Source organism: Tachyglossus aculeatus, chromosome 26 (genome assembly GCF_015852505.1).
Source record: "Tachyglossus aculeatus isolate mTacAcu1 chromosome 26, mTacAcu1.pri, whole genome shotgun sequence".
Classification (NCBI taxonomy): Eukaryota; Metazoa; Chordata; class Mammalia; order Monotremata; family Tachyglossidae; genus Tachyglossus; species Tachyglossus aculeatus.
The window spans coordinates 19,566,975-19,711,153 of record NC_052091.1 but is presented as its reverse complement, the minus strand read 5'-3'; the positions used below and the strand labels follow the sequence as shown (position 1 = coordinate 19,711,153).

At 45.9% G+C, this 144,179-nt stretch overlaps 1 protein-coding gene and 1 non-coding gene across 4 annotated transcripts; both read right to left on the bottom strand.

The window, feature by feature from the left end:
* Nucleotides 1-32,319: 32,319 nt before the first annotated feature.
* SH3GL3 (SH3 domain containing GRB2 like 3, endophilin A3) lies at nt 32,320-118,539 on the bottom strand. 3 transcript variants are annotated; one of them, XM_038767134.1, is made up of 9 exons: nt 118,440-118,539; nt 55,992-56,060; nt 53,625-53,697; nt 52,104-52,247; nt 49,432-49,565; nt 46,827-46,985; nt 41,239-41,342; nt 35,330-35,457; nt 32,320-33,277 (listed from the first exon to the last, which is right to left on the bottom strand). In XM_038767134.1, the coding sequence occupies exons 1-9, from the start codon at nt 118,482-118,484 to the stop codon at nt 33,072-33,074; spliced, it is 1,062 nt and encodes a 353-aa protein (XP_038623062.1). In that variant the 5' UTR covers nt 118,485-118,539; the 3' UTR covers nt 32,320-33,071. The 3 variants fall into 3 exon arrangements, with proteins under 3 accessions (XP_038623062.1, XP_038623063.1, XP_038623064.1); XM_038767135.1 differs by lacking the exon at nt 118,440-118,539 and adding an exon at nt 65,018-65,036; XM_038767136.1 differs by lacking the exon at nt 118,440-118,539 and adding an exon at nt 63,740-63,758.
* LOC119946288 lies at nt 84,370-84,506 on the bottom strand. The gene has a single exon (XR_005456394.1). It is a non-coding gene; the product is annotated as a small nucleolar RNA SNORA7 (small nucleolar RNA).
* Nucleotides 118,540-144,179: the final 25,640 nt, after the last annotated feature.

Sequence of the window (144,179 nt, the reverse complement as noted above, 5' to 3'; positions counted from 1 at the left end):
TCAAGTGGTGGAGCCGTGATTAGAACCCATGACCTTCTGATTCCCACAACGCCATGCTGCTTCTCAATCTGCTGCTTCTAATCCTTAACCTGAGTAGCAAGCGGAGGGAAGCTACATGAAAGGGAGCCAATTTACAAATTTATTATACACCCACAAGTTTTTACCACTCTTCTGTCCAGGAAAAGACTAGAAAAATATCCCCGAAGACTTTCAGAAATGTACTCCAAAATAAACCCCCAAATCGCTTAATGTTATGTTTAGCATTTAAGTCTTTCAATTCTGCTGATTGGTTTTAAATATTCTAAAACACCCCTTCCCTATCTTATTAGCCATATTCTTGAGAAGCAATGTGGCCTAGTGGATTGAGCACGGGACCGAGAAGCAGAAGGACCTGTGTTCTAATCCCAGCTGCGCCACTTGTCTCCTTTGTGGCTTTGGGCAAATCACGTCATTTCTCTGGGCCTCAGTGACCTCATCTGCAAAATGGGGGTGAAGACTGTGAGCCCCATGCGGGACAGGGACTGTGTTCAACCTGATATCCCAGCACTTAGTACAGTACCTGGCACAGAGTAAGTGCTTAATAAATACCACCATACCAAAGAGAAGCAGCGTGGTTCCGTGGAAAGAGCACGGGCTTTGGAGTCAGAGGTCATGGGTTCAAACCCCGGCTCTGCCAATTGTCAGCTGTGTGACTTTGGACAAGTCATTTAACTTTTCTGTGCCTCAGTTACCTCATCTGTAAAATGGGGATTAAGACTGTGAGCCCCCCGAGGGACAACCTGATCACCTTGTAACCTCCCCAGTGATTAGAACAGTGCTTTGCACATAGTAAGCGCTTAATAAATGCCATTATTATTATTATTAAATACCTCCTGCTGCCTCAGGGGCATTTTGCCTGATCTCGTTGCTAGTCCTGCCAGAAAAAGTCCCTGAAGAGCAACCGGACTATAGCCTAGCAGCTCAGAGACCGTGGTACCCTGGGTCCACTGAGCCTGTTTTGAGAGGATTTAGAACCATCTATTCTGCACCTCTGACACCAGCTCTTGGCATCGCCACATACCACACCAGCAGAAGGCCACCATCTCAACCCTTGCAGTATTCTAGAACAAAGACCCAGGACCCTCCGGGGATCAGGAAGAAAGTTGTCCGCTTCGATCCCCCTAATAATAATAATTCATAATTGTGGCATTTGTTAAATGCTTCATCTGTGCCAGGCACTGTACTAAGCGCTGGGGAGGATACAAGCAAATCAGGTTGAACATAGTCATTATCCCACAAAGGGCTGGGCTTACAGTCTGAGTCCCCATTTTACAGATGAGGCCCCTGAGGCCCAGAAAAGCGAAGCGACTTGTCCAAGGTCACACAACAGATAAGTGGCAGAGCCAGGATTAGAACCCATGATCTTGATCACTCCCACCCAACCCGGCTGCATTTGCTAAGGTCAAAAGTCTCTTTTTTCATGGTATTTGTTAAGCGCTTCCTAAGTGCCAGGCACTTTACTAAGCGCTAGGGGTAGGTACAAGCTAATCACACTGGACAAAGTCCCTGTCCCACGAGGGACTTACGGTCTTAATCCCCATTTTACAGAGGAGGCCACTGAGGCGCAGAGAAGTGAAGTGACTCACCCAAAGTCACAGCAGATGGGTGGCAGAGCTGAGATTAGAACCCGGGTCCTACGACTTCCCGGCCCGTGTGCTATCCATTAGGCCACACTGACTCTTCCTCTTATTCCTTCAGCTACACCTGGATTTCGTCAGAGGGGCACGTCTCAGGCCTCTGGTGCTGAAGCAATGGACTACCACAGGGATTTTCGGGCTCGGGATACATACAAGTCAACCATCGTCAGCAGATGAGGGATAAGTGTTTCTCAAGAATGGCAGATGCCCAGACCAGCTTTTCTCAGATTCAATTCTCATAGACAGAGTTCCACCTAGAAAGAATTCCACACAAACACAATCCCCACAAATAAAATTCTCAGTCATATGGTTCTCAGGGGCAATTCCATACAGACATACTTCTCACAGACATCAATCAATCAGTAGTATTTACTGAACACTTACTATAATGATAGTGGCATTTGTTAAGCGCTTACCATGAGCCAGGCACTGTACTAAACTCTGGGGTAGATCCAAGACAGTTGGATTGGACACAGTCCCTGTCACACAGAGGGCTCACCGTCTTAATCCCCGATGAGGGATTACAGATGAGGAAACTGAGGCACAGAGAAGTGAAGTGACTTGCCCAAGGTCACACAGCAGACAAGTGATGGAGCCAGGATTAGAATCTAGGTCCTTCCAGCTCCCAGGCCCGTGCTCTTTCCACTAGGCCATGGTACTGAGTGCTCTTTATTGGGAGAGCACAATCAAACAGAATTAGCATACACTTTACCTGCCCATAACTAGTTTACAGTCTGGGCATGGTTCCCAAAAAGTGTTCTGCACAGGCATGGTTTCATAGAAACAATTCACACAAAGTGCCATCCAGACATGCTTCCCACAGTTTAGTACCAACGTAGTTCCACAGTTCCAGACATAGTTCGACAGATCTGATTCCCCATACTTCACTCTGCTGTCTGGATCGTTTTTCGCCAAAAACATTTAGAATGCATTTCCCCACTTCTCAAAAATTTCCAGTGGTTGCCCATCCACCTCCACATCAAACAAAAACTCCTCACATTTTGCTTTAAAGGTACTCGATCACTTCACCCCCTCCTATCTCACCTAGCTCCTCTCCTGCGACAACCCAGCCCACACACTTTGCTCCTCTAATGCCGACCTTCTTACTGTACCTCCAACTCATCCCTCTAGCCACCGACCCCTCACCCACGTCCTCCCTCTGGCTTGGAACACCCTCCTTCCTCAAATCCAACTGACAATGACTCTTCCCCGCTTCGAGGCCTCATTGAAGGCACATCTCCTCCAAGAGGCCTTCCCTGACTAAGCCCTCCTTTCTTTTTCTCCCACTCCCTTCTACATTGCCCTGACTTGCTTCCTTTGTTCTTTCCCCCTCCCAGCCCCAGAGCACTTATGTCCATATCTGTATTTTTTTTATATTAATATCTGTCTCCCCCCAACAGGCTGTAAGCTTATTGTGGGCAGAGAATGTGCCTGTTTGCTGTTATATTGTGCTCTCCCAGGCAGTTAGTACAGTGCTCTGCACACAGTAAGCACTCAGTAAATACGATTGAATGAATGAAGTTCCCCCAGACCTGGTTCTCCCCAGAGATTGTTCAACACAGATACGGTTCTGTAGTTTCACAAGCACAGTTCCACCAAGACACAGTGCCACTGACACAGTTGCACACTGACACCATTCCTCAGACAGAGTTGTACACAGAAGCACCCAGTTACATCTAGATAGGATGTACACAGTTGCACACAGGCACGGTTGCACACAGAGATGCACAGACACAGTTGTACCCAGACACAGTGGCACACAGACAGATGCACAAATATAACTCCCTGGACACAGTTCCACAAAGAAACAGATCCAAAGGCACATTCCACATGCAGTCCGCTAAGCTTTGTTACTTGAAACGTTAAATAAAGTAACGTTCATTTGTCTGGAAATGTCCGTTTCACCCGCTGATACCATTACCTTGGTTCACGGCCAGAAAGATGGAGCTCTTAAAGGTGTGCAAACACCACATCCGATCACAGCTGAATTTTCACCGCCATTTTCGAAGGCAAATCTACAGCAAAGCTAACTTTTGAGAAAATAAAGCTTCCTTCTTGTGACTTTCTCTTTTTCCTTGAGCAATCTGGAAATCCTAACAGAAACCCAGCCTGCGCAGCCTACCAAACGGACCCAGGCCAACAGCCTAAGGACCTTGGGGGAACCTATCGAACCCTTCCCTCTCGATCCGGGCCTTCAGACTGTGATCCTGGGAATAGTCCCAAGCGAGCTCCAGGTAGCCACAGCCTCTCCCTCACACCTCCACATGCACATAATAATAATGATGATGATGATGATGATGCTATTTGGCAAGCGCTTACTATGTGTTCTAAGCGCCAGGGTTAAATATGAGCTAATCAGGTCGGACACAGTCCCTGGCCCACTCGGGGCTCACAGTCTTCATCCCCGTTTTACAGATGAGGTAACAGGCACAGAGAAGTTAAGTGATTTCTGCAAGGTCACACAGCAGACAAGTGGCAGAGCAGGATTAGAACCCAGGTCCTTCTGACTCCCTTGTTGTAGCCACTAAGCCACACCACTACACACACACACACATACACACACACTAACAACACCCCTGCTCCTCCCCACTCCTGCCCCCTTCCTTAAAGTGCCAACATCCTCCTGTGCCCAGCCCCAGCATATGGGCACCTGCTCACCTCCCTGGAATATGGGTCTCCAAGGTCTCGGGCAGAAAAAATCAATCAGTCAAAAATGTTTATTGAGCGCTTAGTGTATGCAGAGCACTGAACTAAGCCATTGGGGAGAAGACAATATAACAGGGTTGATAGACATGTTTCCTGATTGCCAGGACCTTAATCAATCAATTGAACAATTAATAATATTTCTTGAGTGCTTAGTGTGCTCAGAGCACTGAACTAAGGGCTTGGGGAGAGGACAATACAACAGAGTTGGTAGATGTGTTTCCTGATTGCTAGGACCTTAATCAATCAATTGAACAATTAATAATATTTCTTGAGTGCTTAATGTGCACAGAGCACTGAACTAAGCGCTTGGGGAGAAGACAATATAACAGAGTTAGTAGGCATGTTTCCTGATTGCCAGGACCTTAATCAATCAATTGAACAATTAATAATATTTCTTGAGTGCTTAGTGTGTACAGAGCACTGAACTAAGCCCTCGGGGAGAGGACTATATAACAGAGTTGGTAGGCATGTTCCCTGCCCACTAGGAGCTTAATTAATCAGTCAATTCTATTTATTGAGTCCTTAGTGCAGGCAGAAGAGTATACTAAGCGCTTGAGAGAGGACAACGCACCAGAGTTGGTAGACCAGTGACTCAATCAATCAATCGCTGGACCAATGAACTGTACTGAGTGCTCACCACGTGCAGAGCACTGTACTAAGCGCTTGGGAGAGGACAACGTAACAGAGTTGGTAGGCACTTTCCTTGCCCACCCGGAGCTGAAACAATCGATCAATCGCTCAACCAGGGAAATGTATTGAGTGCTTACCCTGCGCAGAGCACTGTGCTAAGCGGTTGGGAGAGGACAATAGAGCCGAATCGGTAGACCCTTTCCCTGCCGTTCGGGAGCTTATTTATTCAATCGTATTTATTAAACGCTTACTGTGTGCAGAGCACTGTACTAAGCGCTTGGGAAGTATAAGTCGGCAACATACAGTGGCGGTCCCTACCCAATAACGGGCTCACAGTCTTATCAATCAATCAATCAATCAATCAACCGCTCTCTGAGCTGCTGAACGCTTACAATGCGCAGAGCGCTGTAGTAAGCGTTCGGGCGAGGAGAGTCGGGCGGGGTTTGGGGGGTCGGGAGGGAGGGGGGCGGCGGCTTGGGCCAGCCGGGGAGGAGGGTGGTCTCGGCCCCCATTCATTCATTCCATCGTATTTATTGAGCTCTTACTGTGTGCAGAGCACTGTACTAAGCGCTTGGGAAGTCCAAGTCGGCAACATATAGAGACGGTCCCTACTCAATAACGGGCTCACAGTCTAGAAGGGGGAGACAGACAACAAAACAAAGCACCTAGACATGTGTCAAAACGGTCGGAATAAATGGAATTATAGCTATCTGCTCGACATTAACAAAATACAGTAGTAAATATGTACAAGTAAAATAGAGTAATAAATATGTACAAATATATACAAGTGCTGTGGGGAGGGGAAGGAGGTAGGGCAGAGGGGGGGTGGGGAGGAGGAGAGGAAAAAAAGGGGGCTCAGTCTCCTCCTCCCCCCTCCCCATTCCTCCTCCCTCTTTCCCACTCCTCCCCATCCCACCTCTCCCATCCCCATCTCCCCTCCCCATCCCCCTCCCCCGGCCCGGCCTCACCTGCGCGGCTGCCGCAGCCCGAGGGGTGTGGTGGCGGGGGTCCGGGGGTCCGGGGCGGGGGTCTCCCGGGCCCCCGGCGGGGTCTGCGCTCCGGGTTCGCCCCCCCGCCCGGAGCCGCGGGGCCAAGGCGGGAGGACCCCCGGGGAAAGAGATACGGCGGGGGAGGGGAAAGGGAGGGGGCCGGACGCTCCCCCCGCGATGATCCCTTCTCCTCCTCCTCCTGCTCCTCCTCTTCTCCTCCTCCTCCTGCTCCTTCTCCTCCGCTTCTCCTCCTCCTGCTCCTGCTCCTCCTCTCCTCCTGCGCCTCCTCCTCCTCCTCTCCTCCTCCTCCTGCTCCTCCTCTTCTCCTCCTCCTGCTCTTCCTCCTCCTCCTCCTCCTCCTCCTCCTTTTCTTCCTCCTCCTCCTCCTCCTTCTCTTCCTCCTCTTCCTCCTCCTCTTCTCCTCTCCTCCTCCTCCTCTTCTCCACCTCCTCTTCTCTCCTCTTCCTCCTCTTCTCCTCCTCCTCCTGCTCCTCCACTTCTCCTCCTTCTCTTCTCCTGCTCCTCCTCCTCTTCTCCTCCTCCTCCTCTCCTCCTCCTCCTCCTCCTCTTCTGTTCCTCCTCCTCCTCCTCCTGCTCCTCCACTTCTCCTTCTCTTCTCCTGCTCCTCCTCCTCTTCTTTTTCTGCTCCTCCTCCTCCTCTTCTCCTCCTCCTGCTCCTCCTCCTCTCCTCCTCCTCTCCTTCCTCCTCCTCCTTCTTCTCCTCTTCTCCTCTCCTCCTCCTCCTCTGTGAGCCCCACGTGGGACAACCTGATCACCTTGTATCCTCCCCAGTGCTTAGAACAGTGCTTGGCACACAGTAAGCGCTTACAAATACCAACATCATTATTATTAGACACAAGGCAATCGGGTTGGACCCTGTCCCTGTCCCACGTGGGGCTCACAGTCTCCATCCCCATTTCACAGATGAGGGAACTGAGGCACAGAGAAAGTGAAACGACTTGCCCAAGGTCACACAGTCGGCATGGTGCCTCCCCCGCTCTCCCCACCTGTCCTTCCTGGCTGCGAAGGAGGCCCGGTGACCGCCCTGAGAAGTCCACTTTTCTGCAGATGTCCACAGTCCGGGGAATCCCGCCCTCTGGGGTCAGGCTGGGCTGCCCCAACCCAGTGGTGCCCAAGTCAATTACCCCCCAGTGCTTAGTACAGTGCCTGGCACACACACACTGTAACAAACACCATAATTATTAGTCTTAGCGCCCGGGGCCTAGGAAACAGAAAGACCTGAGTTCTAACTCCGGCTCTGCCACTTGGCTGTGTGGCCTTGGGCAAGTCACTTTACTTTCATTCATTCATTCAATCGTATTTATTGAGTGGTTACTGTGTGCAGAGCACTGTAGTAAGCGCTTGGGAAGTACAAGTTGGCAACATATAGAGACGGTCCCTACCCAACAACGTGCTCACAGTCTAGAAGGGGGAGACAGACAACAAAACAAAACATGTAGACAGGTGTCAAAGCACTCAGAATAAATAGAATTATAGCTATATGCACATTATTAATAAAATAAAGTAGTAAATACGTACAAGTAAAATGAATAGAGTAATAAATATGTACAAATATCTACAAGTTCTCTCAGGTCCCTCATCTGTAAAATGGGGGTGGCGACTGTGAGCCCCACATGGGACAGGGACTGTATCCAACCTGATTTGCTTGGATCCACCCCAGCTCTTAGTAATAATAATAATAATGGCATTTATTAAGTGCTTACTATGTGCAAAGCACTGTTCTAAGCGCTGGGGGATACAAGGTGATCAGGTTGTCCCACGTGGGGCTCACAGTCTTAATCCCATTTTACAGATGAGGTAACTGAGGCACAGAGAAGTTAAGCGCCTTGCCCAAGGCCCCACAGCTGACAAGTGGTGGATCCGGATTCGAACCCATGACCTCTGACTCCAAAGCCCGTGCCCTTTCCACTGAGCCAGGCTGCTTCTCCGAACAGCCAGTACAGTGCCTGGCACACAGTGCCTGGCACACAGTAAGTGCTTAACAAATAACAGAATTATTATTATTCATAGTCATAGTAGTAGTATTGTTATTATCCCCGGGAGTGCAGGCTTTGCCCTGGGCTCCCGGCTCCACCAATTGTCAGCTGTGTGACTTTGGGTAAATCACTTCACTTCTCTGTGCCTCAGTTACCTCATCTGTAAAATGGGGATGAAGACTGTGAGTCCCACGTGGGACAACCCGATTACCTTGTGTCCCCCCAGCGCTTAGAACAGTGCTTGGCACATAGGAAGCACTTAAGTAATTGAGAAGCAGCGTGGCTCAGTGGAAAGAGCATGGGCTTTGGAGTCAGAGGTCACGGGTTCAAATCCCGGCTCCACCAAATGTCAGCTGTGTGACTTCGGGCAAGTCACTTACCTTCTCTGTGCCTCAGTTACCTCATCTGGAAAATGGGGATTAAAACTGTGAGCCCCCCGTGGGACAACCTGATCACCTTGTAACCTCCCCAGAGCTTAGAACAGTACTTTGTACATAGTAAGCGCTTAACAAATACCATTATTATTATTATTAACAGATGCTATTATCATTACCCCAGCGTTTAGAACAGTGCTTGGCACCTAGTAAGCGCTTAGCAAATACCATCATTAGACTTCTAGACTGTGAGCCCGTTGTTGGGTAGGGACCGTCTCTACATGTTGCAGATTTGTACTTCCTAAGCTCTTAGTACAGTGCTCCGCACACGGTAAGCGCTCAATAAATACGATTGAATGAAGGAATTATTATTATTACAAACGGGCTGTCCTCCGGCGCTTAGTACAGTGCTCCGCACACAGTAAGCTCTCAATAAATACGATTGAATGAAGGAATTGCTATTATTACAAACGGGCTGTCCTCCAGCACTTAGTACAGTGCCTGGAACGTAGTAAGCGCTTAACAAACGCCGCATTTATTAGGATATAAATGCTCCACAACACGCTCCGCAACACGCTCCACCCCTCACGGGGAATCCCGCTCCGCGCCCAAATCACACAAGGGCCGAAGCCGCAATTCATCCCATCGGGTGAGAGCCCGGGCTTGGGAGGCAGGGAACTCGTCTGCTGTGTGACCTTGGGCAAGTCGTTTTACTTCTCTGAGCCTCGTCTACCTCACCTGGAGAATGGGGATGAAGACTGTGAGCCCCACTTGGGACAACCTCATTACTTTGTATAGACCCCAGCGCTTAGAACAGTGCGAGGCACGTAATAAGCGCTTAACGAATAACAGAATTATTTATAATTGTGATTATTATCAAGTGCTTATTGTGAGCAGAGCACTGTACTAAGCGCTTGGGAGAGGACAACAGAACAATAAACAGACCCACTGGAAATTCCTTCCAAGTGCAGAAACCTGCTTGTGTCCCCTCCAGCGCTTAGTACAGTGCCTGGCACATTGTAACTGCTTAACGAATACCATAATTATTATTATTAACAATCGCTGGTGCTCCTTATGGGCAGGAAACATGGCTGTTAATTCTGTTGGATTGTCCTCTCCCAAGCACTTGATGCAGTATTCTGCTAACAGTAAGCACTCAGTGCGGCATGGCTTAGTGGAAAGATCACAGGCTGGGGAGTCGGAGGTCATGGGTTCTAATCCTGGCTCGGCCACTTGTCTGTTGTGTGGCCTTGGGCAAGTCACTTCACTTCTCTGTGCCTCAGTTACCCCATCTATAAAATGGGGATTGACACTGTGAGCCTCACCTGGGACAACCTGATTACCTTGTATCTATCCCAGCGCTTAGAAGGGTGCTTGGCACATAGTAAGCGCTTAACAGATACCATCATCATCATCATCATCAAGTGCAGAACACTGTACTAAGTGCTCGGGGAGAGTACAATACATTCATTCATTCATTCAATTGTATTTATTGAGTGCTTACTGTGTGCAGAGCACTGTTCTAAGCTCTTGGGAAGTACAAGTCAGCAATCTATAGAGAGGGTCCCTACCCAACAACGGGCTCACTTAATTAGCAGACATGTTAATTATATGTCAGCCCATAATAAGCTGACAGTCTAGAGAGGGAGACGGTGATTAATATGAAGAAATGAGTAGTAATAAATAATTTTAAATCTCCCATCAGAAGCACTCAGATTCGAGAAAGATTGTCTTTTACTGCACACCCAGAAGCTGGATCTCTTAAAAGAGCATCTACTTTAAAATGTCCTTATGCCCAAACTAGAAAAAAATACATTTTTTTAAATTTCCTGGTCATTGACTATAAAAGCATAAACAGATAATGTTTATAGAAAAATTATTTGCCAAACCTTGCCTACTGTCATCCCAATTTTTTTTTAATGAGCATTATATTATCTACCTTGTGGAGGGCTGAGATGTGGGAAGATTAAGTGAGTTTCTTTAGGGGCTCATGCCCTAAGAACGGAAGTTAGAAGTGCTTCCCAGTGGCATTGTGGGAGATTCCTTCCCTCCTCATAGTGTGGACCACGATTATAATGGCATACAGGATTTCATCTCGCTGACGTAAAAAAGGATTTTCCATTCCGGAGCGCAACAATAAATGGCAACTCTTGGTCAATCAATCAATCTAGGGTATTTATTTGGTGCTTACTGGGTGCAAAGTACCAAATTAAGCATTTGGGAGAGTAATAATAATAATAATAATAATGACATTTGTTAAGTGCTTACTATGATGTGCAAAGCACTGTTCTAAGCGCTGGGGGGGATACAAGCTAATCAGGTTGCCCCACACAGGACTCACAGTCTTAATCCCCATTTAATCCCCATGATGCTGCACAATGTAACAGCATCGTTAGACATGTTCCCTACCTATAAGGAGCTCACAGCCTAGAGGAAGAGGCAGATATTAAAATAAATTATGGATATGTGGATAATCAATCAACTAATCAATAGTATTTATTGAACACTTACTGTGTACAGAGCACTGTACTAAGCACTTGGGAGAATACAGTGTAACAGGGTAGGTAGATATGTTTGCTGTCCACGCTGAGCTGACCTAGTAGAAAGAGCACGAGCCTGGGAATCAGGGGACCTGGGTTCTAATCTCAGCCCTACCACTTGCCTGCTGTGTGAGCAAGGCCTAGTCACTTAACTTTTCCGTGCCTCAGTTACCTCATGTATCTCTAGACTGCAAACTCATTATGGGTAGGAAATGTGTCTGTTTATTGTGTGCTCAACTTGTACTTCCCAAGCGCTTAGTACAGTGCTCTGCAAACAGTAAGCACTCAATAAATAAGATTGAATGAATGAATGCTCTCCAAAATGCTTAGTACAGTGTTCTGCACAGTGAAAGTGCTCAATAAATAAAATTGACTGACTGAGCCCTACTGAAGGCTCACCTCCTCCAGGAGGCCTTCTCAGACTAAGCCCCCCTTTTCCTCTGCTCCCTCTCCCCTTTGCCCCAACTCGCTCCCTTTCTCTACCTCCCTCCCCACCACAGCATTTGTGTATATATATGTACATATTTATAATTCTATTCATTTATATTAATGTGTATGTATCTATAATCCTATTCATTTATATTGATGCTACTGATGTTGTTTACTTGTTTTGATGCCTGTCTCCCCCTTTCTAGACTGTGAGCCCGTCATGGGCAGGAATTGTCTCTATTTGTTGCTGAATTGTACCTTCCAACCGCTTAGTATAGTGCTCTGCGCACAGTAAGCGCTCAATAAATATGACTGACTGAATGAATGAATGACTGACTGACTAAAATGGGGTTCAAGATTTGTGAGCCCATGTGGGGCATGGACTGTTTCCAACATGATTAGCTTGTATCTACCCCAGCACTTAGTACAGTGCCTGGCAGAGAGTAAGTGTTTAACAAATACCATTTTTAAAAACAGCCAATAAGCTTACAGTCCAGAAGGGAAGACAAACATTAATATAAATACTTTTTGGATATGTGCATAAATGCTATAGGGCTGAAGGAGGGGTGAATAAAGGGTATACATCCAAGATTAACATGTCCAAAACAGAACTCCTTATCTTCCCACCCAAAACCTGTCCTCCCACTGACTTTCCCATCACCGTAGATGGCACCACCATCCTTCCTGTCTCACAAGCCTGTAACCTTGACATTATGCTTAGTAATAATAATGGCATTTGTTAAGTGCTTACTATGTGCAAAGCACTAAGTGCTGGGGAGGATATAAAGTGATCAGGTTGTCCCACATGGGGCTCACAGTCTTAATCCCCATTTTTACAGATGAGGTAACTGAAGCACAGAGAAGTTAAGTGACTTGCCCCAAGTCACACAGCTGACAATTGGTGGAGTCAGGATTTGAACCCATGACCTCTGACTCCTAAGCCTATGCTCTTTCCACTGAGCCAAGCTGCTTCTTCTTGACTCCTCCCTCTGATTCAACCCACATATTTAATCCATCACTAAATCCTGTCTGTTCCACCTTCACAACATAGCTAAAATCCGCCCTTTCCTCTCCATCCAAACTGCTACAATGTTAATACAATCACACATCCTATCCCTTCTGTATTACTGCATCAGTCTCCTTCCTGACCTCCAAGCCTCCTGCCTTTCCTGACTCCAGTCCATATTTCACTCCTCTGCCCAGATCAGTTTTTTTACAAAAATGTTTAGGACAATGTTATGTCATCCCCCTCCTCAAAAAACTCCAGTGGTTGCCCATCCACCTCCACTTCAAACAAAAACTCCTCACCATTGGTTTTAAAGCAGTCCACCACCTTGTCCCCTCCTACCTCACCTCACTTCTCCCTACTACATCCCAGCCAGCAGGCTTCACTCCTCTAATGCTAACCTTCTCACAGTGCCTTGATTTTACCTGTCTCGCTGCCCACCCCTGGCCCACATCCTGCCTCTGGCCTGGGACACCCTCCCTCCTCAAATAATGATGGCATTTATTAAGCACTTACTATGTGCAAAGCACTGTTATAAGCGCTGGGGAGGTTACAAGGTGATCAGCTTGTCCCACGGAGGGCTCACAGTCTTAATCCCCATTTTACAGATGAAGTAACTGAGGCCCAGAGAAGTTAAGGGACTTGCCCAAAGTCACACAGCTGACAGTTGGCAGAGTCGGCATTTGAACCCACGACCTCTGACTCCAAAACCCGGGCTCTTTCCAGTGAGCCACGCTGCTTCCTCAAATCTGACAGACAGTTACTCTCCCCACCTTCAAAGCCTTATTGAAGGCACATCTCCTCCAGGATGAGTGCAAAGCACTGTACTAAGTGCTTGGGAGAGTACAATGTAACAACAGACACATTCCTACGCACATCGAGTTCACATTCTAGAGGGGGGCTGCTTTGTTCTGGTTTTCCTCTCTCTTCCCAGGCTGGGGTCACTGCTGAGGCCAGGCCAAAGGACTTGACTTCCCCCATGCCTGTGTTTTAAATGAAAATCACGGTCTCTTGATTCATTAAAATCAAGAGAAGCAGCGTGGCTCAATGGAAAGAGCATGGGCTTTGGAGTCAGAGGTCATGGGTTCAAATCCCATCTCCACCACTTGTCAGCTGTGTGACTTTGGGCAAGTCACTTAACTTCTCTGGGCCTCAGTTACCTCATCTGTAAAATGGGGATTAAGACTGTGAGCCCCTTTGGGACAACCTGATCACCTTGTAACCTCCCCAGTGCTTAGAGCAGTGCTTTGCAAATAGTAAGTGCTTAATAAATGCCATTATTATTATTATTATTATTATTAAAGCCATACCCAGGGATGAGCAAGTGGGACTATTGGGGGAACATACCCCAACCCCTCCAGTCTCCCCTAGCATAGTTCCACCTACCTCTGGACATTCTACCTTAAAAGGAAAGAAGTCATGCCAAATAGGTGCTGGTCGGGGCAGCCTTGCTTTGCAGGTGTAGCCGGGACCAGTGGCCATCGGGTGGAGGACAATTCGTTGGGCAGGGATCTTTTCCAGGAGGCCTAGGACTCTGGGTGGGGGCCCTGCTGCCCACGTTGTGTCCGAATGGTGAGTTCTCCGGAGCATCGGGCGGTGCCAGAATTCCCCAGTGTCCTGGCGGAGGGCTGGCCTGGATGGATTTTACTTGTACATATTTGCTATTCTATTTATTTTATTTTGTTAATGATGTCCATCTAGCTTTACTTCTATTTATTCTGATGACTTGACATCTGTTCACATGTTTTGTTTCATTGTCTGTCTCCCCCTTCTAGACTGTGAGCCCATTGTTGGGTAGGGCTGTCTCTATATGGTGCCAACTTGTACTTCCCAAGCGCTTAGTACAGTGCTCTGCACACAGTAAGCACTCAGTAAATACGATTGAATGAGTGAATGAACCAGACAGAGCAGGGTGGCACTCCAGGCCCGTGGTCACGCACAGCCTCGGGCCCAGGGCCTCGCGTGGCAACTGGGGCCACACTCCCCCAGGCCAAGGGAATCTGGACAACACACTCGTCCAGGGCCACGCACAGTCACTGGGAAAGTAGGACCCCGGAGAGGGGCTTGTGGCATGAGGCCACAGGGAGTTCTGGGGTGGGGTCAGTGGGAGAAGGCTTCCTGGAGGAGCTGGGCTTTGAGCATCACCGCAGCAGCAATAGTGGTAGTAATAATAATAATAACATCATTCATTAAGCGCTTACTATGTGCAAAGCACTGTTCTAAGCACTGGGGAGGTTACAAGGTGATCAGGTTGTCCCATGGGGGGCTTACAGCCTTAATCCCCATTTTCCAGAGGAGGTAACTGAGGCACAGAGAAGTTCAGTGACTTGCCCAAAGTCACACAGCTGACAACTGGCGGAGCTGGGATTTGAACCCATGACCTCTGACTCCAAAGCCCGGGTTCCTTCCACTGAGCCACGCCGCTTCTCTAGTAGTAGTAATAGTAGTAGGAGTAGTAGTAATTAGTAGTAGTAATGTTATTAAGTCCTTACTGTGTGCAGCGCACTGTACTAAGTGCTTGGGACAGTACACTATAACAACAAACAGAAACATTCCTGTCCACAACGAGCTCACAGTCTAGAGTTTAGTGCTGGGAGAGAAGACACAGACTGTACTAAGCACTTGGTTGAGTACAATGCAACAATAAACTGACCCATTCCCTGCCCACCATGACACAAATGGGAATTAGACTTGGAGGGCTCACAATCTAAGTGCATAAGCAGGGTGCATAGACTGAAGACAGACATGTCAGGAACGATGAAACATTAAAACACAACATGCATGCACAAAATAAAAACAAAATCAGTACGGTGCTGAGCCTAGAGGAATGGAATTTCAGGCTGTTTGTGGATCAGAGTCCAAGGAGCGAACATAGCCGGTAGCCCGGAAGGAGGGGAGGCAGGAAGGTGCAGGGAGGCTGGGTCTAGGCCCTGGGGTTTCCTTTTTTAACCCCCTCCCACCCAAGAGACTCCCCTAGACTGAGCCCGGGGTCACTGGAGCCTGGCGTGATCTCGGGCCTCCCTTAACCCTGAGTCCTCATCAATCTGCCATCGATCAGTTGTCTTTATTGAGCATTTACTGAGTGCAGAGCACTGTACTAAGTGCTTGGGAAAGTACAATGCAATAGAATTGATAGACATAATCCCTGCCCTTAAGGAGTTTACAGTCTACAGGGGAAGACAGACGTTGAAATAAATTAGAGAGAGGAGAAATGGCCACATAGGAATAGCAAATGCACAGGCCAAGTAGAAGGGAGAACAAATAGAAGAAATGAGGGCTTAATCGGGCAAGACCTCTCTGGGGAAATGTGATTTTAGGAGGGCTCTGAAGGTGGGAAGAGCAGTGGTCTCTCTGATTTGAAGAGCCAGGCTGTCCTGTCCTGGCTTTTCCTTGGGTCCAGTGTCAGTGGCCGGACATGGGGGCTGTGAGGAGGGAACTGAGACAGGACAGGATGAGGGGGTGGGGGTCAGGCCAGAGATAAGACCCATTGGAAAGCTGTTTGGAATTTGTGTTTCTCTAGACAAACCCTTTCATGCTAGAGAATCCATCCTATCCTATCCTATCCTACTTTCTTACAGCCATGTCTTCCTTCAATGATGTCACTGGGGCTTCCTCCTGGGACACCTGACCTCTACCCCAGCTGCTGGAATAGTGATTTCCAGCACTCTCCCATCCTGCCCTGTATAATCCTCCAGGCCCTCACCCTGCTCATAGTTGAGTGTGTTTGTATCAGTGTACATATCTGGTGAGTTTAGGCGACAAAGGGGGTTGGGGAAGGTGGTGTTGAGTTTCGGGGAGCCTTGTATCTGCTTGCTAACTGGGAGCTCTTCTAGGCCAGCGAATTTCCCCAAAGGCCTCCCTACAGGGCTTTTCTGAGGGCCTATCATCCCTCATCTATCCAGATTTCATTCATGCCCCTGTCAGGGGTGAGTAGTGAGGTGAAGGGCCTAACACTCCATCTCAGGAGACTTCTTGGCCCCTCAAACTTCCTTTTTGTTCTCCAGACTCTCTCTGGCTGTGGATGTTCTATGAGGCACTTCCCTCCTGCAATCAATCAATGATATTTATTGAGTGCTTACTATTCATTCATTCAATTGTATTTATTGAGCACTTACTGTGTGCAGAGCACTGTACTAAGCAGTACAATGCAGCAACAAATAGAGACAATCCCTACCTCACAACAGGCTCACAGTATAGAAGGGGAGAGACTGTCAACAAAACAAAAAAAGTAGTCAGGCATCAATAGCACATATAAATATGCTAATATAAACAGCATATACAAATAAATAGAATTATAGCTATATACACATCATTAATAAAATAAAGAGAATAATAAATATGCACATATATACACAAGTGCTGTGGGGCGGGGAGGGGGGTAATAATAATAATAATAATAATGGCATTTATTAAGAGCTTACTATGTGCAAAGCACTGTTCTAAGCGCTGGAAAGGTTACAAGTCGATGAGGTTGTCCCACGGGGAGCTCACAGTCTTCATCCCCATTTGACAGAGGAGGTAACTGAGGCACCGAGAAGTGAAGTGACTTGCCCAAAGTCACACAGCTGACAATTGGCGGAGCCGGGATTTGAACCCATGACCTCTGACTCCAAAGCCCGGGCTCTTTCCACTGAGCCACGCTGCTTCTCTAAGAAGAGAGGGTAGAGGGTAGAGAAGAGGGAGGGAATAGGGACGATGGGGAGGAAAAGGGGATAAGAGGGGCTCAGTCTTAGAAGGCCTCCTGGAGAAGGTGAGCTTTCAGTAGAGCTTTGAAGGGGGGAAGTGTGCTAGTTTGGCAGATTCCAAGCTAGAGGTAGGATGTGGGCCAGGAGTCGATGGAGGGACAGACGAGAATGAGGCACAGTGAGGAGGCTAGCAGTAGAGAAGCAGAGTGTGCGGGCTGGGCTGTAGAAGGAGAGAAGGGAGGTGAGTTAAGAGGGGGCAAGCTGATGGAGGGCTTTGAAGCCAATAGTGAGGAGTTTTTGCTTGATACGAAGGTTGATAGGCAACCACTGGAGATTTTTGAGGAGGGGGCAGTGTCATGAATGTTTCTGTAGAAAGATTATCTGGGCAGTAGAGTGAAGTATAGACTGACGTGGGGAGAGACAGGAGTTTGGGTGATCAGAAAGGATGTGTGCTGTACTAAGTGCCTGGGAGAGTACAGTACAACAGAATTAGCAGGCATGCTCCTTGCAGCCATGATTCACCACTTCAGCACACCTGTCCCCACTTCTCTGCTCTCATTATGGTGTCTCCATTTACACCTTCAGATATTCTTGTCTTGCACATTCTAACATAATAATAATAATGATGGCATTTATTAAGCACTTATGTGCAAAGCACTGTTCTAAGTGCTGGGGAGGTTACAAGGTGATCAGGTTGTCCCCCGGGGGACTCACAGTCTTAATCCCCATTTTACAGAACAGGTAACTGAGGCCCAGAGAAGTTAAATGACTTGCCCAAAATCACACGGCTGACAATTGACTGAGCAGGGATTTGAACCCATGACATCTGACTCCACAGCCCGTGCTCTTTCCATGGAGCCATGCTGCTTCCATCTTATAGGTCCAGCATCAGTTTAAGGGGAAGGACTCAGATGATACAATTCAGGTAATGGAAGGATCTGAGTAGAAGGATGTGTACCTAACATCTGTGGGGTGAATAAATCAATCAATCAATTGTATTTATTGAGCGCTTACTTTGTGCAGAGCTCTGTACTAAGCGCTTGGGAAGTACAAGTTGGCAACACATAGAGACAGTCCTTACCCAACAGTGGGCTCACAGTCTAAAAGGGGGAGACAGAGAACAAAACCAAACATACTAACAAAATAAAATAAATAGAATAGATATGTACAAGTAAAATAAATAGAGTAATAAATATGTACAAACATATATACAGGTGCTGTGGGGAAGGGAAGGAGGTAAGATGGGGGAATGGAGAGGGGGACGAGGGGGAGAGGAAGGAAGGGGCTCAGTCTGGAAAGGCCTCCTGAAGGAGGTGAGCTCTCAGTAGGGCCTTGAAGGGAGGAAGAGAGCTAGCTTGGCGGATGGGCAGAGGGAGGGCATTCCAGGCCCGGGGGATGACGTGGGCTGGGGGTCGATGGTGGGACAGGCAAGAACGAGGCACGGTGAGGAGATTGGCAGCAGAGGAGCGGAGGGTGGGGGGTGGGCTGTAGAAGGAGAGAAGGGAGGTGAGGTAGGAGGGGGCGAGGTGATGGAGAGCCTTGAAGCCGAGGGTGAGGAGTTTCTGCCTGATGCGCAGATTGATTGGTAGCCACTGGAGATTTTTGAGGAGGGGAGTAACATGCCCAGAGTTACTTAGTACTCAGTACTTAGTGAGTGAGACTAAGTGAATGGATGAGTTGGAAGGGAAAATTGTGTGTGTGGGGGGATTAGGGGTCTGGGGAGATGAGAGTTTTAGTCAGTGAGGGTCTGTTGGGGAAGAATCCATTTCAGTTGGGCTTTTAAAGTTTTGGGGAGACTGCATCTATGTCCACTATGTGGGTGAGGGGTGGGAGGATGTGTGAGAATGGGTAGAGGGTGGCTGTGGTTCAAATGAGGCTCGACGATTGGGCTGGAGCTTTCAGGGGCTTCCTAAACCCAGCTCAGAGCCATCCAGAGGGGAATGTCCAAGGGGTCCTGGTGATGGGAAGATATAGACCAGCTCACTTCTCCTCCTAAAAGCATCTCACCATCCTTCTTAGCCATGAGGATTGTTCCCCCTTCAATGAGGACCCAGAGCAGCTGATTCCCATGGAGAGGGACAATCAGGAGCTGAGCATTCATCTCTAAGCGGAGGTGATTGGGGGGGGGGGGCACATGTGAATGATTGAGGGTTACTGGGGGAGGAGGAGGAGCCTAGAGGGGGTCTATCACTCTTGCAGCCCTGGGACTGGTTCTGTAGACCAGTGCTAAGGCTCTGTGGAGGGAACTGATTCTGTAGGATTTGACTGTGGACTGAGGACTTAAGGCCCTTAATTCTAAGCTGGAAGCTCTTCTAGGCCAGGTAAGTCCCCCAGGGGCCTCTTGGCTGGGCTGTTCTGTCACCTATCCTGACTTCACTCATGCCTTCATTTGGGGAGGAGGAGAGGAGAGAAGGTGAAGGGTCTTATGCTCCATTTCAAAAGTCTTCCTAGCCAAACTTCCTCTTTATTCTCTAGCCTCTCGCCCTGGCTGTGGAAGTTCTGAGACACTTCCCTCCTGCAATCAATTGGTAGTAGTTGAGTGCATACTATGTGCAGAGCACTGTTCTAAGTACTTGAGAGAGTACAGGGCAACAGAAATAGCCAATGTTCCCTGCAGTCCTGATTCACCTCCTCAGCACACCTGTCCCTGCTTCTCTGCTCATTATTGTGTCTCCTTCCCTTACACCTTCAGATATGCTTGTCTTGCACATTCTAACAAAATCACCTTTCCATCTTATAGGTCCAGTATCAGTTTAAGGGGTAGGACACAGATGATACTTGTAGTTCCCAAGCACTTTGTACAATGCTCTGCACACAGTAAGTGCTCAATAAATACAATTGAATGAATGAATAATACAATAGAGGCAAGGGAAAGATCTGAATATGATATGTACCTAATTGCTGTGAGGTGAAAAGAGAAGCAGTGTGGCAGCATGGCTCAGTGGAAAGAGCCCGGGCTTGGGAGTCAGCGGTCATGGGTTCTAATTCTGGCTCTGCTACATGTCTGCTGTGTGACCTTGGGCAAATCACTTAACTTCTTTGAGACTCAGTTCCCTCAGCTGTAAAGTGGGGATTAAGACTGTGAGCCCCCCGTGGGACAACCTGATCACCTTGTATCCCCCCCAGCACTTAGAACAGTGCTTTGCACAAAGTAAATGCTTAACACATGCCATTATTATTATTATTACTTTAGTGCTTGGTGAGTGGGCTTAAGTGCATAGGTGATTTGGAAGGGAAAATAAATTGTGTGTGGTGATGTGGGGGTTGGGGAGATGAGAGTTTTAGTCATGGAAAGCTTGTTGGAGAAGTAACAGTTTCAGGGGGGCTTTTGAAGATTTGGGAGATTGCTGGTATGTCCATTGTGTGAATTGGAGGTGGGAGGACATGGGCCAAGTGAGCAAGGCCCAGGGAGCAGGCTGGAGCTTTCGGGAGCATCCTAACCTATCCGGAGGTGGATGTCCAAGGGATTCTGATGATGGGAAGACAGGGACCAGCTCACTTCTCCTCCTCCCAGAAGCTTCTCACCACCCTTCCTGGCCATAAGGACTGTTCCCCCTTCAGTGAAGACCCAGAGCACTGGATTCCCATGGAGGGAGAACGAGGAGCTGAGCTTCCATCTCTAAGGGAAGGTGATGGGGGTCTGTGTGGATGACTAGGGGTTACTGGGGGATGAGGAGGAGGTGAGCAGCAGGGCCTGTCACCCTCAGCACTGGAGCTGAGGCTCTGTGGAGGGAACTGGCTCTGTCAGACTTGACTATGGGGTTGAGAAGACCCAGGGACTTCAATTCTGTAGATGGGCCAATCCTCCTTGAAGCCACATTCCTGACAACAGGGTCATCTTGCACATTCTCAGCCCCACCAGAGCTAGAACCCTTCTGTGCCTGACAGTGGCTAATTCTGAGGGAGTTGGCCCACTCTTCTAGACTGTGAGCCCACTGTTGGGTAGGGATCGTCTCTATACGTTGCCAACTTGTACTTCCCAAGTACAGGACTCTGCACACAGTAAGCGCTCAGTAAATACGATTGAATGAATGAATGAATGGGAGAGTCTGGTGTTAAGAGCATAGTTGGCTAGGTGCTTTCTGGCTTGCTAGCTGGGAGCTCTTCTAAGCTAGATAACTTACCCAAGTGTGGACGTATCATCCCTCACCTATCTTGACCTCATTCATGCCCAGGGTGAAGGGCCTAATAATAGATCTCAGAAGGTTCCTGGCCACTCAAACTGCCTCTTCAATCTCCAGCGTCTCAGGGCTTTGGAAGTTCTTAGACACTTCTGTCCTGCAATCAATGAAGTATTTGAGTGCTTACTAAATTTAGAGCACTGTACCTGGTGCTTGTAGGAGTACAATATAACAGAATTAGCAGACATGTTCCCTGCAGCCCTAATTCACCACTTGGCACACCTGTCCCCGCTTCTCTGCTCTCATTATGGGGTTCCCTCTGCTTACATCTTCAGACCTGCTTGTCTTCTTCATTCTAACATAGTTCCCTTTCAATCTTATGGGTCTAGCATCAGATTAATGGGGAGATCACAGATGATACAATACAGGTAAGGGAAGGATCTGAGTATAAGGATATGTGCCTAATTGCTATGGGGTGAATCCTTCAGTGCTTGGTGGGTAGGTCCAAGTGCCTGGGTGAGCTGGAAAGGAAAATAAAGTGTGTGTATCTCTAGGTCACTGTGTCCATCTGCTTCTCCCAGAGAGGAAACCCTTCTGTGACTGCTGTTGGCTTGTGGCAATGGTCGTGCTAGGTGAAGGATAGTGTCCATTAGTTTACCCACCCCATTCCTCTCTGAGAAGGGTTGAGTGGACTCCATGTCAGAAGCAGCGTGGCTCAATGGAAAGAGCCCAAGCTTTGAAGTCAGAGGTTGTATGTCCATGGAATACTGCAATACCCAGGATCCCTCGCTTTGTTATGATACCTAGAATTCCTTGCTCTGCTTTCTGCTCATGCGCTGTATATTTCTAACTGCGCCACACTTATGTAGGCCTTTGATAAGCCTTTGGCAAGCAGCCACATTCTGTCCGGTTCTATATAAAAGCCCACCCCACACCTGTTGCGGTGCGGATGCTTCATGGATGTCACATGGAAGGGGGCTGTCCTTGCACCAGGATCTCAACTGGCCACCACGAGATTAAAGGTGATATGAACCCCATTGCAAAGGCTCCTCTCTCTTTCTTCGGGCTCACCGAATCCAGAATGAATCTGCCTGTAGCTAAGCTCCTGCGTTAGAGGTCATGGGTTCAAATCCCGGCTCCGCCAATTGTCAGCTATGTGACTTTGAGCAAGTCACTTCACTTCTCCGGGCCTCAGTTCCCTCATCTGTAAAATGGGGATGAACCCTGTGAGCCCCCCATGGGACAACCTGATTACCTTGTACCCCTCCAGCGCTTAGAACAGTGCTTTGCACATAGTAAGCACTTAAATGCCATCATTATTATTATTATTATGTGAGTCATGAGGTGTGTGGGTGGGGAGGACAAAATAGGCATAGTATTAGATGGTGCATTAATCCCATGTGTAGCTGTGCTGTCCCTCCAGTCCATTGAGCACAAACCATTTCTGGAGTAACACAATTGGATCTGAGGTGCAGTTGGGCACTTGTTTAGGGTAGTGTGAAGCAGCCCACTTCAGCGTGGTCTGTCTATACACTTCTCCCATTAACTCAAACTTCATATGTCTAAAACAGAACTTCTTGTAATAATAATAATTATAGTATTTAAGTGCTTACTATGTGCCAGGCACTGTATTAAGCACAGGGGTGGATACAAGCAAATTGGGTTGGACACAGTCCTTTGTCCCACATGGGGCTCACAGCCTCAATCCCCATTTTACAGATGAGGTAACTGAGACACCGAAAAGTGAAGTGACTTGTCCAAGGTCACACAGCAGACAAGTGGCAGAGCTGGGATAAGAAACCGTGACCTTCTGACTCCCAGGCCCGTGCTCTATCCATTATCAGTATATATGTATATATGTTTGTACATATTTATTACTCTATCTTGTATATATCTATTCTATTTATTTTATTTTGTTAGTATGTTTGGTTTTGTTCTGTGTCTCCCCCTTCTAGACTGTGAGCCCACTGTTGGGTAGGGACTGTCTCTATATGTTGCCAACTTGTACTTCCCAAGCGCTTAGTACAGTGCTCTGCACACAGTAAGCGCTCAATAAATATGATTGATTGATTATGCCATGCATCGTACCCCTGACTTTCCCATCACTTAAAATGGCACCACCATCCTTCCCGTCTCTCAGGCCCATAACTTTGGCATTATCCTCATCTCCTGTCTTTCAATTCATCACTAACTCTTGTCGGTTGGACCTTTACAACATCACTAAACTCCTCCCTTTCCTCTCTATCCAAACTGCTACCACATTGATAACAAGTACTAGTATTATTATTATTATGTGCTTACTACGTGCCAAACACTGTCCTATGCACTGGGGTAGATGCAAATTAATCAGGTTGGACACAGTCCCTGTCACACGTGGGACTGAAGTAGGTTGTTTTGCTCTCTTGGAGGCAAAGTGAGTTATTTTGACCCCTGGGGAGACAAATGGGTAATTTGGGCCACAGGTGGCCAAAGTGGTTTATTTTGGCCCCCTGAGGGCCAAGTGGGGGTTATTGAAGCCCTGGACGTGTTATCTCCATTGGACCCCAGTAACCCAGTTAGGTCTCCCATAGTCCCCCCAAATGACACACTTGGCCACCGGGGAAGGTAGGGGGCTGAATAAACAGTTCAATCCTGGGTGGCATATAATAATCACAGCAGTGTGGAAATTTGATTCGTATTCCCACTCCTCCTTAAATCATGAGATCCCTGTTGGACAGGGCATGGAGAGATCACAGGTCTACTTCGGTGCTTAAGTGCTTAGTAAATGCCATTAAAAAAAAATCATTCATCCTATCCCAACTCGATGACTGCATCAGCCTCCTCTCTGATCTCCCATCCTCCTGTCTCTCCCCAGCTCTGCTGCCTTGTATCTACCCCAGCACTTAGAACAGTGCTTGGCACACAGTAAGTGCTTACCAAATATCAACATTATTATTATCATTATTATTATTAAAAAATACAATAAATGTATTGCAATTGATTTACAATGTAAAACTCAGGCAAGGACTTTTGCCTCACAGTTAGTGTTCAGGCATTAGGGAATTTTCTGTAAGAAAGATTCCAGAAGCTTGGATTGGGATACATAGACATGGCGACTGTTGACATTGTATTGCACTCTCTCAAATGCTTAGTACAGTGCTTTGCACACAGGAAGTGCTCAATAAATAAAATTGAATGAATGAATTGGTGCAGAAGGTCACAACTATGAAAATCCCAGCTATCATTCTCTGCTAGCTTCCCTCCTCCTGTGCTCCTCTCTTTCCCCCTGAAAAAAACCCGAGACTGAAAATTGTCATTTGGTATCTAAGAGCAGAGTTACTAAATGTTGCAAAAATTCAGATCCAATTATCCTGGGGAAAACTTGTTCATTTTAAAAGCCAACTCCTTTAGAGCTGTAATTCCCTCAGAGACTGTTTTCATTTACCACAAAATACTTCCTAAACCTTCGTCCAAGCTGCTGGAAGATAATAATAATAATGTTGGTATTTGTTAAGCGCTTACCATGTGCCAAGCACTGTTCTAAGCGCTTGGGGGGGATACAAGGTAATCAAGGTTGTCTCACGTGGGGCTCACAGTCTTCATCCCCATTTTACAGATGAGGGAACTGAGGCACAGAGAAGTTAAGTGACTAGCCCAAAGTCACACAGCTGGCAAGTGGTGGAGCCGGGTGGTGGAAGATGCATTCTCAATTAGTAGAACTCTTACTATTTATCAGTAGCTTCCTTGTGTAAACCATAAACAATGAATAAACCAATCAACCATATTTACTGAGCACTTTCTGTACACAGGGCACAGCACTGTTTAGGAGAGGACAATATAACACACGTTTCCTGCCCACAACAAGTTTATAGTCTAGAGGGGGAGACAGACATGAATAAATTACAGATATATACATATGTGCTGTGGGGTTGAGGGAGGGGTGATTAAGGAGTGCAAGTACAGACCAAAAGTCTTTCAAATCCAAATCCCTTTCCTCCCCAAAGACAATTCTTCAACACAGTGTCAGTAAACTGTTTAAAACATTCCTACAGTCATATTTATTGAGTGCTTACTGTGTGCAAAACAGTGTATTAACTGCTTGGGAGAGTATAATATAACAAACAGATTAGGGGGTTCTAATTGTTAACCCAATTCAAATAAAGTATTTGCAATAGTGAAATTGTTTTGAATCTAAAATAATATCTGAATTAAGGTGTTTTCAGTCTGTGGATGATTTTTTTTTCTTACCAAGCCTTGTTTTAATAGAAAAGTGCTTATGTGAAACGGTGCAGATTGAAATTTAGCAAATTCTTGCGTGGCAATAACTTTCCTTTTTAGAAAATACTTTTATGCAATTTATGGTTGAAAATGTACTGTAGTTTTTGGCATCTAAGAAAGTCACTGAATTTGGACTTGTTTTTCTGAATGGTTTAGCTGGCAAAACATAGAATGGGTGGTATAATCATCATCATCAACCGTATTTATTGAGCGCTTACTGTGTGCAGAGCACTGTACTAAGCGCTTGGGAAGTACAAATTGGCAACATATAGAGACAGTCCCTACCCAACAGTGGGCTCACAGTCTAAAAGGGGGAGACAGAGAACAAAACCAAACATACTAACAACTATAGTGAGCTTTCCCCTATTGGTCTCCAGGTCTAAATCTTTCAAATATAGGCCACCCTTCTTGTGTAAATTATGACTTGTGGAGATCAAACTCTTGTGTTGCTAGAGGCTTTGGCATGCCCATTCCTGGGGAAAAAAAGACTGCATTTGAACTATAGATGATAATACTTGTGGTATTTGTTTAGCGCTTACTAGGTGGATATCAATCAGTCAGTTGTATTATTGGGCACTTACTGTATGCAGAGCTCTGTACTGAGCTTGGAGAGTACAGTATGACAGAGTCGGTAGACTCGTTCCCTGTCCACAATGCGCTCATTGTGTAGAGGATATCCAACACAAAATGGAGAGAGTTATTAACTATCTGGTTAATTGAATCAATGAGGGTGGTGAAAGCAGTTAAGAGGAAGGGAAAAGAGAAAGCAGGGGTCAAAACTGGATTTATTTATTTTTTTGGCCTCAACAGCCAAGGTAGATATATACATGGCCCCAAATTAACCAGTAACTAGCTACACATTTTCATCTTATGTGCAGTGTAGCTTGCTCTACCCCCTATTTTGTTTTTTCCTCAGCCAGTCCCCACCATCCCTCTTCCAGACCACCCACTTCCACAAGGTGCTGTGACTTTTATAGCTGCTCCATCACTAGAATCATGGAAGTCCTGGCTGTATAATAACCATGGACTGGATTCTTCATGTTGGCGATCAAGACAGGGAAAGAGAGGATAGCGTTATGCTGTGAAGTAGGTCGTTGTTGAAAAAAAAAAGGTTAATTTATATCAAAACCTCAGGTTAAGTGGCCTGTCCTGTCTCTCAGCCTTACTTTGTTCATTCATGCACTCATGCAATCGTATTAAGTGCTTACTGGGTGCAGAGCACTGTACTAAACGCTTGGGAAAGTACAGTGCAACAGTAAACAGTGATGTTCCCTGTCCACAACCAGCTCATAGAGGAGTGTACCACTAGGAATATGATTCGGATATTGAGAAGCAGCATGGCTCAGTGGAAAGAGCCTGGGCTTGGGAGTGGGTTCTAATCCTGGCTCTGCCACTTTTCAGCTGTGTGACTTTGGGCAAGTCACTTCACTTCTCTGGGCCTCAGTTACCGCATCTGTAAAATGGGGATTAAGATTGTGAGCCCCACGTGGGGCAACCTGATCACCTTGTAACCCCCCAGGCCCTGTTCTAAGTGCTGGGATAGATTCAAAATAATTGGGTTGGACACAGCCCCTGTCCCACAGAGCTTGGAGTCTAAATCCTCATTTTCCAGATGAGGGAATTGAGGCATAAAGAAGGGAAGTGACTTGCCCAGGGTCACACAGGAGACAAGTGGCACAATGGGGATTAGAACCCAGTTCCGTCTGTCTCCCAGGCCCATGCTCTATCCACTAGGCCTCAATTGCTACTCTAATCTTATGCATTGTAGCCAGCTATATAAATGGAAAAGGTTCCAGTTTCAAAGCATTCTTCAGTCACATTTCAAGGCAAAACATTTTGCTTGATGAAATTGTAAGACTAATCTAATACCCTTTTCTACACAGAAGGAACATAAAAGTACAATCGATTGATATTTATCGAATGCTTACTGTATGCAGCGCACTGTAATGAAGCACTTGGGGGAATACAACAAAGATGGTAGACATGTTCCCTGCCCCTGTCTCATTATAATAATAGTAATAATAATTGCGGTGTTTGTTAAATGCTCACTATGAGTCAGGGGCTGTATTATACACTGCGGTAGATACAAGTTAGATTGGACACAGTCTCTGTCCCACATAGGGTTTACAGTCTCAATTTTACACTCCCCATTTTACAGATTAGGGAACTGAGGCACAGTGAAGTGATTTACCCAAGATCACACAGTAGAGTGGAGGAGGCAGAATTAGAATCCAGGTCCTTCTGACTCCCAGGCCCGTGCTTATCTACTAGACCACACTGCTTCTCTAGCTTACAGTGTTCACCAAAGTTCATTGGTACAGGGGGTTAATAAGAGCTTGAGTTCAGCCACCAGGATTATCTAGAGAACAGAAACATCCTACCCAACTTAATTCTGTGCTCTCAGCACTTATCCAGGAAACACTGATGATGATGATGATATTCATTCATATTTATTATTTGCTTATTATGCGCAGAGCATTGTACTAAGCATTTGGGAATGATATTAAGAAGCAGACTTGAAAATAGAGACAGACCCTGTACAAAACCTTTTTTCTTTAATGTTATTTGTTAAACGCTTACTGTGTGCCAAGCACTGTTCAAAGTACTGGGGTTGATACAAGCTAATCAGGTGGGCCACAGTCCATATCCCACATGGGGCTCACAGTCTTCATCCCTATTTTACAGATAAGGGAATCGATGATGATGATGTTGTTTGTTAAGCGCTTACTATGTGCCAAGTTCTGGGGTAGACACAAGGTCATCAGGTTGTCCCACATGGGGCTCACACTCTTAATCCCCATTTTTCAGATGAGGTAACTGAGGCCCAGAGAAGTTAAGTGACTTGCTCAAAGCCACACAGATGACGGAGTTGGAATTAGAACCCACGACCTCCGACTCCCAAGCCCGTGCTCTTTCCACTGAGCCACGCTGCTTACTGCATGTCCTTGTGAGTCCCAGGCCCGGGCTCTAGCCACTAGGCCATGCTCCTTCCTGCTACATGCTACACGTGGAAGCAAGGTGGATGGGCACACTGGTCATACATGAGAAGCAGCATGGCATATTGGATAGAGCACGGGCCTAGGAGGCAGACGGTCATGAGTTCTAATCCCAGCTCTGCCACTTGCCTGCTGGGTGGCCTTAGGCAAGTCACTTCGCTTCTCTGGGCCTCAGTTCCCTCATCTGTAAAATGGGGATCGAGGCTGTGAGCCTCATGTGGGACAGGGACTGGGTCCAACCCAATTTGCTCGTATACACCTGTCCCAAGGTGACCCCAGGGTACCCACCATTTCAAGGTCAAATGCTATCTCATGACTGCCCAAGCCATCAAGGCGGAACTAGGAAGTGCGGATGGGATTCCGCCCCCACAGCCAAAACCGCTAGATTGACAGCCCAAGCCGGGAATAAAGAAGGTGTCCCTCACCCCCGTGCCAATTAAATTAGACATGGAGGAGAGAGGAGGGGGGAGATTGGATAAAGTGAGTCCCAAAGCTGGAACAGCCTAGGAGCAAAATCCCTGCGGCCTCTGATCTTCTGTGCAGCGGTTGGAGACTTGCGACAGCCAGGTGTGGGTCACCTCTGCCCAGAGCTTGAGATGCCCGCTCTGCCTGCACCAAGTGAGGAGCTGTGGGATGGATGGGTGAGTGCCCCGCTGAACGCTCGTGGGGCTGGAAGCTAGGGTGCTTTGCCACGGGTGTGGAATGCATAAATGGATTCCTCCCAAATGGGAAATGTTCTTGTGTGAGAACTGCCTCACCACGTGCGAACAGAGCATAAGTGAATTCCTCCTGGGTGGGACCTAAGTGTTTTGCCATGTGTGAGTAACACATAAGTATATTCCTCCCAATAGGGAAGCTCTAATATCATTAAATAATCATATTCCTCCTGAAAGGGGCCTCCCAAAAGAGAGGTTCAAATCACTGTGTCCAAAATCAAATAATTCAATTCGCCCAATAAATTTTGTATAAAACTCAGTTTTTCTGTCCCCGGTTTCTCTCTGGCAGTGCCAATTCCCAAATGAACCCGTCTCTGGGTGATGGGTGACATCACTCTAGTGCTTAGTGCCTGGCACATAGAAAGCACTTAACATATACCAGAGAATCAGCGTGGCTCAGTGGAAAAGAGCATGGGCTTTGGAGTCAGAGGTCATGGGTTCAAATCCTAGCTCCACCAATTATCAGCTGTGTGACTTTGGGGAAGTCACTTCACTTCTCTGAACCTCAGTTACCTCATCTGTAAAATGGGGATTAAGACTGTGAGCGCCCCCGTGGGACAACCTGATCACCTTGTAACCTCCCCAGCACTTAGAACAGTGCTTTGCACATAGTAAGCGCTTAATAAATGCCATCATTATTATCATTATTATTATTATTACCATAATTATCAGTTATTATTATTTTCAGCCATACTCACAGGTATGATGGAGATTTCATCATCAATACCATCATCTACAAAAAGAAAGACAGCTGGATATTTCAAATTAGTGCTAATCAGTGGCTCACCTGGAGCTTGGATTGACACTGGATCACTCCAACATGAGGAGCAGCATGGCCTAGTGGATAGAGCCCGGGCATGGGAATCAGGAGGACCTGGGTTCTAATCCTGGTTCCGCCAGCTGTCTGCTGTGTGACCTTGGGCAAGTCACTAAACTTCTCCTTGCCTCAGTTCTCTCATCTGCAAAATGGGGATTAAGACTGTGAGCCCCATGTTGGGCAAGGATTGATATTTACCTACCACAGGCTTAGTAAGGAGCCTGGCATATAGCAAGTGCTTCAAACACCAATTAAAAACAAAACAAAACACAAATGATGCTGAATAATGGAGCCTCCCATCAAAGATGACAGATGAACCTTAGTCTTGAGATACCAGAATCAATCAGCGGTATTTATTGAGTGCTTAGTATGGGCAGAGCTCTGTAGCAAGCACTTGGAAAAGAATAATATAACAATTAATTTTAATTTTAACTCAATAATGGTACTTGTTAAGCCCCTTTCTATTTACCAAGAAATGTTCTAAGCATTGGGGTAGAAACAAGTTAAATCAGGTTGGACACAGTCCCTGTCCTAGATGGAGCTCACAGTCTAAGAAGGAGGGAGTATGATTGAATACTCATTTCACAGATGGGTTAACTGAGGCCCAGGGAAGTGCAAGGACTTGCCCAAGGTAACTCAGCAGATGTGCGGCTTGGCAGGGAATGTCTATTTTTCTACTGCACTCTCCCAAACGCGTAGTACAGTGCTCTGCACACAGTAAGCACTCGATAAATATCAATATAATACAATGCCATGATCAGTCAGTCAATCATATTTATTAAGCGCTTACCGGGTACAGTGCTGAGGAAAGAACAATAGAACAGATACATTCCCTGCCCATAATGAGCTTACAGTCAGGTCTTCTGACTTCCAAGCCCGAGCATCCCATGGTGGAGCGATCTGCTGTCACTCAAAGCCCCAAGTGATACATGATTAGCACTAATAAAAATAATAATGGCATTTAAGTGCTTACTATGTGCCAGGCACTGTCCTGAATGCTGAGTTGGACACCAGCAAATCAGGATGAACACAATCCCTGTCCCATATAGGGCTCATAATCTCAATCCTCATTTTACAGATGAAGGAACTGAGGCACAGAGAAGCAGAATGACTTGCCCAAGGTCACACAGCGGACAAGTGGTGGAGCCAGAATTAGAACCCAGGTCTTCTGACTCACAGGACTGGTCTGTATCCATTAGGCCACTCTGTACCACCGTGACCCAGCAGGTATTTGCCACGGCAACTGCTGTGGTCTTTACTGGCCTTGTTAGCTCTATCCACTAGGCAACAAGACTGGGAGTCACAGGGACCTGGGTTCTAATTCTGCCTCCATCACTTGTCTGCTGTGTGAGCTTGGGCAAGTCACTTTATTTCTCTGTGCCTCAGTTACCTCATCTGTGAAATGGGGATTGAGACTGTGAGTGCCACATGAGACAGGGACTGTGTCCAACTCAATTTGCTTGTATCCACCTGTGGGAAGAGTGCCCTATCTGTGAATTCACTCTCTCTGTCCTCCTGAGCAACCCAAAGCAAGGACATGGAACTGCTACACTACAAGGTTGTGGAACGGGAACTGTCCCAATCAGATAGACATCCTGGGAATACGGGGAGGGCTAACCAGAGAAGCAGTGTGGTTCAGTGGAAAGAGCACAGGCTTGGGAGTCAGAGGTCATGGGTTCAAATCCCAGCTTCGCCGCTTGTCAACTGTGTGACTTTGGGCAAGTCACTTAACTTCTCTGTGCCTCAGTTACCTCATTTGTAAAATGGGGATTACGATTGTGAGCCCCACACAGGACAACCTGATCACTTTGTATCCTCCCAAGTGCTTTAGAACAGTGCTTTGCACATAGCAAGTGCTTAACCAATACCAAAATTATTATTATTATTACGAGGGGGATTCATATATGAGGCATTGCTGCTATTTTTAGCTGTAGGCATTTAGACCGAGCCCTGCAGAGCCTGCCCTGCTGATTAGGACTCAGCCCCCCTCCTTGGCTTGCTTGCTGCGCTACAGCTATGTGAGAACACCCAATAAAGAGGCAGAACTGATCACTCTGGATCAATGTCTGATCTTTGGCTCATCGTCGCCTAATCTAAAGAACCTGGAGCCACCCTCTGGTCGATGACCCCAGCTGACCTGGGGGGGGGCATCTCCCCACACCACCCCAATCCTTAGTACAGTGACTGACACATAGTAAGCACTTAACAAGTACCATCATATCTGTAAAATACCGTTAAAAAAATGCTCTCAGTTCTTGGATGGCATAGGAGCAGCTGTCAGGACTAGAACTCAGGTCTCTTGGAGTCTAGAGCTTTGGTGAGTAAATGTTGCCAGGAAGATTAAGCAGCGAAAGAGGGAAAGTCTGAGAAAGGAAATTAGAGTTTATTTTTTTTTAATATCCATCAGTCAGGATGGAAAATTGGATGTTGATAGAAGGTAAAAGTTTGGATAACAGAAAGGAGGTTTGGAAATAACAGGGTGCCTAAGAATTACAGTTGAGGTTTGTCAATAATGAGAACACAGCTACTGGAGAATGAAGTCTCGACAAGGCAAACATCTTGAAAACTACGTGATCCTCAAACAATTAGGAGCCTTATGTTATCACAGTACTATTTATTTAGTTTGATCAGCAAGTTGCCTATAGCATGGAGACTCTAGCAAAACAGCATCTTAATACAGATGACGATGGCTTTGCCTTATATCAACAGTCAACGTGCAACGTGTTTTGGGTTGCTTCCAGTTCATCAAGTTGTAACAGATGAAAAAGGCGTCCTGACGCTTAGGAGCCAGTTATTTAGCTTCCCTTGGCTTAAAAGTTTTAGCTGGAAAAAACCAATACAGCAGAGGAGAGAAGAGATTCATCAACAGGAACGGCGGGAAATCCAGTTTTTCAGCCATTGAGAGATTTACCCACGCGTAACAGGCGACTTCCAAGGCACAAAGCAAACTTCTCTGGGATTTGCGACGGTACAGTGTTCATACAAACGGAATCGTACAAAATAAATACATTAGAAAGAGAACTCACGTACAAAAGTCAGTCAAAAAGCAAGGCTTTCACAGCGTGGCAAGAGAGGGAATGTTTGCATGAATCCGTTTTGGTCACCGACTGGTCCGGGGCTGGAGTTCCAACCTTACTGAGGCAAAGGCACCATCACGTCAACATAATTGATGGGGAAGAATCCAGATTCCCCGTGAAGCATTCCTTCATACCAATTTTCATCTATCTGATTGGTTAAAGTGATGATGTCCCCTTCTTTAAATCCAAGCTCTCCTTCGTTTTCGGGGTCAAAGTCATACAGAGCTCGACAGCACGGCTGATCCATCTGCATGGAATAACCTGCCCAGGTTACATGGAAAAAGAAAAGTGGATGAAATAAAAATGAGAAATTTGATGTCTTAGAGGGACCGAATCCCATCTGGTCAGGCTGAGAGACCCTCAGCTCAATAATAATAATGGTGGCATTTGTTAAGTGCTTACTACGTGCTAAGCACTGTTCTAAGCGCTGGGGTTAGATACAAGGTAAATCAGGTAGTCCGATGTGGGGCACACAGTCTTCAGACCCATTTTACAGATGAGGGAACTGAGGCACAGAGAAGTGAAGTGACGCCTGCTTCAATGAAGCAGTGTGGTCTGGTGGCTAGATCCCGGGCCTAGGAGTCAGAAAGTCCTGGGTTCTCATCCCGGTTCCGCCACATGTCTCCAGTGGAACCTTGGGCATGTCACACTACTTCTCTGGGCCTCAGTTCCCTCATCTGTATAACGGGGTTGAGGACCATGAGCCCCCTGAGGGACAGGGATTGGGTCCAACCTGATTATCCTGTATCTACTCCAGTGCTTAAAACAGTGCTTAACAAGTAGCTTTATTGTTATTATTACTCTAGCCAGCTCTTTCCTGAGCTTTGAGGCCAGGAGCAGAGATCTATGTTAGGGATATTTGCCAAGACTGTACTAAGCACTGGGGTAGATAACAATAATAATAATAATAATGACATTTATTAAGCACTTACTCTGTGCAAAGCACTATTCTAAGCACTGAACAAGATAATGGGGTTGAAAACAGTCCCTGTCCCACATAGGGCTCAGAGTCTTCATCCTCATTTTACTAATGAGGGAACTGAGGCTAAGAGAAGTGAAGCGATTCACCCAAGGTCACACAGCAGACAAGTGGCAGAGCCGGGATAAGAACCCAGGTCCGTCAGACTCCCAAGCCCATGCTCTTTCTACTAAGCCACGCTTCTTCACTTACGGATGGGGTGCAAGGGTAATATTTTGTACCCAAAAATGAATTCTAGGGAATTTATGGGAATAGAGATGCAGTATGGCCTAGTCAAAAGAGCTTGGGCTTGGAAGTCAGAGGACTGGGATTCTAATCTTGGCTCCTACACTTGACTGCTGTTTTTCCTTTTTTATGGTATTTGTTAAGTGCTTTCTATGTGCCAGGCATTGTTCTAAGAACTGGGGTAGATACAAGCTAAGCAGTTCCTGTCCCACTCGGGGCTCACAGTCTTAATCCCCATTCTACAGACAACATAACTGAGGCCCTGAGAAGTGAAGTCATTTGCCAAAGGCCACACAACTGACAAGTGGCAGAGCCAGGATTAGAACCCAGGTCCTCCTGACTCCCAGGCCTGTGTTCTAACCACTAGGCCATGCTGGTTCTCTGACTATGCTGCAGTGTGAGCTTGGGCAAGTCACTTAACTTCTCTGTGCCTGTTTCCTCATCTGTAAAATGGGGATTAAATTCTACTCACTACTACCTAAACTGTAAGTCCCACACCCCGAATGTCTTGTATCTTCCTCAATGCTTGGTCCATAATAAACACGTAACAAATACCACTATTATAATAATTATTATTATCATCATTTTTATTACTTATCAATAGGATTTCTTTTCAGATCAAAGAAGGCTGACCTTCCAGGTGAGCATTAAACAAATCAGCCAAGATCAGGGGCATGCTCACTGTGGCTCCCTGAAGTCAAAGTTGTATTCAATCCCAATCAGTTGGTCAGTCAGTGATATTTATTGAGCACTTCCTGAGTAAAGTAGCATGGGCTAGTAGAAAGAGCATGGGCCTGGGGGTCTGTAGGACCTGGGTTCTAATCCCACCTCCGCCACTTGTCCGCTGTGTGACCTTGGGTGCGTCACTTCACTTCTGTTTTCTCATCTGTAAAATGAGGATTAAAATGTGAGCTGGCCAGGGGCTGTGTCCAACCTGATCAGCTGGTATCTACCCCAGGGCTTAGTACAGTGTCTGGCACATACCCTATTACCTTGCCTTTGAAGGCAGGGATCTTGTCGTTGTACCCTCCCAAGGTCTTAGTACAGCTTAACAAATGCCATCAGCATTATCATTATTAGGGAACATTCCCAGGAAAATCCCCACTTACCCGATGACTTTATCGAGGTGCTAGATGAAATCCCATTGTGTTGCTGGGTGTCCCTGGGCTCACAACGTGTGGTGACTACCGGTTTGGGCTTGAAATCTCGTCTTGGGCGACTAGAAGCGATGCTGATTCTGGAATGCACATTTCGGGATGAATCAAAATTGGAGGAAGAGAGACAGCTCTGAATGCTCGAAACCTTGTTTTGCCCCTTCGTCCTAACTGCTAACAATCAATCAATCCATCAGTCAGTCTGTCAATTGTATTTATTGAGCATTTACTCTGGGCAGAGCACTGTACTAAGCACTGAGGACAGTGCAATACAATAATAAAAAGACACATTCCCTTCCCCCACAAGCTTAATCAGTCAACTGTATTTATTGAGAATGATCTAGTGGTAAGAGCACGGGAGTGGGAGTAAGAGGACCCAGGTTCTAATTCCGCTTCTGTCACTTGCCTGCTGTGTGACCTTGGGCAACTCAGTCCATTTCTCTGTGCCTCAGTTTCTTCCGGAGGTCAAAGCCTGTTCGCTCTGTGAGCCCCCTATGGGACAGGGACTATGTCGGACCTGATTACCTTCTATCTACACCCGTGCTTAGAACAATGCTCGCTCAGCATATAGTAAGCGCTTAATCACCACAGTTATCATTATTGAGCACCAACTGTGTGCAGAGCACTGTACAGAGGTTGGGAGGGTACAAAGACAAGATCCCTGCCTTCAAAAGGAGGGTAATAGGGTAGACAGACTTAAGACATTACAGATTGGGTGAGTAATAGAGTATATAAAATATGTCTCTCTAGACCATAAGCTTCTAACAGGCAGGGAACGTGCCTATTAATTCTGTTGTCTTATAATAGTTAATGATTATGGTAGTTGTTCAGCACTTACTATGTGCCACGCACTGTTCTAAGTGCTGGGGTAGATACAAGTTAATCAGGTCAGACAGTTCCTGTCCCACATGGGGCTCACACTCTTCATCCCCATTTTCCAGATGAGGTAAGGGAGGCCCAGAAAAGTGACACGTATGGCAAAGCAGACATGTGGCAGAGCCGGGATTAGAACCCAGGCCCTTTTGACTACCAAGCCCGTGTTCTATCCACTGAGCTATGCTGCTTCTGTTTCCCAAGCACTCAGCACAGTGCTCTGCCCATAGTAAGAGCTCAATAAATACCATCAATTGACAAGTGCTATTAGAGATTGTGGTAAATTAAGTGCTCAGCAGATGGGAAAGGCTGAAGTATCATTTGGAGGAGATAAATTGGGGAGATTTGAGATTTAAATGGGGCAGACCTCCTGGAAGAGATGTCCTCGAAGATGGGAAGAGTTGTGGCCTGTTGGAAAAGAAGGGGAGGGAATTCCAGGCACAGAGACACAGTTGGCAGTAAGAGAGGGGAGGAGGCGGCACAGTGAGTAGGTTAGTATAAAAGGGAGAGAAGATTGTGAGCTAGGGTGAAGTGGGAAAAGGTTCTAGTTCCAGCCCTGCCACTTGTCTGCTGTGCAAGACATTGGGCAAGTCACTTCACTTCTCTGATCCTCAGTTCCTTCATCTGGAAAATGGAGATGAAGTCCGGGAGCCCCATGTGGGACAGGGACTGTGTACAACATAACCATCTTGTATCTACCCAAGCATTTTTAACAAACAGCATTAAAGGGAGAGAGGGAGAGGGAGAGAGAGAGAGAGAGAGAGGAAGAAAGCTGATTGAGTGCTTCAAGAAGCCAATGGGTGAGATTTTTTAATGAATAACTTTTAAATATTTAATGATTAATATTAATTATGTGTCAAGCACTGTACTAAATGCTGGGGTAGATACAAGATGAGGGAGGGAGAATGGGTTAGAGAAGCAGCATGGCATAGTGGACAGAGCAGGGGCCTGGGAGTTAGAAGATCATGGGTTCTAATCCCCACTACGCCACTTGTCAGCTGTGTGACCTTGGGCAAGTCAGTTCACTTCTCTTTGCCTCAGTTAACTCATCTGTAAAATGGGGATTGAGACTGTGAGCCCCATGTAGGACAGGAACTGTGTCCAACCTGATTTGCTTGTATCCATCCCAGCACTTAGTACAGTGCCTGGCACATATAAGCACTTAACAAATACCATTATTATTATTATTATTATAACCCCATTTTGCAGATGAGGGACCTGAGGCACAGAGACTTTAAGCATTAGAACCCAAGACTTTGGACACCCGGGTCCGTGTTTTTTCCACTAGTCAGTCAATTCTATTTATATAGCACTTACTGTGTGCAGAGCACTGTACTAAGCGCCGTGGAGAGGACAATATCACAATAGAACAGACACATTCCCCGCATACAATGAGGCCATAATGCTTCAGCTTGTCTTCTGATCAGTCCAACTCACACCCACTAACGTCAGCATCAGAGGGTGTGGGAACTAGCTGGCTTGATTGGGTCACAATAATAATAATAAAAATAATAATGATTGTGGTATTTGTTACGTGCTTACTATGTGCTGGGCATTGTACTAAGTGCTGGGATGGATACAAGTAAATCGGATTGGACACAGTCCCTGTCCCATGTGGGGCTCACAGTCTCAATCTCCATTTTACAGATGAGGTAACTGAGGCATAGAGAAGTGAAGTGACTTGCCCAAGGTCACACAGCAGGCAGTCCCAGTGACCTCCACGCCATCTAACTCCCAAATCCTGCTCTCCGTCGAAGATGGCAATCCCTGACGCCAATTTCATTCATTCATTCACTCAATCGTATTTATTGAGTGCTTACTGTGTGCAGAGCACTGTACTAAGTGCTTGGAAGAGTACAATACAACAATAAATGGACACATTCCTTGCCTACCCTCTTACTAACATCACAGATTACAGCTTTTATGGGAAGAGGACATGCCTGTTAATTCTGTTACATTGTCCTCTCCCAAGTGCTCAGTACAGTGTGCTTAGCGCTCCATGAGTACCACATTGACTGACTGCTGGATTTAGGTTTGCTCTTTTCCTCATTAGACTGTCAGCTTCTCAAGGGCAGGGTGTCCAAAACAGTATCCTGCATGTGGTAGTCATCCAGTATAGTGCCCTGTCCACAGGTTTTGTATGTATATGTTTGTACGTATTTATTACTCTATTTATTTTACTTGTACATATTTATTCTATTTTATTCTGTTAATATGTCTTGTTTTGTTCTCTGTCTTCCCCTTCTAGACTGTGAGCCCACTGTTGGGTAGGGACCGTCTCTATATGTTGCCAAATTGTACTTCCCAAGAGCTTAGTACAGTGCTCTGCACACAGTAAGCACTCAATAAATATGATTGAATGAATGAATGAATGAATCAAGTCTGTGGATGATCAAACAATCAATGGTACTTACTGAGGGTTTATTGTGTGCACAGCACTGTACTAAGTGCTTGGGAGAAGACAATATAACAGAACTGGTAGACATATTTCCTGTCCACAGTGAGCTGATGATGAAGAAGATGACTATATATTAAGGGTTTAATGAAAAAAAAACTACATCCAGATTCTTTCTTTCCCCCAGTATTCAAAGTCAAGGGCCCAGGATTTAAGCAGATAGAGAAATGGGAAAATCATTCAATCGATCAGTGATATAGAGCCAGGCCAGGGAGTAAGAAGGACCTGGTTTCTAATCCTGGCTCTGCCACTGGTCTGCTGTGGGACCTTAGAAAAATCATTTCACTTCTCTTTGCCTCAGTTACCTCATCTGTAAACTAGGGATTGGATTACTGCATCAGCCTCCTTTCTGATCTCCCAACCTCATGTCTCTCCCCACTTCAGTCCATACTTGACTCTGCTGCCTGGATTATCTTTCTACAGAGACGTTCTGGGCATGTCACTCCCCTCCTCAAATACTCCAGTGGATGTCTATCAACCTCCGTATCTAGCAAAAACTCCTCACTACTGGCTTCAGAGCTCTCCCTCACCCTCTTACCTCACCTCCCTTCTCTCCTTCTCCAGCCCAGCCTGCACACTCCGCTCCTCTGCCACTCCCCTCCTCACTGTACCTCGCTCTCACCTGTCCCGCCATCGACCCCCGGCCCACGTCCTGCCTCTGGCCTTGAATGCTCTCCCTCCTAACATCTGCCAAACTTGCACACTTCCCCCCTTCAAAGCCCTACTGAAAGCTCACCTCCTCCAGGAGGCCTTCCCGGACTGAGCCCCCCATTTCCTCTGCTCCTCCTCCCCTTCCCATCACCCCAAGTCCCTCCCTCTCCTCAACTCCCCCATCCCTAAGCACTTATTTATATTGATGCTATTGATACCTGTTTACTTGTTTTGATGTTTGTCTCCTCCCTCCTAGACTGTAAGCCCATTGTTGACAAATTGTCTCTGTTGCTGAATTGTACTTTCCAAGTGCTTAGTACAGTGTTCTGCACAGTAAGCGCTCAATAAATATGATTGAATAAATAAATAATGAGGAAAAAATACGTCATCCTCTACCCCATTATCCCAAGCCCAGAGCACAGGATTTAAGCTGATGGGGAAAATGGAAAAAAATCAATCTATCAGTGGTATTTACCCGGTGCTTAATGTACACAGAGCACTAAACTTGCGAAAATACAAGTAGAATGAATGGGATCATTCTGTCAGCTAGTAACAGTCAGGGAATGTGTGTTAAATTCTGTTGTATTATACTCTTCCATGCACTTAGTACAATGCTCAGCATATAGTAGGTGCTCAATAAATACGAGGCCTGCACGGAAGAGTCTGTAACTATATCACGGGCCCAGAGATGACCTGAGCCACAGGAAGTGTTGACCAGAGACAATTCCTCTCACCCATTCAAAGCCTTATTGAAGGCTCATCTCCTCTGAGACGCCTTCCCTGATTAAGCTCCCCTTTCCTCTTCTCCCACTCTCTCCTGATTCACCCTGACTTGCTCCTTTTATTCATCCCCACTACCAACCCCACAGCACTTAAATTCATATCTTTAATGTATTTATTTCTATTAATGTCTGTCTCCCCCTTCTAGACTGTGCCCAAATTTTGGACTGGGAATGTGTCTGTTTACTGTTCTATTTTCCTCTCCCGAGTGCTTAGTGCAGTGCTATGCACACAGTAAGCACTCAATAAAAACAACCGACTGCTCTGCTCATGGTAAGCACTCAATAAATGCAATCAACCAACTGCTCTGCTCATAGTAAGCGCTCAATAAATTTCATTCATTCATTCATTCAATCATATTTATTGAGAGCTTACTGTAATAATAATAATAATAACGATGGCATTTATTAAGGGCTTACTATGTGCAAAGCACTGTTCTAAGCGCTGGGGAGGTTACAAGGTGATCAGGTTGTCCCATGGGGGCTCACAGTCTTAATCCCCATTTTACAGATGAGGTAACTGAAGCACAGAGAAGTTAAGTGACTTGCCCAAAGTCACACAGCTGACTGTGTGCAGAGCACTGTACTAAGCGCTTGGGAAGTACAAGTTGGCAACATATAGAGACGTTCCCTACCCAACAACAGGCTCACAGTCTAGAAGGGGGAGACAGACAACAAAACAAAACATGTGGACACGTGTCAAGTCACCAGAATACATAAAAATAAAGGTAGATACACATCATTAACAAAATAAATAGAATAGTAAATATGTACAAGTAAAATAGAGTAAGAAATCTGTACAAAAATATATACAGGTGCTGTGGGGAGGGGAAGGAGGTAAGGTGGGGGGGATGGGGAGGAGGAGAGGAAAATACGACTGATTGATCGCTTGGTCAGCAGGGACCGATCCCACCTGGTCCGAGCCCTGAAAAGAAGAGTCGGAAATGATACCCCAGGCCCAGAAAAGAGGTGAGACGCAGGAAGTGTCAACTGTCCAGCTCTGAGCCCTCTGAGGTGGCCCCTGCCCACCTCCAGACCTCCTAAGAAGTGCCCCCACAGCTGCCACCCCTCTGCCTGTTCCCCAAAACAGACAACTGGATGGGTACCGGCTTTGTAGCTTGCTGTGCAGTTCCTTCAGGATGTCCGTCGACTGTCTATGATAGTTGAGGGCGGCCTCTACGAACACAGCCAACTGGCTCACTTGCTCTACCTAAGGAGAAAGTGGAAATATAATAATATAATAATAATCCTTTTCCTCTCCTCCTCCCCTCCCCATCGCCTCCACTCCCTCCCTCTGCCCTATCCCCTTCCCCTCTACATAGCACTTGTGTATACTTGTACATATTTATCACTCTATTTTATTAATGATGTGTATATATCTATAATTCTATTTATTTTGATGGTATTGATGTCTGTCTACTTGTTCCATTGTCTGTCTCCCCATTCTAGACTGTGAGCCCGTAGTTGGGTAGGGACTGTATCTGTTGCCGAATTGTACTTTCCAAGCGCTTAGTACAGTGCTCCGCACACAGTAAGCGCTCAATAAATACAATTGAATGAGTGAATGAATGAATAATAATTACGGTACTTATTGTACTTCCCAAGCGCTTAGTACAGTGCTCTGCACACAGTAAGTGCTCAATAAATACGATTGATTGATTGTAATAATAATAATGATGGTATTTGTTAAGTGCTTACTAAGTACAAAGCACTGTTCTAAGTGCTGGGCACTGTTCTAAGTGCTGGACTTGTTAAGTACTTACTACGTGCCACGCATCGTTCTAAGTGCTGGGGTGTTTACCAGCAAATCGGGTTGGACAGTCCCTGTCCCACCAGAAGCTCACATTCTTAATCCCCATTTTCCAGATGAGGGAAACGAGGCCCAGAGAAGTGAAGTGACTTGCTCAAGGTCACACAGCAGACGTGTGGTGGAGCCGGGATTAGAACCCATGACCTTCTAGTTGGCAGTCTTGCTTTCTGAGCTGGAGGGGTGGGCCTCTGTCAGAGTCTCGCCTTCCTTCGGGAAGTCACGGTGAGTCTTGGACAATTTTTTGCTTTTTAATCGTATTTGTTAAGCGCTTACTCTGGGCCAGGCACTGGACTAAACGCTGCGGTAGATGCAAGCTAATTTGGTTGGACACAGTCCCTGTCCCACACGGGGCTCATAATCAATCCCCATTTTACAGATGAGGTAACTGAGGCACAGAGAAGTGAAATGACTTGTCCAAGGGCACACAGCAGACAAGTGGCAGAGCTGGAATTAGAACCCAGGTCCTGCTAACAGGCCCGTGCTCTATCTGCTAGGCCATGCTGCTTCATTCTGGAGCTGGGGCAGAACCTTGAGAAGCAGTGTGGCCTAGTGGATAGAGCCTGGGCCTGGAAGTCAGAAGGACCTGGTTCTGATCCTGACTCCTCCATTAGTCTGCTGTGTGACTTTGGCAAATCGCTTCACTTCTCTGGGCCTGTTACCTTATCTATAAAATGGCGATTCAGACTGTGAGCCCCATGTAGGACATCAACTGTGTTCAATCTGATTAACCTGTCTCTACTCCAGCGCTTAGTACAATGCCTGGCACAAAAGTAAGCACTTAACAAATACCATTAAAATAAACCTCTCTGGTTCAGTTCTATCAGCCACTATTGGCCACAAGAGCCCAGTTTCCAGCCACTAAGGGGCTCTCTAAAGGGACCCAGCTGCCAGACTGACTCTCCAGCTGTCTCGGCAGGTAGATGTGGTAATCAAAAAATTGGGAGAAATAAGGAAAAAAATAGAAAAGTACTGTGGCCTACTGAATAGAGCACGGAGCTAGGAATCAGTAAGATCTGGGTTCTAATCCCAGGGTCAACACGTATACCAAAAATAATAATCCTCATCATCACAGTATTTGTTAGGCGCTTACTATCAGCCAGACAGTGTACTAAGCGCTGGGATAGATACAAGCTAATAAGGTTGGACACAGTCCATGTCCCACCTGGGGCTCACAGTCTTCACCCACATTTTATAGATGAGGGAACTGAGGCCCAGAGAAGTGAAATGACTTGCCCAAGGTCACACAGAAGACAAGTGGTGGAGCAGAGATTAGAACCCAAGGTCCTTCTGACTCCCAGGCATGTGCTCTATCCACTAGACCACCCGGTTTCCTGTGGATCAGCTAGCTGGGCGAGGAACCTTGACAAAGCAGGAAAGGCTTCAAAAACAGGCTGATCTTCCCCTTGATTCCTGCAACATTACAATAAAGTGGAAATTAACCACCAAGCAGAGCAGCGGGCTTGTGAAAGGAGCATGGGCCTAGCAGTCAGAGGCCTGGGTTCTGTGCCTCAGTTACCTTATCTGTAAAATGGGGATTAAGACTGTGAGCCCCACATGGGACAGCCTGATCACCTTGCATCCCCCCAATGCTTAGAACAGTGCTTCGCACATAGTAAGCGCTTAACAAATACAAAAATTATTAATCCCGGCTCTGCCGATTGTTTGCTGTGTGACCTTTGGCTAGTCACTTAACTTTTCCGTGCCTCAGTTTCCTCAGCTACAAAATGGGTATTCAATCTTACTCGCTTTGACTTATTACTGTGAGCCCCATGTGGGACAGGGACTGTGTTCTGACCAATTGCCTTGTATCCATCCCAGAGCTTAGAACAGTGCCTTGCACATAAAGAAGCACTTAACAAATCAATCTATCGATTGTATTTATTGAGGGCTTGCTGTGTACAGAGCACTGTACTAGGTGCTTGGGAGAGTATTACAGAATATTCAGAATATTCAGAATATTAGAGACACATTTCCCATGCACAACGAATATTATTTCCACACTAGATGGCAGCAGGGACAAGCCAATGAGAAGCACCGTGGCTCAGTGAGAAGAGCCCGGGCTTGGGAGTCAGAGGTCATGGGTTCTAATCCCAGCTCCTCCACGTCAGCTGTGTGACTTTGGGCAAGTCACTTAGCTACTCTGGGCCTCAGTTACCTCATCTATAAAACGGGGATTAAAAGTGTGAGCCCTACGTGGGACAACCTGACTACCCTGTACCCCCCCAGTGCTTAGAACAGTGCTTGGCACATAGTAAGTGCTTAACAAAACCCATTATTATTATTATTATTATAACATTGAACATTCCAAGTCACTTTTAAGAAGGAAAGAGGAGTGCCCTAAAAAACCCTCCATTGGAGAATGTCTTTAGTTCCTTTCAAAGAGAAACAACTATGTTGAATAATCCTCTCTCCTTTCAGATTGTCTTAATCTAATAATAATAAAAACGATGATAAAATAATGACCTCTTGAATCTATAGAGCATTTTGATCCTTCTGAACCACTAACATCAATTATCATTTATTTTTATTTATTTATGGTATTTGTTAAGCACTTACTATGTGCTAGGCGCTGCACTAAATGCTGAGATAGACACATGACAATCGGGCTGGACACGGTCCATGTCCCACATGGCTGCTCACAGTCTTAATCCCCATTTTACAAATGAGGTAACTGAGGCACAGAGAAGTTATTCATTCAATCATATTTATTGAGCACTTACTGTGTGCAGAGTGCTGTACTAAGCACTTGGGAAGTACAAGTCGGCAACACATAGAGACGGTCCCTACCCAACAACAGGCTCACAGTCTAGGTTATGTGACTTGCCCAAGTGGAAGGAGCTCAGGCCTAGTAATCAGTAATCTGCCAAATGTTTGCTGTGTGACCTTTGGCAAGTCACTTAACTTTTCTGTGCTTCAGTTTCCTCAGCTGTAAAATGGGGATTACATTTTACTCCCTTCGACTTAGACAGGGAGCCCTGTGTGGGAGAAGGACTGCCTTCTACCCGATTGACTTGTATCAATCATCCAGCAGACCAGTGGTGTGGTCGGGATTAGAACGCAGGTCCTTCTCTCTGTCTGTCTGTGAGGTAGAGGCAGGATGTTATCCCCAATTTAGATATGGGGACCCTGAGGCCCAGAAAGGCTGGACGGCTGCTGGACGGGTCACAAAGCAGGCCCACAGCAGAGCCGGGACCAGAATCCAGGTCCCATGGGTCCCAGCCCCTTGCCCTCTCCACTAGACTGGACTCTGGCCCCTATCTTTTCCATCCCACGATTTCTGAGTTGACTCTGTTTGAAAGAGCCATCCCGCTGGGAGCGAAGATGGGCACTCTCACTGGCCTAGAAATTTGCCATCCTACCTCCCTGGGCAAGACAAAGAGCCCGCTCTTTCCTCCCACCCTGATAAGTACCAGGTCTCTGAGTAGAAACGTCAAGAGATACTTGAGCTGGGCCTGCTCTGATTTCTGAGGTAGCAAGTGGGAGGCCGTGGGAGAGAAGTCCCTTACCCTCATTTTGGGACTCAAAAACATCTCCTCACCTGGCAAAATCATTTCTCCTTCCTGTCACTGCTGATGACACAGAGAACCTCTTTCAGTCCCTGCTCAAATTCATAGCAGCAATATTTATTGAACACCCCCTGGAGGCGATGCGACACTTGGCTCCTCTAATACTAACTTCTCGCTGTGCCTTGATCTCGCCTGTCTCGCTGCTGACCCCGGCCCACATCCTGCCTGTGGCCCAGAATGCCCTCCCTCCTCAAATCTGACAGACAATGACTCTCCCTGGCCTTCAAAGCCTTATTGAAATCACATCTCCTCCAGGGGGCCTTCCCTGATTAATAAAAATGATGGCATTTATTAAGCGCTTACTATGTGCAAAGCACTGTTCTAAGCACTGGGGAGGTTACAAGGTGATCAGGTTGTCCCACGGGGGCTCACGGTCTTAATCTCCATTTTACAGATGAGGGAACTGAGGCCCAGAGAAGTAAAGCGACTTGCCCAAAGTCACACAGCTGACAATTGGCGGAGCTGGGATTAAGCCCCCCTTTCCTCTCCTCCCATTCCTTTCTGTATCACTCCAACTTGCTCCCTTTGTTCTTCCCCCACTCCCAGCCCCACAGCACTTCTGTACATATCTGTAATTTTTTTTATATTAATGTCTGTCTCCCCCGACTCTAGACTGTAAACTAGTTGAGGGCAGGGAATGTGTCTGTTTATTGTTGTAAGCACTTAGTACAGTGCTCTGCACACAGTAAGCCCTCAATGAATACAACTAAATGAGTGAATGAATGAACGAATGACAGTGGGAGTCAGAAGGACCTGGGTTCTAATTCTGACTCAGCCACTTGTCTGCTGGTTGACCTTGACTAAGTCACTTTATTTCTCTGGGCCTCATTTCCCTCATCTGTAAAATGGGGATTAAGACTGTGAGTCCCATGTGGAACACGGATCGTCTGACCAGATCACCTTGTAACTACCCCAGTGCTTAGTACAGTGCCCGGCACATAGTAAGTGCTTAACAAATACCACAATTATTATTATTAGTTCCAGGCCTGGGAGCCACAGGGACCTGGGTTCTAATCCCGGTTTGGCCACTTGCCTGCTGTGTAACTTGGGGCAAGTCAATTCATTTCTCTGGCCCTCGATTCCCTCATCTGTAAAATGAGGATGAAGACTATGAGCCCCATGTAGAATTGGGACTGTGGCCTACCTGATTTCCTTGTATCTACCCCAGTGCTTAGTACAGTGCCTGGCACAGAATAAGTACTTACCAAATACCACAATAATTGCAGTTGTTATTATTATTAAGTGTGCTGAGCATTTGGGAAAGGACTCTGGAAGAAAGAGACCTATTCCCCGTGTGCAGGGAACGGAGGATACTCACGTCGTTTTCCAAAAAATTAAACATGCTCCGTTCAGCCAGCTCCTTCGATTCTTCAAATTTCTCTACTGCTTGCCTGACTTCTTCATCGGGGACCTTACCTATCCTCTTCTTCTTGTAATCGTAATCCAAACGTCGGCCTTCCAGCTTCTTCAAGTGGTGCTAGGAAGCATACGGACAAATGTGTTAGGTCATCCTTTCTTTCAAAGCCGACAGGTTAGGTGTTACCACCAGGCCGGTACACAGAAATACCCAGACACCCTTGCAGGAAGGCATATTCTGATATTCATTCACTCAATCATATTTATTGAGTGCTTATTACTACTATTACTACTAATAATAATAATTACGGTACTTGTTACGCGCTTATTATGTGCTGAGCACTGTTCTAAGTGCTGAGGTTGATAAAAGCTAGTAAGGTTGACACAGTCCCTGTCCCACATGGGGCAGACAGTCTTCATCCCCATTTTACAGATGAGGGAACTGAGACATGTAGAAGTGAAGTGGCTTGCCCAGGTAATACAGAAGAAAAATGTCAGAACCAGGATTAGAACCCATGTCCTCTGACTCCCAAGCCCCTGCTGCTGCCACTAGGCCATTACTGCTTACTATGTGCGGAGCACTGTACTAAGAGCTTGGAAAAATCCATATAATAAACAGACACATTCCCTGCCCTACAGTCTACTCACTCACTCATTCAATCATATTTATTTTGCGCTTACCGTGTGCAGAGCACTGTACTAAGTGCTTGGGAGAGTACAATACAACAATATAAAGACACATTCCCTGCTCACAACAAGCTTCTTCCTGCAGCACACAAGGACTGAATAATCATAATGATAATAATAATAATTGTGGTATTTGTTAAGTATTTTCTCTGTGCTGAATACTGTACTAAGTGTTGGGGTAGATACCAGTAAGTCAGGTTGGACACAGTCCCGCCCAACATGTGGCTCACAATCTTAATCCCCATTTTACAGATGAGGGAACTGAGGCCCAGAGAAGTGAAGTGACTTCCCCAAGGTCACCCAGCAGACAAGTGGAGGAGCCAGGATTAGAGCCCAGGTCCATTGCTTCTGTAAAATGTGGACTGTCTCTGCCAGTCAGAAGTCAGAAGGACCTGGGTTCTGATCTTACTTCCACCACATGTCTGCTGTGTAACCTTGGGCAAGTTGTTTCATTTCTCTGGGCCTCAATTACCTCACCTGTAAAATGGGGATGAAGACTGAGTCCCATGTGGGACGGCAACTATGTTCAACCTGATTTTCATGTAACCATCCCAGCGCTTAGAACAGTGCCTGGCACATAGCAAGCACTTAAATGCCAAAGTTATTACTATTATTATGGTTATTATTATTATCATCACCATTTACCTGGGCAGAGATAGGCTGAATGGTACCCTGATGCCAACATGGCCCTGTAGTTCCGGCTCTTCACGATGATAATAATAATAACACTTGTTAAACGCTTAGGGAGAAGCAGTGTGGCTCAGTGGAAAGAGCCTGGGCTTTGGAGTCAGAAGTCATGGGTTCAAATCCCGGCTCCGCCAACTATTAGCTATGTGACTTTGGGCAAGTCACTTAACTTCTCGGTGCCTCAGTTACCTCATCTGTAAAATGGGGATTAAGACTGTGAGCCCACCGTGGGACAACCTGATCACCTTGTAACCTCCCCAGTGCTTAATAAATGCCATAAAAAAATCCTTACTATGTGCCAAACACTGTTCTAAGCACTGGGGTAGATACAAGTTAATCAGGGTGAACACAGTGCCTGCCCCACACAGGGCTCACAGTCTTCATCCTCATTTTACAGATGGGGTAACTGAAGCCCAAATGAGTGAAGTTACTTGCCCAAGGTCACACAGCAAACAAGTGGTGGAGCCGGGATTAGAACCCATGACCTTATGACCCCAAAGCCCACGCCCTATCAACTAAGCCACACCGCTTCTCTTCCCAGGTAACTGCATTTTTTATGGTTTCTGTTAAGTGCTTATTGTAATAATAATTGCGGCATTTCGTATGTACTTACTATGTGCCAGGCATTGTACTAAGTGCTGGGGTGGATACAAAATAATCAGGTTGGACACAGACCCTGTCCCATCTAGGGCTCACAGTCCGCATCCCCATTTCACAGATGAGGTAACTGAGGCCCAGAGAAGTGAAGTGACTTGCCCAATGATAGAGTGGACAAGTACGTCTGCCAACTTGTATGTCCGCAAGTATGTTGCCAACTTGTACTTCCCAAGCACTTAGTACAGTGCTCTGCACACAGTAAGCACTCAATACCCACTGGGGTAGAGACAGGATAATCATGTTCCACATGGGGCTCACAGTCTAAGTAGGAGGGAGAACAAGTATTGAATCCCCATTTTGCGGATGAGAGAACCGAGGCCCAGAGAAGTGAAGTGACTTGCCCAAGGTCACACAGCAGACCAGAATTAGAACCTGGGTCCTCTAACTCCTAGGCCCTGTGCTCTATCCACTGGGCTGTGCCGCTTCTTGGCTGGAAATGGCAAGATGATCCTGCGGTGTGAAGGGCAGCGGAGAGATGTCGACCACCAGTATAGTTTCAGGACTTAGGTGTTTGGTGAGCAGCCTGGCATACTCACCCCGATCTCTCTCAGGTCTTTGTCCTGAAGTAGCTGGAGTGGGTCGAGGAAATTCTGCTTCACGTTAATGTCCAGAGAGTCCTTCACTTCGGCCATCAGCTTCATTGACTCGCCAGCGTCAATGAGGGCAGCGCCTAGAGGGCGGGAAATTCTAAATAATAATAGTAATAATTGTGGTATCTGCTACATGCTTACTAAGTGCCAAGGACTGGACTAAGATTCCAGAAAATTGGACTGGACACAGTCCTTGTCCCACACAGACTTCACGATCTAGGGAGAACAGGCAGTGAGAATCCACCAAAATGCAGTGTGGGCTAGAGGACAGAGCCTGGGCCCAGGAGCCAGAACACCCTGGGTTCTAATCTCGGCTCCACAGCTCGTCTGCTGTGTGACCTTGAGCAAGTCGCTTCACTTCTCCTTGCCCCATTTAACTCATCTGCCAAATGGGGATGAAGGCTGTGAGCCCCATGTGGGACAGGGACTGCGTCCAACCCGAGAACCTTTCATCTACCCCAGTGCTTAGAACACTGTTTGGCACATAGTAAGCGCTTAACAAATACCATTTATTTTTAATTTATTTTACAGATAATAATAATAATAATAATGGCATTTATTAAGCGCTTACTATGTGCCAAACACTGCTTTAAGCACTGGGGAGGTTACAAGGTAATCAGGTTGTCCAAAGGGGGCTCACAATCTTCCAGAGCACGGGCTTTGGAGTCAGAGATCATGGGTTCAAATCCCGGCTCTGGCAATTGTCAGCTGTGTGACTTGGGGCAAGTCACTTAACTTCTCTGGGCCTCAGTTCCTTCATCTGTAAAATGGGGATTAAGACTGTGAGCCCCCCGTGGGACAACCTGATCACCATGTAACCTCCCCAGTGTTTAGAACAGTGCTTTGCACATAGTAAGCGCTTAAGAAATGCCATCATTACTATTATTATTATTAAATAAATACCACTGATTGATTATTGTGGGCAAGGAACATGTCTGTTATATTGTTATATTGTCCTGTCTCAATCAGTCAACCAATCATATTTATTGAGCACTTACTGTGGGCAGAGCACTGTACTAAGCACTTGGAAGAGTACAACAGACACATTTCCTGCCCACAACGAGCTTACATTCTAGAGGGGGAGACAGACATTAGTAGAAATAAATAAATCAGGGATGTGTACATAAGTGCCGGGGGACTGAGGGTGGGGGTGAAAAAAGGGAGCAAGTCAGGGCAATGCAGAAGGGAGTGGGAGAAGAAGAAAGAGGGGTTTGGTCAGGGAAGGCCTCTTGGAAGAGATGTGCCTTCAATAAGGCTTTGAAGGTGGGGAGAGTCCTTGTCTGTCAGATATGAGGAGGGAGGGCGTTCCAGGCCAGAGGCAGGAGGTGAGTGAGAGGTCGGTGGTCAGATAGATGAGATCGAGGTTCAGTGAGAAGGGTGGTACTAGAGGGCAGGGTCAGGGAAGGCCTTTCGGAGGAGATGGGTCTGTAATACAACTTTGAAGGAGGGAAGAGCGATTGTCTGATGGATATGAAGGGGGAGGGTGCTCCAAGCCAGAGGCAGGACGTGGATGAGAGAAATGAAACACCTGCTATTGAGAAGCAAAACTCCACGTCCCCACACCTCTCAGCTAGATATATGACATCCTCTCGACTGGAAGCTCATTGTGGGCAGGGAATGTGTCTGTTATATTGTTGTATTGCACTCTTCCAAGCACTTAGTACAGTGCTCTGCACACAGTAAGCGCTCAATCAATATGATTGGCTCCTGTCCTCCCTTTTCTGCCGCGTGATTCTCCCTCTAGGGGAAAAGCAGCATGGCATAGTGGATAGAGCACGGCACTGAGAGTCAGAAGGTCATGGGTTCTTATCCCGGCTCCACCACTTGTCTGCTGTGTGACCGTGGGTAAGTCGCTTCACTTCTTGGTGCCTCAGTTACCTCAGCAGTAAAACGGGGGTTGAGACTATGAGCCCCATGTGGGACAGGGACTGTGTCCAACCTGATTTGCTTGTATCCACCACAGTGCTTAGTACAGTGCCTGGAATATAGTAAGCACTTAACAAATACCCTCATTATTATTATTAGGGGATGTATGAGCGCAAACACTACCAGCTCCAGGAGTGCTTCACCCATCATTTGTATTGTCTCTAGAGTACAAGCTCATTGTGGGCAGGAAATGTGTCTTACTGTGACTCAACTGTCCACTCCCAAGCACTCAGTACAGCTCTCTGTACACAGTAAACACTCAATAAATACGACTGAATAAATGAAGTGTCATCGGCCTCATATTGCGATCGGGGATGATTTCTCCGTTTAACCCGCATCCCTCCTCCCAATCCTTCTGGCTGCAGAGGGTGAACTTGAACCCTACTACTAATAACAACTGTGGTATTTGTTAAGCGCTTACTATATGCCAGGCACTGTACTAAGCACTGGGGTGGATACAAGGAAATCGGGTTAGACACAGTCCCAGTCCTGCATGGCGCTCACAGTCTTCATCCCCTAGAGGGAACTGAGGTGCGAAGAAGTGAGGCGACTTGCCACGATAACACAATAGATAAGTGGTGGAGCCAGGATAAGAACCCATGACCCTCTGATTCCCAGGCCCGTGCTCTATTCACTAGGCCACGCTGCTAGAATGCCTCCCCAGTGCTTCCCTCCCTAATGTGTTCACTCACCGAATGAAGATTCCTCTCCAAGTTCTTTCCCAAACCGGAGCATACAGTCTCCCAGTAATCCTTCTGTCTGTGGATAGCCTGTGGTCTTCACCTGCCCTCTGATCTTAGACACAGTGTTCAGCATTCCCAGTTTGGCTCTGTAAGCTTAAAAAACATGGACAGTTGGTAACTGTGACTGTAAACTCATTGTGGGCAGGGAATGTGTCTGTTGTTGTACTGTCCTCTCCCAAGTGCTTAGCACAGTGCTTTGAACACAGTAAGCACTCAAAAAATAAGATTGAATGAAAGAATTAATAACAGATGGCCACGTGGGGAAAGGGAAGTGAGTTTTCCCTCATTTGTTCATTCAATGGTATTTATTGAGCACTTACTGTGTGCAGAGCGCTGTACTAAGCGCTTGGGAGAATACAGCAGAACAATAAACAGACATGTCACCTGCCCACAATGAGCTTACAGTCTAGAGGGGGTGACGGACATTAACGTAAATCAATAAATGACAGGTATGGACATAAGTGCTATGGGGCTGGGAAGGGGAATGAATGAAGGGAGCAAGTCAGGGTGATGCAAAAGGGAGCAGGAGAAGAGGAAAGGAGGGCTTAATCTGGGAAGGCCTCTTGGAGGAGATGTGCCTTCAATAAGGCTTTGAAGGTGGGGAGAGTCATTGGCAGTTTTGAGGAGGGAGAGCGTTCCAGGCCAGAGGCAGGATGTGGGCCAGGGGTCAGAAGCAAGACGGGTGAGATGGAGGCACAGGGGAGCACTAGTTAGCCCTAGAGAAGTGAAAAGTGAGGGCTGGGTGGTAGAAGGAGAGAAGCAAGGTGAGATAAGAGGGGGCAAGGTGATGGACTGCGTTAAAGCCAATGGTGAGGAGTTTCTGTTTGATGTGGAGGTAGATGGGAAACCACTGGAGTTTCTTGAGAACTGGGGAAACATGGCCTGAACATTTCTGTAGAAAAATGATCCGGGCAGCAGAGTGAAGTATGGACTGGAGTGGGGAGAGACGGGAAGCAGGGAGGTCAGCAAGGAGGCTGATAATGGCAATCAAGGTGGGTGAGGATAAGTGATTGGATTGACGGGGTAGCAGTTTGGATGGAGAGGAAAAGGAGGATTTTAGCAATGTCATACTGCCAAGGGAGAGTCCTGAAATATTCTCTGGGAATGATAGGGGGTGGGGGGGGCGGGTGTGTGTGTGTGTATGCATGTATACATACTCGCATGGGTGTATCAGTCAACTGTATTTATTGAGTGCTTACTGTGCACAGAGCACTGTACTAGGTGCTTGGGAGAGGACAATGTAACAGACTCATTCCCTGCCCCCCTCGAGCTCAAAGTCTAGAGGGACTTTCCGTGTCAGTATGCCCGGGTCCATTACCCACGATGCTCTTCATCCAGTCGGAGTTAGGTTTGAAATTTGACATGTCTTCCAATACCCTAAGCCTTAACAAATCCGTCCGCTGGTCTAAGCGTGTTTGACCTTTTATACCGTTGAATGTAAAAACACCTTTAGATGTTCCCTAATCTTACCTGGATTGGGCTGGAGGTACTCTGTTGATTTGCAGAGCAGTTCTCCCACAGCCTTATTAGTGATGTCTATTTTCTGAAAGAGAAAGTTTACTCCCAGTGAAGATGGAACTCAGGACCCCTCCAACCCCCCATCCAGATGGATGTCGAACACCACAATGACCCGTTCACAGACAACCGGCTCCGACTCCCCTCACTAACAGCAGCAAACCAATACAAGCAGCATCGAGTGAGGTGGCTTCGGTTCCCCATTTAAGGAGCTGAAGCCCTGAGGGCTGAATGAAATAAAATGGCAACTCTGCCTCAGGACCTTGGAAACACCTCATCCTCTCCTCTTTTTTCACATTATCTGTTAAATGTTTTGTTAAGCCCATGCACTTTTGACTAGGCATCGCTGCTTTCCATTGACTGTATTCCAGATTCACTAAATAATAATAATAATAATAATGGTATTTGTTAAGTGCTTACTACGTGCCAGGCACTGTTCTAAGCACTGGGGAAGATACAAGCTAATGAGGTTGGACACAGTCCATGTCTGACATGGGGCTCATGGTCTTCATCCCCGTTTTGGCGGATGAGATAACTGAGGCCCAAAGAAGTGAGGTGACTTGCCCAAGGTCACACACAGCAGACAAGCGGCAGAGCCAGGATTAGAACCCAGGTCTTTCTGACTCCCAGGCCTGTGCTCTATCCATTAGGCTATGCTGCTTTTCACAGGATCCAGCTTCAATGGACAGAGTCATAAACCCAGTAAGTTCAGTGCAGGTTTGGGTGGGCAAGTCGCATTTGCCCCTAAAATCCCTCGAGTGGGAGAATGATGACTTCAGGAGAAACTGTTACAATCCTCCTCTCATTGCCTCAAGCCCACTGAGTTAGTAGCCTTGCTCACTAAGCAATCAACCAACTGAACTCCTCAATCCCTATTATGGGGGATAAACATTTTTTCTCCACTTCTTGTGGCCAGTTGGATGGGAATCATTGAGCTTGAGATTGGTTGAGGGGTAAGAGACTCTCCCAAGTGCTTAGTACAGTGCTCTGCACACAGTGAGCACTCAATAAACACGACTGACTACCTGAGATGGCAAGGAGGCCCCAACAGAAGATGGCAGAGTAAAGCTTAAGGTTTCAGCATTGGAGATGGAATGAACAGGTCCTATAATAATAATAACAATAATAATTATATAATTATATACTAATTGTAACTATATTATTATTACTATTATTATGGTGCTTGTTAAGCCCTTACTATGTGGCAGGCCCTGTACTAAGTGCTGGGGTGGATACGAGCAAATCGGGTTGGACACAGTCCTTGTCCCATGTGGGACTTACAGTCTTTATCCCCATTTTCCAAATGAGGTAACTGAGGCACAGAGAAGTGAAGTGTCTTGCTCAAAGTCACACAGCAGAGAAATGTCGGAGCCGGCATTAGAACCCATGACCTTTTGACTCCCAGGCCCGGGCTCTATCCGCTAGACCATGCTACTTCATATCCCCAAACCTGCTGTGGCCAGTAGTGGCAGATAGACATTGTCAGGGATTTTTTTCGGCAGAGACAGAGCAAGATTCCCCTGAGGCCAAGGCCCCTGCCAGCCATGCCTCTGAGTGAGAAGCAGCATGGCCTAGTGGCTCGAGCCCAGGCCCAGGAGTCAGAAGGACCTGCATTCTAATCCTGACTCTGCCACTCATCTTCTGGTTGACCTTGGACAAATCACTTCTCTGGGCCTCAGTTCCCGCTTCTGTAAAATGGTGATTAATGCTGGAGAAGCAGTATGGAGTAGTGTATAGAGCATGGGGCTTTGAGTCAGAAAGTCATGAGTTCTAATCCGGCTCTGTCACTTGTCTGCTGAGGAGGAGGCAATCGCAGTAGTAGCAGAGAAGCAGAGAAGCAGAGTGGCTTAATGGAAAGAGCCCGGGCTTGGGAGTCAGAGATCGTGGGTTCTAATCCCAGCTCTGCCACTTATCAGCTGTGTGACTTTGGGCAAGTCACTTCACTTCTCTGTGCCTCAGTTCCCTCATCTGTAAAAGGGGGAATAAGACTGTGAGCCCCATGTAGGACAACCTGATTACCTTGTATCTTGCGCTTAGAACAGTGCTTGGCACATAGTAAGTGCTTAACAAATACCATCATTATCATTAGTAGTAAAGGCAGGATAGGATAAGTGCTTTGACCAGCATGGTAGCAGTTGGGATGGAGAGAAGTGATCATCTTGGTCGCTCCCTTCCCAAACTCCCCCTTGCCCCAGACAAACTGTCCCCAGCAAGAAGGGAGCAGGGCTGTTCCCACATTCCTTGTTCCCGCCTCTGGCACCGGTTCTGTTCTGGGTCTGAAAATCAGACTGGGGTCTTAGGAAGCAAATCGAATTCTCTCACCCTCTCCATTTCTTGGAATTCCTCATCCAGCTTGGTTCCTTCCACGCCACTGATTTTCTCGCTGAACAACTGCAAAAGGGAACGCTGTTGTTAGAAACCCGGGCCTTCGAAGCTCAGAATACCAGCAGTGCTCTGGCTCGTTGCGGGAAGGGTGTGTGTCTGTTTATTGTTTTATTGTCCTCTCCCAAGCGCTTAGTACAGTGCTTCGCACACAGTAAGCACTCAATAAATACCATTAAATCATTAAATGAATAAATGAATGAATGGAGAGGGGATGGGGTACTTCGTCCAAGGAGTAAAAGGGATGAGGACTGCATTTCTTGAGCAAAATGGCCAATGTGAATGAGAAACAGGACAGACGCACCAGAACCACCAATAGAACTGCTTTCCTTCCATCTGACAAAGATACCCACGAAGCCCAAGAACTGCTGCCCCTTTCACTTCTGATAATAATAGTAATAGTTATGGCTTTGTTGCGTGCTTACTATGTGCCAGGCCTTGTATTAAGCACTAGGGTGAATACAAGCTAATCGGGTTGGACACAGTCCCACATGGGGCTCACAGTCACAATCCCCATTTTACAGATGAGGTAACTGAGGCACAGAGAAGTGAAGTGACTTGCTCAAGGTCACACAGCAGACGAGTGGTGAGGTCAGGATTAGAACCCATGACCTTCTGACTCCCAGGCCTTTGCTCTATCCGCAATTTCATGCTGCTGATCCACAAGCACACGTATCTGAGTCTCAATTCAATTATGGCTCACTGATTGGGGTGCCATGGAACCAGATAACAAAAAATTGCATTTCTGGAGCGGTTACTATGTGCAGAGCACTGTACTAAGCACATACCTAGGGAGAGACCATTTAAAGCCTCTAGACTGTGAGCTCATTGTGGGCAGGGAATGTCAGTGTTCATTGTATTGTACTTTCCCAAGAGTTTAGTACAGTGCTCAGCACACAGTACGTGCTTAATAAATATGGTTGAATGAATGAATGAATGGAAAATCTGCCCTTCAATCTCTTCTTGGCTGTGAAAGAGACCAGAACACTCTCCCTCAACTTTTTCATTTTTTAAAAAATTGTATTTGTTAAGAACTTCCTAAGTGCCAGGCCCTGTGCTAAGCATGGGGGTCCATACGAGCTAATCAGGTTGGACCCAATCCCTGTCCCACATGGGGCTCAAGTCTTCATCCCTGTTTTGCAGATGAGATAACTGAGGCCTAGAGAAGTGAAGTCACTTGCCCAAGGTCACGCAGCGGAGAAGTGGCAGGGCTGGGAGGAGAACCCACGTCCTCTGACTCCAAGGCCCGTGCTCTTTCCACTAGGCCATGCTGCTTCCTTTTCAGCCCACTGCCTGGGAGAGAGGGATTTTCTTTATTTCCTACTACTAAAGAGTTCGAACAAAGTTGTCTTAGAAACTCTTCAGAAACAGTGTTCCCTTATTTTTCCTAATAATGATAATTATAATAAAAATAATCGTGGCATTTGTTAAGTGCTTTCTATGTGCCAGGCACTATATTAAGTGCTGGGGTGGATATAAACAAATCGGGTTGAACACAGTCCCTTTCCCATATGGGGCTCACAATCTTCATCCCCATTTTACAGATGAGGTAACTAAGGCACAGAGAAGTGAAGTGACCTGCCCAAGACCACAAAGCAGACGAGTGGCAGAGCTGGGATTAGAACCCATAACCTTCTGAGTCCCAGGCCTATGCTCTATCTACTAAGCAGTACGTGCTGGGGTAGATATAAGGTTATCGCATCAGACGCAAGTCTCCGACTCACGTGGGACTCAATCTATTTTATCCCCATTTTACAGGTGAGAAAACTGAGGACCAGAGAGGTTAGGGGACTTGCCCAAGGTCACGCAGAAGGGAGTGGTGCAGTTGGTATTAGAATCCAGTGCTCCTTACTCCAAATCCTGTCCTTGTTCCATTAAACTTTCTTCACCATTGCTCTCTTCATCACTTATTATCCATACTTTGGTCTACTTCTAAATTCTTCTTCAGTATGACCCTCTCAACAACGACAATTCCCAGAATGAATTTTAACTATAATTCCCACTTCTTAGTTTCAAAAATAACATATGGTCTTAATCTGTTAAAATCCTCAATGTTGAGTGCCCCGATTCCCTAGAATTAACTAAAATTCCCAGTTTTTAGTTTCAAAAACAACATATGGTCTTTCCTTAGATGTTTAAACCCCCCACCTTGGGTGTCGCAATTCCCTAGAATTAACTAAAATTCCCAGTTCTTAGTTTTAAAAATAGCACATATCCTAGGTTAAAACCCCCAAACCTGGGCCCCCATTTCCCTATAATTAACCATAATTCCCAGTTCTTAATTTTAAAAATAATGTGTACTCTTTCCTTTTATGAGGAGAACCAGGAAATGATGGTGTCAGTGAAGCTAATGTTAGATAGCGAATTGGGAATTAAATAACGCAAGTTTGGGAGTTTTAATGTATAAGGAAAGAGTAAGGGTCTTCAAAGTGTCTTTTCCTGGCTTCTCCTCTGTCTCCCATCCTCTAACTGTGGGGTTTCCTCAAGACTCAGTTCTGGTCCCTTTCTATTCTCCATCTACTCCTACTCCTTTGGAGAACTCATTCACTCCCACGGCTTCAACTACCATCTCTACATGGATGATTTCTAAATCTACCTCTTCAGCCCTGACCTCTCTCCTTCTCTGCAATCTTGCATTTCCCTCCTGGCTTCAGGACACCTCTACTTGAATATCCCGCCTATGCCTTTATCTAGAATTTATGACTTTAAGAACACATATAGTCAACTCTCAATTTGCCTCACTTACGTAGGGGAGTGGTGGCAAAGATAATTCAAAAAATAAATGGATAATCCATCATTTAACATGTTTAAGTTAAAACAGAGCTTTCTCATCTTTCCCAACCAAAACCTGTCCTTCCCAAAACTTTCCTGTCATTGTAGACACAATAATGATTAATAATTATGGTTCTTGTTAAGCGCTTACTATGTGCCAAGCACTGTTCTAGGGAACAGGGTAGATACAAAATAGGCAGGTTGGACGCAGTCCCCATCCCACATGGGGGCTCACACTCTTAATCTCCATTTTACAGAGGAGATAACTGAGGCCCAGAGATGTGAAGTGACTTGCCCAAGGTAACACAGCAGACGAGTGGTGGGGCCAGGGTGAGTACCCAGCTCTTTCTGACTCCCAGGACCGTGCTCTATCCACTAAGCCACGCTGCTTAGACAACACCACTACCCTCCCAACGTGTAACCATGACATCTTCAACTTATCTCTCATTCAATCCTTATATTCAGTTTGTCACCAAATCCTGTCAGTTCTACTTTCATACCATCTCTAGAATCCACCCTTTTCTCTCCATCCAAACTGCTCCCATGCTGATCCAAGAACTTAACCTATCCTGCTCTGACTATGCATCAGCCTCCTCCCTCACCATACCCCCCCACACCATCCGCCTCCTGTCTCTCTCCAGTCCACACTTCATTCTGTGGTCTAGATCAGTTTTCTTAAAATCTGTTGAGTTCAAGCCACCCCCTCCTCAAAAACTTCCAATGGTTGCCCACCCATCTCCACATCAAGAAGAAACTCTTCACCATCGGCTTTAAATGGTCTGGGAATCAGAGGACCTGGATTTTAATCCCAGCTCTGGCACTTGTCAATCAATCAATCAATCAATCGTATTTGTGCTGCGTGACCTTGGGCAAGACACTCAACTTCTCTGTGCCTCAGTTCCCTCACCTGCAAAATGGTGATTCAATACCTCCTCTCTCTATTTAGACTGTGAGCCCACTGTGGGAGCTGATTAGTATGGTGTAGTAGAAAGCAGCATGAAGAATTAGATAGAGCACGGGCCTGGGAATCAGAAAGTCTTGGGTTCTAATTCCAACTCTGCCACTTGTGTGCTGTGTGACCTTGGGCAAGTCACTTCACTTCTCTGTGCTTCACTTCCCTCATCAGTAAAATGAACATTAAGACTGCGAGTCCCACATGGGACGGGGTCTGTGTCCAGCCTAATTTGATTGTATCCGCCCCAGCTCTCAATACGGTCCCTGTCACATAGTGCTTAACAAATACCACAATTATCATTATTTTCTAACGTTGCAACCGAGCCCCCTTTTCCACCCCTGATATTATACCCAGGTGCTGAGGATGGCTATAAATACATAAATCCTAGGACGGTGATAGAGGTCTGAATAAATAGTTTCAACTCTAGGAAACGTTTAGTCGTAGGATGCTGTCCATGTCCACTGAGGCTCGAACAAGAGGAAAACAGGCCTAAGAGAAAGTAGGAAGGATTTCAGTCAAGACCACCTTCTCTGGAGTTCTTTAAGGGACGAATAAACGGACAACCATGCTGAATGATTTTCTACTCATAGCCTCTTCCAGCCTGAAGAATCTAAGACTTTAAGAACACATATAGTCAACTCTCAATTTACCTCATGAGCATAGGGGAGTGGTGGCAAAGATAATTCAAAAAAGAAATGGATAATCCATAAAAACAGACCATTACTCTCCCCCCCTTCAAAGCCTTAATGAAGACACATCTCCTCCAAGAGGCCTTCCCTGACTAAACCCTCCTTTTGTCTTCTCCCACTCCCTTCTGCATCACCCTGACTTGCTCCCTTTATTCACCCCCTGTCCCAGCTCCACAGCACTTATGCCCATTTCTATTAATGCCTGTCTCCCCATCTAGTTTTAAACTCATTTTGGGCAGGAAATGTGTCTGTTTATTGTTGTGTTGTACTCTCCCTGCACTTAGAACAGTGTTCTACACTTAGTAAGTGCTCAATAAATGTGGCTGACTGATTAACAAATACCCCAAAAAAGAGAGATTTTTTTTCCCAAGGGCCTGCGACACATGGAATAATCTGTGGAATGGGAAGGGGATGAGGGAATTCAGAGATGTTAGAGGGAAAGATGTAAACTAGTCTAGCACTGTCACAATCACTGATTCCCACAATCCTCTATGCCCAACTCAAACTCCCTCCCAGCTTGTCATTGCTGAGGCAGCCAAACTGAAGTGACTTGTCCGAGGTCACAAAGCTGGCAAGTGGTAGAGCCAGAATTAGATTCCTGGTCCTTCTGATTCCAGGCCTGTGCTCTATCCACTAAGCCACATTGCTTCCCAACAGTAGAGTGTGGGATGGGTGGTCTAATGTGGCTGCTCATCAACAAACGCAAAGATATATCAAAGATCTCTCCTCAAGACATTTAATCCTCGTCACTAGGAACCTTCATTCAGTCATTCAATCATATTTATTGAGTGCTTACTGTGTGTTAAACACTGTACTAAGCACTTGGGGAGTACAGTATACCAATAAACAGACACATTCCCCGCCCACAACAAACCCTTCTTCCTCACTGTCTATTACAGCCCTTTAACATTTCAAAATTCAGAACATTATTTCTATATCAGTAACTATATATGTCACTTCAATTTTCTTCGTCTGCTTCAACCGGCTCATTTATCTCATTTTTAAGAAGATGGCTGATTTTAATGTGAAGGACTTTCCTTCACAGTTTCAAGAATTTCAGTTAATGTACTTTTTCGGCTCTTCCTTCAAATTTTCCAAGTCATTTTCCTCAAAGACACTTCTGTCCACATAACATGGGGCCACAGTTTTATCCAACCTATCCTTTACATTTCCCTCATGAAATAATTTCAGGTGTGGAAACGTTAAAAATGATACATTTTTATACTGCAATGCGATTCAGAGTCTTATCGTCTGGCTTCATGACTGAGCAACTTCCTCAGGAACTCTCTGCCGTAATATCCATTTCACAGTCTCAAAGACGTGCTGGTTCACAGGTTGTAACGATGTGATTACACTGGCAAGAAGGATGATGGTCAAACTATTACACAACAAGAACTCTGTTGCATGGGGATGCATTCTATAGCCATATAGCAATGAGATAGCTTTGCTCTGGCAAACCTGCATTTATTTTCCCTGAAAGTACGAAAAAACAATGTAGCACTTCATTAGTACAATCTCTGTCCATCTGTGAGTACTACGGCGCTCTATAAAAACACTGGATAAATATCTAATGCTTCGGTCAGTTTTGGCACCACTTTACCTAATCTCCAAGTTTTATTTTGTGGGAGCCTGGCAGCATGGCCTAGTGGATAGAGACCGGATCTGGGAGTCAGAAAGACCCGGGTTCTAATCCCGGCTCTGCCACTTGTCTGCTGGGCGACTCTGGGTGAGTCACTTCACTACTCTGTGCCTCAGTTACCTCATCTATAAAATGGGGATTAAGGCCTTGAACCCCACGTTCGACAGGGACTGTGTTCAACCTTGTATCTACCCCAGCACTCAGTAGGGTGCCTGGCACATAGTAAGCACTTAACAAATACCATAAAAAAGTAAAAAAAAAAATTTAAAAACCACTTACAGATAATTAGTCTCTTTTCTGCTTAAAAACAGGAATGCCAGATCCGATTGTGCTGCTTGGGCAGAATTTGGTAAACATCACAAAAACAGGTGATCTTTATGACCACATACACTGATCCAAGAGACAAATTAAATTAAATTACAGTTAAATTATAGTTGGCCTAGTGGAGGACAGGTTTGGGAGTCAGAAGGACCTGGGTTCTAATCCCAACCCTGCTACTTGTCTGCTGTGTGGTCAAATCACATCACTTCTCTGTGCCTCAGTTACCTTATCCGGAAAATGGGGATCAAGACTGTGAGCCCCATGTGGGACATGGACTAGGTTCAACTGGATTAGAATATATCTATCCCAGCGCTTAGTATAGTGCCTGGCACATAGTAAGTGCTTAACAAATACCATAAAAAATTCAATTTCGAAAAAATTGACAGTTCTTTCTGCAGTTGTGAGATGGCCAATTTCTATCCACCACCTCTGATTATTTTGCCAATGCCATGGAGGTTTTTAGAACGTGAAAGTCATCCATCGGAATTGTCCATGCTCCATCAATTGCATTTGTTTTAAAACTGTTTTGCTGTTTCACCAAGCACTAGGCCAGAGTTAGGGGCATCTTGTAACTGGCTCAATGAAAGCCTTTCAGATAAAATACTGGCGAGTTGCCCTGACTTGATTACGGGCACACCGTGATGATATTTAACCACTTTATTTGTCTAGGGGTTGGCAAAGAACTAGAGTAATTGTTCTTCCCGAGCAAAGACATCCTCCTATGAGTCAGTCAATCATATTTATTGAAGAAGCAGCATGGTATAACGGATGGAGCACTGGCCTGGGAGTCAGAAGGTTATGGGTTCTAATCCTGCTCCATCCCTTGTCTTGCTGTATGACCTCGGGCAGGTCACTTCACTTCTCTGGGCCTCATTTACTCATCTGTAAAGTGAACAGTGCTCAGTGCTTAGAACAGTGCTTGGCACATAGTAAGCGTTTAATACCATTATTATTATTATCATTATGGGGATTCAGACAGTGAGCCCCACATGGGACAGGGACTGTGTCCAACTTGATTTACTTGTGTCCACCCCAGTGCTTAGTACAGTGCCTAGCACATAGTAAGCGCTTAACAAATACCATCATTATTACTGATTGAGTGCTTCCTGTGATATGCAAACATTTTAACCTTTATATTAAAATGTTCCCCACTTTTAAGACATCCCCAAAAATCTATTTTCTGTTTCAAGGTTGATATAACTCTCATAGGTTTCTTTCCTCTGCTTTCACTGGTATTCTGGAGTCCATAAGGGAAGGGGCCCATGACTACTTTATTCATTCATTCATTCAACCATATTTATTGAGCACTTACTGTGTGCAGAGCACTGTACGAAGAACTTGGAAAGTACAAATCGGCAACATATAGAGATGGTTCCTACCCAACAACAGGCTCACACTCTAGAGGGGGGAGACAGACAACAAAACAAGTAGACAGGTGATAATATATAAAAATTCACCAATGAATAAACGGCCCAATTCCAGTGGCACAGATGCAACTGCACAAACAATAATAATGATGATGGTATTAAGCGCTTACTATGTGCCAAGCACTGTTCTAAGTACTAGAATGGCACTTGGCTCTTCTTGGTTAGCCTGTTGGCAGACCAAGATCCCTGGGAAATTCTTCTTTCCTATTGATCCTAAAAACTCAGAACTATATAGCAGGAGGGCAGCAAGTAAGGTAATAATAACAATAATGGAATTTGTTAAGTGTTTGTGCCAGGCACGGTATTAAGCACTGGGGTATATATCAGCAAAGTGGGTTGGACACAGTCCCTGTCCCACATGGGGCTCACAGTCTTAATTCCCTTTTTACATTCATTCATTCAACTGTATTTATTGAGTGCTTACTGTATGCAGTACACTGTACGCGGCGCTCGGGAGAGGACAATACAACAATAAACAGACACATTCCCTGCCCACAATGAGTTTTCAGTCTAAAGTTGAGCCTACAGTCTGTGAGCCCCCATGTGCGACCTGATTATCTTCTATCTACCCCAGTGTTTAGTACAGTGCTTGACACACAGTAAGGGCTTAAGAAATACCACCATTATTATTATTAAACACTGGATCTAGACATAAGGAGAAGAGTAAGCAGAAGTGGATCCTTCTCTTCTTAATATATCCTTCAATCAGTCAATCAATGAATCAGCGGTAATTACTGAGCACTTACTATGTGTAGAGCACTGTACTGAGCACTTGCGAGGGTACAATACAACAGAATTAGCAGACATTTTTCCTGTCCATAACGAGCTTATAGTCTTGAGGGGGAGACAGATGATAATTAATAATATATAATTTAAAGACATGTACATAAATGCTGTGGGGTTGGGGATGGGATGAATATTCATTCATTCATTAAGAGAAGCAGCATGGCTCAGTGGAAAGAGGACGGGCTCGGGAGTCAGAGGTCATGGGTTCAAATCCCAGCTCCACCGCTTGTCAGCTGTGTGACTTTGGGCAAGTCACTTAACTTCTTTGGGCCTCAGTTACCTCATCTGTAAAATGGGGATTAAGACTGTGAGCCCCAAGTGGGACAACCTGATCACCTTTTCATTCATTCATTCAATCGTATTTATTGAGCACTTACTGTGTGCAGAGCACTGTACTAAGCGCTTGGGAAGTACAAGTTGGCAACATATAGAGATGGTCCCTACCCAACAGTGGGCTCACAGTCTAGACGGGGGAGACAGAGAACAAATCATATTAACAAAATGAAATAAATAGAATAAATATGTACAAATAAAATAGAGTAATAAATACGTACAAACATATATACATATATACAGGTGCTGTGCGGAGGGGAAGGAGGTAAGGTGGGGGGGGATGGGGAGGGGGAGGACGGGGACAGGAAGGAGGAGGAGGGGGCTCAGTCTGGGAAGGCCTCCTGGAGGAGGTGAGCTCTCAGTAGGGCTTTGAAAGGAGGAAGAGAGCTAGCTTGGCGGATATGCAGAGGGAGGGCATTCCAGGCCAGGGGGATGACGTGGGCCGGGGGTCGACGGTGGGACAGGTGAGAACGAAGCATAGTGAGGAGATTAGCGGCAGAGGAGCAGAGGGTGCGGGCTGGGCTGTAGAAGGAGAGAAGGGAGGTGAGGTAGGAGTGGGCGAGGTGATGGAGAGCCTTGAAACCGAGGGTGAGGAGTCCTTCTTGTATCCTCCCCAGCACTTAGAACAGTGCTTTGCACATAGTAAGTGCTTAACAAATGCCATCTTCATTATTATTATTCATTCATTCAATCGCATTTATTGCTTAGACTGTGAGAGCTATGTGTGACCTGAGTACCTGGTATCTACCCTATTGCTTAGTACAGGGCTTGGCACATAGAAAGTGCTTAACGAATACCATAACATCATTATTAATAATAATAATGATGGCATTTTTTAAGCGCTTATTATGTGCAAAGCACTGTTCTAAGCGCTGGGGGGGATACAAGGTGATCAGGTTGTCCCACGTGGGGCTCACAGTCTTAATCCCCATTTAACAGATGAGGGAACTGAGGCTCAGAGAAGTTAAGTGACTTGCCCAAGGTCACACAGCAGACATGTGGCAGAGCTGGTATTAGAGGAGTGCAATGTGCAGGCTGGTTTGCAGTGGGAGAGTAGCCATGTTTCCCCGCTCCTCAAGAACCCCCAGTGGTTGCCCATCCACCTCCATGTCAAACAGAAACTGCTCACCACTGGCTTTAAAGCACTCGATCCCCTTTCCCCCCTCCTACCTCACCTCGCGCTCTCCTACTACAACCCAGCCCGCCCACTTTACTCCTCTAATGCCGACCTTCTCACTGTACCTCCATCTTGTCTCTCTCACCTGTGACCCCTCACCCACGTCCTGCCTCTGGCCTGGAATACCCTCCTTCTTCGTATCTGACAGACAATGACTCTCCCCCCACTTCAAAGCCCTATAGAAGGCACACAGAGGCCTTCCCTGACTGAAGCCCTCATCTCCTCTTCTCCTGCTCCCTTCTGCATCACCCTGACTAGCTCCCAATATATAACAATATAATCGACACATTCCCTGCCCACATCCCCTCTCCCAGTCTCACACTACTTATGTGCATATCTGTAATTTATTTATATTAATGTCTGTCTCCTGCTCTGGACTGTAAGTTCATTGTGGGCAGGGATTGTGTCTGTTATACTGTACTCTCCCAAGCGCTTAGTTCCGTGCCCTATGAATATGACTGATTGGGAAAGAGCAGAACGAGGGCCTTGAATCCGATGGTGAGGCGTTTCCACTTGATGCAGAGATGGGTGAGTAATAATAATAATAACGATGATAATAATAATAATGGTATTTGTTAAGTGCTTACTATGTGCAAAGCACTGTTCTAAGCGCTGGGAGATACAAGGTGAGCAGGTTGTCCCCGTGGGGCTCACAGACTTAATCCCCATTTTACAGATGAGGTAACTGAGGCACGGAGAAGTTGAGCGACTTGCCCAAAGTCACTCAGCTGACAAGTGGCAGAGCCGGGATTAGAACCCATGACCTCTGACTCCCAAGCCCATGCTTTTTCCACTGAGCCATGTTGCTTCTCTGGAGATACAAGAGATACCTCTGGAGCAACACTTGGAGATACTTGAGAAGTGGCGAGATATGCGTGAATAATTTTTTAGAAAAATTACTGAGGCAGCAGAGTGAAGTATGGACTGGAGAGGGGAGAGACAGGAGGTTGGGAGGTCAGCAAGGAGGCTGGGAGGTCAGCAAGGAGGCTGATTCGGTATTTGAGATGGGATAAGATAAGTGCTCGAACCACTCTGGTAAGCTTATTTACCTTGTATCTCCTCCAGTGCTTAGAACAGCGCTTGGCACATAGTAAGCGCTTAACAAACACCATCATCATCATCATCATCGTTAATGTTGGATCCATTAGGTTGGATCTTCTGTGAGGAGGGTTTGCAGAGCTCTACGTTTGCTTCTCTGCTTGGAGAATCAATCTATCTTATTTATTGAGCGCTTACTGTGTTCAGAGCACTGTACTAAATGCCTGGGAGTATGCAACACAACAATATAACCGACACATTCCTTGCCCACAAAAAGCTTCAACCACTGTTCTAAACTCTGGGGGTGGACATAAATTAATCAGGATTTTTACAATCCCTGTACCTCATGGGGTTCAAAGTCAATCAATCAATCAATTGTATTTACTGAGTGCTTACTGCGTGCAGAGCACTGTACCCAACACTTGAGAGAGTACAATACCTAGGTGGGATGGGGAACAGGTACTGAAAATCGTGGTTGTGGGGCTTGGGGTCTCCTGGAGGTCATCTTGGGGTCATGGATGAGGAGGAAACAGGGAGGTTATATTCACTGGCACATTGAGAAGCAGCATGGCCTAGTGGACAAAGCTCAGGCCTGATAGGTCAGGGGTGAGAGCACTGATTTTGTAAACCAGAGGTCGTGAGTTCAAATCTCACTAGGAACAGTGCTTGGCATAAGGTAAGCACTTCACAAATACCATAGTTATTATTATAATAGAGCCCACACCTGGGAGTCAAAAGAACCTGGGTTCTAATCCTGGCTCTGCCACTTGTCTGCTGCAAGATGTTAGGCAAGTCACTTCACTTCTCTGAGCCGCAGTTCCCTCATCTGGAAAATGGGGGTTGAGCCTGAAATGGGGGTTGAGTCTGTGAGCCCCATGGAGACAGGGACAGTCTCCAACCCGATTTACTTGTATCCACCACAGCATTTAGTACAGTGCCTGGCACAAAGTAAGTGCTTAACCAATACCATAATAATAATAATAATAATAATTATTATTATTATTATAGAGCCCATACCTGGGGGTCATAAGGACCTGGGTTCTAATCCCGGCTCTGCCACTTGTCTGCTGTGTGACTTTAGGTGAGTCGATTCACTTCTCTGTGCCTCAGTTACCTCATCTATAAAATGGGGATTAAAACTGTTAGCCCCATTGGAGACATGGATTGGGTCCAACCTAAATACTTTGTATCTACCCCAGTGCTTAAAACAGTGCCTGGCACATAGTAAGGACTTAACAAATACCATTATTTTTTTAAAAAAAAAGACCTTTGTTCTAATCCCGGCTCTGTCACCTGCTTGCTGTGTGATCTTGGGCAATTCACTTCATTTCTTTGTGCCTCAGTTCTCCTGTTTGTCCTCCTAATTGGACTGTGAGCCCCATGCGGGACAGGGAACAGTGTCCAACCTAATTAACAAGTACCTACCCCAGAACTTGGAGCGGTTTTTAGCACAAAGTAAGTGCTGAACAAATACTACCCAAAAGAAAAAAGCTTGCTGGAAACTGAAAACAAACAGTAACTGAGTTTCTCATGAGCCTGTTTCCTGCCCATTTGCTCTCAGATCAAACAATCCATTTTGAGCTGGCGGATGGGAGGGGGGCCCACATCCCTTTCAACTCCTCTCATACTTCGTTCACCGTACACCGTTCGTTCATTCAGTAGGATTTCCTGAGTGCTTACTGTGTGCACAGCGCTGTAATAAGCAAGACCCCGAGGCTCTAGGAGGGGATTTGATGAAAAAAGCTAAAGGAGGCAATCACACGTTCCTCATAGAAATCGAGTAGCGGCCCGGCCAGGTGGATAGAACACAGGCCTGGCAGTTGGAAGGACTAACCCTGGCAATTCCACTTGTCTGCTAGGTGACCTTGAGCAAGTCACTTCACTTCTCTGGGCCTCAGTTCCCTCATCTGAAAAATGGGGATTAAGATTGTGAACCCCGTGTAGGATATGGACTTGTATCTACCCCTGCGTTTAGTATGGTGCCTGACACTGAGTCCCCTTTTTCCTCTCCTCCTCCCCATCCCCCACGTCCTACCACCTTCCCCTCACCACAGCACCTGCATATATGTTTGTACAGATTTATTACCCTATTTATTTTACTTGTACATATTTACTATTCTATTTATTTTGTTAATGATGTGCATCTAGCTTTACTTCTATTTATTCTGATGACTTGACACCTGTCCACATGTTTTGTTTTATTGCCTGTCTCCTCCTTCTAGACTGTGAGCCCGTTGTTGGGTAGGGACAGTCTCTATATGCTGCCAACTTGTACTTCCCAAGCGCTTAGTACAGTGCTCTGCACACAGTAAGCGCTCAATAAATGATTGAATGAATGAATGAATGAATGACACACAGACAGCACTTAATGAATACCAGAAAAAGAAAAAGGACCTGGATTCTCATCTCGATATGCCGCTTGTCTGTTGTGTGACCTTGGGCAAGTCACTTCACTTCTCTGGGCCTCAGTTCCCTCATGTGTAAAATGGGGATTAAAACTGTGAACCCTATGTGGGGCAGGGACTGTGTTCACCCTGATTAGCTTGTATCTACGCCAGCGCTTAGTACAGTGCCTGGCACCCACTAAGCGCTGAACACCATAAAAAGAAAAAAGGACCTTGGTTCTAATCCCAGCTCCACCACTTGTCTGCTGTGTGACCTTGGGCAAGTCATTTCACTTCTTTGGGTCTCAATTTCCTCATCTGTAAAATAGGGATTAAGACTCTGGGCCCTCCTCTGCTTCCCACCTCTAACAGTGGGGGTTCTTCAGGGTTCAGTTCTAAGTTCCCTTCTATTCTCCATCTACACCCACTCCTGTGGAGAACTCATTCACTCCCATGGCTTCAACTACCACTTCTATGCAGATGACATCCAAATCTCCATCTCCAGCCCTGATCTCTCTACCTCTCTGCAGTCTTGCATCTCCTCCTGCCTTCAAGATATCTCTACTTGTATGTCCTCCCGTCACCTCAAATTTAACAAGTCCAAAACAGAACTCCTTACCTTTCCACCTAAAATCTGTCCTCCCCATGACATTCCCATCACTGAAGACGGCACCATTATACTTCCCTTCTCACAAACCCGTAACCTTGGCGATTTCCTTAACTCTTCTCTCTCATTCACCCCACATATTCAATGTCACCAAACCATGTCAGTCCCACTTTCACATCATGACTAAAATCTACCCTTTCCTCTCCATCCAAACTGCTACCAAATTAACACAATCATTCATCCTATCCAGCCTGGATTACTGCATCAGCCTCCTTCTTGACCTCCCAGCCTCCTGTCTCTCCCCACTCTGATCTGTACTTCACTCTGCTGCCTGGATTACTTTTCTAAAAAAATGCTCAGGACATGACACCCCACTCCTCAAAAATCTCCAGTGGTGGCCTATCCACCTTTGTATCAAATGAAAGCTCCTCATCATTGGCTTTAAAGCACTCCATCGCCTTGACCCCTCCTACCTCACCTCGCTTCTTTCCTCTTTAACCCAGCCCGCATCCTTAGCTCCTCTAGTGCTAACCTTCTAACTGTGCCTCAATCTCGCCTGACTCGCCGCCAACCACTGGTCCACATCCTGCCGCTGGCATGGAATACCCTCCGCTCCCCAAATCCTACAGATAACCACTCTCCCATGCTTCAAAGCCTTATTGAAGGCACATCTCCTCCAAGAGGCCTTCCCAGACTAAGCCCCACTTTTCCTTACCTCCCACTCCCTTCTGCATCGCCCTGACATGCTCCCTTTGCTCTTCCCACCTCTCAGCCCCACAGCACTTAGGTACATATCTGTAATTTTATTTATTTGTATTGGTGTCTGTCTCCCCCTTCTAGACTATAAGCTCGTTGTAGGCAGGGAATGTCACTGTTTATTGTTGTATTGTACTTTCCCAAGAGCTTAGTACAGTGCTCTGCACACAATAAGCGCTCAATCAATATGACTGAATGAATGAATGAATGTGGGACACGGACTGTGTCCAACCTGATAAACTTGGATCTACTCAGTGCTTAGTACAGTGCCTGGCACCCAATAAGTGCTTAACAAATACCATAAAAAAGTCCCTTCCAGGAGACACTGAAAACTACAGAAATCTAAATGAGCATATCAGGTCCAGAGCTGGGTGTTTGTGATAAAACAATAACATTAATAACTGTGGCATCTGTTAAGCCTTTTTTAGGTACCAACACTGTGCTAAGCATCGGTAGGTAGGGAATGTGTCTGTTATATTGTTATACCATATTCTCCCAAGCATTTAGTGCAGGGCTCTGCACAGAATAAGTGCTCAATACAGTAAGCTATTGACTGACTGACTGGGATAGATAAGACATAATCAGAGCAGATAGGGTAATGGACTAATCAATCAATCAATGGCATTTACTGAGTGCGTACTGTGTACACAACAAGCATACTAGGGGCTTGGGAGAGTATAAAACAACAGAGTTGGTAGATGGAGTAAAAGCCCAAGAATATAGATACAACAGAATTAGCAGACATATTCCCCACCCACAATGAGCTTACAGTCTACAGCAGGAGACAGGCATTCATAACAGAGAATAAATAATTTATAGATATATAGAGTTAGGGAGGTCAAGTTGATCCCCATTTTTCAGAGGAAGATGAGGCCCAGAAAAGTGAAGCGACTTGCTGAAGGTCGCAGAGCAGACAGGTGGCAGAACTGGAAATAATAATTATTATTACTATTATGGTATTTGTTAAGCACTTACAATGTGCCAGGCACTGTACTAAGCGCTGGGGTATATACAAGCAAATCGGGTTGGACACAGTCCCTTTCCCATGTGGGGCTCACAGTTCAATCCCCATTTTACAGATGAGGCAACTGAGGTCCAGAGAAGTGAAGTGACTTGCTCAATATTGCACAGCAGACAACTGGAAGAACTGGGATTAGAACCCATGACCTTCAGACGCCGAGGCCCTGGCTCTATCCACTACGCCATATGGCTTCCCATGTCTCTGAGTCCTGTATTCTTTCCACCTAGGTCACACCTGTTCTCCAAGCAGATCAGTGCATCAATGGAGAAGCAGTGTGGCTCAGTGGAAAGAGCACGGGCTTTGGAGTCAGAAGTCATGGGTTCAAATGCCAGCTCTGCCAATTGTCAGCTGTGTGACTTTGGGCACGTCACTTAACTTCTCTGTGCCTCAGTTCCCTCATCTTTAAAATGGGGATTAAGACTGTGAGCCCCCTGTGGGGCAACCTGATCGCCTTATAACCTCCCCAGTGCTTAGAACAGTGCTTTGCACATAGTAAGTGCTTAATAAATGCCATCATCATCATCATAAACAACAGTGCTTTGCACATAGTAAGCGCTTAATAAATGCCATAAAAATTGTATTTACTGAGCACTTACTATGTGCAGAGCACTGTATTAAGCACTTGGGAGAGTACAGCACAATAGCATGGGATGCAGGATAGCCTAGTGGATAGAGCACGGGCCTGGGAATTAGAAGACATGGGTTCTAATCCCGGCTCTGCCACTTGCCTGCTGTGTGACCTCAGGAATATCCCTTAAATTCTCTGTGCCTCGGTTACCTCATCTGTAAAATGGGGATTAAGACTGTGAGCCCCAGGTGGGACAGGGACTGTGTCCAACCTCAATAACTCGTATCTGCCCCAGAGCTTAGAACGGAGCTTGGCACATAGTAAGCGCTTACCAAATATCACAATTATCATTAAACATTAATAGAGCTGGCAGAAACGTTCACTGCCCACAAGGAGCTAAACACAGCATTGTGCGAACACTCCTCGTGAAAGAGCCAACCCCCTGCTTATTCCTTCTCAACAACCCCAAAATTCTTCCTTGACGAACAAAGGAAGGTTTCAGCTCCACGAGAATCGAGTCAAGAATCATTTCCATAAAGCGACTTGGCATGTCTGTGCTTTTGGATGAGTCATTTCGCACCAGGCAGGGACCCAGCACAAAATTCCTGGGAGATCGTGACAGGCTTGTCCAGTGATTGTCTCAGGCACGTGAAGTGGACAAACAAATCCTCCTCTGTGCTTCCAGGCTCCTAAGTCTTCCCTGACAGTTCCTTCTGTGTTCCCCCTCAGATGGGGCAACTGAAGCACACAGGGGAATTGGGGCTGTCTCAGAGCAAGTCCCCACCATTGTGAGGTTGGATGGGGTTTGATTGATCAATAACCGCTATTTGTTGAGCAGAGAAGGAAACACTGCAAACACTCCCTAAGCGCACAGCTCTTCAGAATGTTTTTCCCTCAGAGGAGTCCCTTAATAATGATAATAATAATGGGGGTATTTGTTAAGTGTTTACTATGTGCCAGCCCCTATACTAAGCACTGGGGTGGATACCAGCAAACTGGGATGGACACAGTCCCTGTCTCACGAGGGGCTCACAGTCTCAATCCCTGTTTGACAGATGCGGGAACTGAGGCCAACAGAAGTGAGGGGACTTGCCCAAGATCACCTACAGGACATGTGGCGGAGGATTAGAACCCATGACCTCCTGACTCCTAGGCCCATGCTCTATCCTCTATGCCATGCTGCTTCTCCATGCATGCTGCTTTACATTGGATCCATTACATTGGATCTTCCGTGAGTATTTGCAGAGTTCTGTGTTTGCTTCCCTGCTTGGAGGAGTGGCCTATCAATCAATCTACCTTATTTACTGAGCGCTTACTGTGTGCAGAGCACTGTACTAAGCACCTGGGAGTTTACAACACAACAATATAACAGACACATTCCCTGCCCACAAAGAACTTTCAGTTTAGAGAGGGAGAGAGACATTAATATAAATTGATAAATTTATATTATCAATTGGACATAAAGTGCTGTGGGGTTGGGAAGGGGAGTGTGAATAAAGGAAGCAAGTCAGGGCTATCCATAAGGCAGTGGGCCAAGAGGAAAGGAGGGCTTAGTCAGGGAAGGCCTCTGGGAAGAGATGTGTCTTCATTAAGGTTTTGAAGAAGGGGGAGAGTCTGGCTGGTATGCAGAGGGAGGTCATTCGAGGCCAGAAACAGGATGTGGCCGAGAGGTCGGCGGTGAGATAGACGAGACTGAGGTGCAGTGAGAAAGCTGGTGTTAGAGGACCAAAGTGGGCGGGCTGAGTTGTAGTAGGAGAGTAGTGAGGTGAGGAAGGAGTGGTTTAAAGCCAACGGTGAGGAGTTTCTGTTTGATGAGGAGGTGGATGGTTCTTGAGGACTGGGGAAACATGGACTGAACGTTTTTGTAGAAAAATGATCCAGGCAGCAAAGTGAAGCACGGACTGGATTGGGGAGAGACAGGAGGCAGGGAGGTGAGCAAGAAGATTGATACAGTCATCGACGCAAGATAGGATAAGTGATTGGATTAACGTGGCAGCAGTTTGGATTGAGGAAAGGATGGATTTTAGCAATGTTGTGAAGGTTGAACCTACAGGATTTAGTGACAAATTGAATATGTGAGTTGAATGAGAGACAGGAGTCAAGGAGAACACTAGAATTATGGGCCTGTGAGACAAGAAGGATGGTGATGCTGTCTACAGTGATGGGAGAGTCAGGGGAAAGACAGGGTTTGGGTGGGAAGATAAGGAGCTCTGTTTTAGATATGTTAAGTTTGAGGTGATGGAAGGACATCCAATTAGAGATGTCTTGAAGGCAGAGGAAAATGCTAGACTTCAGAAAGGGAGAGGAAATCAGGGTTGAGGATGCGGATTTGGGAATCACCCGCATAGAGGTGGTAGATGAATCCATGAGAGCGAATGAGTTCCCCAAGACAGTGAGTGAAGATGAAGAATAGAAGGGGACCCAAAATCGAACCTTGAGGGACCCCCAGAGTTATAGGGTGGGAGCCAGAGGAGGATCTTGCAAAGGAGACAAAGAACGAGTGGCCAGAGAGATAGGAGGAGAACCAGAAAAGGACAGTGTCAGTGAACTGAGGTTGGATCATTTTTCCAGGAGAAGGGGATGGTCGACAATGTCGAAGGCAGCTGAGTGGTCAAGGAGGATTAGGATGGAATAGAGATTCTGGGATTTGGTAAGGAGGAGATCACTGGTGATTTTTCGAGAGGGAGGTTTCTGTGGAGTGAAGGGGACAGAAGCCAGATTGGAGGGGACCCAGGAGAGAACTGGAGAAGAGGAACTTGAGATAGCAGGTACAGAAAACTCGCTCAAGGAGTTTGGAGAGGAATGGTAGGAGGGATTTGGCGCGATAACAGGAGGGAGCCGTGGGGTCAAGGAAGGGGTTTTTTAGGATAGAGGAGACATGAACGCAGTGGGGAAGAAACCAATGGAGAGAGAACAGTTGAAGATGGAGGTTAGGGAAGGAAAAAGGGAGGGTGGTTTGAGGGCATCAACTACGTCATCAAGGGAAGGTAGTTTGGGGATGGAGGCAAAATGGGGCATGATGACTTGAGAAAACTGGTTGGGGTCAAAGCATCGGTGGTCTCTGTGGGGGAACAGGAAAGATTTGTGGGGAGGAGGTGTGTGGCAGAGAAGGCATGTGAGAAAGCTGTGGTCAGATAGAGGGATTTCAGAGTTGGTGAAGGGAGAGATTGTACAGTGACTAGAGATGATGAGATCGAGTGTGTGTCCAAGTGGGTGAGTGGGTGAGGTGGGGTAAGGCAGGAGGTCAGCAGAGTTGAGCAGTGATAGAAGGCGGGTAGCAGAAGGGTCATCAGGAACAACTCTGTGGATATTGAAATCCCTCAGGATCAATGTAGGGATGGAGAAAGAAGAAAGGAATGTAGGAAATGGATCAAAATGGTTCAAAAAGTTGGAGGTGGGGCCTGGGGGGCGGGGAAGGTAGATTACTGTCTAGTGGAAAGAACACAGGTCTTGCTGTCAGGAGATATGGATTCTAACCCCAGCTCTGCCACTTGTCTGTATTATATACAAATATTTATTGAGTGCCTACAAGGTGTCAAACATTGTTCTAAGTGCTGGGGTAGATGTAAGTGAATCAGTTTGAACACAGTTCCTATCCTGCATGCGGCTCATGGTCTAAGCAGGAGGGAGAATAGGAGAACTGAGGCACAGAGAAGTTAAGTCACTTGCCCAAGGTCACGAAGGAAGCATCTGTCAGAGTCAGAATTAGAATTCAGGTCCTGTGCTCTTTCCACTAGGCCATGCTGCTTTGCCAGCCAGTTCCTGAAGCCATGAACCAAGAAATACAAGCCATCGCCTATTGATCAAGCAACCAATCAATCGTAGTTACTGAGTGTGTACTGTGTGAGGAGTACTGTACTAAGCGTTTGGGGACTACAATATAACAGAGTTGGTAGAGACGTTCCCTATCCTGTTCCCAAAACTGGCTTTAAAGCACTCAATCACCTTGCCCCCTCCTACCTCACCTTGCTACTCTCCTACTAGAGAAGCAGCGTGACTCAGTGGAAAGAGCACGGGCTTTGGAGTCAGAGGTCATGATTTCAAATCCTGACTCCACCATTTGTCATCTGTGTGACTTTGGGCAAGTCCAAGACTGAACTCCTTGTCTTCCCTCCCAAACCCTGCCATCTCCCTGACTTTCCCATCACTGTTGACAGAGCTACCATCCTTCCCGTCTCACAAGCCCACAACCTTGGTGTCATCCTCGACTCTGCTCTCTCGTTCACCCCTCACATCCAATCCGTCACCAAAACCTACCAGTCTCACCTCCGCAACATTGCCAAGATCCGCTCTTTCCTCTCCATCCAAACCGCTACCCTGCTCGTTCAAGCTCTCATCCTATCCCGTCTGGATTACTGCATCAGCCTCCTCTCCGATCTCCCATCCTCCCGCCTCTCCCCACTTCAATCCATACTTCACGCCGCTGCCCAGATCGTCTTTGTCGAGAAACGCTCTGGGCATGTTACTCCCCTCCTCAAAAATCTCCAGTGGCTACCAATCAACCTACGCAACAGGCAAAAACTCCTCATCCTCGGCTTCAAGGCTCTCCATCACCTCGCCCCCTCCTACCTCACCTCCCTTCTCTCCTTCTACAGTCCAGCCGGCACCCTCCGCTCCTCTGCCGCTAATCTCCTCACCGTGCCTCGTTCTCACCTGTCCTGCCTTCAACCCCCAGCCCACATCATCCCCCTGACCTGGAATGCCCTCCCTCTGCACATCCGCCAAGATAGCTCTCTTCCTCCCTTCAAAGCCCTACTGAGAGCTCACCTCCTCCAGGAGGCCTTCCCAGACTGAGCCCCCTCCTTCCTCTCCCCCTCCTCCCCCTCCCCATCCCCCATGCCTTACCTCCTTCCGCTCCCTCAGCAACTGTATATATGTATATACGTTTGTACGTATTTATTACTCTTTGTTTATTTTATTTGTACATTTTTATTCTATTTATTTTATTTTGTTAATACGTTTTGTTTTGTTCTGTCTCCCCCTTCTAGACTGTGAGCCCACTGTTGGGTAGGGACCGTCTCAATGTGTTGCCAACTTGTACTTCCCAAGCGCTTAGTACAGTGCTCTGCACACAGTAAGCGCTCAATAAATATGATTGATTGATTGATTGATTGAAAGTCACTTCACTTCTCTGTGCCTCAGTTACCTTATCTGTAAAATGGGGATTAAGACTGTGGGCCCCCCGTGGGACAAACTGATCACCTTGTAACCTCCACAGCACTTAGAACAGTGCTTTGCACATAGTAAGTGCTTAATAAATGCCATTATTATTATTACTACTACAACCCAGCCCGCACACTTCACTCCTCTAATGCCAACCTCCTCACTGTACCTCAATCTCATATATCTCACCACCAACCTCTCGTCCAAGTCTTCATTCATTCATTCAATCGTATTTATTGAGCGCTTACTGTGTGCAGAGCACTGTACTAAGCACTTGGGAAGTACAAATTGACAACATATAGAGAAGGTCCCTACCCAACAACAGGCTCACTGCCACTGGCCTGGAATGCCTTCCCTCCTCATATCCTACAGACAATGACTCTCCCCCACTTCAAAGCCTTAGTGAAGACACTTCTCCTCCAAGAGGCCTTCCCTAAGTCCACCTTTCCTCTTCTCCCACTCCCTTCTATGTCACCCTGACTTGCTCCCTTTCATTAATCCTCCATCCCAGCCCCACAGCACTTATTTCCATATCTGTTATTTATTTATTTATACTGATGTCCGTCTCTCCCTCTAGACGGTAAGCTCACTGTGGGCAGGGAATGTGTCTGTTTATTGTTGTATTGTCCTCGCATGTTCTCTAGACATGGTAAGTACTCAGAAAATATGACTGACAGACTGAGATTTCAGTCTGGAGGACAGTGCACATATTTCAGGCATTTTTGACATGCATGGCCCTTCCCTCCAGGGGAACCATCTTCAGCTAACGGGGAAAAGACAGAGAGAAATATTTCCCAAATATAGATCCTACTCAGTAAATCACTGATGAAGTCAATGAATCAGGATTTGAAACAACAAAACTTGTCCTCCCCACCCCTGCCACTGAAAAAAAATCAGTTCAGGTAAGAAAATCCGGGCTTCCCCATGCTGAAGAGCTCACAGTCAATCAATCAATCTGTCATATTTATTTGGTGCTTTTGGTCTGCAGAGCACTGTACTAAGTGCTTGGGAGAATTCAATTTACAGAGTTGGTAGACATGTTCCCTGCCCAAAGCAAGCAGTCGATTACAATTCTTAATATCTGGAAGAAGGCTTTCACCTTTCACCTTGTAGGATTCAGTTGCGGTCACACTAGGGTGCTGAAATCAAACCTATGGCTGAGGTTTCTCATCATCAGAGAAATTACACCTCATCCTCAACACCACCATGGTCGTCATCAGCATCCTCTTCATCATGCAGTCATATTTATTGAGTGCTTACTGTGTGCAAAGCACCGTACTAAATGCTTGGGGGAGTACACCAACAAACTTTTGAAGTTTATCATCACAATCCCTACACAAACTCTCACCACACCAAACTTCTTCACCAATGTAATCCTATCACCATCACAGCCGCTGTTCTAATAATAATAATGATAATAATAAAGCTCATTGTGGGCAGGGATTGTGTCTGTTATATTGTTATTTGGTATTCTCAAGCACTTAGTACAGTGCTCTGCACATAGTAAGCTCTCAATTTGAGTGGCTGAATACTAATAATTATGGTACTTGTTAAAGCGCTCACTATGTGCCAAGCAATGTTCTAAGCACTTGGGTGAGTACACTACAAGAGAATTAGCGGACATGTTCCCTGCCCAAAATGAGTTTGCAGTCTGGAAGGGAAGACAATGGATATTAATATGAATAAGAAATTTATAATAAATAATTTAAACATTTGTACATAAGTGGTGTGAGGTTGAGGGTGGGGCAAATATTAAATGTCTGCTGCACAACCTAGGGCAAGTCACTTAGCTTCTCTGTGCCTCAGTTACCTCATCTGTAAAATGGGATGAAGACTGTGAGCCCAATGTAGGACAGGGAGCACGTCCAGCCTGATTTGCGTGGCTTAGTGGAAAGAGCCCGGGCTTGGGAGTCAGAGGTTGTGGGTTCTAATCCCAACTCCACCACTTGTCAGCTGCATGACTTTGGGCAAGTCACTTCACTTCTCTGGGCCTCAGTTACCTCATCTGTAAAATGGAGATTACGACTGTGAACCCCACATGGGACAACCTGATTACCTTGCATCTACCCCAGCGCTTAGAACAGGGCTTGGCATGTAGTAAGTGCTTAACAAATACTATTATTATTATCATTATTATCATTATCTACCCCAGTGCTTAGTAAAGTGCCTGGCACATAGTAAGCTTTTAAGAAATACCAGTTATTATTGAGACATTAAGATTTTGGAAGGGGAGTGGGCATTTGGAACATAGTAAGTGCTCAATAAATACCATTGATTGATTGCTTGAGTCAATCGATTGATTGAGCCAGATCCTTCTGACTCCAGTCCCAAACTCTATCCACTAGTCCTTGCTGCTTCTCTCAAGCCACAGTCCACCAGACGAATCCCCTGCCACTCTTCCCCCATCCCTCACTTCTCTGAAAACTCACTATCCAAAGTGAGTCCCATTCACCCCAACTCTTTTTTTATGGTATTTGTTAACCACTTACTATTTGCCAGGCACTGTACTAAGCACTGGGGTAGATACAAGTTAATTAGGTTGGACACAGTCCCTTTCCCACATAAGGCTCACAGTCTTAGTCCCCATTTTACTGATGGGGTAACTGAGGCCCAGAGAAGTAAAGTGACTTGCCCCAGGTCACACAGGAGACAAGCAGCCGGGCTGGGATTAGAATCCAGATCCTTTTGACTTCCAGGCCTGTGCTTTGAGAAGCAGCACGGCTCAGTGGAAAGAGCATGGGCTTTGGAGTCATGGGTTCAAATCCTGGCTCCGCCAATTGTCAGCTGTGTGACTTTGGGCAAGTCACTTAACTTCTCTGGGCCTCAGTTACCTCATCTGTAAAATGGGGATTAAGACTGTGAGCCCCCCGTGGGACAACCTGATTACCTTGTAACCTCCCCAGCGCTTAGAACAGTGCTTTGCACATAGTAAGCATTTAATAAATGCCATTATTATTATTATTAATAATATCATTTATCCACTAGGCCCCACCGCTTCTTCCTACTGCTCTAGTCCTAGTTTCCCATGAGCCACTGCTTTCAAAGGGGATCCACGGTGCCGAGGGGAAAGGTTTCATACAGAAAACATCCGGGTCCCTCCCCTTACGAGAATCTGCAAGGCTCAGCGGATCACTTTGCCATCAAATCTGAAACCTGAAATTGAAAGTTGTGGAGTGGGCTGAAATTCTCAATGCTGCAACTGAATCATCATCATCATCATCAATCGTATTTATTGAGCGCTTACTGTGTGCAGAGCACTGTACTAAGCGCTTGGGAAGTACAAATTGGCAACATATAGAGACAGTCCCTACCCAACAGTGGGCAATTTCCCTTAATTTGAAAGCACAGCAGAAGAACACGGGCCTGGGAGCTGAAAGGACCTCCGTTCTGATAATTGAGCTCTACTCGCCTGCTGTGGGATCATGGGCAAGTCATTTCATTTCTCTGGGCCTCAGTTCCCTCATTTGGAAAATGGGGATTAAAGCTGAGCCCCAGGTGGGACAGGGACTGCGCCCAACCTGATTAGATTAGGTCTACCACAGCACTTAGTACAGTGCCTGGCACATAGTAAGCGCTTAACAAATAGCATAAAAGTGGGGGGTCTTGAGACTGGCTGCTGTAACTAAAATAGTCCTAATCGAACACTTCAGACAAGAAATTCCATTCCCTGAAAAGGTATCACGACCCATGAATGAACGGATTAAGACTGTGAGCCTCATGTGGGAGAGGGATTGTGTCCAACCTGATTATCTTTTATCTTCATTCATCCATTCGACTGTATTTATTGAGTGCTTACTGTGTGCAGAGAACTGTACTAAGTGCTTGGGAGAGTACAAAACAACAATAAGCAGACACATTCCCTGCACTCAACAAGTTTACGGTCTAGGGGGGAGACAGACATTAATAGAAATCAATAAATGATAGATATGGACAGGGGGATGAACAAAGGGAGCAAGTCCGGATGATGCAGAAGGGAGTGGGAGAAGAAGAAAGGCGGGCTTAGTCAGGGAAGGCCTCTTGGAGGAGATATGCCTTCAGTAAGGCTTGGAAATTGGGGGAGAGTAATAGTCTGATGGATTTTAGGAGGGAAGGCATTCCAGGCCAGAGGCAGGATGTGGGAGAGGGGTTGGCGGTCAGATAGACGGGATCGAGGAACAGTGAGGAGGTTAGCACCAAAGGAATGAAGTGTGTAGGCTGGGTTATAGTAGGAGAGTAGTGAGGTGAGGTAAGAGGAGGTGATTGAGTGCTTTGAAGCAAATGGGTGGAGTTTTTGTTTGATGTGGAGGCGGATGGGCAACCACTGCAGGTTCTTGAGGAGAGGGGAAACATGGCCTGAACGTTTTTATAGAAAAATTATCCGGGCAGCAGAGTGAAGTAAGGCCCGGAGTGGGGAGAGACAAGAGGCTGGGAGATCAACAGGGAGGCTGATGCAGTAATCGAGGTGGGATAGGAGAATTGATTATATTAACATGGTAGCAGTTTGAATGGAGAGGAGTGATGTTTTGAAGTTGGTACCAAGAGGATTTAGTGGTGGATTGAAAGTGTGGGTTGAACAAGAAAGAGTAGTCAAGGATAACACCAAGGTTATGGGCTTGTGAGACAGGAAGGATGGTGGCATCATCTACAATGGTGGGAAAGTCGGGGAGGACAGGGTTTGGGTGGGAAGATAAGGAGTTCTGCTTTGGACATGTAAAGCTTGAGGTGACGGGAGGACATCCAAATACAGATGTCTTGAAGGCAGGAGGAGATGTGAGACTGCAAGAGGAAGAGAGATCAGGACTGGAGATGCAGATTTAGGAATCATCTGCATAGAGGAGGTAGTTGAAGCCATGGGAGCGAATGAGGTCTTCAAGGGAGTGGGTGTAAATGGAGAGTAGAAGGGGAACCAGAACTGAACATTGAGTGACCCCCACAGTTAGGGGGTGGGAGGCAGGAGAGGAGCCTGTGACAGAGACTGAGAAGGAGAATGAGAATAAGACTGAAAATTATCTTCCCCAGGCACTTAGTATAGTGCCTGGAACATAGTGCTTAACAAATACCATAAAAAACACAAAAACAAGAGAGTTGTCCTTCACCAGGAGTCAAGTTTCCCTCAGCGACACGTCATCTCCACAGCTTCACCACTCAAAAGGAACAAGACGCTATCTCTTAATCAGAAGACAACACTGGAGCAAATCCTGATGGTCCAGGGAATTGAGCCCGTTGCCCTATTTTTTGCTGAACTGTACTTTCCAAACGCTTAGTACAGTGCTCTGCACACAGTAAGCGCTTAGCAAATATGACTGAATGAATGAATCACTGTTCTTTGCTTTGTGTTTACAGAAGCAGCATGGTATAGTGGATCGATCACGGGCTTGGGAAGGTCATGGGTTCGTATCCCAGCTCTGCCACTTGTCTGATGTATGACCTTGGGCAAACCACTTCATTTCTCTGGGCCTCTGTTCTCTCATGTCTAAAGTGGGGGTTAAGACTGTGAGCCCTATATGGGACAGGGACTGTTCCCAATCTGATAAGTTTGTATCTACCCTTGTGCTTAGGACAGTGCCTGGCACCTAGTAAGCACTTAACAAATGCCACTATTATTATTATTGTTGTTTGGACGTTTTGTTTGAATTTGCACTTCCCGGTCTTAATCAGGCTCAGCAGAAAGGACCATAAGATGAACACAGGTTGGGCTGAGACAAAGCAGACAGGTTCAAGAAATACCTTTTCAAGTCTCTCCCTCTTCATCTTGTCTCTCTTGCCGTTGTCCCCTCGCCCACATCCTGCCTCTGGCCTGGAACGCCCTCCCTCCTCATATGCTCCTGACAACGACTCTACCCGGCTTCAAAGCCTTATTAAAGGCACATCTCCTCCAAGAGACCTTCCCTGACTAAGCCCACCTTTCCTCTTCCCCTGTCCCTTCTGTGTCACCTTGACTTGCTCCCTTTATTCATTCCGCCAGCCCTCAGCCCCATGACACTTATGTCCATATTTATTATTAATAATAATAATGGCATTTATTAAGTGCTTACTATGTGCAAGGCACTGTTCTAAGCACTGAGAAGGTTACAAGGTGCTCAGGTTGTCCCATGGGGGGCTTACAGTCAATGCCCATTTTACAGATGAGGGAACTGAGGCACAGAGAAGTTAAGTGACTTGCCCAAAGTCACACAGCGGACAATTGGCGGAGCTGGGGTTTGAACTCATGACCTCTGACTCCACAGCCCATGCTCTTTCCACTGAGCCACGCTATTTCTTCTATATTTGTAATATATTTAAGTATATTAATGTCTGTCTCCCCCTCTAGACTGTAAGCTTGTTGTGGACAGGGAATGTGACTGTTTATTGTTCTACTGAACTCTCCCAAGTGCTTAGTACAGTGCCCTGCACACTGTAAGGGCTCAATAAATACAACTGACTGACTGCTGTTCAGACATTTTAGGTGCTCCAGAATATCAATGCTTCCTCTTCCTGTCTCATCTTTCCTTACACTGCTGGATTGTTTCCGACCTATACCGACGCCATGGACACATCACTCCCACAACACCCCACTTCCATCTGCAATCGTTCTGGTAATGGATCCATAGAGTGTTCTTGGAAAAAATATGGAAGTGGCTTACTATTGCCTTCTTCTGCACAGTAAACTTAAGTCTCCACTCTCGACTCTGATGCCACTGCTGTCCAGCGCGGGTGAGTTTTGACTTGTAGCAGATTGCCTTCCAGTCGCTAGCCCTGCCCAAGCTAGGACTGGAATGGGTAAGCCTCTGCTTGACTCTCCCTCCCGAAGCTGAGACTGGTAGAGTACTGGAAACTCTCCAGGTGCCATCCTGAGAGGGAAAGCTGCCTCTTCAAGTACCAAGAAATGTCTGTCCCACTGTACCCACTAGCACAGGAGGGTTGATGACATTTACCCACATCGATGCTACAACCCAGTGTATGGCAACCGTATGTTGCAAACCGAAGCTGCAATTAAAATCCTCTAATTTTAGTCTGGACACATCTCGAGTTTCTCCTCTGAACAGTAATTAGCAACAGACGAATTAACTGGGATGGAAAACCCTATCATTCAATCTCTGTCTCTAGGCTGCGAACTCATCATAGGCAGGGAATGTGTCTGTTTATTGTTATACTGTCCTCTCCCAAGTGCTTAGTACAGTGCTCTACACACGGTAAGTGCTCAATAAATATGAATGAATGAATCACTTCCTGGTTGTATTTCCAATGAGGGAGAAGCAACATTTCGACTTACTTTCTATCACTGTGACCCAACCTAAATGATTTCTCTCTTTAGCTTAAAGTATTCACCACTTCCTGACTTTTTCACTATACTCAGTCATATTCAGTGAGCACTTAACTAAGTGCTTGGAAGAGTACAATAAAATCTTCCAGATGCATACCGCTGGACTGTAAACTCACTGTGGGCAGGGACTGTGTGTTACATTGTTGTGTCGTACTCTCCCAGGCACTTAGTAGAGTGCTCGGTACACAGTAAGTGCTCAATATATATGACTGATTGATTGCCTATTGCAGTCCTCTGCTCATACTGCCAGCTCAATAAAAGCTATCAAATGACTGAGTGATTACTATTGAGAAGCAGTGTGACCTAATGGATAGAGATCGGGCCTCGGATTCAGAGGACCTGGGATCTAATCCCAGTTCCGCCACTTGTCTGCCGGGCGACCTTGAACAAGTCACTTCACTTCTCTGGGCCTCCGTTTCCTTATCTGTCTAATGGGGATTGAATTCTACTCCTTCCCGCCTAGATCGTGAGCCTCGCACACGAAAAGGAGGGTGTCCCAACTGATAACCTTGTATTTACCTCAGCACTTGGAAATAGTGCTTGGCAACTAGTAACCACTTGATAAATACGATTAAAAAGAGAGAAATATATCACTTCGTTGTGACTCAGTTCCCTCATCTGTAAATTGGGGATTGAGACTGTGAGCCCCATGTGGGACAGGGCCTGTGTCCAACCTGATTAATTTGTATCTACCCCAGCACTTAGAACAGTAGTTGGCACATAGGAAGTGCTTAACAAATACCATTTAAAAAAGGGACTCAAATCTGTGGGATTGACAGAATTCTGACGAGGTTTATACTCAGGTGCCATCACTGAACCCTATAGGAACCTAGTATGGTCTTCAACGACTAAAATGATAATTAATAACAGTTGTGGTATTAAGTACTTACTATGTGCCAAACACAGTACTAAGCGCAAGGATAGATACAAATTTATCAGATTGGGCACAGTCGCTGTCCCACATGGGCTCACAGTCTCAATCCCCATTTTACAGATGAGGGAACTGAGGCCCAGGTAAGTGAAGTGACTTGCCCAAAGTTACACAGCAGACACGTGACAGAGCCAGGATTGGAACCCATGACCTTCTGACTCTCAGGCCTGTGCTCTATCCACCACGCCATGTTGCTTCCTTAATAATTGGAACATATTGATGTAACATATGAATTCATAAGTTTCCTGTTATTTTAGTTTAAATTACCTCTGTGTTTCCACTGTTTGTGTTTGTTATATTTTTATGGTATTTGTTAAGGGCTTATTATGTGCCGGGCACTGTACTAAGCGCTGACAGAAATGCAAGCTAATCAGGTTGGACACAGTCCACCTGGGGGCTCACAGTCTTTAATCCCATTTGGCAGATGAGGTAACTGAGGCCCAGAGAAGTGAAGTGACTTAGCCTAAGGCCACACAGCAGAAAAGTAGCTGAGGCAGAATTAGAACCCTGGTCCTTCTGACTCCCAGGCCCATGCTCTGTTGCTGTTTCACATTCAGACCCACATTTCCTTGAGGGCAACAGTGGGCAAGTCACTTAACTTTTCCTTGCCTTCTCCCCCCTCCAATTCTCCAGAGCACCTCGTTCAGTGCTCCTAAAGTGGCCACTAGCTAATGAAGCAGAGAATTATTGTAGCCTAGTGGCTAGACTAGGAGTCAGAAGGACCTGGGTTCTAATTCCAGTTCCTTCTCTTGTCTGCTATATGACCTCTGGCAAGTCACTTAAATTCCCTGACCTTCAGTAAAAATGGGGATTAAGACTGTGAGCCCCACGGGGATATGGACCAATCAGCTTGTACCTACCCCTGTGCTTAGTACAGTGCCTAGCACATGGTAAGCGCTTAACAAATACCATTAAAAAAAAGTAGCATAGCTCACATAACACTCAGGCAATGCTGACTGCAAAATGGTCAGCCTTATCCAGGCTATATACTGAATCCAAACTGAGGTACTCACAAACCAATATCGAGGTTCACAATGCTTACATGAACTTTAGTTCCTAAATGGCACCTGGCTCACTCTTCTCCCCTCCTCAAAACCTCTGCCGACTTCCTGTGTCTCTCCACATCAAACAAAACCTTCTCACAATCAGCTTCAAGGTTTTCCATCTGGCCCCACCTTACCTACCTTCTCTCTTCACTCATTATTCTTCAGCTTCCTGTCTATTTTCCTACCCAGTCCACCTTCTAGCTATACCCTCTACACTGTAAGTTCATTGTGGGCAGGGAATGTGCCTATTATAATAATAATTATCACTATTATAACCAGTGTGGCTCAGTGGAAAGAGCACGGGCTTTGGGGGCAGAGGTCATGGGTTCAAATTCCGGCTCCAGCAATTGTCAGCTGTGTGACTTTGGGCAAGTCACTTAACTTCTCTGTGCCTCAGTTACCTCATCTATAAAATGGGGATTAAGACTGTGAACCCCTGTGGGATAACTTGATCACCTTGTAACCTCCCCAGCACTTAGAACAGTGCTTTGCACATAGTAAGTGCTTAATAAATGTCATTATTATTATTATTATTATTATTATTATTATTTGTTAAGCACTTAATATGTGCCAGGCACTGTACTAAGCACTGGGGAGGATAATAAGAATAATAGTAATTGAGGCATTTGTTAAAATTGTTGTTGCTTCGGTTCTTATTTTTAACGAAACAATATACGTAGCTTATATTAGGGCACGGGTTCTAATCCTGCCTCTGCCACTTGCCTCCTGTGTGACCTTGGGCAAGTCACTTCACTCCTCTTTGCCTCTATTCCCTCCTCTGTAAGACTGTGAGCCCCATGTGGGAGAGGGTCTAAGTCCAACCTGATTAGCTGGAATCTACCCCAGCGCTTGGAACAGTGCATGGCATATAATAAGCACTTAACAAATACCATCATTATAATTATTATCATTACTATCAATACTATGTGCCAAGCAATGTACTAAGTGCTGGGGTGTGGATACAAGCAAATCGGGATGGACACAGTCCTTGTCCTCCGTGGGGCTCACAGTCTCAATCCCCATTTACAGATGAGGGAACTGAGGCCCAGAGAAATGAAATGACTTGCCCAAGGTCACAAAGCAGACAAGTGGCAGAGCAAGGATTAGAACCCATGACCTTCTGATTCCCAGGCCCATGCTCTATCCACTACACCATGCTGTTTCTCCAATAATAACAGTTAAGGCATTTGTTAAGTGCCTACTATGTGCCAGGCACTGTACTAAGCACTAGGTTGGGTACAAACAAATAGGTTGGACATAGCCTCTGTCCCACATAGGGCTCACAGTCTTAATCCCCATTTTAAAGATGGGGTAACTGAGACACAGAGAAGTGAAATGACCTGCTCAAAGCCACATAGCAGGCAAGTAGCATGGCTTAGTGGAACAAGCGCGGGCTTGGGAGTCAAAGGACATGGGTTCTAATCCCAGCTCTGCCACTTGTCTGCTGTGTGACCTTGGGCAAGTCACTTCACTTCTCTGTGCCTCAGCTACCTCATCTGTAAAAAGGGGATTAAAAGTGTAAGCCCCATGTGGGATGACCTGATTACCCTGTATCTACTCCCACCAAGAACAGTGCTTGGCACATAGTAAGCACTTAACAAATACCATCATCATCATTATTATTATTAAGTAGTGGAGCTGGGATTAGAACCCATGACCTCATGACTCCCAGTCCCTGCCCCACATAGGGCTCACTGCCTTCATCCCCATTTTACAGAGGAGGGATCTGAGGTTCAGAGAAGTGAAACAACTTGCCTAAGGTCACACAGTAGATCAGTGGCCCAGGCAGGATTAGGACCTGGGTCCTTTTAACTCCCAGGCCCATGCTCTATCCACTAGGCCAGGCCTTTCAAGTACTGGAAAAGAGCAAAGGGTTCATTCTACCCTTTTTTCAATCAGGTCCAAACAAAGGAAGGTCCCACCACTCATGTAATCCAAGAAGGGGATGCAGTTTGCAAATCCAACCCCCGATGATGGGATTTTAGGTAAAGGCACCTGGGGGAGCAGTAACTGTTCTGTGACCAGATCTGGGAGTCAGAAGGATCTGGGTTCTAATCACTACTCCACCACATTTCTGCTGTATCACCTTGGGCAAGTCACTTAACTTTTCTTTGCCTCATATGTAAAATGGGGATGAAGACTGTGAGCCCCATGTGGGACAGGGACTGTGTCCAATCTGATTAGCTTGTATCTACCCCAGCCCTTAGAACAGTACTTGACACACAGTATGCACTTAACAAATATCATTATTACTATTATCTACCCCAGGGCTTAGTACAGTAGCTGGCAAACATTAAGCACTTAAATATCATTTAAAAAAGGGTCTAGGAGAACTTCTTTGTGCCCCAGTTACCTCATCTGTAAAGTGTAAAATCTGTAAGACTGTGAGCCCCACATGGGACAAATTGTACTTTCCAAGTGCTTAATACAGTGCTCTGCACACACTAAGCGCTCAATATGATTGAATGAATGAATGACCTTGTGTCTACCCCAGCACACAGAACAGTGCTTGGCACAAAGCACTTAACAAATACCATAATAATTATTATCATTACGGTTATTAATGACAATCACAGGTTTCTTCTAAGGGACCTGGTGACAAAAGACGTATTTGGTCTGGAGAAGTATCAGTGTTCTTACCCAAACATGGCATTGCTTTGGTTCTTATTTTTAAAGAAACAATATAAGTAGCTTGTTTTAGGACACAGGTTCTAATCCTGCCTTTGCCACTTGTTTCCTGTGTGACCTTGGGCAAGTTACTTCACTCCTCTTTGCCTCGATTCCCTTATCTGTAAAATGGGGATTAAGACTGTGAGTCCCATGTGGGACAGGGACTGCGTCCAACTTGATTAAATGGTATCTAACCCAGTGCTTAGATCAGTGCATGACATATAGTAAGCACCGAACAAATACCATCATTATTATTATTATCTACCCCAGGGCTTAGTACAGTGGCTGAAACACAGTAAGTGCTTAACAAATGCCATTAAAAAAAAAAGGTCGAGGAGATTGACTATCACAGGGTTCTTCTAAGGGACCCGATGTCAGTGGAAGCATTTGGTCTGGAAAAGCATCAAGGGTCTGAACTAGAAATGGCATGTTTAGGTTATTTTGTTTAATGAAACAATATATGTCACAGGTATTTTTAAAAGCCGCATTTTAACATATGCTGTTGTGTTTTTTCAATAATTCTCACAAGATGCTTGAGTGAACCTAATTGAATTAATCTAAGCCTATCTTGTTGGCGTGTATCAACTGAATAGGGCAAAAGCAGTCTGCAGATCGACATGACAAACCTGGAGAACCATACGTGATGTGTGAAACCTTCAGAGAAACAGCTTGGCACAGTGGATAGAGCCCGGGGCCTGGGAGTCATAAGGTCTTGGGTTCTAATCTCAGCTCTGCCATATGTCTGCTGTGTGAGCTTGGTCAAGTCACTTCATTTTTCTGGGCCTCAGTTCCCTCTTCCGTCAAATGGGGATGAAGACTAAGAGCCCCACATGGGAAAGGGACTGTGTCCAACCCAATTTGTTTGTATTCACCCCAGCACTTAGTACGGTGGCTGGCATACAGTGAGTGCTTAACAAATATCATTTTTAAAAAAATGAATTGCATCAGCCTCTCCCTCCCTAATCCACTGTAGACTGTGAGCGTGCACAGAGAGATCACCTCATAGAGTGAGCGAGAGGATGGAAACAACTTGGCCGGAGCAGGGCAGGGAAGTCAGTCACTAATATTTATTGAGCGTTTACTGTGTGCACAGCGCTGTTATAAGAGCTTAGGCGAATACAATACAACAATAAACAGACACATTCCCTGCCCACAACAAACTTACAGTCTACAGGAGGAGTCAAGGAGTACCTCTGAGGGTCTGCACAGTTTTAGAAAGTAGGGAGGCTAGTGGGTTGTTTTTTTTTAATATTTATTGAGCCCTTACTATGAACCAGGCACTGTTCTAAGCACTGGGGAAGATGCAAGCTGATTGGACATCATCGATGTCCCGCTTAGGGCTCAAAGTATTAATCCTCATTTTAGATGAGGAAATTAATAATAATAATGATTGTGGTATTTGTTAAGCACATACTTTGTGCCAGGCTATGTATTAAGCGCTGGGGTGGATTCAAGCAAACTGGGTTTGACATGGTCCCTGTCCCGCCTGGGGATTCCAGCCTCAATCCCCATTTTGCAGAAGCCCAGAGAAGTGAAGTGACTTGCCGAAGGTCACACAGCAGACAAGTGGCAGGGCTGGAATTAGAACACAGGTCCTTCTGATTCCCAGACCCGGGCTGTATCCACTAGGCCATATTCTTTCTCTGTTGTTTTCACTGCTGGGCTATGGACAGACCGGTCTGAGCAAACAGCATGGTGTAGCAGTTAGAACACAGGCCTGGGAGTCAGAAGGTCCTAAATTCTAATCCCGGTTCCACCACCTGTCTGCTGTGTCACCTTGGGCAAATCACCTCACTTCTCTGTGCCTCTGTTCCCTCATCTGTAAAATGGGGATTGAGACTGGGAGCCCCATGTGGGACAGGGACCGTTTCCAACCCGATTTGCTTGTATCCACCCCAACGCATAATACAGTGCCTGGCACATAGTAAGTGTTTAACAAATGCCATGATTATTATGATTATGATGATGATGATGATGATGATGATTATTATTATTATTATTATTATTATTATTATTATTATCGAGGAGTCTGATAATGGCTCCTTCTACCACAGAGTTCTTGAGCTCTTCACAGATTCACAGCGGTCACTGGGATCTTTTGCTGTTTCGTCTTTTTGTATTTTAAACTTTCCCCCTGTGTCTGCTGTCAATCTCCCAGCACCTGCCCTCTTCTAGATTCTGAGCCCTCTGAGGGCTAAGAACCAAGTCCTATTCTTCCTTTATTCTTCCCCTGCGCTTAGTACAGTGCTTAGTACAAACAGCAGGTGCTCAGACAGCACTGCCCAATGGATAGAGCCCGGGCCTGGGAATCAAATGGACATCGGTTCTAATCCCAGCTCCTCCACATGTCTGCTGGGTGACCTTGGGCAAGTCAGTTCACTTCTCTGGGCCTCAGTTCCCTCATCTGTAAAATGGGGATTAAGATTGTGAGCCCCATGTGGGATAGGGACTGTGACCAACCTGATTAGCTTGTATTTACCTCAGCATTTAGAACAGTGCCTGCCATATAGTAAGTGCTTATCAAAAACCATAGTTATTATTATTATTATTCTCTGTGCCTCAGTTACTTCCTCTGTAACATAGGGATTAAGATTGTGAGCTCCATGTGGGACTTGGACTGTGTCTAGCCTGATTATCTTGCATCTGCCTCAGTGCTTAGAACAGTGCCTGGCACATAGTAAGCACTTAACAAATACCATAAAAAAAAGGAATGAAGGAACGAATAAATGAATGAATGCCAGATAACACAACTGCAGAAAAAAAAATCCAAATCATCAGTGCTTAGTACAAACAGCAGGTGCTCAAGAAATAATTTTGAATAAATGAATGAATGACAAAATGAATGAATGAATGAATGAATGAAAGCCAGGTAACACAACTAAGGAAAAAAAATCAAAATTAAAATCATAGGACATGGGCTCAAATCTATCAATAAATGCAGGAAAGGGATCGCAGACACGCTGTTGACAATATGTTCAATATTGGTTTAACATGTAGCAGCATCCAAAAAGGTCAACTGAAAGCTAAGCATTATTGGGGCAGAACCAGAAAACAGAACAAATATTAGTTAGCTAGTTCGTTGCGGGCAGGGAATGTGACTGTTTATGGTTGTATTGTACTTTCCCAAGAGCTTAATACAGTGCTCTGCACACCGTAAGGGCTCACGACTGAATAAATGAACAAATGAATGAATGAACCATGATATGCTCATAGCCAGAATAGTGTACTTAGTTCTGGCTGCAGCCTAACAGAGCTTGGCTGCGTATGAAGGCAACAAGGGTGGGTGGAAAGGACATGTGAGTCTGGAAGTCAGAGAACCTGGGTTCGAATCCCACCTCTACCACTCCCTACTGAGTGACCTCGGGCAAGGGACAAAACCTCTCTGGCCTTGTTTCCTCAGTGGCAAAACAGAGATTATATTAACTGCTTCTCCTTACCTCACAGAGATACTGAAAGGACAAAGTGAACAGAGTAATGTGAGATGCTTGAGAAACCACATGGCCTAACAGGAAAAGCTTAATGGAAAGGGCTTGGGTGTCAGGGGACCTGGGTTCCAGTTACAGCCCTGCCACTTGTCCGCTGGGTGGCCTTGGGTGAGTCATTTACTTCTCTGTGCCTCAGTTCTCCTGTTCTCCCTACTACTTAGACTGTGAGCCCCATGTGGGATATGGACTATGTCCAACCTGATTTACTTGTAGCTACCCCAGCACTTAGTACATTGCTGGCACAGAGTAATCAATCAGTTGTATTTATTGAGTGCTTACTGTGTGTAGGGGGCTGTACTAAGCACTTGGGAGAGTCCAATACAACAGTATGACAGACATATTCCCTGCCCACAACGAGCTTATGGTCTCGAGGGGGAGACCGACATTAATATAAATTAATAAATTATGGCTATGTACGTAAGTGCTGTGGGGCTGCGATGGGGAATAAAGGGAATGAGTTAGGGTGATGAAGAAGGGGGAGGGAAAAAAGAAAACGAGGGTTTAGTCCGGGAAGACCTCTTGGAGGAGATGTGCCTTCATAAAGGCTTTGAAAGGGGTGAGGGTCATTGTTTGCTGGATATGAAATGGTGGGTGTTCTGGACCAGAGGTAGAATGTGTTCAAGAGGTTGGCAGTGAGATAGATGACTAGTAGTAGTGGTGGTAGTAGTAGTAATAGTAGTGTAGAAGTAGTAGTAGTAGTAGCAGTTGTAGTAGTAGTTGTTGTAGTAGTAGTAGTAGTAGTAGTAGTAGTGAATAGTTTGGCATGGGAGGAGCTAGGTGTATGGGCCGGGTTACAGTAGGAGAGCAGCAAGGTGAGATGGGAGGGGGCAAGGAGATTGACTGCTTCAAAGCCGATGGTGAGGAGTTTCTGTTTGATACAGAGGAGGATGGGCCACCATTGGAGGTTCTTGAGGAGTGGGGAAACACTAACTGAATGTTTTTGTAGAAAAATGATCCGGGCAGCAGAGTGAAGTAAGGACTGGAGTGGGGAGAGACCAGAGGCAGGGAGGTCAACAAGGTGGCTGATACAGTAATCAATGTGGGATAGGATAAGGGATAGGATTGACGAGGTAGCAGTTTGGATGGAGAGGAAAGGATGGATTTTACTGATGTTGTGAACGTTGAACCTACAGGATACATTGAATATGTGGGTTGAGTGAGAGAGAGGAGTCAAGGATAACACCAATGTTATATACCTGTGAGACAGAAACGATGATGTTGCTGTCTACAGTGATGGAAAAGTTACGGGGAGGACAGGGTTTGGGAGGGAAGATAAGGAGTTCTGTTTTGGACATGTTAAGTTTGAGGTAATAGAAGGACTTCTAAATACAGATGTCTTGAAGAAGGAGGAAATGCGAAACTGCAGAGAGGGAGAGAGATCAGGGCTGGAGATGTGGATTTGGGAATCATCCGCACAGCAGTGGTAGTTGAAGCCTTGGGAGTGAATGAGTTCTCCAAGGAAATGGGTGTAAATAGGGACTAGAAAGGGTCCCAGACTGAGCCTTGAGGGACCCCAATAGTTAAGGGGTGGGAGGCAGCGGAGCCCACGAAGGAGAATGAGAATGAGCGGCTAGAGAGACAGAAGGAGAACCAGGAGAGGACAGTGTCAGTGAACCGAGGCTGCATAATTTTTCCAGGAGAAGGGGTTGGTCGACAATGTTGAAGGCAGCTGAGAGGTCGAGGAGGATTAGGATGGAAATAGAGGTGCTTGGATTTGGTAAGAAGGAGATCATTGGTGATCTATGATAGGGCAGTTTCTCTGAACAAAGGGGATGGAAGCCAGATTGAAGGGAGTCAAGGAGAGAATTGGAGAAGAATTTCAGACAGCGGGTGTACACAGCTCGCTCAAGGAGTTTGGAGAGGAATGATAGGAGGGAGATGGGGCGATAACTGGAGGAAGCCATGGGGTCAAGCAAGGGACTTTTTAGGATGGGGAGATGTGGGCATTTTTGAAAGCAGTGGGTAAGAAGCCATTGGAGAGTGAACAGATGAAGAAAGCAGTCAGGGAGGGGACAAGTGTATTGATAAGGTGTGAAGGGATGGGGATCAGATGCGCAGGTGGAGTGGCTGGATTTTGAGAGAAGGCAGGAGATCTCTTGAGATAATGCTGGGAACGATGGGAAAGTTGAAGAAGGGGCAGGAAGCAGTGGAGCCTGGGGAGGAGCAGTGGAGATAATAATAATGATGGCATTTATTAAGCGCTTACTATGTGCAAAGCACTGTTCTAAGTGCTGGGGAGGTTACAAGGTGATCAGGTTGTCCCACGGGGGGCTCACAATCTTAATCCCCATTTTACAGATGAGGTAACTGAGGCACAGAGAAGTTAAGTGGCTTGCCCAAAGTCACACAGCTGATTATTGGCAGAGACGGGATAAGGAGATTTAGGAAAAGAAGCAGCTTGGCTCAGTGGAAAGAGCACCGGCTTGGGAGTCAGAAGTCATGGATTTTAATCCTGGCTCCACCACTTGTCAGCTGTGTGGCTTTGGGCAAGTCACTTAACTTCTCTGTGCCTCAGTTACCTCATCTGTAAAATGGAGATTAAGACTGTGAGCCCCACATGGGACAACCTGATCACCTTGTATCCTCCCAGCGCTTAGAACAGTGCTTCACACATAGTAACAACTTAACAAATACCATCATTATTATTATTATTATGCCTGAGAGTTTCAATTTTCTCAATAAAGTAGATGGTCAGATCATTAAAGGTGAGGGATAGGGGAAGCCGGGGGAGGGGGGCTTGAGGAGGGAGTTAAACTTCTGGAACAACTGGTGAGGGTGATGGGCATGGGGCTCAATTAGGATGGCGAAATAATTTTGTCGGGCAGAGGATAGGGCAGAGAAAGCACTTAACAAATACCATATATATAATATACAGAAACAGCATGACATAGTGGATAGAGCACAGGCCCGGGAGTCAGAGGGTCATGGGTTCTGATCCCAGCTCTGCCGCTTCTCTGCTGAGTGACCTTGGGAAAGTCACTTCACTTCTCTGGGCCTCGGTTCCTTCATCTGTAAAATGGGAATTGAGACCGTGAGCCCCATGTGGGACTGGGACTGTGTCCAACCCTATTTGTATCCACCTCAATGCTTAGTACAGTGCTTGGCACATAGTAAGCACTTAACATTCATTCAATTGTACTTATTGAGTGCTTACTGTGTGCAGAGCACTGGACTAAGTGCTTGGGAAGTACAAGTCGGCAACATATAGAGACAGTCCCTACCCAACAACGGGCTCACAGTCTAGAAGGGGGAGACAGACAACAAAACAAAACACGTAGACAAATACCATCATGATTATTATTAAGTTTGGGGATGAAGAGGGGAGTGATGGGATTGGTCATTATTCAGTTGATCCAGCCCTGTGTGTTTGAATCAGTGACAAGGACTTCAACTCTTACATGACTCGCCCAAGTATCCTGGTACTCCTGTCAGAAACACTGTTGTTGTATTTGTCCTGATGACTTGACACCTGTCCACATGTTCTGTTTTGTTGTCTGTCCCCCCCTTCTAGACTGTGAGCCTATTGTTGGGTAGGGACCGTCTCTATATGTTGCCAACTTGTACTTCCCAAGTGCTTAGTACAGTGCTCTGCACACAGTAAGCACTCAATGAATACGATTGAATGAATGAATAAATGAATGAATGGGAAAGAAGTAAGATCCACCAGTCAAAAATTCAGGACAACTGAAACCGGTTATGGACCTAATGGTGGCTTGGGGTGTGCTGTGATAGATGGGGGTTGGGAGGCATGAATTTTCTCTGAGACAGTTCATTGCAAATACCTCATTAACTAGAAGACATCAGTTGTCTCATCTGTGAAATGGGGATTAAAGCTGTGAGTCCCACAGGGGACCGGGATTACACTCACCTTGATTAGCTTGTATTTACCCCAGAGCTTAATACAGTGCCTGGCACATCATACGTGCTCAACAAATACGATAAAAAAAGGAAACGTGACAAAGTACAGCTTTGACGCTGGATGTCCAGCAGAACATCCCCCTCTGCATTCACCCCAAACCATTTCCTGCCACTGCACTTGAGGTAACTTGATCTCTATCTGACCTTGTCCTCTCCCATCCCACCCTCTCCTCATCATGTTCCCATTCTCCTCTCCCATCCCCACTTCCATTCCCAACATGATCACCAACATGATTCGCAACATTCCCAACATTTCTGGTCCTTATGCCTTTTACCCCCTTTCATTATTCAACCCAATCTAAACTTGGTCTTAGAAATTCCACCATCTCGGGATGAAGCTTCCCTTCACCACCGGGAAGCAGTGTGGCCTAGTTGAGAGAGTACAGGCCTGGGAGTCAGAAGGACCTGGGTTATAATCCTGGCTCTGCTACATGTCTGCCAGGTGACCTTGGGCATGTCAATTCACTTCTCTGTGCCTCAGTTACCTCATCTGTAAAATGGAGATTAAATCTGTGAGCCCCATGTGGGACAGAGGCTGTGTCCAACCCGATTACCTGGAATCTACCCTAGCGCTTTGAACAGTGCTTGTCACATAGTAAACACTTAAATGCCGGAATAAAATATGTTCATTATTATTACAACCTGATCACCTTGTAACCTCCTCAGCGCTTAGAACAGTGCTTTGCACATAGTAAGTACTTAACAAATACCATCATCATCATTATTATTAATAATAATTATTAATATTAATTATTAATATTAATTATTAATAATAATGTGTTTTGCACGCAGTATGTGCTCAATAAATATGATTGAATGAATTGAATGAATGCAAGAAGGCAAAGGAGAAAACTGTACCAGACACTGCAAACGTTAAACAACCCATCAATTAATCAATGGCATTTATTGAGCACTTACTGTGTGCTTACTAAGCGCATGGGAGAGTGTGATATAACTGAATTGGCAAACCTGTTCCCTGCCAACAGTGAGCTCCTAGAGGGGGAGACAGACATTCATAGAACAGTGCCCAGTGCTCAGAACAGTGCTTTGCACATAGTAAGCGCTTAACAAATACCATCAGTATTATTCATAGCTATAAATTACTGATCTGTCCATACGTGCTAAGGGCCTGAAGGAGGGGTGAATAGACGGTGCAAGAGAAACGCAGAAGGAAGTGGAAGAAGAAATGAGGGGTTAGTAAGGGAAGGCTTTTTGGAGGAGACGTCCTTTTAATAAGGCTTTGAAGGTGGGGAGAGTGATTGTCTAGATCGAGGTACAGTGAGTAGGCTGGAATTAGAGGAGGCAAGTGTGTAATAGAAGGAGAGTAGGAGGGGGCAAGGTGATCCAAAGCTTAGAACAGTACTTGGCTCATAATAAGTGCTTAACAAATACCATAATCATTATCAGTATTGAGTGGCCTTAAAGCCACTGGTGAGGAGTTTCTATTTGACACGGAAGTAGATGAACAACCACTGGAGGTTCTAGAGGAGTGGGGAAACTAGGCCTGAACCTTTTGGACAAAAATGGTCAGGGCAGCAGAGTGAAGTGTGGACTGGAGTTGGGAGAGACAGGAGATGAAACAACGCAATGACAATCTGGCCAGGACTGTGATCCCTGCAATGGCCTTTTCAGCCATACAGGCATTTCTAGGTGAATTTCACTGTCCGAGGGGAATTCGCTGTCCGAGGAGCTTTTCTCGAATTACAAGGTCAAGTACTTGGTCAGATTCTTTAGAACGATCCACCGAGTTAAAAGGAAGTAGGTACTTACAAGTTCTGCTATTTTTTTCCATTATGCAAATAGGTTTGGTAAGGCTCTTTGAAAAGTTCCTGGAGCATAGTAAGCGCTTAACAAATACCAATGCAAAAAAAGATTTTGATGCCCAGTTAGCAGACATCTGTAGTGCTACTTTGGGGTTGTGAATTTAATAATAGTAATAATAGTAGTATTTGTTAAGCACTTACTATGTGTAAAGCACTGTTCTAAGCACTGGGGTAGATACAAGGTAATCAGGTTGTCCCACATGGGGCTCACAGTCTTAATCCCCATTTTACAGATGAGGCACAGATAAGTTAAATGACTTGCCCAAAGTCACACTGCTGATAAGTGGTGGAGCCGAGATCAAAACACACAACCTCTTACTCCCAAGCCCATGCTCTTTCCACTAAGCCACGAGGCTTCTGGAGAAGGAATAAGCAATATAGATCTCAATGGTATTTAAAATCACAGGAATATTAATAACAATAATCGTGGTATTTGTTAAATACTTATTATGTGCCAAGCAATCTACTAAGCACTGGGGTAGATACAAGATAATCAGGCCCCACATGGGGCTCATGTTCTAAGTAATACTTTAGAGTGCCCTGCACAGAGTAAGCTCTCAATAAATACTATTGATTGATCAATCTGCCCATGATTTTAATGTCCATCTCCCTCTGTAGACTGAAAGCTCCTTGTAAGCAGGGATTATGTTTACCAACTCTAACACTTGGTACATGCCAACTTGGATGCACCCTGGATCTCATCATCTGTAAGCAAAGGCAAACTCTCTGCCCTCACCAATTCGGAAATCCCTCTATCTAGCTTATAAACTCATTGTGGGCAGGTAATGTGTCTTTTTATCGTTATAGCATATCGTTATAGCAGTGCTCTGCACACAGTAAGCCTCAATAAATACAACTGTCTGACTAAGAGGAAGAACAAGTAGTGAATCCCCATTTTGTGGTGAGGGAACTGAGGCACAGAGAAGTGAAGTGACTTTCTAAGGTCACAGAGAAGACAGACAGCAGAGCTGGGATTAGAACCCAGGCCTGGGCTCTTTCCACTAGGCCGTGCTGCTTCCCTGTAAAGAAAAATTTGTTTTTCACAGGTTTTCCAATGGGAGTTACACCATGAGGAAAAAATCCAGGGACAAAACCCCCGACTTTCCCTTCACAAAGAAGCCAAGGGGATGCCAATCCCACTCTATTTGAGGAGAGGGTAGGGGCCTGGGTGTCAGAGAATCTGGTTCTTCCACTTGCTCTGTGACTCTAGACTGTAAACTCATCTCTAGACACTAAGCTCATCTCTAGACCGTAAGCTCGTCTCTAGACTGCAAGCTCACTGTGAGCTGGGAATGTGTCTATTATACTGTTATACTGTACTCTCCCAAGTGTGTAGTACAGCGCTCTGCACACAGTAAGCACTCAATAAATATGATTGACTGACTTGGGCAAGTCACAAAACCCTTCTGCACCTCAGTTTCCTCGTCCGTAAAAAATGGGGATTCAATAATTGTTCTCCCACCATGGCTTGAGAACCCCATGTGGGACAAGGACTGTGTCTGATCTGCTTATCTTGAATCTACCTCAGCGCTTTGTGTAGTACTTAGGACAGAGAAAGAAGCACTCAACAACACCACAACTATCATTGTTACTGTTATTCCTGAACCACCACAGGCCTACTTGCAAAGGCTGTAAGCTCCTTATAGGCAGGGAATGTGTCTGTTTATTGTTGTATTGCCCTCTCCCAAGTGCTCAGTACAGTGCTCTGCACAGGGTAAGCACTCAATAAATACGATTAAATGATTGACTGAGCCTTATTTGTGAACAGTCATTTGACCTCAAAGAGCTACTTGAGTTGGTTGGACATGGGTCAGAGCCAGAGGCAGAGAATGAGTACTTACTATGTGCCAAGCACTGTACTAAAAGCTTGGGAGAGTACAAAAGAATTAGCAGACATGAAGCTTGCTCATTTTTTACCTCAAAAACCTTAATTTGGAAAAAGCAACTTTGTTCTGCAGGGAAATGAGTATGAAAATGCACGATAACGAAAAGAGGTGAGGGACAAATTCTGCCCAACGTCATTTCAGTGTCATAGAGCACAGCCCAAATGACTAAATTGATTTCAGCTATTTTACTCATGTTCCTGCCAATTTAAAATCCATTTGTTCTTGGCAACACTACCAACTCATTCAATCCACCCACAATGAGGCAATTATATCAAGCAGCAAGGCCTCATGGCTAGAGCCTGGGCCTTGGAGACAGAAGGACTTGGGTCTAATGCCAGCTCCGCCGCTTGTCTGCTGTGAAACCTTGGGCAAGTCCCATCACTTCCTCTGTACCTCAGTTACCTCATCTGTAAAACAGGAATTAAAGACAGAGCCCCAACCAACCTGATTTGCCTTTTTTTTTAATGATATTTGTTAAGCAACTACTTTGTGCCAGGCACTGTTCTAAGCACTGGGGTAGATGCAATCTAACCAGGTTGGACACAGTTCCTGTGCCCTGTGGGGCTCACACCTGTAATCCCCATTTTACAGATGAGAGACCAGAGAGCCAGAGAAGTGAAGTGACTCGCCCAAGGTAACACAGCAGACAAGCAGCAGAGTTAGAACCCAGATTTTTATGTCTCCCTGGCCCGTGTTCTATCCACTAGGTCACACTGCTTTTCTTTGACTGTATCCACCCCACGGCTTAGTAAAATGCCTGGCACACAGTAAGCTGCTTAACAAATACCAAAATACTCCTTGAAACCTTGGCCCAGATTTTAGCCAGTGCAGACAAAATAGAACAGTGCCCTACTTGGCACTGGTGGAACCATCCTCCATCCGATCAGGGTACTATGAGTCCTGTCCTGTACCTCCCGACTCCACAAGGAGAGAAGGAACTTGCTCCATTCTCAACTTACCCACATTTTAATAATCACTATGGTATGTGTTAAGCACTTCCTATGGGGCAGGTACTGTACTAAGCACCGGGGTGAATACAAGCAAATTGGGTTGGATGCCATCCCTGTCCCATATGGGGCTCACAATTGGATATTGTCCCTGTCCCATGTGGGCCTCACAGTCTAGATCCCCATTTTACAGATGAGGTGACTGAGGGAAAGAGGAGTGAAGTGACTTGCCCTAGCTCACCCAGCAGACAAGTGGCAGAGCCAGGATTAGAACCCATGACCTTCTGACACCCAGGCCTGGGCTCCAGCCACTATGCCATGCTGTTTCTTGCCACATTGACCCAACAGTTTCTGCCCTGGGCATCAAGGCCAGAAGATTTCAGCATACATTCAAAATGTCATTCATTCATTCACTCAATCGCATTTATTGAGTGCTGTGTGCAGAGAGCACTGTACTCAAGTGTACAATATCACAATAAACACATTCCCTGCCCAAACAAGCTCAGAGTCTTGAGAATTAATCAATCCATCATATATACTGAGCACTTACTGTGCACTGTACTAAGCACTTGGGAGAATAATAATAATAATGATAATAATAATGGTATTTGTTTAGAGCTTACTATTTCCCAAGCACTGTGCTGGGGTAGATTCAAACTAATCAGGTTGGACACAGTCCCTGCCCCACATCACGCTGACAGTCTAAGTAGGAGGGAGTAGGATTGAACCCCCATTTTAAGATGAGGTAATTGAGGCACAGAGAAATTAAGCAACTTGCCCAGGGTCACACAGCAGACACATGGCAGAGCCGGGATTAGAACCGAGGTCCTCTCCCAGGGCTGTGCTCTTTCCACTAGGCCACATTGCATCCCAATAAAACATTACAATCTAACGATACAATACAACATTGTATTATTACATTGTATATTGTATTATACAATATATTCATTGTTCTGCCATTATATTGTATTGTTACAATATACATCCAATATAACAATATAAAAATATTATATTGTTACAATATATATACAATATAACATTATAACAAATATGTTCCCTGCCCTCAACAAACTTACTGTCTATAGGGGGAGACGCCCATTAATAGAAATAAATAAATTACAGATATGAATATAAGTGCCATGGGGATGGACGGAGGGGAAGGAAGGGAGACAGAATGGAAGACTATCACATCATATGGAATCAAACCCATTAATAGAAATAAATAAATTACAGATATGAATATAAGTGCCATGGGGATGGACAGGGGAGAATGAAGGGAGACAGAATGGAAGAATATCACATCAAGTGGAATCAAACACCTGATAAATCAGAATACATTGCTCCTACTGCTTCCCAGAAATCCACCACGCCCACCACCCTAAAACTCGTAATCTAGAGAAGGATCTATTGGCCAGGAGTCAGAGGATCTGAATTCTGATCCTGCCTCCACCACTCATCTGCTGGGTAATCTTGGGCAAGTCACTTCACTTCTCTGTACCTCAGTTCCCTCATCTGTAAAATGGGGTGAAGACTGTGAGCTCCATGTGGGACATGGACTGTGTCCAACCTGATTAGCTTGTATCTATACCCTTCCAATCCTCCTCCCTCCAGTTTAGACTGTGAGTGCCATGTGGGACTTGTATCCAACCCAGTACTCAGAACAGTTTTTGAAACATAGTAACTGCTTAGGAGTTATCATAAAAAGAAATCTAGGGCAACCAAGGTCAAGATTATCTTCTTGTAGGCCAAGAACAGTGTCTTACCTTACATTTTATTACAGTATTAAGCACTTATTAACTGTCAAGCAGGATGCAAACTCATTGTGGGTAGGGACCGTGTCCTCAAACTCTGTTGCACTGTACTTGCCGGAGCGCCTAGTACGTGTTCTGTACGTAGTAAGCGCTCAATAAATACCATCGATAGATGATATAAGCGCTGAGGTAGATTATAAGATAATCAGATCAGACACAGTCCCTATCATTCATTCATTCAATTGCATTGATTGAGTGCTTATAGTGTGCACAGAATTCATTCATTCATTCAATCGTATTTATTGAACGCTTACTGTGTGCACAGCACTGTACTAAGCGCTTGGGAAGTACAAGTTGGGAACTATACTAAGCACTTGGAAGAGTATCCCAAACGGGGTTCAGGGTCAGGCCCCCCAATTTATCAAGTCTTCTGGCATTCCTAGGCCTGGGGCCAAATTGCCAGCAGGGAATTAATTCTGCAAATGGCCAAGTTAAGGACAGAGATGGGTCTTTCCATTTTGTTTACTCACCCGCTGGTTCAGAGAACATTTCATTTGGCAAGAGCTGCTTTGGTTAATGACATTAAAAAAAAAAGTGAAAAATGAAAAACCAGAAACAGCATCCAGGAAAAGTTTGGTCTTTGAAGAGGAGCTGGAGCCTCCCAAGACTAATTTGACAGCCAGCTGATTCCACAAAAGATGGGCCGAGAAGGCGGCCAAGCCCCTGGAAAGAGGACAGTCCCTGCTGTGCATGGGGTTCACTGTTTGAGAGGCAAAGAGAAAAGGTATCTTACACCCAATTTATCGAGGAGGGTACGGTGCCCAGAGAGAGAAATTGACTGGTCCAAGGTCACACAGCAAATCGGCAGCAGAGCTGGGATCTGAACCCAGGCCTCATGAGTCCCAGCCTGGTGCTCTTTCCCTTTGGGGGCATGGCTTTCTGGGGAAACGGAAGGTGGGCTGGAGGGAAGCACTGTGGCCTAGTGGAAAGAGCACGGGCCTGGAAGCCAGAGGACCTGAGTTCTGAAGCAGCGTGGCTCAGTGGAAAGAGCACAGGCTTTGGAGTTAGAAGTCATGGGTTTAAATCTCGGCTCCGCCAATTGTCAGCTGCGTGACTTTGGGCAAGTCACTTCACTTCTCTGTGCCTCAGTTACCTCATCTGGAAAATGGGGATTAAGACTGTGAATCCCACATGGGACAACCTGATCACCTTGTATCCTCCCCAGCGCTTAGAACAGTGCTTTGCACATAATAAGCGCTTAACAAATGCCATTATTATTTATTTATTTATTATCCTGCCTCCGTCACTCATCTGCGGGGTGACCTTGGGCAAGTCACTTCACTTCTCTGTGCTGCAAAATAGGGATTCACTCCCTGTTCTCCCTCCAGCTTTGACTGTGAGCCCCATGTGGGACCCAATCTTCTATCTACTACAGAGTTTGGCTCATCGAAAACACTTAATACTATTACTATTATTATTATACTTAGGAGGGTGGCTAAGGAGGAAGGAGGATTTGTGGAAATTGACAGTTGATTCATTCATTCAATCCTATTTATTGAGTGCTTACTGTGTACAAAGCAATGTACTAAGCGCTTGGGAGAGGACAGTATAACAATAAACAGACCCATTACCTGCCCACAACAAGCTTATAGTCTAAAGATGGAGGTTTGGCTTAGCCTTCCCCGTTTCAAAATCTTATTGAAGACACACTTCCTCCAAGAGGCCTTCCCTGACTAAGCCTTCGTTCATTCATTTATTCATTCATTTGCTCTACTGTGTGCAGAACACTGTACTAAGTGCTTGGAAAGTACAACTCAGCAATGGAGACAATCCCTGCCCACACTGCGCTTACAGTCTAGAAAGCGGGGAGACAGACATTATTTCCTCTTCTCTCACTCCCTTCTGCCTCGGCCTGACTTACTCCCTGCATTCCTCCCCCCAGCTCACAGTCCCACACCACTTATGTCCATCTCTGTAATTTATTTCTTTCTATTCAATCGTATTTATCGAGCACTTACTGTGTGCAGAGCACTGTACTAAGCGCTTAATGTCCACCCCCACATCTAGCTCATTGTGGGCAGGGCATGAGTCTGTTATATTGCTACATTTGTACTCTCCCAAGTGTATAGTACAGTGCTCTGCATGCATGCATTCATTCAATTGTATTTTTTGAGTGCTTACTGTGTGCAAAGCACTGTACAAAGTGCTTGGGAGAGTGCAATACAACAGAAAACAGATATATTCCCAGCCCACAACAACCTCACAGTCTAGAGGGGGAGAAAGACATTAATAGAAATAAATAAATAAACTACAGATATATACATACACACAGTGAGCGCTCAGTAAATACGATTGAGTATCTGTAATTTATTTATTTCTATTAATATCCATCTTTTCCTCAAGGCTGTGAGCTCGCTGTGGGCAAGGAATGTGTCTGTTTGTTGTTGTTGTATAGTCCTCTCTCAAGCGTTTAGTACAGTACTCTGTAAACAGTAAGCGCTCAATAAATATGACTGACTAACTTGGCTTCTCTCCTGAACAAGGCTTGCTCCAGGAAACACAAGAGAAGTGGGGGATAAAGGATAAAGGTTAATCCGTGCTCCTCAACCTGGCCACCCCGCAACCCACACTCTGTTGCCATCTGCTTGGTTTAGTGGCCAGAACTCCAGCCTGGGAGTCAGGAGGATCTGGTTTCTCATTCTGGCTCTGCCACATGTCTGCTGTGTGAACTTGGACCAGTCACTTCACTTCTCTGGGCCTCAGTTACCTCATCTGTAAAATGGGGATTAAGAGTGTGAGCCCCATGGAGGACAGGGACTTTGTCTGACCTGATTAATTTGTATCTACCCCAATGCTTAGAACAGTGCTTGGCACATAGTAAGTGCTTAACAAGTACCATAATTATACATAAATTAATTTATAATAAATTAAATTATTATCTGCAGAGACTGGACCAGAAACAGAGCCTGGGATCATTATCTTGGACGGAGAAATAAAGGGACTTCTCGATCCCGGGCCCCAAGTCTGCTCATCCAACAATTCTGTGTACTAAGCGCCTATCATGCACCTAACACTATACTAGAAGCCCTTGAGTTTATTAATAATAATTGTAGTATTTGTTAAATTGCGTAGTATGTGCCAGGCACTGTTCTAAGACCTGGGGTAGATACGAGATAATTGGATTGAACATATTCCCTGTCCCACAAAGGGCTCCCAGTCTTCATCCCCATATTACAGCTGAGGGAACTGAGGTCCAGAGAAGTAATGTGACTCACCCAAGGTCACCCAGCAGACAAGTGGCGGAGCCAGGGTGAGAACCCAGGTCCTCCTGATTCCCAGGCCCGGGCACTAGCCACCAGGCCATGCTGCTTCTCACTTACCATTTATTCATTTTACCATTTGTTCATTTTGCTTCAACTGGATCAAGACCAGCCCAGATTCATTCATTCATTCAATCGTATTTATTGAGCGCTTACTGTGTGCAGAGCACTGTACTAAGCACTTGGGAAGTACAAGTTAGCAACATATAGAGACGGTCCCTACCCAACAACAGGCTCACAGTCTAGAAGGGGGAAACAGACAACAAAACATGTGGACAGGTGTCAAGTCATCAGAATAAATAGATGTAAAGCTAGATGCACATCACTAACAACATAAATAGAATAGTAAATATGTACAAGTGAAATAGAGTAATAAATCTGTACAAACATATATACAGGTGCTGTGGGGAGGGGAAGGAGGTAGGGTGCGGGGGGATGGGGAGGAGGAGAAGAAAAAGGGGGCTCAGTCTGGGTAGGCCTCCTGGAGGAGGTGAGCTCTCAGTAGGGCTTTGGAGGGAGGAAGAGAGCTAGCTTGGCGGATGTGCGGAGGGAGGGCATTCCAGGCCAGGGGACGGACGTGGGCCGGGGGTCGACAGCGGGACGGGTGAGAACGAGGCACAGTGAGGAGGTTAGTGGCACAGGAGCGGAGGGTGCTGGCTAGGCTGTAGAAGGAGAGAAGGGAGGTGAGGTAGGAGGGGGCGAGGGGATGGAGAGCCTTGAAGCTGAGAGTGAGGAGTTTTTGCTAGATGCATAGGTTGACTGGTAGCCACTGGGGATTTTTGAGGAGGGGAGTAACATGCCCAGAGTGTTTCTGCCCAGAGATGATCCGGGCAACAGCGTGAAGTATAGACTGAAGTGGGGAGAGACAGGATGATGGGAGATCAGAGAGGAGGCTGATGCAGTAATCCAGTTGGGATAGGATGAGAGATTGAACCAGCAAGGTAGCGGTTTGGATGGAGGGGAAAGGGCGGATCTTGGTGATGTTGCGGAAGTGAGACCGGCAGGTTTTGGTGACGGATTGGATGTGAGGGGTGAACAAGAGAGCAGAGTCGAGGATGACACCAAGGTTGTGGGCTTGTGAGACGGGAAGGATGGTAGTGCTGTCTACAGTGACGGGAAAGTCAGGGAGAGGGCAGGGTTTGGGAGGGAAGATAAGGAGTTCAGTCTTGGACATATTGAGTTTTAGATAGTGGGCAGACATCCAGAAGATGTCCTGAAGGCAGGAGGAGATGCGAGCCTGGAGGGAGGGAGAGAGAGCAGGGGCAGAGATGTAGATTTCGATGTCATCAGCTTAGAGATGATAGTTGAAGCCGTGGGAGCAAAAGAGTTCACCAAGGGAGTGAGTGTAGGTAGAGAACAGAAGGGGACCAAGAACTGACCCTTGAGGAGGATACAGTAAGTGGATGGGAGGGGGAGGAGGAGCCCGCAATGGAGACTGAGAATGAATTGAGACTGAGACTGAGATCAACTGACGCCGTTTCATTTGAAGGTTGCGGACCAAGGCTGGACCTGTCTCCCCACTCCTCAAAAAAATCCAGTGGTTGCCCATCCACCTCTACAACAAAAACAAACTCTTCACTACTGACTATAAAGCAGTCCACCATCTTGCCCCTTCCTACCTCACCTCGCTTTTCTCCTTCTACACACTTCATCTCTAATGCCAACCTTCTCACTCTGCCTCAATCTCGTCTATCTTGCCGTTGACCTCTTGCCCACATCCTGCCTCTGGTCTGGGATGCCCTCCCTCCTCAAATATGACAGATAGTTATTTGTCCCCTCTTCAAAGCCTTACTGAAGGTACATCTCCTCCAAGAGGCCTTCCTTGACTAAGTCCCCCTTTTCCTCTTCTCCAGCTCCCTTCTGCATCACCGAGTTGCTCCCTTTGTTCGTCCCCCCAACCCAGACCCACAACACTTATGTTCACATCTGTAATTTATTTTGTTATGTTAATGTCTGTCTCCCCTAGACTGTAAGCTCACTGTGGGCAAGGAATGTGTCTGTTTATTGTTATATCATACTCTCCCACGCACTTAGTACAGTGCTCTGCATACAGTAAGTGTTCAATAGCTATGATTGAATGAATGTACTCTCCCAAGTGCTTAGTACGGTGCTCTGCACATAGAAAGTGCACAATAAATACAATTGACTGATTGACTGATTGATTGACAAAACGGGGAAGTGAGAGATCTTGTGGATGTGGAAAAGAGTCCAAATTCCAATACTGTCTATCTAACATATCTGGTCAACTCTTAATGTCCTAAAAGGAGTATTAATAAAGAGTAACAGCTCCAAGTTCAAAGGTTAATTGTAGACGGGCTTTCAGCAAGATGTAATGTTCTGTCGCAAAGATCACAGGGAATGAACACTTTTATTTGTACTATTTGTGAGCTTTCAAGACAACCCACAAATTCCCATTCAGGAAACGGGCATGGCACTGCAACTGTCCGTCTGAATTCACGTTGGATTTCTGGAGCCATAGCTGCGCTATCTTGTTCCCACGACTTTCCAACTGTTGGAAAAAGTGTTTTTGCCTTCTGCTCTGATGATCCTGGCCAGTGAATTTCACAAAACAAGCCCAAACTGGATGGCCAACCAACCAAATGGCCTTTGGGGCTGGTTTAACCCATGAGTCGTGGGATACTCTCTGGAGACCTGCAATGACCCAGCGTCGTGGCGTAGCGGATGTGCCTGTCATATTGTTGAGTTGTACTCCCCAAGAGCTTAGTACAGTGACCTGCACATGGTAAGCACTCAATAAATATGATCGATTGATTCGATAGGTCAGGCATACAGTAAGCACCCAATAAATATGATTGATTGGATAGGGCACAGGCCAGGGAGTCAGAAGGACCTGGGTTCTAATCCCAGCTCTGCCACGTAACCTTGGACGAGTCATTGAACTTCTCAGTGCCTCAGTTGCCTCGTCTGTAAAATGGGGATTAATACTGCGAACTCCATGGGAGACATGAATTGTGTCCAACCTGATTATCTTGTATCTACCCCAGAGCTTAGTACAGCGTTTGACACATAGTAAGCATTTAACGAATACCGTTAAAAAAAAAAAAATTACCCACCGAATGTGGGACAAGAACCAGGAGAGAACTGTGTCAGTAAAATCAAAGCTACCTAGGTTGTGATGAAGGTTGTGATCTATAGTGTCAACAGCAGTCGAGAGATCTGTTTGAAGGAGCGGGACACAGTGCCTTGCACAATGTAAGCACTTAAATGCCATTTGAAAACGTCAAGATGGAATAGGATGGAAAAGAATCAGCTAAATTTATTAATCACAAAAAGAATAATAATAATAACTGTGGTATGTGTTAAGCACTTACAATGTGCCAGGCACTGTTCTAAGCACTGGGATAGACACAAGATAATCGGGTTGGACACAGTCCCTGTTCCACATAGGGCTCACAGTCTTAATTCCAGATGAGGAAACTGAGGCCCAGAGAAGCAAAGCGACTTGGCCCAAGGTCACCCAGCCGACGAGTGGAGGAGCCGGGATTAGAACCCAGGTCCTTCTGACTCTCAGACAGGTGCTCTAACCACTAGACCCTGCTGCTTGAAGGACCAGTTCATTCGTGATCCTCAGAGAAAGCAGTCCCAGATCCTAGGGAGCCAAATGGCAATCAATCGATCAATTTATTGAGCACTTATTGGGTGCAGAGCACTGGACTAAGCACTTGGGAGAGGACAATACAACAGACACGATCTCTTCCATTTTAACAGCTTACAGTCCAGTGGGGAAGAAGACATAAAAATGAATTTCAGCCCCAACTCTGGTTCCCTGCTATTCTCCCATCCTCCTGTCTCTCCCCGCTTCAGTCTATACTTCACTCTGCTGCCCGAATTATCTTTGTACAGAAACACTTTGGGCATGTCACTCCTCTCCTCAAAAATCTCCAGTGTTTGCCTATCAACCTACGTATCAAAAACTCCTCACTACTGGCTTTAATGCTGTCCATCACCTTGCCCCCTCCTACCTCACCTCCCTTCTCTCCTTCTCCAGCCCAGCCCGCACCCTCTGCTCCTCTGCCCCTAACCTTCTCACTGGGCCTCATTCTGGCCTGTCCCACAGTTGATCCCTGGCCCACGTCCTACCCCTGGCCTGGAATGCCCTCCCTCCACACATCCGCCAAACTAGCTTTCTTCCCCACTTCAAAGCCCTACTGAGAGCTTGCCTCCTCCTGGAAGCCTTCCCAGACTGAGTCCCGCCCTTTTCCTCTGCTCCTCCTCCCCCCACATTGCCCCCACTCCCTCTCTGCCCTACCCACTTCCCCTCCCCACAGCACTTGTGTATATTTGAACATATCTATCAATTTTATTGACGTGTATATATATCTATAATTCTATTTATCTATTCTGATGGTATTGTCACCTGTCTGCTTGTTTTGTTTTGTTGTCTGTCTCCCCCATCTAGACTGTGAGCTCGTTGTTGGGTAGGGGCTGTCTCTATCTGTTGCCAAATTGTACGAATGAACAGGGAGGTCTAAAGAATTTGGAGTGATGATGACCACTGGAATTGTTGCATCAAGTTCCCTAGGGCATTTTGCTACATCACCCCCTTTTTTAAGACCGTTTGACAGGATCCTCGGGGCTAATGAATGGTCCTGCCCTCACACACTTCCAATTCAATTCTATTTATTTATATTGATGCCTGTTTACTTGTTTTGATGTGTACATAGCTATAATTCTATTTATTTATATTGATTCCTGTTTACTTGTTTTGATGTCTGTCTCCCCCCTTCTAGACTATAAGCCCGATGTGGGAGGGATTGTCTCTCTTTTTTGCTGAATTTTACTTTCCAAGTGCTTAGTACAGTGCTCTGCACACTGTAAGCGCTCAATAAATACGATTGATTGAATGAATGAATCATTTTGTTGGAAGCTCATGGTTTACAGACTAACAGTCCCGTACTGAGCTCCTTCATTCATTCAATCGAATTTATTGAGTGATTACTGTGTGCAAAACGCTTGGGAGAGTACAGTATAACAACATACACATTCCTGTCCACAACGAGCTCACAGTCTAGAGGGGAGACATTCATTCATTCAATCATATTTACTGAGTGTTTACTGTGTGCAGAGCACTGTACCAGGTGCTTGGGAGTCAGAGGTCATGCGTTCAAATCCCGGCTCTGCCAATTGTCAGCTGTGTGACTTTGGGCAAGTCATTTAACTTCTCTGGGCCTCAGTTCCCTCATCTGTAAAATGGGGATTAAGACTGTAAACCCCCCGTGGGAAAACCTGATCACCTTGTAACCTCCCCAGTGCTTAGAACAGTGTTTTGCACATAGTAAGTGCTTAATAAATGTCATCATCATTATTATTATTATTATTACAAGTTGGCAACATATAAAGACGGTCCCTACCCAGATGTTAATATAAATAAATTACAGATATTTATACAGATATAGGCATATATTTGTATACAAATATATACATGTTCTGTGGGGGGGGGAGGACGAATGAAGGAACAAGTAAGAGCAACGAAGAAGGGAGTGGGAGAAGAGGAGAGGAGGACTTGGTCAGGGAAGGCTTCTTGGAGGAGATGTGCCTTCGATAAGGTTTTGAAGTGGTGGAGAACCATTATTTGTCCGAGGAGCTGGAAAAGCTATGAAATTGAATTCAGCTTTGGTTTTCTTGTTTTTTGGGTTTTTTTTTTAAAGTGGTATTCATTAAGCGCTTACTATGTACTGCACTGTACTAAGCACTGGGGGACGTACAAGATAATCAGACCAGAGTCCATGTCCCACATGGGTCTCACGGCCTTTATCCCCATTTAGTGAGGTAGCTGAAGCCCAGAGAAGTGAAGTGAGTTGCCCAAGATCTCACAGAAGACAAGTGGCAGAGCCAGGATCAGAACCCAGGTCCTCTGACTCCTAGGCCCGGGCTCTATATTTTGTTAGTGACATGATTGGATTTAGGATGAATTTAGGGAGAGAGAGGGAGAGATGCAGTAACTGCAACTCTGTGAAAAATTATTATTTTTCTCTTTACCAGAGAAACTGAATGTCGAGGGCCTCACTACCTGAATCTCAGAGATCTGGTACACGCCCGCTTAGTTTGGGCTGGGTTTTGCGACGCAGGGGCAAACACAACCCTACACACAACCGTAGATGGTGACACAAACAACTACGAATTTTGAAACATGAGTAGGTGCTCTGAGTATCCCAAACCGGTGGGCAAAGCATAGAGAAGCAGCGTTGCCTAATGGATAGAGCCCGGGCCTGGAAGTCAGAAGGACCTGGGTTCTAATCCTGGCTCCACCACTTGTCTGCTGTGTCACCTTGGGCAAGTCATTTTACTTTTCTCTGCCTCAGTTCTCCTGTTCTCCCTCCTTCTTAGACTATGAGCCCCACGTGGGACAGGGACTGTGACCGACCTAATTAATTTCTACCTACCCCAGAATTTAGAACAGTGTTTAATCCATAGTAAGCACTTAATACCATAAAAAAATACCATTTTTAATACGGTATTTGGTAAACAGTTAACCGTACTAAACACTGGGGTACATACTAATCAGGTTGGACAGAGATCCTGTCCCACACGGAGCTCAGAGTCTTAATCCCCATTTTACAGATGAGGTCACTGAGGCCCAGAGAAGTGATGTGATTTGCCTAAGATCATACAGCAGATAAGTGGTGGAGCTGGGATGGAAAGAGTCTGGACTTTGGAGTCAGAAGTCATGGGTTCAAATCCCAGCTCTGCCAATTGTCAGCTGTGTGACTTTGGGCAAGTCACTTCACTTCTCTGGGCCTCAGGTACCTCATCTGTAAAATGGGGATTAAGACTGTGAGCCCCCCGTGGGACAACCTGATCACCTTGTTACCTCCCCAGTGCTTAGAACAGTGCTTTGTGCATAGTAAGTGCTTAATAAATGCCATCATCATTATTATTATTATTATTATTAGAACCCAGGTCCTTCTGACTCCCAGTCCCGTGCTCTATCCACTAGGCCATTCTGCCTCCCTGGGCAAATCACTTCACTTCTCTGTGCCTCAGTTCCCTCATCTGTTAAATGGGGTTTAAGACTGTGAGCCCCATGTGGGACAGGGACTGTGTCCAACCCAATTACCTTGTATCTACCCCAACACATAATAAAGTGCTTGGCACATTGTAAGTGTTTAACAAATACCATTGGGGAAAAAAAATGTAGTTTTCACTTCTACCTAATGGGCATCTCTACTTTATACTGGAGTCAGAATTCACTCCCATCTACAGTTCTCCCTCGGAGTCACATACAAAGTCACTTTTAAACACCCCCCGACTGTCTGCCTATTTCCTCAAGACCTTCTCTCTGAGGTCTAGCATTTCATCACCTTTCCCTCAGCTCAGTCCGGATCAAATCTTGTGCCACGAAATGCAATTTCTGTCATAACTGTTAAGAGGAAGTCAGACTTCCTCTCTTTCCTTCTCCTGAGGTGGAGGAAAGATGAAAGTTTGTCCTGAGGCAAAAAGTCCTGCTTTGAAGCTGCTCAGCACAACACAACACACCCATAACATACAAACTCTCACCCTTTCTGGACTGTAAGCTCTTTAACAACAACAACAATGATGGCATTTATTAACCGCTTACTATGCGCAAAGCACTGTTCTAAGCGCTGGGGAGGTTACAAGGTGATCAGGTTGTCTCACCGGGGGCTCACTGTCTTCCTCCCCATTTTACTCTTTGTGGACAGGGAATGTGTCTCTTTATTGTTGTATTGTCCCTTCACAAGCGCTTGGTACAGTGCTCTCTGCACACAGTAAGCATCAAATAAATACAACTGAATGAATGAACACTACACATCCAGCATGACTGCAAAACACACAAACTCATCATGCACATACATTCACCTTGCACAATCACACACCTTGAACACACAAACACAAATGAATCATCACTAGCCTGTACCCATGTGCACACTGACTTGGCATACACTCTAAATAATAATAATAATGATGGTATTTGTTAAGTACTTACTATGTGCAAAACACTGTTCTAAGGGCTGGACTGAAGGCTCGCTGTGAGGAGGCAATATGTCTACCAATTCTGTGGCTTTGTACTCTCCCAAACGCTTAGTACAGTGCTCTGCATGTTGTGAGCAGGGAATGTGTTTACCAATTCTATTGCCTTGTACTCTCCTAAACCCTTAATACAGTGCTCTGCACACAGTAAGTGCTCAATAAATACGATTGATCGATTTATATTCACAGGCACACTCAAAGGATATATGCATAACCTCTCGGCATACACACACGCAGCCTCCAAGAGCATAAACACACAATTTGCAACCAACCCCTGCTACCCGCCCCACCCCCAGTTTATTAATAATAATTATGGCATGGTTAAGTGCTTACCATGCGCTAAGCACTGTTCTAAGCACTGGGGTAGATACAAGGTAATCAGGTTGTCCCACGTGGGGCTCACAGGCTTGAACCCCATTTTCCAGATGAGGTCACGGAGGCCGAGAGAAGCGAAGTGATTTGCCTAAGGTGACACAGAAATCAAGTGGAGGAGCCGGGATGAGAACCCATGTCCTCTGACTCCCAAGCCATTGTGGACAAGGAACATATCTGCTAATTCTGTTGTATTGTAGTGCTTACTACAGTGCTCTGCACACAGGAAGCACTAGATAAATACGACTGACTGATGCCCTCAGCCACTGCCAACAGAGTGTTCCTCTAGATTGTTAGCTTGTTGTGGGCAGGGAACGTTACTGTACTCTCCTACTCTTTTGGCACAGTGCTCCGCCCACAGTACATGCTCAGTAAATAAGATTGATGGACTAATTAAGCAACCTCTGGCAGGAAGCGTGTCTGCCAACTCTATTATACTATACTCTCCTGAGCTCTTAGTACAGTGCTCCACACACAAGCGTTCAATAGATACAACTGATCGATTAAGCTCCTTGTGGACAGAGAACATGTCCACTAAATCTATTGCACGGTCCTCTTCCAAGCTCTTACAACAGTGTTCTGCACACAGTAGGAGCTCAATAAATACATTTGATCGATTAAGCTCCCTGTGGACAGGGAATGTGTCAATCGCGTTGTCCCCTCCCAAGCGCTTAGTACAGTGCTGCACACAATACGCCTTCAAGCGTGGCCTGTCGGATATAGCATGGGTCTGAGAGTCAGAAGGACCTGGATTCTAATCCTGGCTCCGCCATATGTAAACTGTGTGACCTTGGGCACTTCACCCACTTCTCCCTCTTTACTGTAAACTCGATGTGGGCAGGGAATGTCTTGATTTATTGTTGTACTGTACTCTCCCAAGTGCTTAGTACAGTGCTCTGACACAGTCAGTGATCAAGAAATATGACAATGAAAGGAAGCACTCAATAAATACGACTGATTGATTAAGCTCCTTGTGGACAGGGAATATGTCCACTAAGTCATAATAATGGTATTTGTTACACGCTTACTATGTGTCAAGCAGAGTTTAATCTATTGCATTGTCCCCTCCCAAGCGCTTAGGACAGCATGGCCTAGTGGCAAGAGCCCGGGCTTGGGAGTCAGAGGTCGTGGGTTCTAATCCCAACTCTGCCACTTTTCTGCAGTGTGACCTTGGGCAAGCCACTGAGCTTCTTTGTGCCTTAGTTTTCTCATCTGTAAAATGGGGGATTAAGACTGTGAGCCCCACATGGGACAACCTGATTACCTTGTATCTCCCCCAGTGCTTAGAACAGTGCTTGCCACATAGCTCTTAACAAATACCATAATTAACAAATATCATCATTCATTTAATCGTATTTATTGAGCACTTACTGTGTGTAGAGCCCTGTACTAAGTGCTGGGGAAATATTATTATTATTATTATTCACTTCTCTGGGCCTCAGTTCCCTCATTTGCAAAATGGGGATGAAGACTGTGAGCCCCATGTGGGACAGGGGATTGGGTCCAACCCAATAGGCTTGTGTCCACCCCAGTGCTTAGCACAGTGCCTGACAAATACCATGATTCTTCTTCTTCTTCTTATTGATTGATTGATCTGCGACTGGAGCGTGGCTCAATGGAAAGAGCCTGGGCTTGGGAGACAGAGGTCGTGGGTTCAGCGTGGCTCAATGGAAAGAGCATGGGCTTGGGAGTCAGAGGTCATGGGTTCAAATCCCGCCTCTGCCAATTGTCAGCTGTGTGACTTTGGGCAAGTCACTTCGCTTCTCTGGACCTTAGTTCCCTTCCTCTGTAAAATGGGGATGAAGCCTGTGAGCCCCACGTGAGGCAACCTGATCACCTTGATTCCTTCCCCAGCACTTAGAATAGTGCTTTGCACACATTAAGCACTTAACAAATGCCATCATCATTATTATTATTATTATTATTATTCAAGTCCCAGCTGTGCAACTTTGGGCAAGCTATTTCACTTCTCTGGGCCTCAGTGACCTCCTCTGTAAAATGGGGATGAAGCCTATGAGCCCCCCATGGGGCAACCTGATCACCTTGTATCCTTCCCCAGCGCTTAGAACAGTGCTTCGCACATAGTAAGCGCTTAACAAATGCCAAATTATTATTATTATTACTATTCAAGTCCCAGCTTCGCCAATTGTCAGCTGTGTGACTGTGCGCAAGTCACTTCGCTTCTCTGGGCCTCAGTTCTCTCCTCTGTAGAATGGGGATGAAGCCTGTGAGCCCTCCGTGGGGCAACCTGATCACCTTGTATCAATCAATCAATCGTATTTATTGAGCGCTTACTGTGTGCAGAGCACTGTACTAAGCGCTTGGGAAGTACAAGTTGGCAACATATAGAGACAGTCCCTACGCAACAGTGGGCTCACAGTCTATCCTTCCCCGGTGCTTACAACAGTGCTTCGCACATAGTAAGCGCTTAACAAATGCTATTATTATAGCACCGCCATAGACGCCCCCTGCTTCCATCCCCCTCACTTAAGCGACCTTCCTTATAGTGCCCCCCAACCCCCCTTCCCGGTCCGGTCCTGACTGACTCTCCCCCCGCCCCGGGAAAAAGGCCCTTGTTAGCACCAAGTTACCTTAACGACAACCTCATTCGCACCTACTCAGCCTTCCTGTCCCGCCATCAACCCCTGGCCCACGTCCTCCCCCAGGCCTGGAATGCCCTCCCTCTGCCCATCCGCCAAGCTTGCTCTCTTCCTCCCTTCAAGGCCCTACTGAGAGCTCACCTCCTCCAGGAGGCCTTCCCACACTGAGCCCCTTCCTTCCTCTCCCCCTCGTCCCCCTCTCCATCCCCTGCACCTTACCTCCTTCCCTTCCCCACAGCACCTGTATATATGTATGTACATATTTATTACTCTATTTATTTTACTTGTACCTATCTATTCTATTTATTTTATTCTGTTAGTATGCTTGGTTTGGTTCTCTGTCTCCCCCTTCTAGACTGTGAGCCCACTGTTGGGTAGGGACTGTCTCTCTATGTTGCCAGCTTGTACTTCCCAAGCGCTTAGCACAGTGCCCTGCACACAGTAAGCGCTCAATACATACAATTGATGGATTGATTGATATTATTATTATTCAAGTCCCCAGCTGTGGGACTAGTAAGAGCTTAACAAATGCCATCAGTATTATTATTTCCACCAACAGAGACCCCTTTGAGGGTGAGACGGATGAGGTGGGGGTGGGGAAAACCGAGTCTGGGGCCTTGCCCCCTCTCCCCGCCCCCCCCAATTTGGGGGTCCCCCTTGCCCCCTCCCTCCACCCCAATTTGGGGGTCCCCCCTAAGCCCCCCACCCTACCTGGCTGGCTTTGTGGAATTGCTTCTTCAGGCCGGCCACTGACATCCTGAGCTGCTCCGGGGGCTGGGAGGACCCCGGCCCCTCCCCCCACCGCCCCCCAAAAAAAGTGGGGGGCAGGGACCGGCGCGGGAGGGCAGCTGCCACCGGTCCCGCGCCCGGCCCGCCTGCGCGCTCACAGACGCGCGCGCCCGCGCCCGACGCCTCCCAGCCAATAGGAACGCCGGGTTCCAACCCCTCGGCAGCCCATTGGCCACGGCGGGGCTCTATGCAAATGAGGCGGCCGCCCACGCGGCGTTGTTGCGTTGGAGACGAGCCGGGGTTTGGAGAGGGAGGGGCGGTGAGGGGGGTGGCGCGCATTCATTCATTCATTCATTCATTCATTCATTAAGTCAGTCAGTCATGCAGTCATTCATTCACTCAATCGTATTTACTGAGCGCTGACAGCACTTATATATATAATAATAATAATAATGTTGGTATTTGTTAAGCGCTTACTACAGTGTTCTGCACACAGTAAGCGCTCCATCAACTTGTACTTCCCAAGCGCTTAGTACAGTGCTCTGCACACAGTAAGCGCTCAATAAATGCGATTGAATATTGACTAATAATGTTGGTATTTGTTATGCGCTTACTACGTGTCAAGCGCTTACTACAGTGAGCACACAGTAAGCGCTCCAACAACTTGTACTTCCCAAGCGCTTAGTACAGTGCTCTGCAAACAGTAAGCGCTCAGTAAATGCGATTGAATATTGGCTAATAATGTTGGTATTTGTTATGCGCTTACTATATGTCAAGCACTTACTACAGTGTTCTGCACACAGTAAGCGCTCCATCAACTTGTACTTCCCAAGCGCTTAGTACAGTGCTCTGCACACAGTAAGCGCTCAATAAATACGATTGAATATTGAATAATAATGTTGGTATTTGTTATGCGCTTACTATGTGTCAAGTGCTTACTACAGTGTTCTGCATACAGTAAGCGCTCCATCAACTTGTACTTCCCAAGCGCTTAGTACAGTGCTCTGCACACAGTAAGCACTCAATAAATGTGACTGAATAGTGACTAATTATGTTGGTATTTATGTGCTTACTACGTGTCAAGCGCTTACTACAGGGTTCTGCACACAGTAAGCGCTCCATCAACTTGTACTTCCCAAGCGCTTAGTACAGTGCTCTGCACACAGTAAGCGCTCAATAAATACGATTGAATATTGAATAATAATGTTGGTATTTGTTATGCGCTTACTATGTGTCAAGTGCTTACTACAGTGTTCTGCATACAGTAAGCGCTCCATCAACTTGTACTTCCCAAGCGCTTAGTACAGTGCTCTGCACACAGTAAGCGCTCAATAAATGTGATTGAATAGTGACTAATTATGTTGGTATTTATGTGCTTACTACGTGTCAAGCGCTTACTACAGGGTTCTGCACACAGTAAGCGCTCCATCAACTTGTACTTCCCAAGCGCTTAGTACAGTGCTCTGCACACAGTAAGCGCTCAATAAATACGATTGAATATTGAATAATAATGTTGGTATTTGTTATGCGCTTACTATGTGTCAAGTGCTTACTACAGTGTTCTGCATACAGTAAGCGCTCCATCAACTTGTACTTCCCAAGCGCTTAGTACAGTGCTCTGCACACAGTAAGCGCTCAATAAATGTGATTGAATAGTGACTAATTATGTTGGTATTTATGTGCTTACTACGTGTCAAGCGCTTACTACAGGGTTCTGCACACAGTAAGCGCTCCATCAACTTGTACTTCCCAAGCGCTTAGTACAGTGCTCTGCACACAGTAAGCGCTCAATAAATACGATTGAATATTGAATAATAATGTTGGTATTTGTTATGCGCTTACTATGTGTCAAGTGCTTACTACAGTGTTCTGCATACAGTAAGCGCTCCATCAACTTGTACTTCCCAAGCGCTTAGTACAGTGCTCTGCACACAGTAAGCGCTCAATAAATGTGATTGAATAGTGACTAATTATGTTGGTATTTATGTGCTTACTACGTGTCAAGCGCTTACTACAGGGTTCTGCACACAGTAAGCGCTCCATCAACTTGTACTTCCCAAGCGCTTAGTACAGTGCTCTGCACACAGTAAGCACTCAATAAATACGATTGAATATTGAATAATAATGTTGGTATTTATGCGCTTACTACGTCAAGCGCTTACTACAGTGTTCTGCACACAGTAAGCGCTCCATCAACTTGTACTTCCCAAGCGCTTAGTACAGTGCTCTGCACACAGTAAGCGCTCAATAAATACGATTGAATGAATGAATGAAGCACTGTTCTAAGCGCTGGAGAGGTTACAAGGTGATCAGGTTGTCCTATATATATATATATATATATATATATATATATATATATTTGTACAGATTTATTACTCTATTTTGTACATATTTACTACTCTATTTTGTTATGATGTGCATATAGCTTTAATTCTATTTGTTCTGACGACTTGACACCTGTCCACATGTTTTATTTTGTTGTTTGTCTCCCCCTTCTAGACTGGGAGCCCGTTGTTGGGATCCTGGCTCTGCCAATTGTCAGCTGTGTGACTTCGGACAAGTCACTTAACTTCTCTGTGCCTCAGTTCCCTCATCTGTAAAATGGGGATGAACACTGTGAGCCCCCCGTGGGACAACCTGATCACCTTGTAACCTCTCCAGCACTTAGAACAGTGCTTTGCACATAGTAAGCGCTTTATAAATGCCATCATTATTATCATTATTATAGGGACTATCTCTATATGTTGCCAACTTGTACTTCCCAAGCTCTTAGTACAGTGGTCTGCACACAGTAAGCGCTCAATAAATACGATTGATTGAATGAATGAATGAAGCACTGTTCTAAGCGCAGGAGAGGTTACAAGGTGATCAGGTTGTCCCATATATATATATATATATATATATATATATTTGTACAGATTTATTACTCTATTTTACTTGTACATATTTACTACTCTATTTTGTTAATGATGTGCATTTAGCTTTAATTCTATTTGTTCTGACGACTTGACACCTGTCCACATGCTTTATTTTGTTGTCTGTCTCCCCCTTCTAGAGTGGGAGCCCGTTGTTGGGATCCTGGCTCTGCCGATTGTCAGCTGTGTGACTTTGGACAAGTCACTTAACTTCTCTGTGCCTCAGTTCCCTCATCTGTAAAATGGGGATGAAGACTGTGAGCCCCCCGTGGGACAACCTGATCACCTTGTAACCTCCCCAGCGCTTAGAACAGTGCTTTGCACATAGTAAGCGCTTAATAAATGCCATCGTTATTATCATTATTATAGGGACCGTCTCTATATGTTGCCAACTTGTACTTCCCAATTGCTTAGTACGGTGCTCTGCACACAGTAAGCGCTCAATAAATACAATTGAATGAATGAATGAATGAATAAATGAATAAACAGTGCTCTGCACACAGTAAGCGCTCAATATATACGATTGAATGAATGAATGAATGGACTAAGCCCTTGGGAAGCACTAGTCGGCAACATACAGAGACGGTCCCTACCCAACAATGGGCTCACAGTCTAGAAGGGGGAGACAGACAACAAAACAAAGCATGTAGACAGGTTTCAAAATCGTCAGAACAAATAGAATTATTGCTATATGCACATCATTAACAAAATAAATAGAATAGTAAATATGTACAAATAAAATCAACGGTATTTATTGGGCGCTTACTATGTGCAGAGCACTGTACTAAGCACTAGAGAAGCAGCATGGCGCAGTGGAAAGAGCCTGAGCTTGGAAGTCAGAGATCTGGCTTCTAATCCCAGCTCTGCCACTTGCCAGCTGTGTGACTTTGGGTAAGTCACTTCACTTCTCTGGGCCTCAGTTATCTCATCTGTAAAATGGGGATGAAGACTGTAAGCCCCACGTAGGACAACCTGATCACCTTGTATCCCCTCCAGCGCTTAGAACAGTGCTTTGCACATAGTAAGCACTTAACAAATACCATCGTTATTATTATTATTGTGTCAGTTCGTTATGGGCAAGGTAATAGTAACAATGATAATGATGATGGTGACGATGATGACAGGGCAAAATAATAATAATAGTAGTAGGAATAATAATAATGGTATTTGCTAAGGATTCACTATGTTCCAGGCACTGTACTAAGTACTGGGGTGGATACAAGTAAATTGGGTTGGACACCGTCCCTGTCCCACATGGAGTTCACAGTCTTTATCCCCATTTTACAGATGAGGTGACTGAGGCTCAGAGAAGTTAAGTTCAATCAATCATATTTACCAATTGTGTGCAGAGCACTGTAATAATAATAATGGTATTTGTAAAGCACTTACTATATGCCAGGCACTGTACTAAGCGTTGGGGTGGTTACAAGGAAATAGAGCCCCACATGGGGCTCACAGTCTTCATTCCCATTTTACAGATGAGGTAACTGAGGCACAGAGAAGTGAAATCGCTTACCCAAGGGAACACAGCAGTCAGGCAGTGGAGCAGGGATGAGAACCCAGGACCTTCTGACTCCCATGCCCATGCTCTATCCACTAGACCAGGCTGCTCCTCTGTGATTGCTAATTGTGTTGTGTTGTATTCTTCCAAGGGCTTAATACAGTGCTCTGCACATAGTAAGCACTCAGTAAACACCATTGATTGATTGATTAATTGATTGGGGAGTAAAATAGTACCCATCTTCATGGAAAACGCCAGAAAGTCACAACAGCTCACACATGGCAAAGTCGCACAGCCCCCCTAGGGAAGCAGCATGGCCTAGTGGATAGAGCATGGACCTGGGAATCAGAAGGACCTGGGTTCTAATCCCGGCTCTGCCACTTGTCTTCTTGGTGACCTAGGGCAAGTCATTTAACTTCTCCAGGCCTCAGTTCCCTCACCTGTAAAATGGGGATGAAGACTGTGAGCCCTCTGTGGGACAGGGACTGTGTCCAACCTGATGAGCTTATAACTACCCCAGAGCTTAGTACAGTGCCTGGCACATAATTGGCACTTAAAAATAAAATAAAATAAGGGAGCAGGAAAGCACGCCTGTACTAGCCACCTATCCCAAAACATGGTTGACCTCTCCAGAATGGTCAATTGTCATCTTCTTTTCTCTCACTACAGAGACCAATGATTCTGAATCTACCTATTGCTCCCTAGAACCTGTGGATGGGGTCGGAGGGGGTGCAAAAAGAGAAACACCGAGGTGAGGAGGGTAAGAAGTCAGGATTTCTCCTCCTTCTGGACCACTGACCAACCAGGAAGAAGCCAAGCCCTCTCCTATCCTTACTCCTCCTCTCCCACCCCAAACAGGTAGAAGTAGCCTTTCCAAAACTGAGATTAGAAGGAACCCTTAGAATCACTGACTATATTTAGGATGATAGAAAGATTAGGGAATTCCAAAAGTGTCAAGGATCATCAGCTGGTTGTACCTATTATTTCAGCCTCAAATGTTTGCTGAAATTTGGAAAATGTTTTTGTAATTGCCCCTCATACGTTCTTTCTAGCATCCAGTCCATAGATCTGCAAGCATGAGAGGGTCTACCGAACAGCGATGAGGGTGAGGATGATGATCATGGCAAGGATGAGAATGCAATTATGATTAATAATAATAATTAATAATTGTGGTATTAAGCGCTTACAATGTGCCAGGCACTGTACTAAGCGATAGGATGGATTCAAGCAGATAGGGTTGAATATAGTCCCTGTCCCACGTGGAGCTCCCAGTCTCAATCCCCAGAGAAGGAGCATGGCTCAGCGGAAAGAGCACGGGCTTGGGAGTCTGAGGTCATGGGTTCAAATCATGGCTCCACCACTTGTCAGCTGTGTGGCCTTGGGCAAGCCACTTAACTTCTCTATGCCTCAGTTACCTTATCTGTAAAATGGAGATTAAGACTGTGAGCCCCATGTGGGACAACCTGATCAGTGCTTTGCACATAGTAAGTGCTTTACAAATACCATCATTATTATCATTATTATTATTTTACAGGTGAGGTAACTGAGGCCCAGAGAAGTTAAGTAACTTGCCCAAGTTTACACAGCAGACAAGTGTGAGAAGCAACGTGGCATAATGGATAGAGCATGGGCTTGGGAGTCAGAAGGACCTGGGTTCTATTCCTTGCTCTCCCACTTATCTGTTCTGTGACCTTGGGCAAGTCAATTCACTTCTCTGGGCCTCAGTTACCTCAGCTGTAATATGAGGATGAAGAGTGTGAATTCCATGTGGGACAGACACTGTGTCCAACCTGATTAACTTGTATCTACTCCACTGCTTAAACAGTATTTGGTACATAGTAAGCACTTAACAAGTACCATAATTATTATTATTGTTTATTATTAGGTGGCAGAGCTGGGATTAGAATCCATGAAGGCCCCTCAGCCTGGGTTTCTTCCTCATTCTGGCTGCTTCTGGAAGGCAGTAGGATTAGGAAGACTTAGTCGTGGCTTCCAGCTCCAGTCAGGACTACTTCATGGCCTGGGTTAGGGAAGCAGCATGGCCTAGTGGATAGAGCACGATCCTGGGAGTCAGAATGTCATGAGTTCTAATTCCACCTCCACTTCTTGTGTGCTGTGTGGCCTTGGGCAAGTCATTTCATTTTTCTGGGCCTCAGTTACCCCATCTGTAAAATGGGAAATTAGACCATGAGCCCCAGGCGGGACAGAGACTGTGTCCAATCCGATATACTTGTATCCACCCCAGCGTTTAGTACAGAGCTTGGCACATAATAAGCACTTAACGAATACCCCAATTATCATTATTATTAGGATTGCTTCCCTATCCCACTGGTCCATCACTCTGTTCCCAAGGCTGTTTTTGTGTAGCAAGGACGGGGATTTCTAATTATGACCATTAGGTGTCAGTGTTGCTCCACTGTTATCATCCCTAATAATAATAATAATAATAATAATAATAATAATAATGGTATTTGATAAGTGCTTAATATATGCAAAGCACTGTTCTAAGCGCTGGGGTACAAGGTTCTCAGTTTGTCCCACGTGGGGCTCACAGTCTTAATCTCCCTTTTATAGATGAGGGAACTGAGGCCCAGAGAAGTGAAGTGACTTGCCCAAAGTCACATAGTTGACAAGTGGCGGAGCCGGATTAGAACTCACAACCTCTGACCTCCAAGCCTGTGCTCCTTCCACTAAGCCTCGCTGCTTCCCCAAATCAAGTACGCAAACTCCTTGCAACTCCACATGAGAAACTTAAGCCTCATATCTGACTAGATGCAGATTGGCGGTCATTCGAGGCAGAATAATTAAAAGCACCTTTCCCCACTGCCCTTTCGTGTTGTTAAAAATGATTCTGGGATATTGGATAATCTGTGGCCAATCAATTAGTGAAGCAGCATGGCCTAGTGGAGAGAGGATGGGCCTGGGCATCGGAATCCCAGCTAGTCCAGGCTCCACCCCTGCAAGTCAATTAATTTCTCTGTGACTCAATACCTTTATCTGTAAAATGAGGATTAAGACTGTGAGCCCCATGTGGGACAGGGACTGTGTCCAACCTAATTTGCTTGTATCCACCCCAGTAGTTATTACAGCGCCTGGCTCATAGTAAGTGCTTAACAAATACCACAATTTTTATCATTCAATCCATCAATTAATGGTATTTGTTTAGCCCTGTTCTAAGATCTTGAGAGAGTATAATATAATAGATAGAATTGGTCGACGTGATCCCTTCCTTCAAGGAACTTACAATCTGTTTTTTTAATTTTATTTATCAAGTGCTTACTGTGTGCAGAATACTCTGCTTGGGAGAGTACAGTACAACAGAGGTGATAGACACATTTCCTGTCCTCAGTGATTTTACAGTCTAGAAGGGGAGACAGACATTAATAGAAATTAATATATTAGGCTATAATATGTCTAGTGGGTCCTGGCCTGGTTTGGAGAGGCTGAGATGACTAATCATGTGGTCAGGCCTGGGCTTTATCCACTAAGCCACACTACTCCTCCATTTGGATGTCCTGCTCCGGCATTCCCACAACTGACCATGGCCAGGCCATCCTAGCCTGGCCGTTCTCTGTTGCCCGGATCATTTTTCTAAAAAAAATTCACTCAACATCTCCTCCTTCTTCAAGACCCTCCAATGGCTGCCCATCACCCATCACCTCTCCACCTCTCCTCTCCATCACCTCGCCCCCTCCTACCTCACCTCCCTTTTTTCCTTCTCCAGCCCAGCCCGCACCCTCAGCTCCTCTGCCACTAACCTCCTCACTGTGCCTCGTTCTCGCCTGTTCCGCCGTAGACCCCCGGCCCACGTCCTCCCCCTGGCCTGGAATACCCTCCCTCCGCGCATCCACCAAGCTAGCTCTCTTCCTTCCTTCAAAGCCCTATTGAGAGCTCACCTCCTCCAGGAGGCCTTCCCAGACTGAGCCCCCTCCTTCCTCTCCCCTTCCTCATTCCCCCCACCTTACCTCCTTCCCCTCCCCACAGCACCTGTATATATGTTTGTACATATTTATTACTCTATTTATTTTGCTTGTACATGTTTATTCTATTTATTTTATTTTGTTAATATGTTTTGTTTTGTTGTCTGTCCCCCCCTTCCAGACTGTGAGCCCGCTGTTGAGTAGGGACCGTCTCTATATGTTGCCAACTTGTACTTTCCAAGTGCTTAGTACAGTGCTCTGCACACAGTAAGCACTCAATAAATACGATTGAATGAATGAATAAGGAGTCCAGGGGATAGGACAAGAATCTGACTTTAACAATAGCAAAGCTCTTGAGAAAGTGACGGGGAACTAGAAAAAAGATGCTGAATTAAATAATTTCAGATCCACCACAGATCAAGGTCTGAATTTGCCTGGCCACTTAACTTCAGTGGGTCATCCCCAGAGAGGTAGACAATAATGATGATGATGGTATTTGTTAAGCGCTTACTATGCATTAAACACTGTTCTAAGTGCTGGGGTAGATATAAACTAATCAGGTTGGACATGGTCCCTGTCCCCCATGGGATTCACACTCTTAATCCCCATTTCACGGATGAAGTAATTGAGGCACAGAGAAGTTAAGTGACTTGTCCAAGGTCACCCAGCAGACAAGTGGCAGTGGCAGTATTAGAGCACAGGAGGACCTGGGTTGTATCCACAAGGCCATTGTCCTTCTCAGATCTATGGGCCATCAGGACAGGTTCCATTTTAAGTGAAGCAGGAAGGACTATAATCCTGTGACCAGGGTTTAATTGCCACCAGGACTGTCTAGGACATAACCCTGAGATCTCTGAGTTTAACAGTTTATAGCCCTGGCACCTCTGGGCTTGGTGGTTCAGAGCCCTGGCAACTTGAGACTCTAAACCACTCATGGAATTAACTCTTTCATTGATTCATTCATTCATGGAATTAAGCCCCTTCTTCAACTCTACCATCTTTCCCGGAAGTATCTCAAGAGGAGATCTCCTGCCTCCTCCCAAAATCCACTCCCTCCTTCTGTGCCTCCAACCCCATCCCATCACACTTTATCAAAACACTTGCCCCCTCCTTTCTCCCCTCCCTGACCACCACCTTCAACTATTCACTCTCCCATGCTTTCAAACATCCTCATGTCTCCCCCGTCCTAAAAAAACCCTTTCTTTACCCCATGGGTCCCTCCAGTTTTCACTCCAATTTTCTCCTTGAGTGAGTTGTAAACACCCACTGTCTCCACTTTCTCTCTTCATATTGTGGTATTTAAGCACATCCTGTGTGCCAGGCACTGCACTAAGCACTGGGGTAGATACGCAAATTAGGTTGGACACAGTCCCTGTCCCACGTGGGGCTCACATTTTACAGAGGAGGTAATTGAGGAACAGATTAGTTAAGCAACGTGCCCAAGGACTCACAACAGACAAGTTGTGCAGCCAGGATTAGAACCCAGGTGCTCTATCCACTTAAACCCCTGCCAGTCTGGCTTCCATCCCCTTCACTCCACAGAAACTGCCTTCCCAAAGGTCACAAATGACTTCCTTCTTGCCAAATCCAACGGCCTCTACTCCATCCTAATCCTTCTCGACCGTTCAGCTACCTTTGTTACTGTAGACAACACTCTTCTCCTGGAAACATTATCCAACCTCAGCTACACTGACACTGTCCTCTACTGTATCTCTGGCTGCTCATTCTCAGTCTCTTTCCCGGGCTCCACCTCTCCCTCCAACCCCCTAACTGTGGGGGTCCCTCAAGGTTTAATTCTGGGTCCCCTTCTATTCTCTGTCTACTCCCATTCTTCTGAAGAACTCGTTTTCTCCCATGGCTTCAGCCACCATCTCCAATGATGATTCCTAAATCTACCTCTCCAGCCCTGATCTCTCTCCCTCTCTGCAGTCTCGTATCTCCTCCAGCCTTCAGAACATCCCACCAACACCTCAAGCTTAATATGTCCAACACAGAACTCCTTATCTTCCCAACCTGTCCTCCCCCTTACTTTCCCATCACTGTAGATGTCACCACTATCCTTCCTCTCTCACAAACCCCATAACCTCAGCCTTATCCTTGACTCCTCTCTCTCACTCAACCCATATATTCAGTCACCAAATTCTGTCGGTTCGACCTCCATGATATCACTAAAACCCGTCCTTTCCTCTCCATCCAAGCTGCTACCTAGTTAATCCAAGCATTTTTCCTATCCCTCCTTGCTGAGCCCCCTGCCTCCTGTCTCTCCCCACTCCAGTTCATACTTCATTCTGCTTCATTTTTCTACAAAGTCCATGTTTCCCCTCTCCTCAAGAATCTCCAGTCGTTTCCCATCCAACTCTGTATCAAACAGAAACTCCTCACCATTGGCTTTAAAGCACTCAATCCCATTGCAACCTCCTACTTCACCTTGCTGCTCTCCTACTACAGCCCAGCCCATTTAGCTTCTCTAATGCTAACCTACTCACTGTACCTCGATCTCGTCTATCTCACTGCCGACTTCTCGCCCACGTCCTGCATCTGGCCTGGAACACTCTTCCTCCTTTAATCCAACAGACAATGACTCTCCCACCCTTCAAAACCTTATCGAAGGCCCATCTCCTCCAAGAGACCTTCCCTGACTAAGCCCACCTTTCCTCTTCTCCCACTCCCTTCTGTGTTGCCCTTGCACTTGGATTTGAACCCTTTATTCACCCCTCCCTCAGCCCCACAGCACTTATGTAGCAATCCATAATTCTTTTATTTATATTAATGTCTGTATTTCCCCTCTAGAATGTGCGCTCACCGTGGGCAGGGAATGTGCCTGCCAAAACAATTATATCGTACTCTCCAAAATGCTTAGTACAGTGCTCTGCACATAAAAGGTGCTCAATAAATACAACACTTGTATCAAACTCAGTCCATAATTCATTCATTCAATCATATTAATTGAGTGCTTACTGTGTGCAGAGCACTGTACTAAGCGCTTGGAAGGTACAGTTCGGCAACATATACAGACAGTCCCTACCCAACAACGGGCTCACAGTCTAGAATGGGGAGACAGAGAGCAAAACAGAACAAGTAGACAGGTGTCAATACCATCAAAATAAATAGAATTATAGATATATATATACATCATTAATAAAATAAACAGAGTAATAAATATGTACAAATATACACAAGTGCTGTGGGGAGGGGCAGGGGATAAGGCAGAGGGAGGGAGTGGGGGAGATGGGGAGGGGAGGAGGAGGAAAGGATAAGGGGAGGGGTTCAGTCTGGGAAGGCCTCCTGGAGGAGGTGAGCTCTCAGTAGGGCTTTGAAGGGAGGAAGGGAACTAGTTTGGCGGATGTGTGGAGGGAGAGCATTCCATGACAGAGGTAGGACGTGGGCCAGGGATCGACGGGGTTTGGGGGGGACAGGAGAGAACCAGGTACAGTGAGGAGGTTAGCGGAGGGTGCGGGCTGGGCTGGAGAAGGAGAGAAGGGAGGTGAAGTAGGAGGGGGCGAGGGGATGCAACATAATTGGTGCAAGGGGGGTTGAAAGGTTAAGAATAGAAGAATAGAAATAGCAGTAGGGCACTTACAGAGCTCTTACTGTGTGTGAAGCACCATCTTAAACATTAAGGTACATGAAAGATATTCGATTAGACCCTAGTCTACATGGGTGAAACAAACAAAAGGGTTATAAAATCTTGTTATCTCCTGCCACTGAAACCGGGGTGGGGTCTGAGCTCACCCCCAAACAATGAGAAGCAGCGTTGTCTAGTGGTTAGAGCATGGGCCTAGGAGTCAAAAGGACCAGGATTCTAGTCGCAGCTTTTCACCTTGTCAGCTGGGTGGCCTTGGGAAAGTCATTCACATTTCATTTCACTGTGTCTCAGTTACCTCCTCTGTAAAATGGGGATTAAGACCATGAGCCCCACGTGGGGCATAGACTGTGTCCAACCTGATTAGTTTGTATCTACCCCAGTGCTTAGAACAGAGCCTGGCACATAGTAAGCTATTAATGATAATAATAATGGTATTTGTTAAGTTCTTACTATGTGCAAAGCACTGTTCTAAGCTCTGGGGGGATACAACGTGATCAAGTTTCCCCACGTGGGGCTCACAGTCTTAATCCCCATTTTACAGATGAGGGAACTGAGGCACAGAGAAGTTAAGTGACTTGCCCAAAGTCACACAGCTGACAATTGGCAGAGACGGGATTTGAACCCATGATGTCTGACTCCAAAGCCCGGGCTCTTTCCACTGAGCCATGCTGCTTCTCTATTAATAATATAGAGCACCATCCTGGGAGTCAGAAGGATCTGGGTTCTAATCCTGGCTCTGCCGCTTGTCTTCTGGGTGACGTTGGTCAAGACTTTTCACTTCTCTGGGCCTCAGCTACCTCGACTATAAAATGGAAATTAAGTCTGTGAGCCCCATGAGGGACAGGGACCCTGTCCAACCTGATTAACCTTGTATCTACCCCAGCTCTTAGGACAGTGCCTGTCCCGTAGTAAGTGCTTAACAAATACCATAAAAAAATTACTATTAGCCTCAGGACAGTGGTATCTACTCATCTCACCTTCTCTTCCAAGCCATCAGCCTTAGGGCTGTCTGCATCAGGCCTCTATTTCTTTTTGCAGAATAATTGTTCTGTTGGCCCTGATATTCCAAGCCTGTTTGAGTTTGCTGCTTCTGAATGAAAACTGGTGATACCTGAATGAAAGTAAATTTCAGGAAAGCAACGAGGACAATCAATTAATCTATCAATCAATCAAAGGTATTCACTGAGCGCTTACAATGTGCAGAACATTGTACTAAACACTTGGGAGAGTAGAACACAACAGAATTAGCAGACACATTCTCTGACCAGGACGAGTTACAGTCTAGAGGGAGAGACAGACAATAATAGAAATGAGCAACTAATTTATTTATTCTAGTGGGTACAGGATACAGGGTATAGGTCAGAGGACCTGGGTTCTAATCCTGCCGCTGCCTCTTGTCTGCTGTGTGAAGTTGGGCAAGTCACTTCACTTCTCTGTGCCTCAGTTTCCTCAAATGTAAAATGAGGATTAATTATTTGTTATCCCTCCTACTTAGACCATGAGCCCCCATGTGGGACAGGGATTGGGTCCAACCTGATTATCTTGTATCTACCCTGGCACTTAGTACAATGATTGGTACCTACTAAGCACATAACAATTGCCATTAAAAAAAGGTTGTAAAAATAATAATGGCATTTATTAAGCACTTACTATGTGCAAAGCACTGTTCAAAGAGCTGGCACTGTTCTAAGCGCTGGCACTGACAGATCTCCTAATACAGGGTGCTTTGAACAGTGTGTTCACTAAATACCATTGATCGATTGATTGATTGAGTGTTTGTTTCCCAGATACACAAACACAGACAGGTATTTCTGGTATTTCAGTGGTCTTTATTGATCGCTTACTATATACAGAGCACTGTATTAGGAGCTTGGGAGAGTACAATACAACAGAATTAGCAGACATGTTCCCTGCTCAGAACGAGCTTATAGTTTAAAGGGGGAGACAGACATTAATAGGAAAAATTAATAGGAAAATCAACACCTTATCATGGCAGGACAGTTTGTGTATGCTAATGAAGCTTAGAGCTATGCCACTGAGAGATAATCTCTCATCAGCATTACCCATAATAAAAAGGTCTGGGCTGAAGTGTCAGACAAAGTTGATTCACCTTTGTGCAGGGCAGCAGTGGAGAGTCAAAGGCCGATGACTGAGTGATCAACATGTTGATTGATTCATTCATTCAATAATATTTACTGAGCGCTTATTTTGTGCACAGCACTGTACTAAGCACTTGGAAAGTACAGTTCAGCAACAGAGACAATGCCTACCCAACAATGGGCTCACAGTCTAGAAAGGGGAGACAGACCAGAAAACAAAACAAGTAAACAGGCATCAATAGCTCAGAATAGATATACATCATTAATAAAATAAATAGAATAATAAATATGTACAAATGTATACAAGTGCTGTGGGCTGGGGAAGGGGATAGAGCAAAGGGAGTGATACGGGGTGATGGGGAGGTGAGGGGGAGAAGAAGAAAAGGGGGGCTTAGTCTGGGAGGGTCTCCTGGAGGAGGTGAGCTTTCAGTAGGGCTTTGAAGGGGGAAATGCGATAGTTTGGAAGATTTGAGGAGGGAGGGCATTCCAGGCCAGAGGCAGGACGTGAGCTGGGGGTCAACGGCGGGACAGATGAGAACGAGGCACAGTGAGAAGGTTAGCAGCAGAGGAGCAGAGTGTGCGGGCTGGGATGGAGAAGGAGGGAAGGGAGGTGAGGTAAGAAGGGGCAAGGCGAGGGTAAGCTTTGAAGCCAATGGTGAGAAGTTTTTGCTTGATATGGAGGTTGATGGGCAACCACTGGAGATTTTTGAGGAGGGGGTGACATGCCCATAATGTTTTGACAAAACAAGAGGCAAGCAAGTATAAAATCTAATCAAGGCCGGCCCATCCTTTGGGAGAAGGTTACAGTGCTGTCATCTGTGGAGCTGATCATTCCTCTCAGGCCCTTCCACCCTGCTGTCCACAGGTCCCGAGCCTTTGGTTTCCAAATGCCAATCTACCTCTCTTGGCCAATAATCCCCCTACTGGCACAGCTAGATAATAATTGTGGTATTTTTTAAGTACTAACTGTGTGCCAGGCACTGTACTAAGTAAGCGCTGAGCTCAAGTAGGGCTCCCAAGGGTCTGGATAACCTTTCTCCTGCTCACCTTCTTACCAGCTCCACACGTTTTCTGATTTCCAGCATACCAACATCATGCTTTTTGATTTCCAGCATACGAACATCATATTTAACAATACATAATAATCATGGTCATTGTTAAGGGCTTACTACATGTCAAGCACTGTTCTAAGTGCGGGAGTAGCTATGGGGCTCACACTCTTAATCCCCGTTTTACAGATAGGGAAATGAGGCCCAGGGAAGTTAAGAGACTTGCCCAAGGTCACTCAGCAGACCCGTGGCGGGACCAGGATTAGAACCCAGGTCCTCTGGCTCTCAGTCTCATGCTCTTTCCACAAAGCCATGCTGCTTCTCAGAAAGCCCAGACTTTCCTGGGAAAGGGGGAGGATTTTGTCTGAGTGAAATTGTTTTACTTTTGAGAAGCCGTGTGGCTTAGTGGGTACAGCACAGGCCTGGGAGTCAGAGGACTTAGGTTCTAATCCCGGCTCCACCTCTTGTCTGCTGTTTGGCCTTGGGCAAGTCACTTCAGTTCTCTGTGCCTCAATTCCCTTATATACAAAATGAGGATTAAGACGGTGAGCCCCAGTGGCACTGGGACTGTGTCTAAACTGATTGGCTTATATCCAGTGCAGCACTTAGTAAAGTGCCTGGCACATAGTAAGCGCTTAACAAATACCATATAGGAAAAAAAAATTCTGCCCACCCTGGGCACTTTTAGCCCTTCCAGCTCATTCTGGGGTCAGCGTCCTGGTAGGATAATAACAATTATGGTATTTGTTAAATGCTTACTATGAAACCAGCACTGCTCTAAGCACTGGCTGGGATAGATACAAGGTAGTCCCTGTCCCACATGGGACTCACAGTCTGAATCCCCATTTTACAGCTGAGGTAACTGAAGCCCAGAGAAGTGAAGCAACTGACCCAAGATCACACTGCAGGCAAGAGGCAGAGCTGGAATTAGAACCCAGGTCCTCTGACTCTCAGGCCCACGGACTACCTTACATCCTACCAATGGAGTTCAAGCCAAGTCTCTCGGCCGAGGACACTCCGTTTCTGACCTCGTTGCTTCCAGCAGGCTTTTGGTATTCCTGGGAGTGTCAGCATCCCTGAACGAGCCACGACAAGCAAAGTCGGGTGACGGGTAGCCAGGGTTGCCAACGGCTGAGCGTGGGTTTTCCCAAACAGTAGGAATAAAAACGACTGACTTTGGAACGTTCAGCGGACGTAATTTTATAATTGTGGCCAAGGGCCGCAGATCAAAAGCAGAATAGAGCAGGCATCCGTGGATTGGGTGTGGGGGACGACTATTCACATGGGAAAAGGACACACTGCACAACGGTTAGAGCAAGGGCCTGGGATTCAGAAGGACCTGGGTTTATTCATTCATTCAGTCATATTTATTGAGCGTTTGCTGTATGCAGAGCACTGTTCTAAGCACTTGGGCGAGGACATTACAACAATAAAAAGACACAATCCCTGCCCACAATGAACTTATGGTCTAGAGTTGGGGAGACAGATATGAATAGAAATACATAAATTATAAAGAGGTAAATAAGTGCTGTGGAGCTGGGAGGGGGGATGAACGGAGACAGTAACCCTGCCTCTGCCAAGGCATGGCTCAGTGGCAAGAGCAAGGGCTTGGGAGCCAGAGGTTGTGGGTTCTAATCCTGGCTCTCTCCCTTGTCTGCTGCATGTCCTTGGGCAAGTCACTTAACTTCTCTTTGCCTCAGTTACCTCATCTGTAAATTGGGGATTAAGACTGTGAGCCCCAGGATTACCTTGCATCTTCCTCTGCACTTAGAACAATGTTTGGCACATAGGAAGTGCTTAACAAATATCATAATAATAATAATAATTATTATTATTATTATTATTATTTTATTTTGTTAATATGTTTTGTTTTGTTGTCTGTCACCCCCTTCTAGACTGTGAGCCCACTGTTGGGTAGGGACCGTCTCTACATGTTCCCAACTTGTACTTCCCAAGCGCTTAGTACAGTGCTCTGCACACAGTAAGCGCTCAATAAATATGATTGAATGAATGAATGAATGAATTATTATTATAATTATTATTATATTATTATTATTATCATTTCCCTGTGCTCATTTCTCTCATCTGAAAAATGGGAATTAAGACTTTGAGCCCTATGTGGGATAAGGACTGTGTCCAACCTGATTAGCTTGTATCTAACCTAGCACTTAGAAGAGTGCTTGACACATAGTAAGTCCTTAACAAGGTGGTTCTCACTGACAGGAGCTACAGTGGTGAGCCACTGTGGACCGGGAATGTGACTGTTATAATTGTTCTATCGTACTCTCCCAACCGCTCAGTACAGTGCTCTGCACACAGTAAGTGCTCAATAAATGCGATTGACTGGGAATGTATCTGTTATATTGTTATAGTGGACTCTCCCAAGAGCTTAGTACAAAGCTCTGCAGACAGGAAGCACTCAATAAACACGATTGTCTGACTGACTGACTGCTCTGAGATGTCTCCTCCCTATCCTCCAGGTTGGCTAATTCCCTTATTTCTGGAAGTGGAAATATATATTGCGGGTGGGGGGGTGGGGGGTTACAGCTACAACCAATTTTAGCTCATTTTCTTTTGAATGGCATTTGTTAAGAGCTTACTATGTGCCAGGAACTGTACTAAGCACTGGGGTAGAGAAAAGCTAATCAGGTTGTCCCACATGGGGCTCGCAGTCTTAATCCCTATTTTGCAGATGAGGCAACTGAGACACAGGGAAGTAAAATGATTTGCCCAAGACCAAACAACAGACAAGTGGAGGAGCTGGGATTAGAACCCAGGTCCTTAATAATAATCACTGTGGTATTTGTTAAGCGTTTACTATGTGCTAGGCACTGTACTAAGCCCTGGGGTAGATACAAGCAAATCGGGTTGGACACATTCCTTGTCCCACATGGGGCTCACAGTCCTTATCCCCATTTTCCAGATGAGGGAACTGAGGCACAGAGAAGCTAAGTGACTTGCCCAAGGACACATAGCCGACATGTGGTGGAGGGGGGATTAAAATACAGGTCTTTCTGACTCTCAAGCCTGTGCTCTATCCATTAGGCAACACTGCTTCTTGTCACCTACTTGACTGCTTTTCGCAGACAGTCATTTCAGAGAGGGAAACAGCGTGGTCTAGTGGAAAGAGTAGTGGCATGAGTTCTAATCCCGGCTCCACCACTTGTCTGTTGTGTGATCTTGGCCAAGTCACTTTGCTTCTCAATGCCTCAGTTACCTGATCTGAAAACAGGGATTAAGACTGTGAGCCCTAGATGAGGTAACTGAGGCCCAGAGAAATGAAGTGATTTACCTAAGGTCACACGGCAAACAAGTGGTGGAGCCGGGATTAGAACCCAGGTCCTTCTGACTCCCAGGCCCTGTGGTCTATCCACCAAGCCACTCTGCTTCTCACACTGTTTGGCAGATTTACAAAAATTGATGGTTTTAGAAGTGACTTTGCAAAGCGATTATTCCACTTCTCAAGTTTCCTAAGGCTTGTTTTGTCATTCTTACAGTAGAGTGGGTGGGGTGGGGAGAGGAAGCAGGGTGGAAGCAGGGGACCTCAATGGTTTTTTGTGGGGGAATTAGCAGGCAAGCAGGAGAATACCTGCCAGAAAGATTCTACTTGGCTCCCCCCTAGGTGGGACCATAATCATAACAATTATGATTATGGTACTTGTTAAGCACTTACTATGTGCCAAGCACTGTTTGAAACACTGAGGTAGATACAAGGTAACCAGATTGGACAAAGTCCCTGTCCCACATGGGGCTCAAGATCTTAATCCCCATTTTCCAGATGAAGTATCTAAAGCCCTGAGAAGTTAGGGGGCTTGCCCAAGGTCACACAGCAGATAGGTGGCAGAGGCAGGATTGGAACCCAGGTCCTTCAGGCTCCTGGGCATGTGTTCTATCCACTAAGCCATGCTTCTTCTAGAGTCAGCTCTCTCTTACTCCCACCCCCAACACCTCCTAAAGGATCATCCTTTTATCCTTGATTTTCCCAGAATTGGAAGCTTGGATCCCAAGCAATGTGAATTGACTAGGACTCACCATCCAGTTGACTAATAAAAAGTTCCAATCCCTGGCCTGGGGCTGGAGTTTGTTTTCTACTTTCCCTCCCACTTACTTTATTTTTTTATGGTATCTGTTAAGCATTTACTATGTTCCAGGCACAGTGCTAAGCGCTAGGGTAGATGCAAGCTAATTAGATTTGACACAGCCCCTGTCCCACGTGGGGCTAACAGTCATAATCCACCTTTTTTTTCCACAGGTGAGGTAACTGAGCCCCAGAGAAGTGAAATGATTTGCCCAAGGTCACCCAGCAGACAAGGGGCAGGGCCGGGCTGAGAACCCAGGTCCTTCTGATTCCCAGGCCCGTGGTCTATCTACTAGACCATGCTGCTTCACTCGTACCTGAATAATAATAATAATGATGATGATGGTATTTGTTAAGCGCTTACTACGTGTGAAACACTGTTTTAAGCGCTGGGAGGGATACAAGGTGATCAGGTTGTCCCACATGGGGCTCACACGCCAAAATATCACTGTTTGATATGGTCAAAGTTGAAGAGACCATCTGGAAATGAGGAACGTCTGGCCCAGAGTCCTGCTGAGGAAAAGCAATGGAGAAAAAGACCCAGGGTGCAGGACTGGGTAGCAAATTCCCTCCACGCCTGCACTACAATTCAACCAAGCAGAGGCTCTGGGAGATATCTCCGGGGAGGCGGGTGGAGACAGAGAAGGAGGAACAACAGATTCCTTTGTGCCAAAAAACTCGAATGGGTCTCGTCCCGGAGGGGAGATATTTCCCCCAGTCCAGAGACAGGAAGAACTCCCAGGGTTCCCTGAGTCAAGCGATAACCAATTTTTACGGTATTTCATTCATTCACACATTCATTCTATCGCATTTATTGAGAATTTACCGTGTGCAGAGTACAGGACTAAGCACTTGGGAGAATACGATAGAATGATAAACACACTCCCTGCCCTTAATGAGCTTATGATGAGATAAGCACTATACTGCAGATTGAGGACATGAGGAGAGCAAAGCATTAAGTAGCCAAATTGAAGTGTTCCCCTGGTGCTCAAAACCCTACCGGTATATCCTGAATCTACCCCTTATATTAAAAGAGTCTCCCTGCCTCAAACCCAAGAGGCTTATGGGTATGCTGAGTGGACTTTGTTGTTTGGCGGCCTACCTCACCTAAAATACTCACCACCGAACAAACGAGGTGAGATAGATGACGGACAAAGAAGAGAAAGGTTCTTGGGGAGAGTTCAATGAGGGAGGGAGGGAGGTGTGAGAGGGATATCTTTGTCTCTGTATGTGTGTGAGTATATGTTAGGGGTTGGTACATGTTTGAGTCCGTGGGTTTGTGTACGTGCATGCACTTCAGGTATAACTGTCGTCCAGATGTATTTGAGTGTTTGTATGTATCTGCATCTGGTTTAGATTTGTTTGCCGGATGTTATATTTGGCCAGGTTTGAGGGTCCATTAATTCAAGCCTATTTATCGAACACTTGCTGTGTGCAAAGCACTGTACTACGTACTTAGTTCATGAGTGACTGTGTGTATTTGAGAGGGTGTGTATGTTCGTTGGAGTGCGTGGGGTGGGGAGGGGATTGGTGGTGTGTGTGTGTAAGAGTGTGTGTCTGTATGAGGGAAGCTGCTTGGAATTCCTGTGGAATCGGCAGTGATCGTCCCATCCCTAACCAGATGATTGCAAAAAGTCACAGGGCGAGGGAGGTGGGAAAAGGCAGAGCTATCTCTGGAGAAAGTGGAGGGCGGCAGAGAGGGAGAGATGACAGACTCCTCCATGCCAATTCTGTGAACGGTTCTTCTCCTCCATGCCAGCATTGAGAATCGTTCCACCCAAAGGATTGTTTTTGCCAGGTCCAGCAGCAGATAAATCTCCCAGGGTTCCCTGAGTCAAGCGATAACCAATTTTTATGGAATTTTTTTAAGTGTTTACTATGTGCCAGGCACTGTACTAAGTGCTGGGGTAGATTATTAGAAGCAGTGTGGCTTAGTGAAAAGAGCAAGGGCTTGGGAGTCAAAGGTCATGGGTTCTAATCCCAACTCCGCCACTGGTCAGCTGTGTGACTGGGTGAGTCACTTAACTTCTCTGTGCCTCAATTACTTCGTCTGTAAAATGGGGTTAAGACTGTGTGCCCCACGTGGGACAACCTGATAACCTTACATCTACCCCAGCGCTTAGAACAGTGCTCAGTACATAGTAAGCGCTTAACAAATGCCATCATTATCATTATACAAGCTAATCAGGTTGGACAGAGTCCCTGTCTTGATCCCCATTTTACAGATGGAGTAACTGAGGCACAGAGAATAATAATAATAATAATTAGTGTACTTGTAAAGCGCTCACTCAATGCCTAGCACTGCTCTAAGCGCTGGGGTAGATGTAACATAATCTGGTTGGACATAGTCCCTGTCTTGATGGCCATATTAAAATTACAGAGAATTGTAATAATAATTATTACTAAATAATTATTAATTTAGTTTTAATAATTAAAATTAAAAGTACAGAGAATAGTAATAATAATTATGGTGCTTATTAAGCACTTACTATGTGCCAAGCACTGTTCTAAGCACTGGGGTAGATACAAGGTAATCAAGTTGGACACAGTCCTTGTCCCATCTAGGGCTCACAGTCTTAATCCCCATTTTACAGATGAGGGAACTGAAGCCCAGAGAAGTGAAGTGACAAGCCTAAGGTCACAGAGCAGACAAGTAGCAGAGCCGGAATTAAAGTCCATATCCTTCTGACTCCCGGGCCTATGCTTTATCCACTAGACCATGCTGTTTCTCTAATCTTTCTAATCATATTTGTTGAATGCTTACTATGTGCCAGGCATTGTACTCTGGATTGATATAAACTAATCGGGTTGATCATAATCCCTGTCCCACAATGGACTCTCAGTCTAATCTCCATTTTACAGGTGAGATAACTGAGGCACAGAGAGATTAAGTGATGTGCCCAAGATCACACTGCAGACAAGTGGCAGATAAAGGATTAGAACCCAGGTCCTTCTGACTCCCAAGCCTGTGCTCTGTCCATGCTGTTTCTCATGATACAAAGCTTCAGTTCTCTTCAGGTGCATCGTCCGTGAGGCTATCCCGTTGGAATAATGGAATAACGTAAGGAAAGTGTGGGAAGGAAAGAGTCTCTTGCTTGCTACAAGTGCCAACATCCAGGAATTTATTGGTGAATCCCAGATCTTGGCCGGAGTGGGAGAAGAGAAGGAAAATCCAGCGTTAGTGTGTGTCAATCCCTGACTTCAAAAGGAATTTAAATGAGCAACCATATTTAGCCCTGAGCCAGCCAGCTTATACCAGTCCCAACAGAGAAGCGGCGTGGCCTAATGGATAGAGCTCGGGCCAGGGAACTGAAGGACCTGGCTTCTAATCCCGGCTCTGCCACTTGTCTGCTGTGTGACTTTGGTCAAGTCACTTCTCTATCCATCCCATTACCCTCTCATTATGGCCCTGCTTTTGGCAGCTGGAAGGGGAGGCAGAGGAGAAGGAAAGGAAAAGAAACCTGATAACTCTGAGCTCGTTGTGGGCAGGGAATGTGTCTGTTTATTGTTGTATTGTACTCTCCTGTTTAGTACAGTGCTTAGTATGTACAGTAAATACGATTGAATTGAACTGAATCGAATAACTGTCAGCATAGAAGCACTGACAAGCAGTATGGCCCTAGTGAATAGTTAGCACTTAGAAAAATGCTGTAATAAAATTAATGATAAAAAACAGAACCAGGATGTTCCACTCAAGGCCCAGCCTGTCCACCACATTGGGTCTGAGGACCGAGGAGCTTTGCCCTGTGATTCTGGGCCACGGGCTTCCAACAGGCATCACGGCCTGGCAGCTTATTCCCTCACTACCTCAGAGTGGTTCAGACCTGAGCCCATGGTTAGGCAGGCGGGTACAGCTGAGGGGAAAATCAATACTCCTCCTCCAGCCAAGCTGACTTCAGAGGAAGATCAGACCCTCCCGAAGCCCTACCGTTCGCATCTCGGATTCCTTGGTTCCATTCCCCACGGCAATGATCTGAAGTAGCCAACTCCCACGAACGGCCTGTATCGACCTGGAGTCTGTGGCCCCTCCCTGACTAGGAGTGATGTTCCCCACGGGGGTCCCCGGGGAATGGAGAATGAGAATGGAGGTGCCATTAGCGGCGTTTTCACTCATGCTGTTTGTACGTTTCCTGCATGTCGCTGGGGAGAAAACCCGGGGCTGCTGAGGAGATATTGGCTTCCTGTTGGATGAATGGGGAGATTCCTTTCTCTATCTCACCACCGACCTCTCACTCATGTTCCGCCACTGGCCTGGAACTGCCTCCCTCCTCAAATCCAACAGACATTTACTCTCTCCTCCTTCAAAGCCTTATTGAAGGCCCCTCTCCTCCAAGAGGCATTCCCTGACTAAGCCTTCCTTTCCTCTTCTCCCATTCCCTTCTGCATCGCCCCGACTTGCTCCTTTTCTTCACGCCCTCTCAGCCCCAAAGCACTAATGTCCACATCCGTAATTTTATGTCTATTAATGTCGGTCTCCCCCACCCACAAAACTTAGTATGGTGCCTGGCACATAGCAAGCACGTAACAAATACCACAGTTATTAATAGTGATGGTACTTGTTGAGTGCTTACTTTGTGCCAGGCACTGTACTAAGCACTGTCGGATGGACACAAGGAAAATCGAGTTGGACACAGTCCCTGTCCCGTGTGGTGCTCGCAGTCTCAATCCCCATTTTCCAGATGAGTTCACTGAGGCCCAGAGAAGTGAAATGACTTGCCCAAGCAGACAAGTGGCGGAGCCAGGATTAGAGCCCACGATCTACTATGTGTTGAGCACCATTCCGAGAGCTGGGACAGCTATGAGATAATCAGGTCGGACACGGTCCCCGCCCCTCGTGGGGTTCACGGACTAAGTACGAGGAGAGACAGGATATGTGTCACCCGACCTGTCATGCAAAGCGAAATGCAGAGTAATAGAGTGACAAATCAAGCGTTTCGACAATTCTGCATGCCCCCAGTTGTCCCGCGGATGACTAGCCTTGTCTTGCCCAGGAGACACGAAGCATGCCCTGGAGCGTGCTGGCTTCAGATCTGTGCCAGTGCCCTTCCCCTGGCAGTCGACTGAGGTCCACACCTGGTGACGGAGAACGAAAGCTGCCAGGGTCTAATTGTCCCCACTCCCTTGCACTATGACTCGTCACTCCCTAAACCTTCTCTGACACCCAGTGCTTCGTGCTCGCTTCAGGCTTCAGTGTCAGAGAGGATCAGTCCAGTCCCAGAACCACCCAGCACCAGCTTAGCATGGGAAATGACCATTTCTCCAGATCTTCAGATAATAAAAATAATATTTGTTAAGCGCTTACTATGTGTTGGGCACTGCACTAAGCGCTGGGGTGAATACAAGCAAATCAAATTGGATGCAGTCTCTGTCCCATGTTGGGCTCCCGGTCTCAATCCCTATTTTTACAGAGGAGGTCACTGAGGCCTAGAGAAGTGAAGCAACTTCATTCATTCAGTTGCATTTATTAAGCACTTACTGTGTGCAGAGCACTGTACTAAGCGCTTGGGAAAGGACAACACAGCAATAAAGAGTGACAATTCTGCCCACAACAAGCTCACAGACTACAGCTCACAGTCAAGAGCTGGTCACACGGCAGGCAAGTGGAAGAGTCAGAATTAGAACCCATGACCATTCAGTTGCTTCGACGATTATGAGCCTGTGACTCCTACCCTTCTTCAATTGTCCTTCTATGAGCAGCTGGAAAAAATTCTGGCCGTTGGTTATCAACCCCTTGAAACTCCTTGGAAGAGCATGTTGTAGTGGAAAGAACACGGGCCTGGGATTCAGAAGTTCATAGGTTCTAACCCAGTTCCACCATTCGTCTACTTCTGTCCTTGGACAGGTCACTTCACTTCTCTGTGCCTCAGTTATCTCATCTGGAAAATGGGGATTAAGACTGTGAGCCTCAGATGAGACAGGAACTGTGTGCAACCCGATTTGCTTGTACCCATCCCAGCGCTTAGTACAGTGCCTAGCACATAGTAATAATAATGGCATTTATTAAGCACTTACTATGTGCCAAGCACTGTTCTACATGCTGGGGAAAGTGTGAATAGCCAGGAGGAATTGTGTTTGGAATGTCCCAAAGCTCAACCTACAGCTGAGAAATGGCATGAAGAAGGGGATATGTGAGGGTATTTGAAGGCTCCACTGAAAGTCCAGGTAAGTCATTCAATCCCAGCTCTGTTACTGCTCTGCTGTGTGACCTTGGGTAAGTCACTGGTTCTCTCACTGGCTCCCACTCTTGATCCCCATTTTTACAAATGAGGTAACTGCCAGAGAAGTGAAGTGATTTACTCAACTTCACACAGCAGACATGTGGCGGAGGCGGGATTAGGACTCAGGTCCTTCTGATTCCCAGGTCTATTCTCTATCCACTGGGCCATGTTGGTTCTTTTTCTCCTGAACCTCAAGGGAAAAGACCGAAAACAGGAGTCATGTTGGGATTGCCCAAGGACTTTGCCTGTTCGCTCCCAAATCTGAGCCCCGATTTGCCTGCCCTCTGATCCCTGGGCTCCATAGTTCTTCTCTCACTGGTTTCCAGCAAGGAGGAATCAGCAAATTCTGCAGAGCT

Excerpts from the sequence above, each read along its gene's own strand:
- SH3GL3 (XM_038767134.1), bottom strand. The coding sequence starts at position 118,484 with ATGTCAGTGGCCGGCCTGAAGAAGCAATTCCACAAAGCCAGCCAG. Across the intron at positions 56,061-118,439 it reads AATTCCACAAAGCCAGCCAG|TTGTTCAGCGAGAAAATCAG; the intron begins GTAGGGTGGGGG and ends TCCCTTTTGCAG. Across the intron at positions 33,278-35,329 it reads CACCTCGATAAAGTCATCGG|GTTATTCCATGCAGATGGAT; the intron begins GTAAGTGGGGAT and ends TAACCTGGGCAG.